We start from the raw sequence: 144,179 nt of genomic DNA, 5'->3' as shown, positions 1-144,179 counted from the left end.
AAAAATTTACTTTTTCAACCCTTTAATTAAATACTTTCCGGTTTGGTCCTTAAATCAATTTTCTTGACATTTTAACACCAAAAATTATTGAAATTGATATTTTTCAGCATATTTTTCAATGACAATAGTTTAAGTCCCTGAAATTTCAGTTTTTTCGGTTATCACCCTTCTTTTTCGCAACTTTGACAATTTTGGCCCAAATTGTAAAATTTTTGCAACTTTGGTCCTTTTTAAATTTAAAAAGCATTTTAAACCTTTGAAAAGGACTTGGAACACTTATAGTCCACTGATTTACAGAAAAATACAGTTTTGGCCCTCCAAAACAGAAAATCTCGCATAATGGGCCTCATTGGGCCGAAAATGTCAATTTTAGCCCATTAAGCTTGAAATTTATGTTTTTAATCCTCTAAATGAGTATATTTCCAGAAATTGTTTTATTGAAACTGTTTTGACACACCTCATCCATCAGAATTCGTGATATGTCAATTTGGGCCCTTAATTTTGTATTTTTCACATTTTAGGTCCAAAAATTTGTGTTTTTAGCCCAAAGAAATTGTTACTAAACCATTTAGCCATTTTTCTAGAAATACTTTGTATGTAGAAATATATTTGATGCTAAAATCATTTAACATAAGGTATATCTCGGTTTTGAGGGGTTTTATGGCTAGATCCAACATTATAACACACAAAAGCATACATATAAGCATGGAAATCATACAAGGCATACAAAACACATATAGATCTACACTTTCACTTGTATTACCCCCCCACAAAACTCATAAAAACAGAAAATAGGGGGTATGAAGCTCACCTTGGGTGTGGGTTCGGTTTTGCTAAGAAAATGGAAGAAAATGGAGTGATTTTCGGCCTTAGCACCCTTCCTTGGTAGATCTCGAGTTTGGTGACTTCTAAGGTGTATGATCACAAGTTGGAATAGATTTAGAAGAGGTTTTTAATGGAATGAAATAGCTAGATCATATATATAAGTAAATACTTACCTAAGATGGTGACTAGCTTGAAAGATCCTCTTGAAAGCTTCTTAAAATCTCGAAATTATGGGGAGGAAAGGAGAGAGTTTTCTTGAATGTTCTTTGAGAGCATTTGTGAAATGGGTGTGTGTGTTTGAGATGTGGCCGAGAGTGAGAGAGAGGAGAGGATATAAGTGATTTTGAAGTGATGCTTGCTTGGAAACATGAGTTGTGTGCATGGAAACCCAACAAATAAAAGTGAGGTGGCAACCCAAGGTCAACTCTCCCTTTTTCCTTGGGCTTGGGCCGAGAATGGGGAGAGAAGAAAGGATTTTTGGGCTTTTTGCCCCTAAGCCCAATATTAGAGTTAGTTTGGGTGTTTATTGGCCTTATAAAATAAAATTGTGATTTTTATGCTTTAATAAGCTAGATTAGGTTAATCATGGATCAAAGCTTTCAATTTATTTCATTCTAGGCCCAATATGGCCCATAATATTGAAATAAATGAATGTGGGTCCAATTAGAGCCCAATTAGGGTTCTAAGCCCATGATAGTCTAATTGGAAGCTTATTGGTCCATTTGGATCCAATAAGGGAGTCCTAGTCCAAAATGGACTTAAACAAGGACTTCTAGGGTTTCCAATTGTTTGATGACTATTTGTAGTACTTGTATGATGTATTTGATTGAAGTTTTTGATGTCATAATAGTAGGTGTCAATCATGTTCTTAAGTTTTTGATTCACATTAACTTGAGTGTATAGATTACATGACACAAAATTTCCAGTTGTGACATTTTTTAATTCATGAAATGAATTCTGTATTACATTATTGAAATATTGACTCTAAAAATTCACGGCTGGATGTGTTTTCTTTCAACATTCAATGATTAGTAGAATGATTTGCAAGCGACAAATTCATAAAAGTTGGAACTAATGAGAAACACAAAATACAAGACACATGGAATGCTCACTTGGGGTAGGCCACATGACATCAATCTTTTTATCTTCTAGCTAGAACATCAAGGCTAAAAGGGTAAACTTAATAAAATTCTAAATTGTTTTTAGTTTACCTAATCAAAGAATATAAAGTTGTGGAAGTATATATTATCTAACGGATTGCACTACACTAACAACAACTTTGATGAGTTCTATGCACATGAAAATATATAAAGATGAGAATAATATTTTTTGTACTATGGATCCAAATAACTCTTTTAGATCAAATCATAAATGGTAGATGTAACAATGATAAAAGGAAACGAGAAAACTAACATAATCATTTCATCGAATACCTATTGGGCAGAACTTCAGCTCCGCCACTGAACATGGTAGTTTCATGGGAAAATCCTCCAGATGTCATACCCTTCACATTAGTCCTCTTTTTCTAATCATATAATGAAAAAAAAATGAAAATAATTAAACTCTTGTCAAACAGTTAGAGTAAAATGTAATTGAAATAGTTAGGAAAAATAGTAATATAATATACTTGAAGGGCATAGTGGGGAAAGCATAACAATTTTAACAGATACATAAAAGACTTTCAAATCATCGATCAGCTGCACTTGTCCATTGGAAATGGAATTTGGTTGGGGATTCTTATCAAACACATGGTATGTGTCCCTTGCCTCATTCCTATGTCTTATGTTACTATATCAACCAACTCATCCCACTCAAAACCCTATCATTATTTTCATCTTCACTTACATCATCGTCTTCATTCTCTAAATAATAATAAAAAAAATAGAAATAGATTTTGGGGAATAACATACCTTATAATCACCAACCTATAATTCTTTATAGAACATGTCTTCTACCAACAATAGTTGATGGAATTACTATCGGGACCTGGACATCGTGATAGCAAAAACTTAATTAAAAGAACAATTTGTGTAAAATTAGGGCAGCAAAATTCCCAAACATTTTCTCTTCCTTCAAAACACGGAGGCCCAAATCAAACATCATCATCAATGTAGAAGAAATAAAATAGGGCAAAAAAGAATCCCGTAAACAAACAGGCACAAGAAATAGCATAAATCAACATACATGAAGTCTTTCATCTAAGGCGTTGCCGGTGGAGAAAAGCTGGATCCAACGACTGGAATTCGAGAACCTGGAGAAATCGAAAACTCATCGAACAAAGATAACAGAGAAGGCTACAATGTGAAGGTTGGAATATCAATATCGATATGGATTATCAACAAAAAAATCAGAGAAGAAGTGAATTTGAAGAAGCGAAGCACCAACTTGAATTTAGGTTGATGTTCTCTCCAAATCCAGAGGTATTAGATATTTCACAAATCGGAGTAGATAGAAAGAGCGATGTGGCAAAAGGAGAGGGAAACAGTGGTCGTGAGGAATGATCGAGATGAGAGGAGAAGCAAAGCAGTGGAATAATATCAAATGGGGGTAGCCATCGACATGAAAGAGAACCCAGATGAATTGAGAAAGAAACGATAAACGTAATAGGGATGAAGATGGACAAGCAGACGATGGAAATCAGTTTACAAAGCAGAGGAGAAAAGACCTGAATGGGAATGAGGAACGGTGCTCTTTGAATGCGATGACGGTGGGTGGACACCCATCAGAAGATGAAGTATGACACGTTCCATAAAAAAAGTTTTAGTGCCATATCAAATAATTATGTCACTAATAATTATGAAATTTAGTGACACAAAAGATTAAGTGCCACTAAATGTATTAAATTTTTAGTGGCATATAACAAGTGCCACTAAAAACCATGACATAGTGGCACATTAACCATATGCCACTAAAAGTGTGTGCCACTATATGTCATTTTATTTGTAGTGAAAGGGGGGTTAAATTTTATTAAACTTGATTAATGACTTAATAAACAAAATCAAGCGCAAATGAAAACAAAGAACTTGATTTAAAACACATGATTTAAAGTATTTCAACTTAGATTTCAAATCCTACTATTTTTTTATGTTTAATTGATTAGAATGCAACAGATTTAATAAGTTGATTACCAAATATTATAACGACTAGTTATCTTGATCCGATGAACTAATACAATTAATTATAAATCAACTAACACAATGATCATGCAATTAGCTAAACTAGTAATCAATTAAATACCCGACTTATGAATGAGTTGATCTAGATCATTACAATTAATCTAGCATATCATGGATATCTAATACATCCTCATATATTCAAGTTAACAGTTATATTATCTAACCCTAGGAGTTGATCAATCACTAGTTCTAACAGTTTATTCGCTATATACAAATTAAAAGTTTTTTTTTAATACAACTGGATTGGTTTTCTAAATCATAAATAACTCAACAATAGATGATAAAAATCAAAACTTTATTACATAAGGTAAATGATCAATCATACATAATAAATAATCATACTTTACAAATCCATCTAACAAATCAAAACATAGTATCTAGGAATCATCTACATCTAATAAGATGTAAAAGGGTTTTAGCCCATAATATCTACTAAAAAACAAAATACAATCATTAATTTATAGCTAAACATAATTTCTAAAACAAACTGAATGAATAATTAACGTTTCCAAGCTTCAATTCAAAATGATGCTCCAATCGTGTTCTTCAGCCTTCAAATTGACCAAAAAATGTTTTTGGATGAATATTTTTCGTACCAAAGGTTTCCCTTGGATACACATTGAGTTAGAGTAGAAAAATAAGATATTTTAGAATTACAAACTTAGCGGCACGAAACCTTTCATTTCGTGGTGCTAAGCCTAATCCGAATTCAAGTCAGTCGCGATCTTTTTTATGTTAAAATTTGATATTTTCTGAATTTTTGAAGGGTGCGATGCATCCCAATCTATTTGATGCGTACTTTTCGTTTTTCAGTCTTTTTTTTTTCAGCTCCTTTCAGCTCGAAATTGTTCCTTTTGCTCAAAACCACATATTTTCTTACATTTCTTCATTTAAAAGAATTTTAAATACCCTTTTTTCGTCAATTATATAAATTAATCCCTAAATATTAAGATAATTACCCTAAAATATATGGCTGATTTGGCCAATATGAGGTACCCGACAACCAAATGTGATCGATCGGGTTGTTGGATGGTCTAAACTAAAGAAGTTACAGGTGGAGCAATGCAAAAAGTTTTTATAGTTGATAGGGTATAATTATTTATATAATTCAAATTTTTCACCAATACGTATAATTTATGATTATTTATAATTTTACAATTTTGTTAGCATGATAATACACTTATAGAAAAGTTGGAGCTGACAACGGAGGAAAGTGGTGCTGACTGATGGTCTTTTAGCTCCATATGGATTGAATGTCTTGCTTTAGCTACCACACTCATTCATAAAGACACATTTTCTAACATTATGACCTCACAACTTACCTACCTATGAGCCTCCACAATAGAAGGCACGACCAGATTCTAGCAAAGGTTCATATGCATCTGAGCTACCACCACTACCACAAACCACTATACCATCAACTAACAAGGACTAAATTATAATTGAGTTGCAAAAGGAGCTTTTTGAATGTCGCAAGAAGTTGATGACACATGGAATGCGTTTTTTACAACTTGAAGCTACGGTAGCCATGCTTAGCGTAATAATAAAGGTGTCGGAGATGATGGTGGTACCTCACAGGAGGTGAAGATACATTGTTAATTATTTCACTCTCGTATAATTTTATTTAAATTTATAGTATACCGGTTATTGCATGGTTTATAATTACATACTATTGAACCATATAATCACTTATCATAGATGACCTTGGTACTATATAGTTGACGAATGATGGACCTAAGCACATGTCTGCATAATGAATCATCAGATACAAAAATGATTCCCTAGGAATAATACAAAACGACACCTCTACCAATTAGGCGTTCTCATCGAGAAAAACATGTATCCGCATAGTATATGTCCACATGGATACAAATGAAAAGAAAGGCATTGTACGCCAACACTCAACATAGTTGGAAAATTATTTAGACCTTAGCCTTCACACTCTATATAAACAACGAAATGCTTCACTAATGTTTGCCCACCGTTTGCTCACTTTTATACCGACGATTGAGTTTTGGACGCGCTAATGTTGGGACTGTGAGTTGGGCTGGCTGGAATGTGATGTAAGCTATATACATATGTGATCATTACATAGTAAACATTTGGTAAGATTACTAAACTTATTGTATACATGTGTTGATTGGTAACACATCATGATTTGGATATCCTTATTGATAGAGCATAGGCCCGATGGTGCTCGGTGGACATTTGTACCGACAACTTTCAACATAGATGCATATAACTGGAGTAACATGGTTGATGAATCCATTTAACCAAATTGGTATGAGTGTGATACAATATACTCTTGTTTCAATTTCATTGCCTGAATAATAGTCACTTATAAAAAGATGTTATTTGATGATTAGTTAGTTTCAACCTTTTGTGCAACTTTACATCCCTATCAATATACTGAGTGCCTATTGGCTTTTAGGAATTTTTGGATACATGGGTAAGTTATTGTATGACTTTAAGAACATTCTGAGAGTACTTAAGAAGAATTAAGAGAGTGTATATGGGATAACAAGTTTTGAAGATCTTTGTGTAAAAAGATACACAAATGCCGACTTTAAAACATATAAATATAATTATGAATTATAAATGGATTATAACCTCATTATGGAATGAAGAGTAAGTTTTGATGGAACGAGGTCCAAGCAAAACATGATAAAATAGTCTACTTCAAAATCAGAATACAATACTTTAAAAGTTGAAATCAAATACGATTGGATGAATGTGTTCATTGAAAACCTATGTTGAGTCCTACCATTCACGGATCACATAGAAATCTTTTGTGACTTCAAGAGTATACTTAATCAAGCTAATAGACTATATGTAACAATAGAACACCAATCATATTCTATGAAATATTTAATTATGCTTAGAATAAAGTTAAATATGGAGATGATCGTATTCGTGGAGTTCACACAAATTAAATTTAGTCAGACTCATTAATAAAGTTTTTCCTTTAAGCTAAGTATGAATGGTCACACTTTAGCTATAAGACTTTCTCAATGTAGAAATAGGATTTAATATGGATTTAGTATTTGGATATTGGCACATAATTACAACAACGGTTTTATATTTTTTTTTGATATATTAGGATATGATCTTCACAATAATACTTATTGTGTTATATATAAATATGTTTAATCCATGAATAATTTTATCACTCTAAAGGGTTATAGCAAGTTATAATTGTGGGAGCAGTTATGAAGTAAACCTAATATGAATTGAATCGGTTGACTTCCACCATATGAAAGTAGACAATGAGTTGTAACCAAAATCCATATGTATTTGTCAGAGAACTAGTAGTGAACGAACCTGCATCAAGATCAAGATCATGTCATGAATCTTTATCATGAGTGATGTTTGATAAAAAGGTACCATCTTTGTATCCTTAATATATGTGATACATATTGAGACTTAAGTGTAGGACTATTGTGCTTTGATGTGGCCAAATGTTAATCCTTAACCAGACAATTATAAAAGCCATTATTAGGTGTGGTACGAACTATACAAGAGGCTTATGTACTCAAGATGAAATTTTTTTCTCTTATGTGTTGAGAGCTAGACATCTAACGAGCATTACCTAAAGTTGAACACCAAACGAAATTCATTGCGATCCAAGTCTCATGTTCAACATGATGTCTGTAACAAAGTGATAATTGATAAACTTTTTTTCTACATTAAGGATGTTATTTAGGAAGGAACCAAACTAAACCAGTCGAACCCAAATAAACCGAAAACCGAATAAGACTATAAGTGGGAACCAAAACCGAACCGATTAAACCAATATGAGTCCAGTTCGGTTATTAACTGAATAAACCGAATAATATTTACAACATAATTAAGGACCGAATAGAACCAAAAAGAACCAAATAACCCGAATAAACCAACTAGCATTTACAATAATCAAAGGAAATCAAATTATTTAAATTCAAATGTGACTTGAATGATCCAACCATAGCTCTATATATATTGAAATCTTCTTCTATGGGAGATAAACCATCTCAAATATATGTAAGATCTATTACAATAAAGTAAATGTTAGTTAAGAAAAAAGCACTATAATACCCCATGTTAGGAGCCGTATCTCATTGAATATACAACCAAAACAATGCATGTAAACTATAATATACATCAATTTTAGTTTTGCCCTTTTGGGAATTGGATGTTGATAGAATGAAACAAAATCATATATTATTAGGGTTAGTGAAATGTTGTTAAACATTCACCATTGTCTATATCAATCTGTAACGTGCCTTAAGGTTGATTGTTTACGGTCCGATTTTTCAGTTTTAGATCAAACCAAAGCCATACTGGTAGTAAAGATTTTTATCAATTAAAAACCGAATCCGAACCATTGAAAAGTAAAACCAAACCATACTGAATCGTTACCAATGGTTTGATTATGATTTGGTTTCACGATTTAGGCTTATAGGCTCACTTGTATCGAGCCCATTAGATTAATTTCGGAAAAAATGCCAAATTAAATCTATCAAAACAATAAAAAAAACTGTTTTTAACCTATTTAGGTATTTGATTTTGACTTTGGTTATTACTTATTGGAGTTGAGGGACCCATGGGCTTCACAAAAAGGATTGGCCTAACTAATTTACTAAGTTTGGTTTATAAGACACAAGTTATTATGTTAGTGAGTTTTAAATTTTTATTACTTATATATAAAAGTTAATATATAATCTATATATAAATCTTACGGTCGAGTCCAATTTTATAAGATTTGAAATTTTAACAAACCGAATCGTTCAATATGGTTTCGAAAGTTTAAAGCCGTAAGCCAAACCGTAAAAAGAAATACAAACACCGAAACCAAACCTTTGGAGTTTCAAAACCAACTTTGCAAAGTACGCATACTTATCACAATAGTTTGACGGTAAAGAGATTGTGAGATGTTCTTTTATTGGTTCCTAGAAATGTTATTCGCTCACAAATCTATGAGAACAGAGAGTTCAACCAAAACCAGATTCATGTCATATATATCACAAGTGAATCGTAGAAATTATATGTGATACCAAGAAAAAGTATGGTATATTTGAACATTATAGTATTGTTTAAAACATACAGTTTATTTTTCATAAACCATATAAAACCACAAATAAACACACAAGAAATAATTTAATATTTTAAAAACAAACAAAATTCTCTTCTCCAGTATCTCATACGTCACTCAAAAAATGCACACAAAATAATCATTTTCTCAAAAACATATAAAAGTGATTATTTTTAACTAAAGGATGTCTTTTTAAATTACTTAATTTCCCTATGTAATAATGTAGAGTTACGTACCCATATGGCTATAATGCGTGTACATTCTTGTTAGTAACTTTTAATAAACAAATAGAGCATACCGGTATCTCGTACGTCACTCAGCCATCACGCGTGGATTGCTCGACCATACCGGACGCCTTAAGCTTACTTAATTAAACAAGTTATACGAGGCCATCTTAACTTCAAAAGCTATTATATTTATCCCTATCCCTATTAAATAATAAACAAGTAATTTGCATTTTTATAACCGATTTGTTGCCTTGCTGAAAAAGGTTCAGCAGTGGATTAGGTTTACTGAATCTCCCCATTTTATATGCTATAAACCACAGGTCGTGTACGTGTGTGTATTAGTGTATAGACAGACATAAACTTACAATACAATATACGCATAGACACATGAAAATAAGTGAAACGTTCATATTTCTGTTTCATGCAAACACGCTGCTGTGAGGTAACTAGGGTTATATATAAAGTTACTTGGTTAGGGTTGCTTCATCTATACACGTGTAGAAGAAATTATGCAAATATAGATATGTATGTATGTAGGTAAGATATTGATTGGATTTTGTCATTTTGATTATATATAATGAAGATGTATCTACTTAATTAATGCCAAGATGAAACAGAGAAAAGGGGTTGCTTTTGCCAACCCAAGAAGAAAGAATCATTTACAACCTCAAGATTGTAACCTTCAGAAGGGTAATGAAGTCGCAAAAGCAGCTTGGCTTGTGAAAGAGCAAATGGGCTTAACGCAATGTTTTGGAATCCAGCGATCCTCATTATCGTCTCCCATGATATGAATCTCTCGTGTCTCTCTCTTCTTTTCTCTCCCTCCGTCGCCACTATATCGGTAATCTCTCTGCCGAACCATACCTGCTCCACCTCCATCCTTTCCCGGCTGTTAGGAGGTAGTGTTGCCTCCAGTGAGTCATAGATGGCGGAATAATAGTTCAAAGCCTCCTCGAATCTTGATATAAATATTGGATGGTTGTGGTTTGCTTCTTTTTCCGCTAAAGTAACCACTTTAGGGTTCATGGCTTTGATCTTTCTTAATAACAAGCAGAGTTTCTCTCGGTCTATTAGGAAACGGTGGAGGTAGAGGACGCAATTGACGGCTAGGATTTCGTTTGGGAGGAGGTGAACCGCAGATAGGTGGTCGATTACATCGTCGACTGTGTGGTTGATGTTTGTTTGAGGCAGTAGGAGGGGAAAGAATCGAAATCTTAGGCCGAGTGACTGGGCGAATTTGGAGAGACGATTTCCCGTTCTATGGAGGACATCAAGGTTAGTACCAGTGGCTGTGATGCGGAGGGTTGGTGGCTGGTGGCGGTCGACGATAGCTTGCATTAAAGGCGGCCATTGGACACCGTGCATGATGTCAAAATCGAGTATATGAATGTCATGAGGATGTTGTTGTTGTTGTTGAAGACAATGGGTTTGATCGATAGCATCCAAGATTGCTTGATTAGCAGTCAGCTGACTAAATCTAATAAAGGGTGTTATTTGATTCAGCGACAAATATGATGACTGAAGAATAGCATCATCATTTTCATCAAGGTAATTAGAGGAGTAACTAGAGCGAATGCTACTAGGTGTACTCGGTAGTGGTTGAAGGTGGAGAAGAAGGCGTAAGGAGAGGGCTTTAGTGAAGGAGTGGATTAATCTTTCAGATGAATCGCCGTAAGGGGAAGAACTGGAGGAGAGGACGGTGGTAATACGGTGGGCGGCGGTGTAGTCAGAGCGGGAAATGGAGTGAGCACAGCTTAAGAGAAGATGACGCAAGTAGACTGATGGTGGGTTGTAACTACTCAACCTGCTCATCATCTCAACTTCTTGATGGTGAACTTGTTGGATCTCGTGGTTGTGGTGCTGCCGTAAATGTTCGACCATTTCCGGTGGTTGTGGTCGGGATAGATCTGCTTGTAAATGAACTTCTTCTTGATGTTGTTCTTGATGACGATGATGATGTGAACAAGAAGATGAACCCAACATCTAAAGAAACTTCGTTGAATGAATCTTATGCTTGTTCTTGATAACCTGTTGCCCTGATTTGATAAACCTAATTAACTTCCTTCAAACTTAGATCCACCGGAACTGTGATTTTAGGGGGCAGTGGAAGTAAAACACCTGAAAAAGATGAAGAAGAAGAATGATTGCGACAGGGAATAGCGTGTGTGGAAGCTAAAGGCATACATACAAATCAGCTAGCATAAAACAGCTTAAAGGGAAATGTAGCATCAGTATTCCCTTTCCACCCTCATGACATATAAAGTTGTATGTTTAATAAAGTATCCAAATTTCTATATATAATTTTGAAAACATGGGGCAACGGATGTGCCACTAAATTGTCGCCCCTATAATATGTAGTGGTGTCATCTCCCTGCTAATATGCTTCCCCCTAATACTTTGTCACTTATATTCGGATGACACTGTTAATATGTCTTCACTAATGGTGTTGTCCTGTTGATTTTCGTCGTCGCCCGTAATATGTTGCCATTAATGGTTTCATTCGTATTGTTTGTTGTCACCATTTATATCGCCGATATTGGTGTCTATTACTAATTGTTGCCCCTAATAATGTTGTTACTTTGATTTTTTTTTAAATATTATTTTTCTAGCACACAAAGAAGCGATAAAACCATAAACGACAATAAAAAATACAGAAAACAACAGAAGGGATAATGACTTAAAAAGGTAATATATATTCTTTGATTTATACATATTTGGTCACTGAGTTTATTTTTTGTTCATATTTACCCCTTCAACTTATTAAACTGTACACATTCAGTGATTATGACCGGTTATTTCAGGTTAACCGGTAAAAATGTCTTAATAGGGTAATATATTTCTCATTTTGTACACATTTAGTCCTTAATATTTTTGTACACATTTAGTCCTTAATTTTTTTTTAAAATTTTTTTTTGCAAAATAATTTTTTTTTTTGTTTTTGTACTCATTCAATACTTATGAATGTTTTCCTTAAGTTTTTCTCACATCTTACATGGAACAATCATTAACGAGGCATTTTAGGCTTTTGATGCTTATGTCTATCGCGATCTCGACTACTTGGTTGTTTAGGTCATGTGTTTTGAACGTCATAACTTTTTCATATTATCTGAGATTTTAACGATCTTTATATCTATGTGTTTGTATTTTAGTCTACTACAACTTTCATCAGATATTATATGAAGAAGTTACGACGTTTGGAATACAAAACCTAAGCCAAACCACAAGACCTATGCAACCAAGCAGTCGAGGCTGCGATGGACATAAGCATCAACAACCCCAAACACCTCATCAATCAGGGACAGACGCAGGATTTGGTAGTAGGTGTTGCCGATAAGTAGAAAAAAGAAAAAAAATTGAAAAAAATTGAGAAATTTACACTGCGTACAGAAAAAGCAGGGGTTGTCGGTGCCACTGCGGGCACCTAAAGAGAACCGTCCCTGTCATCAATGATAGTATCATATTAGATGTCGTGAGAAAAACCCTAAATAAATCATTCATAAGTACTGAATTGGTACAAAAACAAAAAATGACTTATTTTGAAACAAAAAAAATATTAAGGACTAAATGTGTACAAAAATATTAAGGACTAAATGTGTACAAAATGAGAAATATATTACCCTAATAAGTCATTTTTCCCGGCTAACCTGTAGTAACCAGTCATAAGGACTGGATGTGTACAGTTTAACAAGTTAAAGGGGTAAATGTGGACGAAAAAAACTCAGTGACTAAATGTGTACAAATCGAAAAATATATTACCCTTTTAAGTCATTATCCCAACAACAGAATTATAATATATATATATATATATATATATATATATATATATATATATATATATATATATATATATATATATATATTATATAAACCTTACTATTTCTAAAAATAGATTTAGGACGTCCAAATGTTTAAACTTAAAGTACAACATGACTTTAATAAAATAATATTAAACTTTAAATTGTCTAAGTTTATAAGCTAAAAGTACAATAAAACAATGCAATACAGGTTATCTTATTTCACTTTCTCGTGATTCTTTATCTTTCCTAATATATTCACCAGACTCATTCAAATTCCACTTATTTCTCGTCCCCTTCTCGTATATCTCGGACCCATCAGGCCATCACCACATCTCTCGTATTTGAAGTTAAATCATTTATAATAAGGAAAACACAACACTTTTTCTCCTCCCTCTGTCACCTCTCAAAACCCTATCACGCTCTCTCCAAAAGGAACCCTCCTTCTCTGCCTTAGTCTTTCACCGGAACCCTAATCGGTGATGTACTCTTTGTTGTCTCCACCGTTTATCACTGTAATGGCCGTAGATTCGGGCTAGTCAATTTAGAGATAATAGGGTCAAAAACGACTTTTCGACAAAATATTATTTAGAATAAATAATCTTAACCAAGTTTTAGAATACGTCTCAAGGGTTCCGTACATATAAAGAACGCCGAAATCCGAGTTATAACGAAAAAGTTATGGTACGTCGAAGTTTTACGGCAAAACCGGCACGACACCGAGAGACGTAAACAGTGAATTTACGATGGAGGACTTTTTAGCCTTAGAAATATAAACAAAAGTTTTAGTATACGTTAAACCAAGAACATACAAAAAAAAGAACGCCCAAATCTGACTTCATATGAGGAAGTTATGAATTTTCTAAGATTTGGCTTAGCAGTACACAGCCCGAAACTCGAATTTTAGATCGAGGGGTTTTTGGCCTACACGACCTAAATGAGAATTGAAGATCTCATTAATAGGAACTCAACGGTAAAAATACGGACAAAAACAGAGTTCGTATGTAGAAGTTATGAATTTTACGCTGACATTTAACAGTATAATCTCTTCGTACTGTTAAATTTAAGATCGGTTGAGAATTAGCCAACGGAGTCAAAATGAAAGTTGTAGATCTTATTTTTACCTACGCGTGGATATAAATAACGTCAAAAACGGAGGTCATATGTGAAGGTTACGGATTTTAGAAGTCGGAAGTGTGCTGTGCGAAAATGGGTGATGTGGCACAATCTTGGTCATTACTTTCTCCCCAAGTCTTGCCACTAGATGGTGACATGTGACATCAAGTTCAGCCATTTTCACCCTATAAATAGAACCTCTCCTACTCTCATTTTCTTCACACCTTTCCAATTCTTTCTTCTCTTTACTCTTTCTCTAGAACCTTTCTCTAGCCCCGAAACCCCCCAAAAAGCCTAGGGAACCTCCCTAGCACGAGGCGGAAGCCCCGGAGTGCTCGACGGCTCCGAGAAAAAGAGATTTTCAGCTCGGGAACGCTGCTCCAAGCAAAACCCGATTTTCTATAAAACCCGCTGTAAGTGAGCTACGCCTACGCTATTTTTAATATAGTTTTTATTTAATTATAGTAACGTTATTAGGAACTTATAATAATTACTTGGACTATTATTATGGATTATATAAGTATTGTTTAACGCTTATATAATAGTAATAATATGTAACGCCCCGATTCTCAGGTATGGATTTAAATAAAGAATTTCTTTAGTTTTAAGTCCTACTCGACGAGTTAAGGCTGCTCTACTCGTCGAGTAGCAGCGAGGTGGGATCGCGAATATAGTGACCTACTCGCCGAGTCCACAAAGGGAATCGACGAGTAGGAGCTGGTAGATGAAACCCTAAATTTCGGGGCATTTCACCCTATTTAAAGGATCATTGGCAATCCCCTAGCCTCCCCTTCACTGCCTCTTGTCCTTCTAAAGCTCTAATCGTGTGTGAGCTCATCTTGTGCATTCTTAAGTTTGAAGGAGGATTTTCTTGGAGAGAAAAGAGCTTGGAGATCAAGCATTCAGAAGCAAGGAGCTTGAAGGACCTAAGATCTATTGTAGTTAGCATCTTCTGGAAGGTATAAATCGTTACCCTAACCTCAATCATTATATTGGGCAACTTCTAGGGTTTTCATAGTATGTTTGGAAGCTACTCTTCTTTGCAATCTCAGATCTGAAGTTGTAACTTCAGAACTGAGCTCCTTTGGGCGTCTTAGTACATAAAGTTTCTAGCTTGTGCAAGAATGAGACTCTCCCAAGGTGTAAAACTCCATTGGAAGCATAGATTGGTCATTTAGAGCCTTTAGAACCTTGCATGTGCGTAAAGTTTGCAACTTTACATGATAAACATGCCTTAGGATCTTGGATATGTAATCTGGAGCCTTGCCATGGCTTAAAAAGCTTCTGCATGGATGGAGGTCTGCAAAGACTCGGCGAGTTAGATGAACAAATCGGCAAGCCCAATGAATTTGGCCATGAACTCGACGAGTTGATGAACAACTCGATGAGTCCGTTGAAGTTTTCCTTGAACTCGACGAGTCGTTAGAAAACTCGGCGAGCCGACTAAGGTTCCCCCGATTCTTGGACACATATGAGCTCGGCGAGTTAAAGGAGAACTCGACGAGCCAATCAAGGATTTCACGACTTCTCGGGTTCAGGAAGGACTCGACGAGTCGGTGAACTGCACTCGACGAGTCGAGTCAACATGGACTGTTGACTTTGACTGTGGGCATTGACCAGATGACTTCTGAGGGTATTCTGATAATTTGGAAACTTATGAAAAAGGGTTTTTATGGCATTTATAGGTAGTGAAGTTCGCGTTGGTGATTCAGGAGTTGAAGCTTTCTAGTTTCTGATGTCAGTTGCAAGGTGAGTTATCCTCACTATACTAAGGGGTCTAAGGCACCAAGGCCGGCCCATTGGATTTGATATCCTAGTCGTTTGAGTTAGTGATATATGCCAGTTGATATGCTAGTCGGGTAGACCTGTAGGACTACCTGTGATACTGTATTATTATCTGTATGTGCATTAGTCATGATACATGTGGACATGTTATGTGGGATGGGTTGAGGTTGTACTGCTCCGTGCGGTAGCCAACAAACCCTAGAGTATTCCGGATATGAGCTGAGGGTCCCTGTAGGCATTCCAGACTCATACTGAGGACTCGGGAGCATTCCAGATACGAGCTGAGGGACCGGTAGGCATTCTATACTCGTACTGAGGGCTCGATGGCATTCCAAATGCGAGCTGAGGGCCCGGTAGGCATTCCAGACTCGTACTGAGGGCTCAAGGGTAGTCCAGCTTGTAAAGCTGTGGACCCAGTGCATGCTGTTCTGTTTTGATTGATATGATATGTTAATGTTGAGATTGCTATGTGAACTGTATGTGTATCGGTATTTTAGGGGTAACTCACTAAGCTTTCGGGCTTACATTTTCAGTTTATTGTTTCAGGTACACCAGGGGATCGAGGCAAGGCCAAGACGTGATCGTACAACTCCTCCTATTATGTTTATGTTTCTGGGAAAGACTTTGATAATCAATATTTTGAAAACAAAGTTGTAATGTTTTGATGAACTTGACATGTTTTAAAAAGTTTAAATTGGTTTGAAATTTTTGATGTTACATAATAGCTAGACTATTAATTAGTCTCGGCGAATAATAGACTAAACTCTAGTGGTAATAATACTAGGTTTCGTCGAAAAAAACTATTTTTTTAAGAAGCGAAGCGCTGTCTAAGTTCGGAATCACAACCTTTTCAGGTGAGTGCATGGTCCCTTTCATCTTACACATAGATATGAAGTATTTTATATAAACTACGTGCTATGTATGCATATTATCTGTATACTTGCTATCTATGCTGGATGAACGATTTTATACAAGTTTTATATGATTTAAATTGTATATGTATTTATATCTACATAATATGTTGGGTAAAACATGGGTAGATGAAATATGAGTTGGATGATGAGTTGAGAGGTGATATAGACCACGAGGTAAGGGTGAGAGGTGGACGATGTGAGAAGCCTTGTTCCCAAAAGCTGGCCCCGTCATCTAGCAGAGTATGGATGACAACCACAGACTATTCTAGACAGTCCAGTGGAACACTAGCAAGCTCGCAACCCCGTCATTTAATGTGTAACATTCCATTTGAAATTAAATAAATAATAAGATCTAAAATCTCGAGATGTAATTTTTATTATTCTTTTATATTATTGTAGCCAAAATCAATAATATGTAGCAAGTTGTTGATTTCGGGGAGTTAACCGTCATAATTTTGGAATTTGGGGATTAAAAGTGTAAGTACAGATTGATTTTTGTAAAGATTTCAGAAGTCAGGGAGTGTTTGGTAAATAATAGACTTAAAATTTAAGGATTCCAGAGGCTAAGGGGCTGAATGGTAATATATGGACTTAAGTTGAATTTTTTTTTGTAGAGGAGGGCTATTTGGTTAAATTTGGACTTAATTTGAAAGAAAAAGGAGAAGGAGGGGCCGGAAGTGTCAATATGGACTAATGTTTGAAATGGTGACGGGTTAAAACCCGTTACCCTACTCGTCGTGTTAACCCTAACCCTAAAACGGTACTCAGCCACCACTCAGGTTCACCAACCGCCACCACCCCTTTCCTCTCGTTTTTCCGACCAACGAAGACAACCAGTGACGCCTCCTTCTCTACGACAGGAGATACCGAGACCGACGAGGGACAACGGGTGACCTTCGGATACTGTTGGGTTCTCATCTCCAGCCGTTGTTGCCCCATTTCTATTGAAGACGGAGCCACACTTGGTCGTGTAGCTGTCTTTGTTGTTGTTCCGACCGTTCCTCCTTCTTCCTCGGTGTCCGTTTAGACCTGTCATTCGCCACCACCGCCTGTGCAATTCTTTTTCTACTTCAGTCAACATCCGCCACCACGTGGGAGGCCGTTGTGTGTGTTTCAGCCCGTGTGTCGCAAGTATGTGTGTGTCTTGGGTTGCTGATCATAATATGGGTGCTCGTTGGACATAAACACTCGAGAAAAACTACCATGACCACCAACCATGATGGCGGCTGCCGTCAACACCGTTGCTGCCTGCCATTTTGTGCCACTACCGTCACCGTACGCCACCAGGTGGGTGGTTGTGTTCTTGTTCCGAACAAAGTTGTGTCGTGTGTATTGTTTGCTTGGCCAGACTTCACGATAAAAGCCACCACCACCACCATGAGGTGATGGCTGTCGCCTCCAATCACTGCCTGCCGCCACAAGGGTGGTTGAGTGTGTGTGTTATTTCGTGTGTGTTCATTTGTATACTATGTTGTACGATTGTATCTTAGCCGGAATAATCAAGGAAACCTGTCACCACCACCATGAGGTGGTGGTCGCCGCCGTGACCCCAGTTGAACACCACTATCCAAGGTGGTAGTGGGTGGTGCCCGACTTAATGAACAATTAATTAACCTAAAAGCTTAACAAATGGACTAATTGGAGCGCAATTGGGTTGGAAACCCTAATTAAGGTTCAAAAAACCCTAATTTTGGATATGATAATTTGGAATTTTTGGGACCCGCATGTTTGGACCATTGGATTGGAATTATGAATTAATCCCGACCATATTGTATGTTTGACCTAGTATAGTGATGGACTAAATGGATTAAGTCCTTAATGGGTTAAGTAAGAACACTTAACCCTAATCGTCATTTTATGTGAAACCCTAATTTTGCTTGGGCCTTGAGTTGGGCCTTTCTATTAGGCTTTGGTGACTGGGCCATTTATGGGCCACCCAAGAACAAGTATATGGACTAGAATATTTGGATGGGGTTTAGGGTAAGGCCCATGTGAGGGGTTTGGGCCTAATTTGGAAAATTGGGCCATAAGTGGGCCATGATTGGGCCTTGATGATTATGAGATATTGGACCATCGGAATGCCAATTGTTTGGACTAGAATAAAGGGTTGGGCTTTAAGGTAAGACCATGTAGAGGTTTGGGCCCAATTTGGAAAACTAGGCCATATGTTGGGCCTTAGTTCATTGATTGGTTTTTGTGCCTTCATAATGTGTATGGGCCGTGGGCTTGGATCAAGCTAGGTTGGGGGTAAAGTAGCCTTTTTACCCAAGCATGGACTTATGGTTATGTATTGGAACCGAATTATTAATTGGGTGTTGTTTTGATGTTGACAGTTCGGGACTCTGTCATCCAGCAGCTAGAGTTTTATCCGCGAGACTTCGGCAGTGTGAGCTGAGTCTCCTCACCATACCAGTGGGTCGAAGACACCAAGGCAGGCCCATTCAGTTATTTGTGATGATTATTGTGGAATCATTATTGATATGCCTAGTATGTATGTGATATGTGGTACGCAAGTTGTTTATGTGATATGTTATATGCTAGTTGTCTTTGTGATACTTGCATGGAAGACCCCGGGGGAGCCTGTGGCACTAGGATATCAGACCATGTGGGGGAGCCCATTACATTCCAGGTAAAGACCATGGGAGGAGCCCATGACACTTGGATATCATACCATGTGGGGGAGCCCATGACATTCTAGGTAAAGACCATGGGGGGAGCCCATGGCACTTGGATATCAGACCATGTGAGGGAACCCATGGCTTTCCAGGTAAAGACCATAGGGGATCCCATGGCACATAGGTATAAGACCCTAGGGGAGCGCACAACATCTTGGAGTAAGACCCTGGGAGGAGCCCACGACATCCCTATATGTTTATATGCATGACTTGTGTAGTTGGTATGGTTTATGTGATTATGTGTGTAAGACCTTGGAGGGTTTCCATGGCATCCTTATATGTTCATATGCAAGGCTTATGTGATTGGTATGGCTTATGTGATTGATGTGGCTTATGTAGCTTATATGGACGATATAGGTTATGTGATTATGTGGATTATGTGGGGTATGCTCTAGGAAACTCACTAAGCTTCGTGCTTACAATTTTGTTTATGGTTTCAGGTATCATCAGTTTGAGAAGGAAGGGCCCGGCTTGATCGCAATGCACACCCGTGTTTTCCACAATATGTGATTTTGGGATGAACTCTAATAAATGTTTTTAATTAGCAACGTTTTTGGAATGTTTGGATTAAATGATATATGTGTTTTGACTATAATCAAAATGAAATTTTTACCCTTGATTTTTGGGTCATTACATAATGATTTAAGGATTGTTGTCAGAAAAATCATGTGTATTTGTGGAACCCTCGCCGGAATACCGCCACCACCACCCTTCTCTGTCGGATTACATAACCAGGTTCCTTTATAACAGGTGTATTTGTGTATTTATATTATGTGTATGTACATATGTATTTGTATGTATTTTTGTAAGTATGTATAATGTATGTAGATGTGTAATGTATGAATAAATGCATGTATTTATGGTGAAAACAGAAAAATTATATATGTTTATATATGTATGTTTGTTTGCCATATGTGTATATGTATTTGTATGTATAAATGTATATGTTTATATATGTATATTTGTTTGCCGTTTGTGATTGTAATGCATGTATAATTGTATTTTAATATGTTAGTTTATATATATATATATATATATATATATATATATATATATATGTGTGTGTGTGTGTGTGTGTATTAAGTACAAGTCTATATGTTTATATTTATATATGTATAAGTGTATGTATATGTATGATCACCTAACTTGTGTATTTGTATGCAATTTCGAAAGTATAATGCTATAAAGGAAAGTGTATTGTATGTATTTGTAATATGTGTATTTGTATGTATATGTATGTTTGTATTGTATGCAATTTGGAAAGTACAATGATATAATGAAAAAAAAGAGAAAAAAAACAAAGTAGGATGCTATAATGGAAAATATTATTTTCTATATGTGTCTTTGTATGTATAGAAAATTATATATGTAGTTTGTGTATTTGTATGCCATTTGGAAACTATAATGTTATATATGCAAAAAAAAAACAAGTAGGATTCTATAATAGAAAGTGTATTATTTTTGTATATGCAATATGTGTAACTTTTATTCATATTGTAACTTTACAGGCTATATATGAGGTTTAGTTGGACAATACTCTTCTACGTGATGGTGGATGTTATAGGCCTAAGAAATGGAGGTGATGGAGTCGAGGATCTACCACCTCTAGTAGGCTTTGGTCGTGGACAAAACGAACAGGATGGTAAGTCTTATTATGATATATTTATTAGCTATTTTTATCCATTTATTATAAGCTATCGTGACTAATAGTTTTAATTATATTTTTCAGCCGAGCTTCCCAAAAAAAGAAGAGGCCTAGCAAAAAACATCCAACTATCAAAGCTGATACGGGCAAACAAGGGAAAGCCCGTTGATTTGGATTTCGATAGAGGGCTCGCATATTCCTCTGTTGGGAACCGTATTAATTGGTTTACCCGTGAGATTGGGAGGTATATGTGGATGAACATCCTTATGAACGTATTTGGTTGGGACAATGCTTCCCCTGCTTTAAGGAATGCCACAATCGTGCATCTAAAGGTAACATGGATAATATTTTAAGGTAGTTGTGATTGATATTTAATTAACTAACTTTTTTGTATTTGTAGAATAAGTTTGATTTGGATAAGGTTAACAGTTGTTGCAGAGCACTGATGCGACTTTACAAAGAGTTTATAGAGGCCGAAAAAATAAAGTGCATAATTATTTTCAGAATGTCGGGGGGCTTACAGACATCCCAAGGGCATTAGCCAACCCCCTCGATGGTATGTCACATGAAAATTGGGCGCAAGCAGTTGAAAATTTTCAAACGCCCGAATTTTTAAATCATTCGGCGTCAAACAAAGGAGTCTGTGCACAACAACAAGTTGTAAACAGAGGGGGAACGTGCTCGTATAGCAATGTATGTCTCAAAGAAGTAGGCTATGATATATTTAACTATTTATTTAAATTATAATAAATCTAATTTTTAATGTTAAATAGGACATCACTCAAATTGAAGTATTTCGTAAGGCTAATACTGATCGTCAAGGGATATTTAGTAGTACTACAGTCGAGCAACAATACATATATGGTTAATTTGTGTTTTCATATAAGTGTTTATATCGTCAAGGGGTATTTAGTAATCTAATTTTTATGATATTTATCATTTTTTGAAAATACAGAATGCTTTACTCCTTGAGACCAGTCAACAAACTGTGACAACTCTCCATTTTGGGTAAAAAAAAGTCAACAAGTCAACTCGACTAGTATTAGGATTTTAGGATAAGCATCATGTTTCCTAATGATCCTTCTGAACAACTTAAAATTATCATAACTAGCATTTTTGGCTACGAAATTTTGTCTACCCGTAATCAACTCTTGTATAACTTGTAATCTAAGTTGATGTCATGTATTATGCTCATTCAAAATCAACCATTTGAATCAAAACTCACACGTGAAGTTGAAAACCTAATTCAATACATCTCATATACTCAACTGTGGGTTTGAAACCCTAATATCCCGGGTCAAACTCAGAGTGGACCAGGATCCTTTTATTGGGCCTAATGGGCCAGTAAACTCTCAATTTGGTTATTTTGAGTCAAGGAGCCCTATTTGGGATCTGGTTGGACCCACATTCTTTGAGCTATAGCATTTTGGGCTATATTGGGCCTAAAATGTCCCATAACATTTTTATGGGCCTTGTTAGGCCGTAAACAACTTTTGATCCTTATTGGGCCGCAAACCCCCTTTCTCTATCATTACTGGCCGTAAACCCTCATATGGGCCCAATGGGCCAAAAACTTCCATATTGGGCCACATAATTTCGAATATATTCAAAAATGGCCCAAAGTTTTCTTTCTCTTTTCCTTCCCCCTCATTCTCGGTTATATAAAAAACTAAACAAAAGAGTGGATTAAGGCTTGACACCTCATGTTTGTTTAGTGGATTTCCATGCAATTACACCATATTTATCTAGACAAGCCTCATATATCCATGCATGTCACCTCTCATCTCTCTTTTCTCTTTTCTCTCTTCTCTCTTCTCTCCTTCTCTCTTCTTATTCTCGGCCACCCTCATCTCTATTCAAACCTCCCTTTCACTTCTAAACTTCACTCATAACTCTCAAGAAAGCTCTCATATCCTTCCAAGAATTCGTTTTTGCTAGAGTGTGTGTCCAAGAACATTTCATCTAAAAATCCACTCATCTTGGAAAGCTACTTCCATCTAAAAGGTTTAACTTCATGTTTATGTTAAACTTACTCCTCTTAACACACCATTTGGAATTTAGGTTTCTTAGAACTCCTTTTGTTCGAAAATCACATCAAAGGAGCTTGCTAGGGCTGAAATCTTTCTCATTCTTCATCAAAAACCGAAATCATCAAACCAATGTGAGTTCATACCCCTTATTTTCGGTTTTTACTATGTTTTGGGGAAAAATGCAAGTTGTTTTGTGTAGATCTATGTGTATATGCATGATTTTGTGTGTTTTTCATGATATAAGTTTGATTATGTGTTATAAACACCATGAACTCGAAAATATACTAAAATATGATGATATTTGTGGACATAACACTTGATACAACATATTATGCAAAGAAAAGGTTTAAAACATTACAAGGTTGTTTAAAACTAAGAAAATTACATAAGAGGGCCAAAAATGACAAAATAATCAAAAAGTGAAGTTAGTATGCATAACTCACGACTTTGAAAGGATTTGTTGAATAAATATGGATCCTTATAGTATTTATGATTTTATAAGGGCTAAAAGTGTAAACTTTAACAAATGGGCCTCATTTTGGGCTTTCACGGTTTTTATGGGCTAACTTGTAAATTTTTGGTTTTTATGATTCAAATTATCATTTTAGACAAATTTGAGCCAAAATGTAATTTTTCGGTTAAAAAGGACTGAAAATGTAAATTTATTAAATCTTGGGCCCAAAAGATAAATTTATTCATAATTGGGCCGAGAATGTTAATTTTTATAAAATTGACGCCAAAAGTGTTATTGTTGACAAAAGTTGGGTTAAAATGTTATTTCACGCGAATCAAGCCCGTAAATGTAAACTTTTGGTTTTAAAGGACCTAAAGTGTCATTTTTACTAAAAATGTGCCTTAATTGTGAATTTTCAGTTTTAAGGACCAAAAATGTCTTTTTACAAAAAGTTGGCATTTTATGTCATTTTGGTAAACAACTAAACTTAACAACCAACATAACAACAAGCGGATCAATTATATCATTTACATGCTTATTGGGCCTGAAATATAATTTACATGTTTAGTGGGTCTTAGTTGTCCTTTTACATGTTTATTGGGCCTGGAATATACCTTACATGTTTATTGGGCCTGAAATTTAATTTATATGTTTAGTGGGCCTTAGTTGTCATTTTACATGTTTATTGGGTCTGGAATATACCTTACACGCTTCTTGGGCCGAAAATATAATTTACATGTTTAGTGGGCCTTAGTTGTCCTTTTATATGTTTATTGGGCCTGGAATATACCTTACATGTTTATTGGGCCTTCGTGGTCCATCTACATGCTTGTTGACTTCACACATTCACATACGTACTCATTGGGCTTTGAAAACTAAATACTTACACGGAAACAATATACATTGTGCAATTTCATATTCGTGTAAATTTAGTTAAGGATCTTGTGAGACACTTCGTTTGAAACCTATCGAGTGTACAACCGTAGCTTGTAGTTATAACCAAAGTTTCCTGGAGGGAGAGCGGGAGTATGTATATAGATCTATACGGGGGTGACTCCCCACACATGAGCTGTTCGCTATAGTTAGATTAGGCCAGTCTAGGGTGACAAACCTTACCTTAAACAAGTCGACGTCTGAAAAACGTCATGACAGGTGGAATAGTCATTATCAAGTATGGTTATAACGACTCACTTAGAGGAATTAACTCGATTATAAAATTTATGGAATACAATTTTTGTTGATAACACGGTAACATACACGCACTGGTACTCAGCCTAGGGTGTTGAGATCACAATGTTTTCATAAACAGACAACATTGGGTTGTGTGGGATCATTCACTTTATACTCTTACAAACATTAACACACATGCATTAATACAAGATCAGACACAAACATTTCAAACCGTTTTTCAGAAAATATCGGATTTTCTGGCATTTACAAAGTAATACAAAACATTTTACTCAAACATGCTTATGAACTCACCTACATTATATATGTTGACCTTTTCTAGACCTGGCAATTCGTGTATTCGTGTTATGAAAACGTGTCAGCCACGAATTTGACACGATACGATTACACAATGAGAAATAAGCTTTATCTCAATTTTTAAGATGTATTTGTGTCGTGTATTCGTGTCGTGTCGTGTCTCTCACAGATTCGTGTTTTCGTGTCTGAAATTGCCAGGTCTAACCTTTTCAAATTAACTTGTATTCTCAGGAAATCGTTAAGCAGGTTGGTCAGCAAGAATACCTGGATATTTTGTTGTGTTTTGTTATCACCATACTTTGGATATTTTGGCATGTAATATTGAAATACAATACTTGATGTAAACAATGACAGTTTTAATATTGCATGTGTGATGATGATGATGTTTTGTTTCAATTATATACACTATGATGATACTACAAAAATGAAGTCACTCAAGCCCCCGGACGTTTCCGCCGTCTGGTTCGGGGGCTGTGACAGATTGGTATCACATCATTGTTTATAGTGAACTAACATATCTAATCATACAAGATATGCAACTATAAATACAATGGGACAAAACTATTCTCAACAAAGTAATTAAAATACATACTTAGGTGTGCATTAATACAATAACATTAAAAGTCTCTGGAGGAAATTGAACACCGTGGTTAAACCTGGACAATTATGTAGTCGTACTGGGGATAAATAGAGCCCGATCAACTATATTTATTCAAAATACGACCAACATGTGTTTGGGAGTGATCATGGTGGGAAATGAATCTAGAAACTTACCAACCTTGTATCCAAAAAGCTTTTAAGGAACTAAAACATAAACAATTAAAAATACTATAGGATTATTTAGAATGCTATCTACATACACTCCCCTTACATACTTCTCACCCCTCCATTTCTCACGCAGTCATCATGGAAGAGTTCCAACAGGGTGTCCTTTACTATCAGGCTCTGGTGGCCAATGGGTTGATTGAAGGAGAACCTGGTATGGTTCAAGGGGTAGATCTAGGTTTAGGACCTGAGGAGTATGTGGAGACAGACTATGAGTACGAGAAATCCGATGAGGAGATGGAAGAAGTAGGGGACATTGAGGAAGTCCCCAAAGAGCCTTACTCTTCAGAGATGATACAGGACCACCCTATAGCACCATAGGATTCCACCGATCGGACGTGCTCCTTAGAGGAGGAGGTTGCCACCCTCAGACAACAACTTTTAGCAGCAAAATCCCGAGCAGTGCGAGCAGAGCATGGGATGGACGAGGTCACTATGGAAATGAGTGAGATGGCTGACCTCATGGCACGACATTTTGGCATTTGATTACCCTACCCGACCCTTCTCGCTGCGACTAGGATCAGTTTCATCCACTACCACTACTGTTATGATTTCCTTATTGTACTACCGACTTCATGATTAAGTGATTACACTACTCATGGAGTCGTTACGCTATCGAATTTTATTTCCTTCATGTATTGTATGCCTTATAAAGGCAAATTTTCATGTATCAAAAAGATTATTACTAATGAAAGCATTTATATATTTTATCGTGATTTTGTTATCTTCTATGTATTCTATTATTTGTATTTCATATTGATTGTATGCATTCATTTACACGCACAACTGAATCACCGAAACTGCTTTATACACAAGGAATCTCGAAACCAAAAATGATCTAAACACTCACCATCTTTCCGTGCCATGACAAAAGATGCCTCAAAGACCAATACGCAAAAACCGAAATGCAACACCACCACCATCGCCTCCACCAGAAGTGGACTCGGCTGCATTTCAAGCAGCAGTTTCAGCTGCCGTTACAGCAACACTAGCTCGCATTCACAATAGGAACAACAGTGGAAGTAACGGGCAAGGAGCTGGAAGTTCAAACCAGGGATGAACCACGGACCTAAAAGGTCTGTACCTACAAAGATTTCATGAATGCCAAGCCTTAGACCTTCAACAGAACGGGAGGCATGATAACCCTAAAGCGGTGGGTAGAAAAAGTTGAATCAATATTCGAGATCTGCGGATGACCTGAAGAGTGTAAGGTGAAGTTTGCAACTTGCACATTTGTCGATCAAGCGCTTTCCTGGTGGAATGGTCATGGGGAGGCCATGACACTCCCAGTGGCGAATGCTATGCCATGGGAGGAGCTTAAGGAAATGTTAATGGTAGAGTACTGTCCTAGAGGGGAGATCCAGAAAATGGAGCAGGAACTGTGGAATCTCACTGTTTTGAACTCCGACATCGATGCTTACATCTCGAGGTTTAGCGAATTGTCACTCCTATGTCCAAGCAAGATCACTTCTAAAGGAAAGAAGATTTAAAGATTCATTTGGGGATTAACCTCTCCAATTCAAGGAAATGTAATAGCAGCAAAACCTAAAACGTATGACAGTGCTAAAAGACTAGCCAAGAAGTTATACGACCATGGCAACAACAAGGGTGTCAAAGCTGGGGAAACTGAAGTCAAGAAGGAGGGAAAAGATAACAAGAAAAACAAGGACAACAAACGAAAAGGACGACAAAACCAAGAGTCATCGAAAAAGCAGCAAATAGTAGCAGTCAATGCTGCTACTGCTCAGGTTGCCTCAGCACCACATGCTCCAGCCTCAACTACGCAGACCACTACCAGACAATACTCGGGAAGCTTACCCAAGTGTAACAAATGAAACTAACACTATCATGGGGAATGTAGGGATATACAATGCACAAATTGCAACCGTAAGGTCCATAGCGCTCGATACTGCAGATCTGAACCCTAACATAACCAACAGCCAAACAACAACAACAACAACAAAAATAACCGCAACAACAATAACAACAACAATAACGTTGGGGATAGTCACACTTGTTATGGGTGTGGAGGAACTGGCCATTTCAGATGCAATGGCCGCAAAGCCAATGACCAAGGAGCAGGAGGATCAGGGAGGGTCCTGACTTTGGGTCAAGGTGAGGCAGTTCAAGACCCGATGGTTGTTACTGGTACGTTCCCACTTAACAACACTTACGCATGCATTTTATTCGATAGTTGATCTGAGCGGAGCTTCGTTAGTAACAAATTCAAACACTTACTAAACCAACAACCCTAGAAGCTAAACGAAGCCTTCACGGTGGAGATGGCTAATATGAAAACTAAAACAACCAAAGATATTTACGTAAGGTGCACATTAACACTAAACAACCATTCATTTCAAATAGATTTGATACCGGTAAATATTAGGAGTTTTGATGTGATAATTGTTGGATAAGGTGTCCAAGTCCATAACTATTTCTGGTATGTACTTGACCCGACCCGGCATGGTCCATTTGGGTTGCATGGCACCATGCAATTGGATAAACTAAAATGAGAGAAATAACACTTATGGTTTATTAATATATTATAAGTTCTAATATATTAATAATATTATTTAATTAGTTTGATCAAGAATTAATTTAGAATTAATTAAGTGATCAAAAGATAACTAATTAAATATATTGGTAGATTATGTAAATTTTCCATATCTTATATACTGGGCTAAGAGGCTCCATGGATTATCAAGTTGGGTTCCACCCATAGGATGCTCCATGGAGTTAACCCATGGATCATGAAATGAAGAGTCATGTTACATTAGGGTTTACCTAATGCAACACACTATATAAACAAAAGGTGTTCTCCCCAAAATAGGCTACACTAAGAAACAAGAGGGCTAGAGCCGATTTTGCAAGTGTAAGATTCTCTCAAAGTTTACTCCTTTGCATTTAGTGTTGTGTGAAGCATTTGAAGCATCACACTTGGGGTGCTAGGCTCACAAGTTTTCAAGGATCATAATCAACAACAAGGTAAGTTATTCTATCTTTCATTCAAGTTAAAAAATGTTCCCCATGTATGCTAGATAAGAATATAACCTTGGAATTCAACTTTGCATGATAATTAGACAAACATAGATCCAAGGTTATTAGGGTTGCATGTACACTTAGGAAGTGTTAGAATGCTCAAAACCCATCAGTGGTATCAGAGCCCAGGCTTGTTTGTTGATTTTTTGTGCAAACTGCTTGAAAAATCGATTTTCTGTTTTCTACTCGTATGAACTCGACGAGTCCATGAACAAATGCAAGCTACTCATTGAGTATGTTCTTTCACTCGACGAGTAGAGGCTGCAGTTTTCAGAATTTCGACTTTCGTTGCTGGAAATGGACTCGAAACATTACCTTAAACTGTTTTGGTGTTTTAAAACTTGTTTTAGATGGTGTAATGTTTATTCTAATCCATTTACAATGGCAATTATCAAAATTACAAGTTTTTAAGTGTAATTTTTTATTCTTGAAAGTGTTCATATTCATGTTCTTGAACTTATGAAGATTAGATGATCATAGGAATTGTTTGTAACCTTCATGGTAGTTTAATTCATGATCATAATGTGTTTTAATGGAGTCCATAACTTGTCCTCAAGTTATGGAAAACCAAAAGTCTCACTTTTATTAAAGCCATTAAAAGAACACAAGAGTATAAAAATGAAGAGTCTTCATTTTTATTACTCAATTAATTCATAAGTTATAAGAAATGAAAAGTTTTGGAAGTTCACAAAACTTGCCCTCAAGTTTTGGAACAAGTAAAGTCTTGATTGAAACTTTAGTTGCAACCCTTAGAATTTTAAAAGTTAAAATTCAACCCTTATACTTTATAATATTATAAGTTAATATATATATATATATATATATATATATATATATATATATATATATATATATATATATATATATATATATATATAAGATCAAGTCGTCTTACCTCTAGTACGCCTCATTCACGAAGCCGGTCTATAAGGGGGGTATAAGGTTGTTGCCTATAAAATGACAACTTAATGGGTGTCCACTCTCACCCACCGCTTCCTTGATCCGTGGAGGGTCGTTAGCCGAACGGGTAGGACAAGGACTTATAAATTCTCATTAAAAGTATGATGAATATTATAAAGTAACTAAATGCTTTTATTAAATTCCCAATCTTAGTTACTTTAGGAAAAATGTGAATAAGGTGCTAATCCATGAAATTACACTTTACACTTTGTTTAAGTTGCTGGTGGAGCGTGTGTGGTTAACCGGCACACTAACTTGGACTTAACAAGGTAGGTAAAGGGTGACTTAAGGTTTATCATAGTATCGGTGGAGAGTGTGTGGTTTACCGGCACATCGATTGAGTGATAAACTTTAAGGGTACCAAGTGATTTGCATGGTTACTTCACACCTCGTTTTGTGATCCTCGGTATCCCAGTCACAAAACTTGGAGGGCACACTCGAGATTGAAACATGCCTTTGAAAAGTTCATTGAATCTCAAAAGAATCTAGGAATTTCTAAGAACCAATTAAAAACCTAATATCTATATTTCGTTTTTCATGGTGGAAATTGGTGAATCATCATTCACCTACCTTTCAAATATGTTATAGCTTGGATTACGACATACCTATTCTAATTTATAATATATTGTGATTGGATCCTAGCCTTAATATTACATTTGGGTGTTTTATTAAGGACTCTCTTAATATCTAAACTAATCTTGTCCTCTTCTTTCAGATGTCTTCAAACAATGCTGCTTCTGGCTCTAATCCTAATGGCTCCTTTACCCTTATGAACTTGCGTGGGAAAGTCACTTTTGATGAGTCGAGCTTCGCTACCAATCTCATTTTAGGGGTATGCCTTAGAGACTACCGCCCATATCCTTAATCTAGTCCCTACAAAGAAAGTTGCCAAAGCTCCTCATGAGATGTGGACTGGTAAAGTACCCAAACTAGACCACATCAAGATTTGGGGTTGCGAGGCTTTTGTGAGATGCGAGACTCATGATAAGATCGAACCTCAAAGCAAGAGGTGTATTTTCATCGGCTACCCACAATAATCCTTTGGTTACCTCTTCTACAGACCTAGTGAAAATGTGGTCTTTGTAGCTAGGATGGCTTTCTTTCGAGAGAGAGAGAGAGTTCATAAGCCAAGGAGACAGTGGGAGGCAAGTTGAACTTGAAGAAATTCAAGAGTCAAGTGGTGAAGGAACTTCAAACCCTAGCACTCAACTTGAGGAGGAAACTCCTGTTGAGCCAATTGACAAGTCTGTACCTATGAGGCGTTCCACAAGGGTTGGGAATGCACATGAGCATTACTATGGATTCCATATTACTGCGGAAGGTGATACACTTATTAGTGATGAGACAATGATAGGTCTGGATGAACCTAACAGTTACGCGGAAGCCATGGCATGCCCTGAATCAGCCAAGTGGAAAGAGGCAATGGACAACGATATACAGTCCATGTATGACAATCAAGTTTGGAACTTGGTTGAGAATGTACCAGGTCGTAAGACTGTAGGGTGCAAATGGATCTTCAAGAAGAAGACCAACATGGATGGTAATGTACACACTTATAAGGCACGACTGGTTGCAAAGGGTTTCTCACAAACTTCGGGAGTTGATTATGATGAGACCTTTTCTCCAGTGGCCAAGATTAAGTCTATTAGGGTTCTATTAGCCATAGCTGCATTTCATGACTATGAAATATGGAAAATGGATGTCAAAACCGCTTTCCTTAATAGAAAGTTGGCTGAGGATGTTTACATGAGTCATCCAGAGGGTTTTGTCAATACAGAGTACCCTAATAGAGTGTGTAATCTTGAGAAATCCATTTATGGGTTAAAGCAAGCACCTCGCAGATGGAATCTTTGCTTTGATGAGAAAGTCAAAGAATTTGGTTTTTATAGGAGTGTAGATGAATCTTGTGTATATGTCAAGGCTAGTGGGAGTATAGTTAGCTTTTTGGTGTTGTATGTGGATGACATACTACTCATAGGAACTGACATCCCAACTCTGTAGGAAGTTAAGTCTTGGCTTGGGATGTGTTTCTCTATGAAGGACCTAGGAGAAGCTGCCTATATTCTAGGGATAAGGATCTTGAGAGACCGGAGTAAAAGACTAATTGGACTTAGTCAGAGTACCTACTTGGATAAGGTGCTGAAGAGATTCAGCATGCAGGACTCCAAGAAAGGGGAGTTACCCATCCAGAGTAACACCAGATTGAGTAAGACACAAAGCCCTAGTACTGAGGCTAAGATAGCAAAAATGAGTCAAATACCTTATGCTTCGGCTGTAGGATCGATCATGTATGCTATGACGTGTACTCGACCTGATGTAGCCTTTGCCTTGAGCATGGTTAGCAGGTATCAGGGGAACCCTGGCAAGGCACACTGGACTGCGGTAAAGAATATCCTCAAGTACCTATGGAGGACTAAGGACTGGGTCCTTACCCTCGGTGGGAGTGAAGACTTGAGAGTTGTAGGGTATAGTGATGCTAGCTTCCAGAATGATAGGGATAATTTCCGCTCTCAGTCAGGTTGGTTCTTTACCCTAAACGGAGGAGAAATTTCTTGGAAGAGTTCCAAGCAAGAGACAGTGGCTGATTCAACTTGTGAATCAAAGTATATAGCAGCTAGCGAGGCAGCAAAGGAGGTGATATGGCTGAAGAACTTCATTGGAAATCTTGGAGTTGTACCAGCTATTAAGGAGCCAATGGAAATTTTCTGTGATATTGAAAGTGCAGTTGCCTTAGCCAAGGAACCAAGGGAACACGGGAGATCCAGACACATTGACAGAAAATACCATTTCATCAGACATCGAATAGAAGAACGACTCCTCGTGGCTAAGAGGGTATCATCGGATGAGAATCAAGCAGATCCCCTCACGAAGGGACTGACTCGGGTTAAGCATCTCCAACATGCTCGGAGTATAGGGCTGAAGGATGATATTAGATTTAGTAGTTAGATAACCTTGAAATTTGTACAGTCTAATTGAAATTAGATGATGAATAAAAGGTGTTTTATTTATGAGTAAAGTTTTGCTATCTCTTGTCGATCATTTACTATATTTCTTTTGAATGTTTTGACTTCCAGAATAATTATGTTTGGTATATCATATTATTCAAACCTCCACAGTCGGTCATATGTTGGAATTAGGTATGAATCAAGACTGTCATGATTGGTTGCAGAGGTCTAAGTTGTTGGACATGGCTACAACACTCATGAGTGCTCATAAGTTCTGAGCATTGGACTCAACCCACACTCACTGGAATCACTTCATGGAATTTATCTCGAGTGATCGTGAGACAGTAATATCATATAAGTCTTCAAACCTAGAGATATGATTTGTTACTTATGAGTTGTTTATGCATTGATTGTACGAAAACGCATTGGTAACTCGATGTTATAAAATGTTCTCTTGTGTATAATTCAATGAGTAGTAGAACAAACATATGAGTCGAAGTTTATCCGTTCCTTCTTGGATTAGAAGCTGATATCTGGGCCCCTCGATGATTTTGTTTTGACCTATGTACCGGGCCCGGTCAGAACTAAGTTGACGTGTTCAATTAAGTTCTTTGTCAAACAAATCGGAAATCGGGAAACAAACTGCTAAACAATAAGTAAGACATTGTTCCATGTATTTGTCCGGCTGATATTTAGAACAGAGGATTATATGATCACTTATCTTAAATGGCGTATCAACATCTTCTCTGTTCCGAGAGACCTTGAAAGAGCTACGATTGCCGATCGGTTCCTAAAGTATTATAGTTATAGCTATTAGACTTATCCAAGTGGGAGACTGTTGGATAAGGTGTCTAAGTCCATAACTATTTCTGGTATGTACTTGACCCGACCCGGCATGGTCCATTTGGGTTACATGGCACCATGCAGTTGGATAAACTAAAATGAGAGAAATAACACTTATGGTTTATTAATATATTATAAGTTCTAATATATTAATAATATTATTTAATTAGTTTGATCAAGAATTAATTAAGTGATCAAAAGATAACTAATTAAATATATGGGTAGATTATGTAAATCTTCCATATCTTATATAGTGGGCTAAGAGGCTCTATGAATTATCAAGTTGGGTTCTACCCATAGGATGCTCCATGGATGCTCTATGGAGTTAACCCATGGATCATGAAATGAAGAGTCATGTTACATTAGGGTTTACCTAATGCAACACACTATATATACAAAGGTGTTATCCCCAAAATAGGCTACACTAAGAAACAAGAGGGCTAGAGCCGATTTGCAAGTGTAAGATTCTCTCAAAGTTTACTCCTTTGCATTTGGTGTTGTGTGAAGCATTTGAGGCATCACACTTGGGGTGCTAGGCTCACAAGGTTTCAAGGATCATAATCAACAACAAGGTAAGTTATTCTATCTTTCATTCAAGTTAAAAAATGTTCCCCATGTATGCTAGATAGGAATATAACCTTGGAATTCAACTTTGCATGATAATTAGACAAACATAGATCCAAGGTTATTAGGGTTGCATGTACACTTAGGAAGTGTTAGAATGCTCAAAACCCATCAATATTCGGCATGGACTGGTTAAGCCCCATCGTGCTGATATTATGTGCCACGAGAAGGACGTTCGCCTTCACCTCCCCAATCAGGAAACCCTAATAATCTATGTTGATAAACCTGGTGTCAATCTTTGTCTTATCTCGTGCATCAAGGCACATAAGTGCCTGCACAAGAAAAACTATGCCTTCCTCACTCATGTTGTGGATAAAGCCAAAGAAGAAGTAAACATTAAAGACATCCCAGTGGAATGCAACTTCCCGGATGTATTTCCTGAAGACCTTCCGGGAATACCCCCAGAAAGATAGGTTGAATTTCGAATCGACCTAATACCGGGAGCCACATCAATTGCCAAATCCCCCTACAGGTTAGCTCCCGCTGAAATGCAGGAGTTATCCAGTCAATTAAGCGAACTTCTGAACAAAGGATTCATCAGGCCAAGCTTCTCACCCTGGGGAGCTCTGGTCTTGTTTGTCAAGAAGAAGGACAAATCTTTCAGAATGTGCATCGACTATCAAGAGTTGAACACACTTACTATCAAAAACCGATATCTACTCCCTCGGATTGACGATCTATTTGACCAGCTTCAAGGAGCTAGTTACTTCTCCAAAATAGATCTAAGATCCAATTATCATCAGCTCCAAGTCTGAGAAGAGGACATTCCAAAAACTGCTTTCCGAACTCGATACAGCCATTACAAATTCATTGTGATGCCCTTCGGTCTAACAAATGCCCCCGCATCATTTATGGACCTCATGAATTGAGTCTACCTTCCATTCCTCGATAATTTAGCGATCGTCTTCATTGATGATATTCTCATATACTCCTGAAGTAAGGAGGAGCACGGTCAACATCTCCGTCAAATCTTGGAAACTCTAAGAGCTAAAAGGCTATATGCGAAACTCTCCAAATGCGAGTTCTGGATTCACAGTGTAAACTTCTTGGGTCATGTAGTCAGTGAGGAAGGGATTCATGTGGATCCATCCAAGGTCAAGGCCATTGAAGGTTGTGCGATCCCGAAGACGCCAACAGAAATCTGACAATTCTTGGGTCTTGTAGGCTACTACCGAAGGTTTATTCAGAACTTCTCCAAGATAGCCAAGCCCCTCACCACTCTGACAAAAAAGGCGTACCCTTCAACTGGACGAACAAGCAAGAAGCTACCTTCCAAACCTTGAAGCGAGCTCTCTGTAGTGCTACAGTGCTATCCTTATCAGAGGGAACCGAAGACTTCGTAGTATATTGCAATGCATTAAGCCAAGGGTTAGGCTGTGTCCTCATGCAGTGTGGAAAGGTGATAGCTTACGTGTGCAGGAAATTGAAGACACATGAAGTGAATTACACTACCCATGATCTTGAACTGGGAGCCGTGGTCTTCACCCTAAAAATTTGGAGGCACTACCTATACCGTACAAAGTGCACCATCTTCACGGATCACAAAAGCCTCCAGCACATTCTAAATCAAAAGGAGTTGAACATGAGGCAGTGAAGGTGGGTTGAGCTACTAAATGATAATGAATGCGAGATCAATTACCACCTAGGCAAGGCTAATGTGGTAGCCGATGCCCTGAGCAGGAAAGAATACTCAGGTCGTCGGGTGAAGATATTATCGATAACCATCCACTCCCACCTAACCTCACAGATCAAGGGAGTCCAATCCGATGCATTGAAGCCAGAGAATGCTGCAAATGAAACGCTGCGTTGGATGGATAAAAACCTTGAAGCCAAAGATGACGGAGGTTGCTACTTTATGAATAGAACATGGGTCCCAAAATTTGGAGATTCAAAGAGATAGTCATGAACGAGGCTTATAAAACGCGATATTCTGTCCATCCAGGTTCGGATAAAATGTACCCGGACATCAAACAACATTATTGGTGGCCAAATATGAAGGCAAAGATCGACACTTAAGTGGACAAGTGTCTCACTTGTGCCAAAGTGAAAGCGGAGTGTCAAAATCCATCGGGGTTATTACAACAGCCAGTGATTCCCGAATGGAAATGAGAAAGGATTAACATAGACTTCATAACCAAATTACCTAAGACAGCGGACAGATTGGATGCTATCTGGGTGATTGTTGATAGGTTAACCAAATCTGCCCATTTCCTACCAACAAAGGAATCGTACAAGATGGAAAGATTAACACAAATCTATATAAAAGAGATCATGAGACCTCATGGGGTACCAGTATCTATTATCTCGGATCAGGATAGTAGATTTACTTCACGATTCTGGCAGTCGCTCCAGAAGGCAATGGGAACACAACTAGACATGAGCACTGCGTACCACCCACAAACCGATGGCCAATGTGAACGAACCATTCAAACACTTGAAGATATGATCCGAGTCTGTGTGATCGATTTTGGAAAATTATGGGATACCCACTTTCCCTTAATTGAGTTCTCATACAACAATAGTTATCAAACGAGCATAAAGGTTGCTCCTTTTGAGGCTTTGTATGGTTGAAGATGCAGATCGCCTCTCTGTTGGGCTGAGGTGGGTGATACCCAGCTGGAAAAAGGGCAAACACCAATTGGTACTCTTATAGGACCCGATATCATTCGGGAAACGATAGAGAAAATAATCCAAATCAAGACACGACTTCAAGCATCGCGTGACCGACAAAAGAGCTATGTTGATAAACGAAGAAAGCCTCTGGAATTCCAAGTCAGAGATCGGGTGCTATTAAAGGTCTCTCCCTGGGAAGGGATGATCTATTTTGGGAAGCGGGGAAAACTAAATCCACGATACATCGGACCATTCGAGATTCTTTCCCGAATTGGTCCGGTGGCTTATAAGCTGCAACTACATGTGGAGCTCAGTAACGTACACCCCGTGTTCCACATCTCAAATATGAAAAGTGCTTATCAGATGAAACCCTTTCCATTCCTCTGGAAGAGATCGAAGTAAACGAGAATCTCTCGTTCGTCGAAGAGCCAATTAAAATAAAGGACAAGGAGGTGAAGCGTACAAAACAGAGTCGCATTCCGATTGTGAAGGTTTGATGGAACGCTAAGCGTGGACCAAAATTCACATGGGAGCGCGAAGACCAGATGAAGCTAAAGTACCTTCACCTATTCTCTCGTTCATAGTTCTATCTTTCAAAATAATTTCAAGACGAAATTCCCTCTAACGGGGGGATGATGTCCCAACTAGCATTTTTGGCTAGGAAATCCTGTCTACCCGTAATCAACTCTTGTATAACTTGTAATCTAAGTTGATGTCATGTATTAGGAAATCCTACCTGTTCGGCTAATGACCCTCCACTAGTCAAGGAAGCGGTGGGTGAGAGTGGACACCCATTTAATCGCCATTTTATAGGCAATTTCCTTATACCCCCTTTATAGACCAACTTCGTGAATGAGGCATACTAACAGTAAGACTGACTGTCTTATACATAGTTACACACACACACACACATATATATATATATATATATATATATATATATATATAAGTATTAAGTTGTTAATATTATAATAGTACAAGGGTTGAATTTTAAACTTTTAAAACTCTAGGGTTTAGAATTTAAATATTTCAAAATCAAAACTTTTTAATCAAATTTTAAATTCCAAAACTTGAGAGAAGTTTTGAAAATTTTCAAAACCTCTTAGATCAAATTTGACAAGAATTAAATTAATCATATAATTTATCTTTATCACAAAATTTGACCTAATCTAATTTCATATAGAAAGATAATTCACATCAAATTCTACAAACAATTAATGTATCACATAAACAAGTAATTATCTCAAAATTTGTCAATTATCCTTCAATTGGATGAGGAAAATCATTACCTTATCATAAAAAAATGATTTTTATCAGTCAAAATAGTTTGTGTTAATGATCATAATTCAATTATGGCAAAAAAAACCCGAAAATCTACAAACAGATGATCCAACTAGTTGAGTCAGGCAATTGACTCGTCGAGTTCGCTTTACTCGTTGAGTTCCTTCATAGGACTCGTCGAGTCCACCAGTCAGAGAGCAGATTTCAATTTGCTTCAACTTTGAACAATTAACCAATGCATCAATATAACAGAAAATACCCTAGGCTCTGATACCACTGATGGGTTTTGAGCACTATTACAATCCTATCGTGCACATACAACCCTAATGATTTGGATCTATGTTTTCTCAAGTTATACATGCAATTTGCATATTATCCAAAGAATGAACCCTAACTAGCATACAATTTTGAGATTTACAACATAAAACAAGTTAGATGAATACCTCTTTGTTGTAGCTTGTAGAACTTGGCCTTTCAAGAGCTTGGTACCTCAAATATGATACCTCAAATAAGTCAAAAACACCAAGAACAATGGAGGATTATGAGAGAAAGAGAGATAGGCTAGGAGGCACCAAAATCGGCTAGGGTTTCTCCTTGGAAGTCTTGGCCAATTTTAGGAGTGTTAGGGGTTACATTTATAGTGTGGAATTCCTAGGGTTTCAACTTGTAAACCCTAATTCATTCACTTAGGCCTTTTAATCCAATAACTCATTTGATAGACTTTTGGACTAACTCTTCATGGACTCTCACATAGATTTAGCCCATCCCTAATCAACATGGATCATTTGCCCAAACTATATGTATCACTGATTTACATAATCCGTCCCTGTTAATTTAATCAGGATCTTTTGATTACTAAATTAATTCCTGATCAATACCAATTAAATAATATGATTTCTCATTAATATATTATTCTTATAATATATTAATAAATCACAAATAACCTCTTCCTCAAATATCCATCCTATCAAATTGCTCCGGTGAAGGCAACCCAAAAGGACCATGCTACTATCGGGTCAAGTACATACCAATTATAGTTATAGGCTTAGACACCTAATCCAACAAATTATACATCCAGGTTTTGGAGAAATTTTCAAGAGGAGTTGGGTACTCAACTACATTATAGCATCGTATACCACCCTTAGACTGACGAACAGATTGAGTGGAGCATCCAGACGGTCAAGACAATGCTTAGAGCATGTGTGTTAGATTTCGGCGGGAGTTGGGATACTTACTGTCTATTGACCAAGTTCTCCTACAATAACATTTATCACACTAGTATCGATCGACCTCCCTTCAAGATGCTTTATAGGAGGAAACGTCTAACCTCGATTTGTTAGGGCGGGGTCCATCATCGGGTTATAGGGAGTACTGAGGTAGTACTCAAGACCGCCGAGTTGATTCAGCGGGTACGAGGTCGGATGCAAACCACCCAGAGCCACCATAAGAGTTATGATGATAAAAATGATCAAACCTTGAGTTTCAGTTTGGGGGCTATATGCTTTTGAAGGTTTCACCATGGAAAGATGTCATCCGTTTCTAGAAGCGTGGTAAATTGCCCCCCCCCCCCCCCCCCCCCCCGGTATATTGGCCCCTTCAGGATTATCGCCTAGGTGGGCAAGGTTGCATACCATTTGGATATTCCGAATGAACTCAGTCGGATCCACAACACGTTCGACGTCTCTTAGTTGCGGAAGTGTATATCTGATGATTCAGTAGTGATTCCTTTGGATGATATCCAGGTTGATGAGCACTTAAAAAATATGGAGAGATCAATTGCTATCCGTAATAGGAAAATTAAGGCCTTGTGCAACAAGGTGGTGGGCTTGGTTAACGTGAAATGGCAGCACCGGAAGGGTTCAGAATGGATATGGGAGCCCGAAGAGAATATGAGGGGGCATTACTCGGAGTTATTTGCAGTAGCGGAGTTCGAGGATGATGTATGATTCAAGTGGGTGATATTTGTAACACTCGTATCCCCAGGTTCAATTCCATATTAATTTTATGCCTTTTATGCATTTTTGGTGCCCTACGTAGGCGTAGGATAGCCTCATACGCATGGCGTAGGTCATTAAGTCATGTGAGGGTTTTATGTCCTGCGCGGGGCGTAGATATATCTATGCAGGGAAAAGGAGCAAGGCTTCCAAACCCTAATTTATAGGTTGTGATCCCTATTTAAAGGCTCAAATTCCTTACGAGCCTCCCATGCTCAGCCTCCACCCCCATTTTCAGTAACTTCGAAATCGTAGCCACGTTGTCAGGAATTTGAAGCATTTGTGTCGTTCTTTGTGTGTTTTGTGAAGGAGGAGTTCATTGAAGGAGCTATTGTGAGTCCATATCTTGTAGATCCAACCTTTACACTTCATCAACCCTTTCCAGGAGGTATAAAGCTTGGACCTTGATGATTCATTTGATTGGTCTAGTTAACTTATGGGTTTTATGAGCTTTTGTACCTTGACCTAGTTCCTAGTGAGTATGAGCTACTCCAGACCTCATTTTTATCATTTATGGTCATTTCTAAGCTTGTGGAGTCATAAAAATGGGAACTTTGTCACTGCATCCATCCATGCATGATCTTTGGAGCATTGGAGTATGTTTTAGACTTAGGCTTTGATACTATGCTCTTTTAAGCCATGTAAAGGCATACAATCTGAGACTTTATGCCTTAGGATGTTTATTAGATCCAGATCTGAGAGTTTTGACTTTGTGGAATAAGAACTTAATGAAAAGTTGATAAGTTGTGTTCTATGTGAGGCGTAATCTGGGCTACGCATAGTGTAGCCTAAATTTTCCCCGATTGTCAAGTAGGATCTATGTTGGGAATAAAGCATAATATTATGCAGGGAATAACACTAGAAAATGGTGTTTTTGGACAATTTGGATTATTGGTCAAATAGAGTGGGCTCTAGTCTGGGAAGGGTAAAATGGTCTTTTACCCCAGAAAGAGAGAGTAATTGTGGGGTAAGACCCTTGAGTGTGGATTATTATCTAAATTTCTAATTAGGGCCTTGTTTTGCATTTGATTACTGCTAGGAGTTCCTGCATCAGCATCTCGGGTGTGAGATTTTTCTGTCTTCAAATTGAGGTGAGTCTTCTCGCTATACTTGTGGGCCGAAGGCACCAATGACGCCCCAATAGATTATGTTATGTAGAATCCTACCTGTCTTTACGATTCTTGCATGTGTATCTGGGGATTTGTCCTTTTTATTTTTATTTTGGGCTTGGCCAGTTTTACATGTTGGGCGGGGCCCATCATGTATTTTGGGTGGGGCCCGTTATGTATGTTGATCATGGCCTATTATGTATGTTGGGTAAGGCTTGATTGTTTGTTGGGCGGGGCCTGAGATTATGTATGGTTATGTGGTATTTTGAGGAACTCACTAGGCTTTGTACTTACGGTTTTGTGGTTTAAAAATTTAGGTACTTCCATTTCGAAAGGCAAGGGCACGACATGATCGCACAACATTCCCCTTGATTTTATTCCGCATAGATATTTGATTTTACTCTGATGTTGACAATATTAATACCATGGTTGATTCAGAACAATTTGGTTGTATTTTTGGGTGTTCGAAAAATTAAAATTTTACCACTGTTTTTGGGATGTTACCAGCTGGTATCAAAGCCATGTTTCGATCCTGAGACTTGTGGGTTATGGGCCCACCACGCTTCTGTTGTGACCTCACCTTGATGATTCCTTTGATAGATCATGTTAGCTTATAGATTTTATGAACTTTTGTCCTTTGATCTTGGTCCTACTGACCGTGAGTTACTCCGGACCTCATTTGTATCATTTCTGGTCATTTTTGAGCTTATGGAGTCGTAAAAATGGGAACTTGGTCATTCCCATCCATCCATACATGTGATTTTGAGCATTGGAGTGTGTTTTGGACTTGGGGTTTGATATTGCGTTGTTTTAAGCCATGAAAATCATAAAGTCTAATACTTTATAAGTTAGGATGATTATTAGATTCAGATTTGATAGTGGGACTTAGGGTAAAATCAAATGTCTATGCAGAATAAATGCAAGGGAATATTGTGCGATCACGTCGGGCCTTTCCCTTGCAAACCAGAAGTACCAAAAATGTTAAAACACAATAACATAAGCACACAACTTAGTAAGTTCCCCAAATACCACATAATCAAACATAATCTCAGGCCCCGCCCACATGTCACCCCTTCCCAACATACAATCGGGCCCCGCCCAACATACATAGTGGGCCTCGCGCAACATACAAATAAAAAGGGCCCAACCCCATATACACACACGTAAGAGTAACATAGACATCTAGCATCGTATATAACACACTCTAGTAGGCCGACATTGGTACTTTCGACCCACAAGTATAGTGAGAAGACTCACCTCAATCTAAAGACAAACAAATCTCACACCCAAGTCGCCAATGAAGGAACTCCCCACACTAATCATATACACAACAAGGACCTAATCAGAAATTAAGATAATAATCCATACTTAAGGGTCTTAGCTCACAATTACTCTCTCTTTCTAGGGTAAAATACCATTTTTATCCTTCCTAGATTAGAGCCCACTGTATTTGACCAATCATCCAAATTGTCCACCCCCTTTTCTGGTGCTACACCCTGCATAATACTATGCTCTATGCCTAACATAGAGCCTAGATGACAATCAGGGAATATCCAGGCTATGCCATGCGTACCCCAGATTACGCCCCGTGTAGAACGTTGTTTTCTAACATTTCATTAAGTTCTTATTCCACAAAGTCAAAACATCACACTCTCAAAATCTGGATCTAATAAACATACTAAGTGATAAAGTCTTAGACTTTATGCCTCTTCATGGCTTAAAAGACCACAATTTCAAACCTTAAGTACAAAACACACTCCAATGCTCAAAAGCTCATGCATGGGTGGATGGGAGTGAACAAGTTCCCATTTTATGACTCCACAAGCTCAAAAATGACTAGTAATGATACACATGAGGTATGGAGTAGCTCATGCTCACTAGGACCAAGGTCAAGGGACAAAAGCTCATAAAACCCAAAAGCTAACTAGATTTATCAAAGGAATCATCAATGTGCAAGCTTTATACCTCCTAGAGAGGGTTGATGAAGTGCAAAGTCTAGATCTACAAGTTGTGGACTCCTAAGAGCTCCTTCAATGGACTCCTTCTTCACAAAACACACAAACAATCACACAAATGCTTCAAAGTCTTCACAAGGTGGCTAGGGTTTCGATGTTACTAAAAATAAGGGCGGAGGCTAAGCATGGGAGGCTCTCAAGGAATTAGAGCCTTGAAATGGGGCTTATAACCTCTCAATTAGGGTTTGGAAGCTATGCTCCTACGCCTTGCGTAAATATCTCAATGCCTTGTGTAGGACATAAAACCCTCGCATGGAGTTAATGACATACGCCTGGCGTAGGAGGCTATCCTATGCCTTGCGTAGGGGCAACAAAAATGCATAAAAGGCATAAAATTAATATGGAATCAAACATGAGGATACAGTTGTTACAATAACCTTAGATATGGATCTTCTAAGTGCCTTAATGGTTAAAGTTCCCAACTTTATCCATTTCCATGGCTCACTCAAGCTAAAACTCAAACCCTAACTATCTAGAAACTCAAAATGGCTAAGAACTTGTGTGTGGCTCAACAAAGCCTATGTAAACACTTTTTTCTACTCTCAAATGGACAAAAGACTACTCAAATCCATTCTAAGGTTCTGGAGTTGCTCAAAATCTAAGAACATCAAGTCTAAAGGGATAAAATGTACCAAAATCACACTCAAAGTCTAGATTTATCGAAAGGAAGCATAATGGCAAAGACATTTCAACTTACAAAGGTCTAGAATTAGTTCGAATGGCTAGATCTACCTTGGGATGAACTACATAATGCACCAAAGGGTCTTCTCTTCACCAAAAGTCACTTAAATAACAAGAATGATCAAAGATCACACAAAAACAGTTAGGGTGTCTCTTATGGAGGATGGAAGCTGATGACAGGAGAAAACCCTAGAAGTGAGAGCCATTAAATTGGGTCCTAAGCCTAATAAATTAGGTTTTTAGTTGCCAGTTAGGGCGTTGTGCCGGCGAACAAGCGCTTCGCTCCATGCCAGACATGCGTCGAAGTCGCTCCTTGCCTCCATTTATACTCGACGCGTCTATGCCCAAAACACGCAAACTACAACTTTAAACTAACAACTTGCAAACAAGGTCATTCTTAGAGAATGGATGATAATGGTTCTCTATTGCAAAAAATAAGCTTTAAAAGTTGACAAAAAAAATTGATTATGGTTGATAATGGTTTTCTATTGAAGCTCACTATATATATATATATATATATATATATATATATATATATATATATATATATATATATATATATATATATATATATATATATATATATATATATATATATATATATATATATATATATATATATATATATTGTCTCTACTAATAGTCGGATACTCTTTTGGCCGCTTAATTCATGTTCCATTATACATATACCACTCGTCCGGTAAGGTTATTTGTTTCACATTTGTGTGTGCATGCGTGCTAATATCCAACTTGTTTCTGTCCATACTAAAAGATCAACTATTTTGATTGTTGTCGAATCTGACTGATCACGTTGTAGGCCTATAAAATATAAATATTGATCAGACTTGGAACCAATATTTCAGATATAAGATTTTTGATGATATGGTAGGGATAATATGAAAATTAAATTATTGATATTAAGGATGGTGGAATGTCGTTTTCATTTATTGATATTTTTGATTTGGAGTGCAAGCATTAAAAAGCTGGTATGGTTCTTGCATTTTCACTAACTTTTCTGCATTCTTGATGTGACCTGCTCCTATTGCAATTCCACCATTTTCCCTTTTTAACAGAATCTTCTTCCTTTCGTAAGGACAAATATATTATACTAAATAATCTATTAATATGTAACTCGCTTAATTTTTAGCGAGTTGACCGTTACATACTTTTCTTTTAGTTTATAAATATTTAGTAAATTAAAAGGAGTATAGAACTCCATATCATTGATACGGGTGTGCATGGGGTCTAATCCAAACATACGAAATAATATAATGAAAAACACATCATTCTAAATTGGTTTAGCTTTAAACCGGAGTGATTGAAACTAATTCACTTTCAAACCACTGGTTTCGAAACTAAACCAGTTTAGCATGGTGTTGTTTGAGTCAAACCGGGACCATGAACCAACATATTAACATTGGGTAATCTAATTTTATCATTATTATATAATATAGAATAAAAACAACCTTCGTAAGAACAGTAAGCCTTTTATTTTAGTAATTTGGCCACAAACCTTTTGGTTCGAGGACTTAGGCACAAAGTTTTTGGTTTTTGAACTTTGACCACAAACTTTTTTATGTTGGTATCTATATAAAAAATAAATTACAAAAAATATCCTGAAAATTTATAGAAAATGTCTATATATAGATTTTTTACATGGTCAACGTATTTAAAAAATTACAAAAATGGTCGGTACATAATAGAAATTTTATAGATTACGAAAATGGTTCATATGTTTAAAATTTTTATAAAAATTGTCCATGCCTAATAGTCCCCACAAGAGTGATAATTTAATATATATTAAAAGGTAATGCGGGTGGATGTTTCTACAATTTGCACCAATTATGTTCTAAAATGACATTTTTTTTTATCTGTTTACCATTTCTGTAATGTGTAAAATGGTATTTTCTATCTGTCTATATTTTAAAAATGTCACTTTGACCTTTCGACTTTGAACTTTGTAAAATTTAACTTTCACCACTTCATTTTATAAAGTTTGTGTTTATCCTCATATTATATATAAATTCGACTTTGTCTAAATTTCTATGTAAATATTTTTACGTTTTCTTACTTATTTTTATGCACGTTTCCTATATAATAATCGAATCATATTAAATGTGTTTTTGATATTTGAACTTTCGTTGTTAACTTAAAAATAAAACTTACTTATTTTTATTTATGTTGTAAATTCGAGTGTCTTTACGTTTCAACGTAAATTTCGTATACATTTGCGTGTGTAACACTCGGTCTCGGATTTGTTTTTTTTATTCGGGGTTGCGGCCCAATCTTCAGTGGTCATGAGGCTTAGGGCCTAGGGGAAGGAAGAATGGTCATTCTTGGGTGTGGGTGTTATGGTTTAAGTGATCCAAGTGTTCGATGGTGTCTTCGGAGGTCAAGGGTATAATCATAATTTGATAATTCGGTCTTTTATGAATTTTGGATTTAATTTCGGTTGGCTTTCAAACTAAATAAAGTTTATAAAAGTGTAGGGCTTCTCGTTACCTTTTTGTGGATATAAAGAACGTCGAAAATAGATAAAGGATGCAAAAGTTATGATCATTTGAACTTAGATGGGTGTTAGACCAAAATGGGTATGTATGGCGTGCAAGGGAGGTACGCATGGTGTACACGGGATTTTGGACGCGGGTATATTTTGGTAAAATGGATAAAGGATGCAAAAGTTATGATCATTTGAAGTTAGAGGGGTTAGGGTCCAAGGGAATGCGCTGCATTCGTTAGGCGAGATTAAAACCCAAAATTTGGGTCTTGGACCCTATTTAAAGACCTTAACTTACCTCCAACCCTCATTTCATTCACCCTCCATCCTTTCTAACCCTAAGAACGAAACCCTAGCCTCCATTTGAGTGATTCTTGAGCTTTAAAGTGATTTATGTGTGTTTTTGGTGCTTGAGGAAGAAGAAGGAACTTCTTGAAGAGTCATTGCTTGACTTGGAGCTTTTGGATTTAGGATTTATGCACCTAGATCTATCTTCTGGAGGTATAAAGTCTCAACCTTGACAAATTTTTCATATAGATCTAGCTAAGTGGTATTTTGTTATGGTTTTGGTCCTTTTGAGGTGGTTCTTGTGAGTAGAAGTTACTCCGGAACCTTTGAGCTTCATATTTGGTACTTGTTGAGGTTATGGAGTCATAAAGTTTGTATCTTGATGGGTATAAACCTTCTATGCATGATTTGGTAGTCATTTGATGAAGTTTGGGACTTAGGGTTTTGATTTGGGTCCCATTGAGTTACGTTAAGTCATAAAGTTGGAAACTTTATGACTTAAGTGTTGGGTTAGGTGTCTAACCTGATAACTATAATTGGTATGTACTTGAATTGATAGTATCATTTTAGGTTGCCTTCAAACCTGACAATTGAATATAATAACTGTTGGAGAGAGAATAATGATTTATTAATTTATTAATTGGTTAATAAATTAATTTGAAATCAAGATAAATGATTTATTAATGTATTATGGATATAATATGTTAATTAGAAATCATATTGTTTAATTAATATTTAATCAGAAATTAACTTAAGGATTAAAGGAATTAATTGAAACTGGAGGGACTAAATGTGACAATGTTCAAAAGTTGAGCATTGAGCATTCTAGAACCTCCCTTAGAGGCGGGGAACGAAATCTAGAGTGTCCTAGGGTTTCATTGGGCTCTAAGGGTGCCTTGGAAGCCTTAGGGAGGAACTTAAGGGATTAGGGTTATCTAAGATACACCTACCTTATCCTATTCCTTCCTTATCACCTATATAAACCCCTATAGGGTTGGATTTCGTCCTATTCACTTCCATTCTCTCTCTCTCTCTCTCTCTCTCTCTCTCTCTCTCTCTTTCTCTCTCTCTCTCTCCCCCCTCTCTCTCTATAGTAATCCTTGGTTGCTAGGTTTGTTTGTGAGCCATTAGAGGCGCGACACTTGTGGCGCTTGCTACCAAACATCAAGATCTTCAAGGATTCGATTGTTATTACAATATAACAATAAAGGTATGTATCCTAACCCTAATTATATGTTAATTTCTAAAATTACATGTGCCTCCTAGGGTTTCTAGTTTTTGTGTTCAATGCTTGTATGTCTAATAGTGAAAACATATATCCTCAAATTAGGGTTGCATGCACACATAGGATTGTTTGCTATGTATAAAACCCAACATTAAGAAGTCCCTAGAAATCAGATATGGAAGTTTGGATCGGGGTCTTAAGGTATTACGAGGTTTTTAAGACATTTTGGGGTGATTTTGACCTTTGGGGTTCATCTTTAGTGTTGAGCTTCTTTAAGCCATGCAAAGGCTTAAAGCCTTTGACATTATGGGTTAAGTCACTATTATGGGACTATTCTGGGGTTCTAGATGTTGGACTTAATGGATTAAGTCTTTAGAATGAGAATTTGGAACTTAGCCTTGAACGTCGTGCGTAGCCCCTGGGAATGCAACATGTTCCGTATTGAGTCCCCGTCAATTTGTCCGGCGACGAACGTTGTTCATTCAACCCTTGGATGTCGTGCGTTCATCTGATCAGTGGAGTTTTTGGTTGTTGGGATTGGACTTAACTTTGGATGTGGGTCTTGCTGATTTGGGCCTTATTGGGCCTTGTGGTGTCATTTCGGTTTTGGGCTTTGTTGCTTTAGGCCTTTCGGGCCATCTGAGATCAACTGTTTGACTAAAGGAAATTTTTGGGCTTTAGGATAAGGCCCATATGGGTTGGGCCCAATTTGGAAAATTGGGCCATTAGTGGGCCTTTTGGAACTTTTGGTTTTGGGCCTTTATGCTTTTTGGACTTAGGCCTCAGTTTTAGGTTCAAGTTGGGTTAGGGGTAAAATGATCATTTTACCCCAAGTATGGATTATGCACCATGGATTGGAACCCAATTGCTAACTAGGTGTTATTTTGTACTGAAATCTCGGGGAGTCGTCAGGGTAGCAGCTAGGGATTTTTTTCAGTGAACTTCTACATTCGAGGTGAGTCTCCTCATTGTTCTATGGGTCGAAGGCACCAATGCCGGCCCATTTCATTTATGTATTGTAGGAAGACCCGGGGGTAACCCTTGGCAGTTTATATGAAAGACCAGGAGGCGGCTCTTGGCAATCTGTATGTAAGACCAGAGTCTGAACTCTGGCAATTATTAGTTAAGTAATTGTAGATTATATGCTAGTTGTCTTTGTGATGCTTGCATGGAAGACCGAGAGGGGGCTCTTGGCACTTGTCTGTAAGACCTAGGGTTTTGGCCCTCGGCTTGGCAAGGAAGACCATGAGGCGGCTCGTGGCATAATGGCAAGACTATGGTCGGCACATAACACTTTTATTGTTTGATTGGATATGTGTGGTATGTATGGCTCGTTTGATATGTTTGGTATGTGGTATTTGGGGAACTCGCTAAGCTTAGTGCTTACAATTTGTGGTTTATGGTTTTAGGTACTTCCGGTTCGAAAGGGAAGGGCTCGGCTTGATCGCAGCGCACACACCTATGTTTTTCCACAACTTATGATTTTGGGAATTACTCTGATAATTGTTCTAATTTGGAATACCTTAATGTTGGATAAATGTAAATGGATGTTGAATCTATATATATTAAAAATGAAATTTTTACTATCGATTTTTGGGATGTTACAACGTGCTTATTTTCATAAATGTTTCCTCCGTATGACTTTGATCACATATAATATGTCTTCATATGAGAGTATAAATTGATGTTAGTTATTTAAACCCAACGCAATAACAATATGAACCAAAAAGTCCCAGAGCAAACCTATATCAATAATAGACAAACATGCTTGCGTGCCTCGCAAAGTAAGAACTAGACAATTTCAAATTATTAATAAACGATATTACATCGAGTATCAATTTTTTTTAAAGATTGGTTTGTCATTGATTTTTAACTTTAAAAAAAAATGAAAAACAAACTCTAGACCAAAGATTCGGTTTTTAAGAACTTGAAACCAAAATTGAAGCTAATATTAGTGGTTCCAGTTCACTTTTTCAGTTTTGTTGCGTTTGATCAAGTTTTGCATACCTCCTGGGTGTGCATCAACACCGGGTTATCCTTTTGGAACCAAAACCGATCTAGAACCGTTAATGCTGGAACCGGAACTATGTGAGTGATACTGGTTCTGATTCATAAAGTTTGGAACCGATTTTTGATTCTGGTTCTTAATTGGTTGGAACTTTTTCTTTCCTGGTACCTGTCTTTTTTATATATCAACTTCGTAATGTATTTTAAGAATATGTATAAAGTTCAATTCTAAATTTTAAAATGTTAATAATGATTTCCTACATTTCAAAGAATCAAGACGCCCAAATATAACCAAAAGATAGTTTTTTACATATTTCCATCATTCCATGCACGCATGTTAATCAAAATGATCAAAGGCTACTTAACAGTTAGCTATTAACACATGTAATTGAAATAATTTTTATTTTTTGTAGCTCGTATACTTCTAAAGTTCTACGAGTAAAGTAAGAATCAATTATTTTCTTTTAAACACATTTACTTTAAATAGAGTACCCATCAGCGAGCCACATTACTAGGCAAATGTGATCTTTGATGGAATAATATAAAAGCATGAATTCTCATTTAAAGAATATATGAAATTATATATACAAGTTGGACTAATTTATATGGACTACAATATTGACAGTTGACACCCTTATATTTATTTTGAATTGAAATTTTCAAAAATTGAAAAACCGGGTAATCGGAATAGGAACCCGTTGCAGTCAATTTGATCGGGTGCCCACTGCCCCACTTACTCCTAAATTACCTCCTATTATCTGAATAATACTCTAATTCTTTCAATAAATCGATTTGGAGTTATGATTTTGGTTTAGTTTAGGCAACTTTGAAGTCGTTCGACCCCTTACACCAGTTTTCATTTTGACTTGTTTTTTATTCATTTGTTTCGTTAAAAATAATATGCAGTCCAAATTAATCAAGTTAGGTATAAATTCATCGACATTATCATGTTAAATGAGAGATTGTAATAACAAGTTTTTCATTTATTTTTCTATGATTATCGTTTACCACTTTTGGTTGAGAAAATATATGCTTCCACGAAGTGGATGGCAGTAGTTTCTTGTTTTACTTGAAGTTGTCAGTAGGAAAAAAGGAGGCAAATACTACAAGAATGTGACATTTCATCTGTTGTATATCTTTAATCTCTAGATCTTAAAAATACCTATTAATCTACGTGTTTATTCCATTTTCTTTTACATTGTGTGTATCAATTTTTCTAAGCACTCCTTTCTAATATTTACCCATAATTAGCATGTATATATTTTTGTGAGAGTTCTCTTACCTAAGCATCCTCTTGACCTTTGACTAGAAGTTGGTGGGTTTTGTTAACCTTATTTATAAGTTCGTTTTTAGTTTATTACCAGTTCTATACCGGTATAATTTAAAACGAATATTTGAATAAGAGTAAAAGTGTCACACTAGTAATACTGTAATAAAAGTAATCAAGATGTCATACTAATAATAAGTCAAAATTTATAAGTTAGACACCCTAACTTTTAAGCTTATAAGTTATAAGCTAAAAGTTAGAAAAATATTTATAATCTTTCATAAATATAGCTAAACACCCTCTAGGACAATGAATATTTTGTATCTTGAAAGTTGAAAATGGTATCCGGCAACTTGTAGCTGAAACATGAGAGTTGTGTTAGTTAAAAAAATTGAAAGTCTGTATCTTTTATTTTTGTAGAAGTATTTTGCAAATTAAATTTTAATTTAAAAAAATTAATTATTAAATAAAAATCAAAAGCTAAACCTATCAAAAGGTACTTCAAATAACTTTTGAAATATGATTTTTTGTTTAAAATAAAAGATAAAAGTTCATATTTAGGGGTGCCTGGCTTAGTTTTTCATAGCCCAAAATGTCTTTTTGGAAAAGAAAAAAAGCAAAAGATGTTTGGCAAAACTAGTTTTAAAAGCTACTTTTAAAGTTTTTATACAAGGAAAATGAATTTTTTAGAAAAGTCAGGAAATCTTGACTTTTTGTAACTTTTCCAAAAAAGACTTTTAGGCTGTGAAAAACTAAGCCAAACACCCTATTATTGTTATAGGAAGTTGTTTTTCCGAGCTTTGCCTTCAAAAATAAAAGTTAAAAGATCTTAATTATTTTGATTTCCTGATTTTTTGTAATTTTTCCAAAAAAGACTTTTGGGCTGTGAAAAACTAAGACAAACACCCCCTTATTGTTATAGGAAGTTGTTTTTCCGAGCTTTGCCTTAAAAAATAAAAGTTAAAAGATCTTAATTATTTTGTGCCCAACACTCCATATATATATATATATATATATATATATATATATATATATATATATATATATATATATATATATAGTGAGAGAGAGACAGAGAGTTAAGTTCAAATGTTTCTACTATCTATTATGTGTATGTAGGATTAATTCTGGACCAATCATTTTAGTTATTTTAAAAAATTAATTAATATATATTAAATGCTGAAGATTTAATTAATATTAATTATATCTTTAACATGTAATGTACATTACTAACTTTTTTTAAAATAACTAAAATGATTGGTTTACAATCAATGTGACATGCACACAATATATATATATATATATATATATATATATATATATATATATATATATATATACACACACACACACACACACTAAAGTACTAAACGACCGGTGTCAATAGTTGGTTTAGGCAATTAGTTAATTTTCGGCAGATAATGATTAGTTTTAATTCAACGGTTATTTATTTTAAAAACGTGTCATATTAAAAATAAGACACTATGTGTTGATATCACTAAGAATTAGTTTCACTTTTGCAATTGTTTTTTTTTTCGATGGACAATATATTATTTAATATATTTTTGGGTTTTATGTATGTTGCTTTGTTAGTTAAATTGTGTTTTGGAGTAAAACTAAAAATACATTGTTAGTGTAATTTGGTATCAAACTTTTTCGAAGTAATTTGTTATGAGCTACGAAAATATATAGTTTCAAACTTTTTCAAAATATAAACAAAATATTTTTATAGCCAAAAATAATTGATAAAAATAATTTAATAATTAAAATAACAAAACCATCCTAATGCATGAGGTATAACTCAATGCCCAAAGAATTTATTCACTCTAAAATACAAAAATGACGACCATGTGCATTACATGCCATAAAAGTTAAAGGCAACAAAATATATTTGATAAAACTACCACCCATGTTATATGTATTAATATTTTAAATTACAACCTAGGCTAAAAAAATATATTTACATACCATGGGTTACCAGCAGATAAAACTTCAACTTTTTAAACATTAGGATGTAAAGACAATTTAGATTAAAGTTTAGATATATATGCAAGTTCCAGCTTAGAATCCAAATATAAATGTTAATTCATTTTTTTCAACAAATAAACAACTTTCATAATCCTTATTTCATATAAACAATGACAATAGATACAAAACCAACATGGAATTTAGTTCACATGTTTCATTTCATTAAGCCTCTCACTAAATATACAGGTATTAAATACACAAAACAAATTCTACTACATAAACATCACTCCCACAAACAGTTATAGCAACCCTTGTTTGATGAGGACCATTAAAGGCAAGCTAACAAAGTCTATATATGGCAGGGGTGACATTGTAAGACTATAAAGGACCGAAAATATGAAGAGGAGTTGTAGAGATGTTAAAATTTAAACAAATTTGAATAACAACAACACCAAAATTAATAACATCATCCATTGTATTGTTTTGGACATTCTTTGTCTTACTTTGTTCATAAGGGTTGTAGAAATAGCAATGTACGTGATGGGATTTCCAAAAAAGCCTTTAACTATTGGTATAATTTGAGAAGCCCTATAGAGAGTTGTTGAGTAAGGGAGACACTGAGAAAGATTATGAATTCGCCCATAATAGATGAAGTTTGGAACAGGGGTAAAAACATCCAAAATAGGGGAAACCACCAAACTTAGGTGATGAATGTTCCAAGCTAACTAGAACATTGAAGATTGTACATTTACCTTTTTAAACACTCAATAGATGCATTGAGCAATGAAACTTTGTTGTAATTACCCACACCTATAGTAAGGGTAAATTGGTACATATTGCCCTTAATGGCAGGACCACGAAGCCAGAGGCCAAATTGTTAATCCATAAATCTTTTAAACCTCCGGAACTATTCAAATGCTCATGGTAGTACCTAATAAAACACACACACACTTGAGGTCACAATTTTGTTGCAAAATCGGTGATTTGCAAGAGATTTCAAATGTAACTACACGGTTCCCAAGATTTTCTAAAACGTGAATCCATAAGATAAGATAACAAATTCACAAAAAAATATGTTGTTACCATCTCGAACGCTATTGTGGCTTTACCCATTCCCAAGTTTTAGACATGCAATTACTCAAATCTTTCAAAAATTGAAGTCTCTTTGTGCTTAAAACCACCGAATCAACATATTTAATACAAATAACAACTTAAATATGTCATCTTATATCGAAAAATGATTTAAATCATAGTAACTTAAAAAATAACTCAACATTGGAACCTCAACACACGTGTTTTAACCTTTCTTTTCACAAGCTTGACCAAAATCAACAATGTTAAATATGAAATTTTCCATTCTCCATTGTTGATCCTTCCTCTTAAAAAAATAGTTTCCTAAAAACAAATCGATCAAATATTTTCACGCCCAAAAAGAGAAACAATACATGTGCAAATGTTTTAAAACACACACACACACACATATATATATATATGTATATATATATGTATATATATATATATATATATAGTGAGTGTGTGTATGTGTGTGTGTGTGTGAGAGAGAGAGAGAGAGAAAGAGAAAAAAACCTTGGTGGTGAATGGCGACGGAGATATAGCATGACAACCGTAAACCTATAGCCACTCATCCACATCGGGGATGTTGTGCTTTAAAGTAGATTTAACATGAAACTTGCTCCATCTCACTCTTGCATAATCAAACTCTATACCTTACCTCTAGTCAGATTCTACCACGTAGATATATTAAGCATATATAAAATTGAAAACACAAACTCGTAGCCACAGTACTATGAATTCCCTTCCCCATCCCACAAACATATATAAGTGGTAATAAAATACTAAAATAGAGTACATAATAGAAAAGTTCAGCAGGTAAGGTGTTTCATGCAACGAAAATTAGAAATCAATTGATTGAACTGAGCCAATAAGGGATAGTTTCAGTAGTAGAGGTGCTATGATCTTAAATTCATCCCTTGGTGGTGGATTTCATATTCCGTGTATAGATCTTCAATAAACCATTGAAATTATATATAGATTTGTAGACAATATAAAATAAGATCATAAGCAACAAATTTTACAAATGAGAAATACAAATATAAAAAGTAGAGAATGTGATTCAGTAGATGAGGTGAGACAGGGATTCTCTTGAGGGTGGGTTGTGTGTGTCACGATGTTTTGAAAAAAACCAAAAGCATCATATAGATATTAACAAACTTAAATAAGAATAAATATAACTACCTCTTTAAATTATTCCTCTTCAAACAACATCACAATCTTAAAATGATATTTGGGGATTTTCATGATGTCTACTTGAGAAAAAAACATAAACCCAATGTTCCATTGACAATACAATCAATCTGAGAAAGAATTCTGAAGAAAGTGATATATGGCCAAATGTGAATAATATAAACTCATTTTTCTTACTTAGAGATGGAACATAAGGGTTAGAGAACCAAGCATATTGGATTTCCACTAATAAAACATAAAATCGTCATGGATCGACACAATCAACAACGTAATCTCATTTGTTTGGATGAGAGAGAGAGTGTGTGTATGTGTGTGTGTGTGTGAGTGATCGTGGCGGATCTTCCGACGTGAAGACGACAACTTTGAGTGATCATTACATTAGGGTATGGTTAGGAATCCATATATCATCAATGATACTTCTAATTCCTGAAATATTTTAGTGTTGCTGAAGAGAGATGGTGAAAAGAATGAGGGTTGCAATTCTTGAAATTAGTTGAAGAGAGATATAGGGGAAGCCGTCCAGAATGGACAGATCTTTGCTGAGATATGAGGATTCAACATCGATTTCAGATTAACGGGGTTGGTCAAAAGCTTGCAGGTTATCTATGACTTAAGAGATTATACTGAGATCGAAAGTGAGTTTATATTATCCGGTGTTTAACTGATTCGATGAGCTAAAAGTGAAAAATACCAATTCAAAGTTACTAATGAATATATACAGTCACGCCTTCGTCTTCCCATGATAATCAATGATACATGAAAAACAATAACAGTTGGTAAGCACAAAGCTTAGTGAAGTTCCCGTAAAATAACCCGCACAACAAACATACAAGCATGTATATGATGGGTTTTATGCATAAGAACAGTCCTATGTGCTCATACAAACCCTAATGCTTGGATCTAGGTTTCTCTATTGTACATGCTTTGAATCCAAGACTAATAAACTTAGATCTAACATATTATGAACTGAATTAGGGTTTAGAGAATTACCTTTGATTGTTATATAGCAATAACAATCAATTCCTTGCTTGGATTGGCTTCAAAAGCTTAGTGCCTCAAGTGCTGCACCTCTAATGGAGTCACAAACACCTTATGCAACTTGGATGAAGAGGAGAAGAAGAGAGGCTACCCTAGAGAATCAGTTGTCCACCTTTTTTGGGGCCTAAGGGGTCCTTTATATACTTGTGTGGGCTGCTAGGGTTTCAGTCAAAACCCTAATGGACAGCTTAAACTAGAAGCAGCCCATGGAACTTTCTGGATAAGGCCATGGACGAAAATATGATGGGCTTCCATCATAATTTCGTTCACCCCTTATTCCTTTAGCATTCCTTAGCCCAATAACTCAATTATCCAATAATTGCAGTCCAGTCCCCTAAGTTTAATTAATCTCTTTTAGCCACAAAATTAATTCATCAATTAATTCTTGACTAATATTAATTAAACAATATGATTTCTCCTTTAATATATTATTCTCATAATATGTTAATAAATCATATTTAAACCTCTCTCTCCTTAATTCATCCTACATATTGCTATGGTGAAGGCAACCCAAAAGGACCATGCTCATAATCGGGTCAAGTACATACCAAAATAGTTATGGACTTAGACACTAATCCAACAGTCTCCCACTTGGATAAGTCTAATAACTATTTTCCATATGACTTCAGAAGCTAATCAACAATCGTAGCTTTCAAAAGCCGTTGTCAACTCTGATCTTATCAGATAGCGTGTCCTCTTGATTAGGGATTATATATTCCTCCATTCTCAAGATATCGTATAGACAAAAGACATGAATTTCAATCATTCTCTCTATACTGTTTCCCGACTTCCGATTTATGACGACTGACAACAGACTACAATTGAACATATCAACTTAGTCCCGGCTTGGCCAAGCGCTTAGGTGTCATCACTAAATCATCGAGAGGCCTACAGATATCGCTTTTATCTCACTTTGGATAAAAGGAATGGATAAACTTTGACTCAAATGTTCGCTTGCATTTACTGATCGAATCACACACAACAATAAGTTTTATAACACCAAGTTACTGGTGCGTTTACTTATTATCAATGTGCAACCGACCAACAAATAACAACTCACACGTCTCGGTTTCAAGAATATACAATATTATCGTCTCACTAATCACTCGTGATAAAACCATGAAGTGATCCAAGTGAGCGTGGGTTTAATCCAATACTCTAATCTTATCAAAGCACTCATGAACTCTGCAGCAACTTGTGCCATGTCTAAACACTTCAGACAATCTACAGACAGATTAATGACAGTCTTTATTCATACCTACTCCCAACGTATGACCGACTGTGGATGTTTGAATAACCTAGTTATTCTGGAAGTCAAAACATGCAAACTGAAACATGACAATAATACTTAATCCTATATGGCCCCAAACTTGTGAGAGTAAATAAAACACTTCTATTTAGCCACCATATTGATCACTCATTATTTATCATTTAATGTTTCGGATAATCAACTCATTACTTGAATTACAACAACAATTGTCCCATGCTCTAAGCATGCACACTTTGTTTCCTATGGTCTATGCTTTGTGAAATAGAACAATTGAAAACTTTTCCAATGATTCTCATTTCACAATTCCTCAATCCCCATTATTAGTGTAAGAACACAAGGTTCTTCCACTACTAGAATATGCTAGATTCTAACATTTTACGCAACAATCCTTTCGTAAAGTCATAACACAAAAGTCACCAAGACTTGGCTAATGAAATTACAAAGTACTTTCTTAGAAATTGTTACAAGACAATTCCATAGACGTGAAGTCTCACATTCAAAGTACATTCCTTTGAACATCCTTCTTGCATAAAGTTTTCTAATCTAGACACATAATCTCAATATCCAACTCCCAATATGGAAACATTTCCACATTTGCCATATGACAACTCATTCTTAATAGAATCTTATCTATTTGTAATAATGTCGATATGGTCCATCCAATACCATACTTCCAACTACTCACAAGCGACCAATCCTCAGCGAACTTTGGATTGTCCTTTGATAGTTGTTTAATAATTTTAGTCAAAATCCATTCTAGTCCTTTTCCCTCTTAATGTGCTAGACATTTGAAAAATTTTAGAATGGTAAATATTATAGCATTTGCAATCGATCCTATACCAGAAGCGTATGGGACACGATGCATAATGTCTTACATAAAGATATGATACTTTACCAATCTTTTGCCATAATATTTTATGTGTCATGTTCTCACAATTCGAACTATGAAGAGGGATGCCGTAATCATAATCGAATTTTAAGAACACACAATGTATCCTTTGACTGAAAATATTAAAATTTCTCAATCTAAGCTTTAGATTTTGAAACGAAGTATAATATTCTCTCCCTTAATTATATTAAAACAACTTTTCAACCCATGCAACTTTGCAAATTGAATCTTTGTTTTTCTGTAATTAATATTGCTAACTTGCAATACTCGCCATAATAATCATACAAGCATAACACTTATGCTCCCACTATCATGATGATTATTATCATATAAGCATAACACTTATACTCCCACTAGCTTTGACACGTATTCAGAAAACAAATGAACTTTCAGAAAACAATGCCTATTGAATTTCTGAAATTCATATTTCTAATACCAGATGCTTCGATAAGCCTTTATCTAGGCTTCTTAACCTTATACACCTTTGTCTTAGATAGCTCATATGTGTGTTTAAACAATTCAAAAATTAGGTTACTAAGTTCCAAATGTTGAAACTAATTGCCAAATCTCATAATTCGAACTATGGAAAGGGATGACGTAACCATAATCGAATTTTGAGAATACAATTTTCACAATCGCTATCTTCTTAAAATCTCTCTTAGTGAAAGCATTTCCTCACAATCATTTTCATGAAGGAGGGAATCTTATGACACTTAGATTTTATGGTGTATGATTTCCTATCCATGTGAATTTGCCAAAACCAAGGTTTGCGACAAATCCAAACTTATATGGACTGAACTTTCTTAATCTTGATTTCTTGCCTTATGGTAACACGAGTGCCCACCATGTCTTCCAAGTAGTTTAGTAACTTGTCCTTACATATCAATGTACTTTCCATCGACTAAGGCTCTAGTATGCATTCAAATGAGAACTCATAGAACTCACATACGCAATTAACTCAATTGGAATGGCACAAAAACAAAATAATGTCAGCACGATAGGTTACAAACCTCAAGTCGTGTGCTAGTGATGATCGATAAGGTATATTCTTGATTTGTTCTTGAAACCTTTCAAGACCATTAAGACTCCCACTGACTCCTTGACATATAAGATTCTCTTGTCAAGAAACATTTCTTGACAAAGCAAATATTCAAGAGTTAGTGTAGTTCTTATCAAGACAAAACACTTCACAAATTGGTCCTAGTTGGTCTTTGTCTTATCCAAGACATCACAACTTACCAATTTCTAATGTGAAAGAATAAGAAAACTTTTCCAAATTCCACATTTGATGAGTGCTATAAACCTACTTAAGACTTGTCACTCAATGTCACAATCTTGGAGTATGACTCTAAAACTTGATATTGGAACGAAGTATGATTGACTCTTTGATTTAACCATTTCTACAATTCTCGATTCCTCTTCTTAGACATGCAAATGCACTAAGACTCACTTAGAGGATCAATTGAGATATGGTTCTTAATCATTAAGACTTCATCATAAAACACAATAAAAGGTACTCTCCCTTCTTAGAATAGAGAAACTTTTATCTTTCTGCCTACTTGATTCTTCTTTATTCGTTCTACTATTCATTGAAACTCTTTCAATCAACTCAGAATTACACTTAATCTTATAAGTATAATCCTATTTACTAATCTTTAGTAAATCATGACGAATATCTTTGTCACTCTTGTGGTGGACTTGATCAACGCACAACCTAGTATACTTGATCTCCTAGTCCTTCAATTGACATTTTGTCAAAGAATTAGTCTAAGTTTCCCAAATGTGAAAGTTTTTCATTCATCATACAATACACATTGCATGATTCCAAGTTTCTGTCCAATTGAAACTTGGGCGATGAGAAACTCTCCCTATTTGGTAAACTTTTGACATTTCCACAAATAACATAATTAAGAATCAAATCCATTGTTGCTTATAATAGAAACATCAAACATCAACTCTTTCATACATGCCATTGCAAGGATAAATAAATAAGATAAAGTCAAAATTCATTTTATTGTGGAAAAATTTGTCCTTACAATGAAATTCAATTGAAAAACTATGTTATTACATATTTCTTGACAATCTATTCTAACTCCAAGTAGTAGCTCAAGAATCCATTCTTCAAGTAATGCGATCGAAATCCATTTCTTCACGATTAGATTCAGCTCACTTCTTCCCTTAAGCTTCCTCTCTTTTCTTTGATCCTACAAAACATCAAAATGCAATCTTATCACATCATGTATTAAGAATCTAGATTAGGAACTTAAAAGAGTTAGATAATGGATTTTACCTGAAGTATAGCCATACGTCTTGACTCTCCCATCTCTTAGATCTCTCAGGTAGTTAGGGCAACTTCGTCTCCAATGCCCCTTCTCTTGGCAATAAAAGCAAATGGACTCCTTTGGCACAGCACATCGGACAATCACAGACTTAGTTCTTTCTGGACTTCCAATGTTGCCAGTGTCCATTGAAGTTTGGGAGTTTGATTCACCAGACAAATTTGCTTGATTAGCACGCCAAATCATTGCTGATTCAGCAGCTATAAGCAAATAGGTGAGATCAATAAGGGTCACGTCGTGGTCCATCATATAGTACTCTCTAACGAACTCACTATATGATTCAGGAAGTGACTGAAGAACCCAGTCAACAGCCAACTCACTTGAAATCTCGACACCCAACATGCTTAACCTATCAATGTGTGACTTCATCTCTAAGACGTGTGCACACACAGGTTTCCCATCTTCGTGTTTACTTGCCAAAAGGGCTTGAGTGAGCTTGAACTTTTCAAGCCTTTGAACTTGTGGGTCAGGGAGAACGATTGGAGGAGGTGGAGGAAGTGAAGCATGACTCTCATTTCCTTGATCGTATCTCGGAACGTCATCTTCATTTGGAAAGCTTGTTCCAAAGGATTTGGGAAGACCATTGTAAGATTCAGACATCTACAAAACGGGAGAAAATTCAAGTTATGTTGATTAGAATTCTTGATGTAAAACCCAAATGAAACATCAAGCTAGGATCCAACACAATACTCTACAACCTAGAAGAGGGATGCCGTAATCTAGTTGCAGAATATTTGAAGGTAGGTAAATGACGATTTACCAATTTCCACCATGAAAAACGAAAAGGAAGATTAAGTTTTAAATGAATTGAAACTCCTAGATCTTTTGAGACTCATTGAACTTTTCAATGGCATGTTTAATCTCGATTATGCCCTACTATTTGTGACTGGGATGCCGAGGATCACAAACAAGGTGTGAATAACCATACGAATCACGTGGTGCACCCAATGCTACAATCACCTAATCAATGTGCCGGTTAGCCACACACACTCCATTGATCTATGACAAACATCGAGTCACCCTTCGTTACCAATGTCATCCCCAAATTAGTGTGCCGGTTAACCACACATGCTCCACTAACGTTTGACAAGGGTACGAAGTGTAATACCGTGGGTTAGCATACAATTTCACATTTTGCCTAAAGTAACTATGATTTGGGAATTTGAAAAAGCATTTAGTTACTTTGTACTTCATTATACTTATAATGGAAGGTTTCTGTCCTATCCTACCCGTTCGGCTAACGACCCTCCACTAGTCAAGAGTGCGGTGGGTAAGAGTGGATACCCATTCAATCGCCATTTTATAGGCAATTTCCTTAAACACCCCTTATAGACCGACTTCGTGAATGAGGCCTATTAATGGTAAGACTGACTGTTTACTCATACATATATAATATTAGACTTTTAATGCTATATATAGTATAGGGTTTATTTTACACTTTTAAAATACTAGGTGGTGTAATTTAGTAAAATTATACTTTTAATTTAATTAAATGTAAGCCAAGACTTTATGGGTTTATTAAATCACTTTTAATTATACACTTTAATTAATTAATAAAACCATAAGGGTGTGATTTTGAACTTTTCAAATTGCTAGGGTTTTAGAATTTAACATTTCAAAATTAAACTTTTAGTCAAGTTTTAAATTCCAAAACTTGAGGGCAAGTTTTGAAACATTTCAAAACATTAGGGATCAAACAACAAATAATTCAAATTAAACAATTAATTTCATAATTATCTATATTTGACCTAATCTTATTTTAGTCATCAGATAATTACCAAATAACTTTAAATAATCCATATTTATCACATAAACAACCAATATTTAAAAGATTTGAAATTATCTATTATTTTGGCAAGGATATTCACTAATTTAAGATAAAAATTGGATTTTAACTTCAAAAAACGAATTAGGCATCAAATCCAAGTCAAAACAGCAGCCAAAACCCGAAAATCCCTCTGTCTGACCCCTGGACTCGTCGGGTCAGGGACTGGACTCGCCGAGTCAGACAGACTCGCCGAGTTCATCCACTGACTCGCCGAGTCAGGTCGGGCAGAGGCCAAAAAACTCGATTTTCATCAAATAAAGCAGTTAAGCATCACATACAACTGAAACCAATCAAGGCTCTGATACCACTGATGGGTTTTATGCATAAGAACAGTCCTATGTGCTCATACAAACCCTAATGCTTGGATCTAGGTTTCTCTATTGTACATGCTTTGAATCCAAGACTAATAAACTTAGATCTAACATATTATGAACTGAATTAGGGTTTAGAGAATTACCTTTGATTGTTATATAGCAATAACAATCAATTCCTTTCTTGGATTGGCTTCAAAAGCTTAGTGCCTCAAGTGCTGCACCTCTAATGGAGTCACAAACACCTTATGCAACTTGGATGAAGAGGAGAAGAAGAGAGGCTGCCCAAAAATGACTAGAAACCCTAGAGAATCAGTTGTCCACCTTTTTTGGGGCCTAAGGGGTCCTTTATATACTTGTGTGGGCTGCTAGGGTTTCAGTCAAAACCCTAATGGACAACTTAAACTATAAGCAGCCCATGGAACTTTCTGGATAAGGCCATGGACGAAAATATGATGGGCTTCCATCATAATTTCGTTCACCCCTTATTCCTTTAGCATTCCTTAGCCCAATAACTCAATTATCCAATAATTGCAGTCCAGTCCCCTAAGTTTAATTAATCTCTTTTAGCCACAAAATTAATTCATCAATTAATTCTTGACTAATATTAATTAAACAATATGATTTCTCCTTTAATATATTATTCTCATAATATATTAATAAATCATATTTAAACCTCTCTCTCCTTAATTCATCCTACATATTGCTATGGTGAAGGCAACCCAAAAGGACCATGCTCATAATCGGGTCAAGTATATACCAAAATAGTTATGGACTTAGACACTAATCCAACAGTATACTGGGTCCATAGTCATCAGACTGGATTACCTCTGGGAATGTTGGCCTACTACCTCAACCCAATCCATCGTCCTAAGCATCTATGCCTATGGCTTACATCTGCCCCGCACTTGGTATCATGGCCTATAGCACACATCAAGATCGACTCAACCAAACCCACCACCATATGTCGACATATAAATAAACAAGAAATCAAATAGGCACATAAGCACATGCAACTATGAATCTACCTGTCAAGTAGTTCACTACTAGCTATTAGGCCCCTCACAACACACTGATCCAATACCAGAGAACCTCCTAGGATTGGATAGCTATATGTAACCAAAGGTGAGATAGCCACCCAAGTAGTTGAATCCTACTCTAGAGCCACAACCAAACAAGGAACATGCAAGAGAGCATAGATCTAGAATTCTCAAGTAATCCTAGATGACTATCTACAGCCCCTAGGGCACTCCTCTAGACGATGACCAGCCTATTGATACTATAACCAGCATACCACTACTCCTATATCCTGACACACAAGGATATATATATATATATATATATATATATATATATATATATATATATATATATAACATATCACTACCACACAACAACATCCTACACACCAGGATATATAACAATAATCTAATGGGTCGGCATTGGTTGTGGGTTAGGTTGAGGACAAGTCAAGTGTACCGCAACACACTCACTTGTGCACTGAATTCTCCTGAAAATCCAGTAACACCAAAACCAGGTAGAAGCTTAACCAACATCCCAAAAACCCTTAAGTTTGATCCAAAGTCAAACTTGGTCAAAAATTCAATGGTCAACTAAAGTCAAAGTCAACTTTAGCAGGATTACGCCGCACGTAATCAATCTATGCCCTACGTAGTGGTATGCCATGCCTACTCAGAGAACGCTCTGTGTACCACGCTGTTAAGCCATTTTTTTAGCTCTAAATCCATAAATACCAACCATCTATTGCTTAGATGTAGTTCTAATAAGCGTCTAGACTGATAAAGTTCCTAACTTATGCCTTTATGTAGCTTAAAAGAGAAGAATACCAAATCACAAGTCCAAAACAACCCCAATTCCCAAATACTCATGCAAGGAAGGATAGGAATGACCAGGCTCCCATTTTTATTGCTCTATAAGCTCAAAAATGCTTGAAAATGCCATTGATGTTGTATGGACTATTTCATACTCATTAGACCCAAGATCAAGGGACAAAAAGCTCATAAAACCCACAACAAGATAGATATATCTAATGAATCATCAAAATTCAAGCTTTATACCTCCTAAAGGATGTTGAAGAAGAGTAGAGTCTGGATATATAAGCCTTGGACTTCCCAAGCACACCTTCAATGACCTCCTCCTTCACAAATGTGACATCCCCATTTTTACTGCCAGAAAAGAATGATTTCGTTTATGCTTTTTAATAAAAATCAGAGTAAGTACTGAAGAAAAGTATTGCGGAATTTGTTCCCAAAACAAAATATGATAAAAATTTATCAAAGCATTTCTTAAAGAAATGTATTTTCATTACATTACAAAAACTCGGGATGTCAATCATCGATACATATCATAAGCAAAAACATCATAGGCCACAAAACACAATTTGGCCTCAAAACAGCATAGGCCTTACAATATCCCATTTATTTTCTAGTGGCCTAAAATCCATAATCTCTCGTCAAGTCATCCAATTATGCTTTTGCCACTACCTGTAATACAAGAAAACTGAGTGGGTCAGGTTGGGGGAGCCTGGTGAGCATATAGGGTTTTCAACCCACAATAAATAAGTTTATTATTGTTTTCATCAAATCATTAATCCGATTACCCGTTCCCGTTATCCTCACTTTTCATCCCTAAAGCATCTAATAAAAGGGACCTAGCCTAAGGACTCTTCTTCGGGGAGACAACACTGCTTAGGGGATCCCTCAACAATACATGTCACAAAAAGGCAACCATTGGGGGGGGGGGGATGGAGTACTTCTTCAAAAACACCTACAGGTTGCGATCCTGCTAGCATTCAACTGGACATCCTCGAAAAGTATGTGGTCGTCATCTATACTCCGCTAGATGACGGGATCATCTTAAACATCGTAAACATCGAGGCCTCTAATCATTTTAACACACATCATCTATTTGATCTACCCATTGTTCTACCCTATATATTTGTAGATATAAAATACATACACAGTCCAAATATGAAAAACAATGTTTACATCTTTCATCTAGCATAACTTTCAAAGCAAAAAATATTTATACAGTCTAGATCAAAAAAATAATGTTTACATCTTTCATCCAACATAAACTTCAAAGCATAAAATACATATACAGTCTAGATTTGAAGAAAAAGTTCAGATATGAAGGAAAGAAGTTCAGATCTTTCATCCAACATAGATCTCAAAGTATACAGTTTAGATCTGAAGAAAAAGTTTAGATCTAAGATGAGAAAGTGTAGATCTAAAGGAAAAAAGTTTCAGATCTGAAAGAAAGAAGTTCAAATCTTTCATCCAACATAGATCTCAAAGTATACAGTTTAGATCTGAGATGAGAAAGTGTAGATCTGAAGGAAGAAGTTTCAAATCCGAAAGAAAGAAGTTCAAATCTTTCATCCAACATAGATCTCAAAGTATAAAGTTTAGATATGAAGAAAAAGTTTAGATCTGAGATGAGAAAGTGTAGATCTGTAGGAAAAAGTTTCAGATCTGAAAGAAAGAAGTATAGATCTTTCATCCAGCAAACATCTAAGGTAAACAGATAACATATATATACACATAGCACATAATTTATATAAAATACTTCATATATATATATATGTGTAAGATGAAAGTGACTATACACTCACCAGATAAGGAGTGATTCGAACAGAACTTCGCTTCTTAAAATAATCTTCTTTAACGAAACCGGGAAGTTTGCTTGAAAACCGGGCTCTGTGCGGGCAGAGTTTCAAACCGAAAAAATCTTTTTCTCAGAGACTCTGGGCTCTCCGAGGCTTTCTTCTAGTGCTAGGAGGTTTTCCTAGGCTTTTTCGGGGGATTGGGGGGGGGGGGTGGGGGTGTTAGGGAGTGTTTAGAGAGAAAGAAGTGGGTTGAAGGTGTGAGAAACGAGCTGCCTCCGCACCTCTATTTATAGGCTGGCTGGCAGCCTAACTCGTCGAGTTGGCCTCCAACTCGTCGAGTCCATGGCCAGGTGTCACCATTCTGGTGGCAAAACGTGGGTGGCCTACATTGTGCCACGTCACCCCTTTTGCAGCAGCACCCTGCTGATTTCTAAACCCCGTAACTTTTGCATACTAGCTCCGTTTTTGACGTTCTTTATATCCACGCGTAGGTAAAAACAAGATCTACAACTCTACTTTTGACTCCATTGGCTAATTCTCTACCGATCTTAAATTTCACAGTAGGAGAAGATTATACTGTTAAATGACCGCGTAAAATTCATAACTTCTACATACGGGCCCCGTTTTCGGCAGTCTTTTTATCGTTGAAATCCTATTAATGAGATCTTCAATTCTCATTTAGGTCGCGTTGGCCAAAAATCACTTGATCTAAAATTCGAGTTTCGGGCTGTGCACTGCTGATTCGAAACTTCAAAAAATGATAACTTCCTCATACGAAGTCAGATTTGGGCGTTCTTTTTATGCACGCTTTCGGTTTAAGGTATACTACAAATTTTGTTTAGATTGATAAGGCTAAAAAGTCTTCTATCGTAAATTCACTATTTACGTTTCCCAGTGTCGTGCCGGTTTTGCCGTAAAACTTCGATAGGTCATAACTTCTTCGTTATAACTCGGATTTCGGCGCTCTTTATATACCCGGAATCCTTGTTTCGACCACTACAACTTTATGTATATATATATATATTGGGTTTATCTTACACTTTAAGTTTGACGCTTATTTTTATCCTTTATTTATTATATTATTATAAACAAGTAATAAGCACACAAAAGCACATAATTCACATAATATTCAAGTAATTCATCTTTATTACTTTAAAACAAGTTACAATGGTTGACCTAGACTTTTACATCATCATTAATGATTAGCCCAGGAACACGTGCGTTACAATTCTCTCCCCCTTAGAATGATTCCGTCCTCAGAATCATGCATCAGTAAACAAATACGGATAGCAACTCATCATGCCACTCTCCGTTTCCCAGGTGAGATTCGGCCCATTCATATGTTTCCAACGGACTAGCACTAGGTCGACCATCTTGCGTCGTAACTTCTTAGTTTTATGGTCAACAATCACCTCGGGCTCTTCGATTAGCCTCTTATTCTCATCCATCCCTAACTATGAGATTGGAATTAGGTCGGGAACTTCTCCCGTAAACTTCCTCAAATAACACACATGAAATGTGTTATGAATACCCTCTATTTCTTCTGGTAGTTCTAGTTTGTAAGCTTGGTTCCCAATCCTCTGAAGAACTTTGAACGGTCCAATGAACCTCAGACTCAACCTTCCTCTTTTCCCAAATCTTATAAGTCCCTTCCACGTTGAGACTTTAAACAAACTGAATCCCCAATTTCGAATGTCATCTGTCGTCTCTTCTTATCAGCATAACTCTTCTAATGATCCTAAGCTGCTAACATCCTTTCCCTGATCACCTTTAACTTCTCAGCAGTCTGATGGACTATCTCAGGGCCCATAAACTGCTTTTCTCCAGCTTCAAGCCAACAAGACCGCATACGAAACTTCTGTCCGTACAAGGCTCGATCAGGTGTCATCTTAATGCTCAAATGATAACTATTATTGTAGGAAAAATCTACTAGAGGTAAGTATTTATCCCAGTTACCTTGGAACTCTAGGGTACACGCTCTTAGAATATCCCCCAACGTTTGAATCGTTCTTTCACTCTGACCATCGATTTGCGGATGATAAGCTGTACTTAAACACAATTTCGTACCCAATTCCTCTTTTATACTCCTCTAAAACCTTGAAGTGAAACGACTATCACGATTTGATACAATCGTTAAAGGAACACCGTGAAGTCTTACCACCTCCTTCACGTAAGCATTTGTGAGCTTATCCATCGACCATCTTTCATTAGCTACTATGAAGTGTGCACTCTTAGTGAACCAATCAACGACCACCCAAATCATGTCGTGACCGTCCTTCGTTCTGGGCAGTTTAGTAACAAAATCCATGGTGATGTCCTCCCATTTACCCATGGGTACAGGTAAAGGTTCTAAAATCCTATATGGTTTCTGATGTTGCGCCTTAAATCTTGCACATGTTACACACTCTGCCACATACTTCGTGTCACACCCCCAAACCAGAACGGCGGAAACGTTCGGGGGCGGAGGACTTCATGTAAGTATCACAACACATGCAATATAGTAATCCAAGTACAAACAACCATTTCATTAATAAGTATAAGTTTTACATAAGTGTTTAAACATTACAAATTCAAACACCAAAGTAGGTACAGTAGAAGACAAGAGTCGCGGCATGGTACTAGGTAGTCTTCTCAAGAGCTTCGGGAGTGTACCTGTCTACTGGATTCCTGAGAATACAAGTTATTTGAAAAGAGTAGATCAACATTTAATCTGGTGAGTTCATAAGTATTTTAGTTCTGTAAAGTATACTCTAGGTTCTTTGGAAAAGTTCACTGGTTCCTCCAGAAAATCCTATATTTCCTGAGGTGATAAACTGATAACCTCAATAGTTTCCCTTTGTAATTACTTAGTTTATATTAATTATGTATAAACTAATATCGAACTGACAGTGAAATGGGTGTATCTTTCCTAAGCCCACAACCAAACAAGGAACAGGAAGTTAGGCAGAAGTCACACATTTCACTGTCAATCGGATATTACTTATATTTAACTCTGATGTAATAACTAAGGACTAATAGAATTAACCACTAAAGGACTTTTATGTTATACTAGTTTACAAAGATTGAATGACTAAGTTTCATTTGATAAGTGGTTTAATTCCATAACCCGTTTCATTTGTAAAAGTGGTTTAATCCCAAAACCGTTCCATTTGTAAAAGTGGTTTAATCCCATAACCGTTCCATTTGTAAAAGTGGTTTAATCCCATAAACCGTTTCCTTTGTGTAAGTGGTTAAATCCCATAAACCGTTTCCTTTGTATAAGTGGTTAAATCCCATAACCGTTTCTTTTGAAAGAGTGGTTTAATTACATAACGTTTCATTTGTAAAAGTATTCTTAGTTATATATGTTCTATGGTAAAAACCTTAGTATTAATCTTGGAAAATCTTATATTATCCATAATACTGCCTTGTGCTTTTAAATGTTCAAAAACAGAAGTACAAGTATATTTACCATACTTGATTTCATGATACGTAGCTTTTACTGTAAGTAAAAACTACAGAAGGTATATTTGGTCGGGATGTAATTATCTTTTCTTACTGTTTTAAGAGAAGTATATTACTTAGTAATTCACTCATTGTTTTATCCATGTGAGTTCTATTAACCATACTAATATGACTGATATGCCTGCGGCGACGTTCTTCAGGCGTCGGAATGGAATGATATTTGACACCCTAGGCCTGCCGGCTAAACTGTAGCGAACACTAGAGGTGCGGGATTGTCAGTCCCATATAGATCTATACACAAATTCACGCTCTCCCTACAAGAGATTCTGGTTAATAGGTCAGGACTTAAAGTCGTACTTAGATAAGTACACCGTGAAGGGTCTCACAAATTTATTGTTTCAACGAGATTTACGATGTATTATTACCCCGTGATTGCTAACCCTGGTACCCTGTATCGTACCTTTGTTAATGCAAACCCGGTATGATGTATTATTACCCCGTGATTGCTAACCCTGGTACTCTGTATCGTACCTTTGTTAATGCAAACCCGGTATGATGTATCTTTACTTCTTTAATATGTCATTCATATATTAAAGGCATTATACATATCCTGGTATAGATAAATGAATTGTTGGTAATTTCCTTGGAAAGTATACAGTCGTGAATCGTAATTGTATATTTAGTTTTGAATCATAAATTATACCAATTATAATTTATATGCTCTAATCTAATTAGCATGATTTCTCATGGATGAACACATTTGCTCAGCCCGATACAAAGGTGGTGATACCAAAAGGAGTAACCTTTTGTACTCATATATATATATATATATATATATATATATATATATATATATATATATATATATATATATATATATATATATATATATATATATATATATATAATTAAGAAGAAAACGACCTCCGGACAAATAACACAACCTTAACTCCACATCCAAACAAGGAAAAGGAAATAAGATAATTCATTAGTCCTAAGCCCTTCAAATCTTATTTATATATTGATACATATATAAACATGATTCTTGGCATTTATAATTTGAAATAGTTTATAAAACATTTTTCAAAGAATTTAACGGAGTTTACATGACTTTAAAGATTTAACATGGCTTTAAGTCATTTTGGATGTATTTGGTAATTCTTGAAAGCATACGGAAACTATTTGCGTGATTATTATCACATACAGTTATTAACACAATTTAATATTGTGTTAAACTTGTATTCCCCCCCCCCCCCCCCTAAAAAGCATTTAGAAACCATTAAAAATGTAAATTATAGGGGTATGAACTCACCTTGATAAGCGGTGATTCGGGCAGCGTTTCGTTTCCCGGAAAAGAGTTTGTTTGACGAAAAACCGGCTAAAACCGGGAAGAGTTTCGACAGGAGAGAGGATGAATTCTCGAGAATTACGGGGCTCCGGGGCTTGCTTTGGGCTTTGGATGTGATACCGGGGCCTTCAGGGGTCGTGAGAAAGTCGAGGGGCTGAAAAGGTGAAAAATGGTGAAATTTGGGGTGAAAAACTCTTCAAATGCGAGAAGGCTCGCACGCTTTATATAGGGGTGCGAGGGTTCGGTCCGAAGAAGACAGGTATCGAGGGCGAGGAGTCAGCAGCACACGCGTCGGACATGCGAAGTGAACACGGGGCGAGGCTTCGGACGTGGAGGCTTCTGAGTGGTCCGAACTTCGGTCCAATAGGAGAAGGCCACGAGGGTCCGCGGTGTGTCTCGTGCGATGGTGTAAGCTTCTTACTAGACCGCAGATACGGTCCAATCCGATGGTGACACGGTGATTTGCGGTCCTATCAGAAGGTGACACGTGGCAGCCTCGCATGCGAGGGTGACGTGGCAGAATAGTGACTATGCGAATTTTCTCGGTTTTTGAGCCAAAAACTTCTAAAATTTATTACTTTTGCATACGAACTCCGTTTTTGACGTTCTTTATATGCACGCGTACGTAAAATTATACTCTACAACTTTCATATAGACTTCGTCGGCTAATTTTGAATTTATTTTTAATATTATTATTTTTAACAGACTGGGACATGAAAATCTGTTAAAAATTCATAACTTCTTAATCCGACGTCCGTTTTCGTCTGTCTTTTTACCGTTGTGCTACTTCTGACGAGACCTTCAATTCTCGTTTACGTTGCTTTGGCTAAATATCGATCGATTTATATTTCGAATTTTTAGCTGTCTACTGCTAAACCGAAACTTCGAAAAATCATAACTTCCTCATACGAAGTCAGATTTTGACGTTCTTTTTATGAACGTTCTCGGTTTAACATATTCTACAACTTTTATTTAGATCGTTAAGTTTAAAAATCCTTTTATCGAAAATTCGCTTTTTACACTGAACAATGTTTTGCTGGTTTTATCGCGGATCTTCGATTGGTCATAACTTCTTCGTTATAACTCGGATTTCAATGTTCTTTATATTTTTGGAAACCTTGTTACAATCTCTACCACTTGGTTCATCCCAATTACGATTATTGATCAATTTATTTTTGACCAAAATTTGACTGGTGTCACATTATCCCACATTAGAGGGAATTTCATCCTGAAATTAAGTCTAAAGTGATACTCATGGACTAGGTCTAATCTTCTCTTTCCTAAGTGAATTCAGGTCCCCGGTTTGTAATCCAGCGAACCTTCACTAGCGGGATAAGACTTTGTGTGGTTCTTGTAAGTCCCTAATTTGCCTATGTATCAATCAGATCAGTTTGATGATGCGGAATCCCAATCAAACGGATGATGTCAGATGAAATAGAAGAGAAGGAGAAGAAGAAGATGATGAATCTCAATGTATTAATGAATAGAATGATGATCCGGATACAAAAGATTCACACACACAAAACTTCTCTCTAGCCGTAAACTCTCTTCTCTCGTTCATCAATCTATACTCCTCACCCTAACACCTATATTTATACTTGGAGAACATGGGCCAGATAACATGGGCCGTAAATGGGTTTATGGCCGTAAGGTGTTTACGGCCGTAAAGTCAACCGTAAACATGAACATAAACTTCAGAAATATTACAGAAAAATATAATTGCCCAGAAAAGCAAAGTATAAACCATATTTTGACCCAACAATCTCCCCCTTGGTTTATAGCTTTCTTTTCTTAATTGACCCAACAAGCTCTCCCTAAAAAGTAGCTGACTCTTCTTGTTAATCTTCAATGGGAACTTGGCTTCAGCTTTAACCTTCGATTTCTTCACAGCATCAGGATGAACATATGAATCTTCAATGAATGACTTCTTCTTGAGCACTTGAGGTTTTCTTCAGAATTTGGCATTGAACGCACATTGGGTGAGAAGGCTACTTGAAAAGATTCTTGAAAGATAGCGCTTTCAGCTTTAGAATCTTCAGAGAGAACATCAGAGAGAACAAATCTTCTGGATCACTTCAGCAGGTTTAAGATAGCAGCATACTGATTGAGGAGGCTTCAATGCAATCCGTCACATAATCTTTAATTTTAGCTTCACCTTGCTTCTGGGGTTGAAAGAGTGAATTTGAAAGAATAATCTTCATTTCTTGCTCCTTCGAATGAGAATTCTTCGATGCTCACGGACGGAGCCTTTGGCTCAGAAATCTTCAACACAAACTCCATTAGTTTCATCTTCACCTGAAATCACTTTTGAAGACAAAACAAAACTAAAAGAAAACTTAACACACAAATTAAAACAGAAACAAAAATATTTTTGGATTTTTGATTTTTCTGAACAAGAAATAAAACAGAAATAACACTATTTTTAATTTTTTTTAATTTTCCCCTTTTATTTAAATTAGAAGAAACTATGAACAATTTAACAAAAACAAAAATAATAGCTAACTTTAAGAGTGATTTGGGATCAAAGTTGTTGGACAACCTTATTCCACTTGTCGGTACCCTTATCTTCACATGTTCATCTGATCGATCGTCAGTATTGTGGTCCACTTAAACACGAAACATTTGTGACAAGATTTGGACAATTTACCAATGACATGATACATGCATATATATCTAATTATAACTTTATTATCATGATTGGCCCTAATTCTTAAATAATTTTTTCTTATGACCATTTAACTGACTACAACCAGGGATATTGTTGTCCACCTAAATCGAGCAGCGAGATCTACAAACAATCTGTATCTGTTCAATTTTAAGTGTACTAGAATGTGTTTCCCGCTTCCTGATATGCCCCAACCATCAAGAACTTCCAGAGTACTCCTTACACCGGGTGAGTAGACAACCATTCAGAGAGAGGATAGATTCAGAATTCTATAACTTATTACTTTAGAGGGGTTGAGAAGAAGAATGTTGCATATGCTGTGTACCAGGTCGGATTAGAAGTCACACAAATGAGACAACATATGGCTAACAGATAAGAAGTATTTCACATATATAGCCTATAGAGAAATAGAGTTGCATATGTTGTGTACCAGGTTGGATTGGAAGTCACGCAAAGGAGACAACATATGACTAACAGACGGAAAGAAAGAAAATGATATTCTACAGACCTAATTTATCGGAATTTACGAGTCGCCGTATCCAACCGGAATTAAGGACAGAATCCGCACATCGAGGAAAAGTGAATCCACAGTTCTAGATATGGGTTATTTAATGTGACCGGTAGATTCCCATGTATATCTCCCTGCTCAACCTATCCGAGCGTCATGAAATCAGGTTAAACGGATCTAACTAGGTCAAAATTTGTCAAGTCCTTAAATTCATTAGGTTTAAGTCTCCCTAGTAAAGTCCATTTAAAATCTTTCGTGCCTACCAGCGCATCGAGCAGAGAGCGTAGACGATTCAACTTAGGTACATTACGCCGATTCAGATTGCCCGTTATCACTTGCTAATTTCATTTCCCAAAAACATCTCCCTCAAGCATATTTCATTTACACCATATTTTTTTTTTAAATTTTCTAATTTTTTTTTGTTTTTATTTCTCCCCTTAAACTTGTTCATAGGAGAGAAAAGAAAATAAAAGCGCAAATTTAAACTATCCTAAAACAAAAATTAGTCTTTAAAGCGAATCAGCTTAAGAAAAACGCAGGAGTATAGAGAAGAAAACGGAAACCGTAATTCACCGATTGAATCTGCATTCAGAAGGTCTAAGAACAACAAGCATAATCTCAAAATAGATCCGAAGATTTTTCATATCATTAAGCACTAACCCCATGAGTGATCCCTTCCTTTCTTCCCTTCCCGCAAAGGACACATACTCTCAAATAATGTTCTGAGTGTTGTACAGTTGGGAGATGTCCCCAATCATATGCCAGGAGCAGCCACTACCAACAAACCGAAGTCTAATGATATGCCTCCATAGCTGCTCCAGCACAGAGCGTGATTAGTTGGTCTTTGGAACCCAGTCCATTTTGAAACTGGGTCAACCTTTGTCATCAACACACAATACTTTCTCCCATGACATATCCTGCTTATCACAAACAGAAGACAATGAAATATTAGAGTCATTAGAAGATTTGGGAGTTTTCACCTTTGGTACCCATCTATATTCGGGTTTAACCCATTTCTTTTTCGATCCGATGGGTGCCTCGGCACTTGATTTGGAACTTGAAGCCGGCTGCCGAGACGACTTTGACTTAACCGGTCTTTGTTTCACTGGATCATCTCTTGGATTGGGCTTGTTGGCCGACGTTGCCTCCTTGTCCTTGGAATTTTGATTATTGGCCTTGTGAAATTGATTCTTGGCCTTCTGCGCGTTCCAATCGCTATTGTCTGAACGTGACCTTGAGGGGTTTCTTTTGAAGTATCTCCCTCTTGGTGCGTTCTGCCAGCCTTGTGCAAATTAAGGAACGTATGCGCGATTTGGACAGTTTCTGGCAATGTGTCCAGGTGTTCCACAGTGAAAAAAAAGTCCTTTTCTTCACTGGGAAATTGTTTCTTTCTGCCCCTGGTGGCGTATCCTTGCCTCGTTTCTTGTTGTTCCCACATGCACACTTGCCACAAGAACTCTGTTGCGTTGGAATTGGTGGCCTGTATTTCTCAACGGCAGGTTGATCAGAAGCAGTTGAGTTCGAAGCAACAGATTCAGAGTTCAAGGAGATGTTGGTTTGTTCAATGGTTTTCTCCTTGTTCTCATCTTCTGCTACTTTACCTGCACATGAAGCAGAAACATTAGTATTTTCAACATTAATAACTCCTCCTAACACAAATCCGGCTCGTTTGCCATATTAAAGATGTGGCTCCCTGTCAGTTTCGTCCTGTGTCATAGGGATGGATGTGTAGTTATGATTATAAGGAGGAGGTACACTATCATACCCTAGACCCTTGTTTTGATTTTCTTTGAATTTTAATTGGGTTTTATATAAGGACTCGACTGTCTGACTTGACGCAGTATAATTTTTGAAACTGACATCAGTTTTTCCACACTTAATTTTTAAAGCATCAAGTTCTTCAGTTACAGCAGCAAGTTGTCTCTTAATATAATCATAATTTTCACACTTGCTGCTATACTCTTCCTGAAGTTTCCTAAAGCCCTTGGTTTTTCCTTCTAATTCAGCCTTCAGGGGTTTCTGTCCTTTCCTGAGTTGATATCCTTCATATTTTAGGTCCTCAACTTCTCTTTTAAATAAATCAATTTGTTCCCGAAGAAATTTAATCGTAGCTTTACAAGCTGGAGTACATGTAACTTCAGTGACCAAAATGTTTTCAGAACTCATTGTTTCTCTACACTTCAAAGCATCAAGTTCTTGAATTACATTAGCAAGACTAAGATGATTGAGATCTTTTGTCTTCTTGATGATAGCCACATTCATATCCCACGATTTCGGAAGTGAATTTAGCAGCTTTTTGTTGATCTCAGACTTAGTCAAGAAGATCCCGGCTATATTCATCTCAGTAGTGAGTGTAGTAAATCGCTATAACTGAGTTTCAAGGGTTTCTCCAGGGATAAAATCGAAAAAGTTGAAATTTTGTCTTAACATATCCTGATGACTATCTTTCATGTTTTCAACTCCCTCGTAGACCTTAAAATTAAAAAACACAACTAGAAGCTAAGATAAAACTTAAACGTCAAATTTAAAAATGTCTTTTTTTTTAAAAGTCAACCTTAAAAGTCAAATTTAAAAGGTCAAACTCAAAGTCAAACTGAAAAACTAAATTTGAAAATTTAAAAGTTAAACGAAAAAGTCAAAGTTTAAAGTCAAAGGTCAAACCTAAAAGTCAAAATCAAAATTTTAAATAAAAAAAACAAAAATAAAAGTTAAAAATAATTTTTTTAATATTTTATTATTATTATTATTATTATTATTTATTATTATTATTATTATTATTATTTTTTATTTTGGATGAAAAAGGAATTGAATTTTGGGGTTAAAAGTGTAAAAATAGTGAAACTTGCTGCGAAAAAGATGCTTTATGAATTAAATGGGGAAGGAAAGTATCAACTCGTGGGCTAGAGGAGTTGGAATAGGGATGAGCATAGGACCCGTTGGACCGGATCGGACCGGAAAAAAACCGGAACCGGACCCGGACCGAACCAGATTATCATATTAATGGGCCGGTTTCCGGGTTTGGTTTTTATCAATAATCAGGTTTCGAGTTTAGACCGGACCGTACCCGAATTAAATTATTTAACCCGGACCGGACCGGAAAACTAAAAATTATTTTTTTTGATCGACAAACAAAAAGCGAGAATTACCAAAATAAAAAAAAATGTTGTCCGATTGAATTGATTCGGCCTCTCCTGTGGATCACATTATAGTGTCAATTTTTTTGTTTCGACCTCTTCTCTTGATCGTATTATGATGTCGATTTTTTTTTCTCGAAAAACCAAAAGTTATTTCCTACTACATTTTTTAATAAAAATAGTGCAGTTTTTTTTAAATAATGCAGTATTTGTTAATAAAAATAATGTTGTTAAGTGTAATTTTTTTTTTTATAAAAATAGTGCAGTTTTTTTATATAAAAATAGTGATGTTAAGTGCAAATTTTTTTTATATAAGTAGTGTAGTTGTTTTAATAAAATAGTGCGACTTTTTACTAACGTTTTTATTTGTTTGCATACACCTCATTTGCACATATTCAATTAGAGTCTCGCATCGTACCATTGTATTCATCATCTTTTATGTATTTTTTTAGTTGAATTGTGCAAACAATAAAGATACGAATGATGGATGTTACGTAAAAAGATTATAATTTGAAATACTATGCTAGAGAGTAACATGACAAACAAAACCTGAAACCGTAAACAACAAACATACAAAACCTAGTTTGGTACAAGATTGGATCGAAACCATAAAAACACTACTAAAGTCTAAATCGGTCCAAAACCCGAAACCCGGTTTAGTACCCGGAACCGGACCGGACCAAACCCGGACCTGCTACACCCAAAAATGGTCCGGTTTTCGGGTAAGGTAATTCATGATTTTCGGTCTTCGGGTTTTCGGTCTTCGGGCCGGTCCGGTCCGGGTTCGGCCCGTTGCTCATCCCTAAGTTGGAAGAAGCTTCGCCTAGTGAACCGGAGGTCGTGAGTTCGAACCCCGACACCTCCGCTTCTGCTTCCAATTTTTTATATGCGAGGCTGCTGTTGCGAGGACTCCTTCTGGCCGCGAACTTCGGACACGTTTCTGACCGCAACCTCAGATCGGCCGTAAACTCCGAGGCCACAAGCTCGGACCGTGAACTTCAGGAAGCAAACTTCGGACCGAGAACCTCGGAAACCCTAACTGCTGGCTGCCACCCCCTCGCAGGTTACGACCAAAAACAGTGATTTTTGCCCTTTTTTGCTCCAAAACTCGATCAAAAACCCTTTTTTATGAAAAACACGAAGAACAAACCCCCTTTATTTTTCAGAGATCTATCCAAAAAAGCAAGAATATTTCAAAAATAAGATCAAATAATGCTCCAAATCTGACAAAATTGACTGATACAACCAAGCTCTGATACCAATTGTAAGTCACTAATTTGCCTGTGTATCAATCGGATCTGTTTGATGGTGCGGAATCCCAATCAAATGGATGATGTCAGATCTAATAGAAGAGAAGGAGAAGAAGAAGATGATGAATCCCAATGTATTAATGAATAGAATGATGATCCGGATACAAAAGATTCACACACACAAAACTTCTCTCTGGCCGTAAACTCTCTTCTCTCGTTCATCAATCTATACTCCTCACCCTAATACCTATATTTATACTTGGAGAACATGGGCCTGATAACATGGGCCATAAATGGGTTTACGGCCGTAAACTCAACCGTAAACATGAACATAAACTTCAGAAATATTATAGAAAAATATAATTGCCCAGAAAAGCAAAGTATAAGCCATATTTTGACCCAACAGTTCTTTAGATTTCCCTATCCATGGTTTTTATTGGTTCTTCTACAGAGTGTAGACTTTTATATAACTTGATTTCATCAAGTGAAATAACAAGTGTTTTATCGGATAGACACCTCTTAAGATTAGATATGTGAAAGATGGGATAAATGTTATTAAGTTTTTGTGGTAGTCTAAGTTTAAAGGTACAAGACCGATTCTGGTAATAACCTCAAATGGTCTTATGTACTTTGAGTTTTGTATTTCACGCTTTATAAAGTGCATCTTGTCTTTCCTGAGTGAGACCTTCATATGACAAGGTCATCAATCTTGGAATTCAACGGGTTTTCATTTATCGAAGCCGTAGTTTCTCTGGTTAACTCTGGAAGTTTTATGGAGCTTCCCGATTCGTATTTTGTTTTTGGTAGTTTCTCGGATGAATTCCAGATCAGCGAGGGTGATGTGTTGAAATTGGATCTCTAGTTAGTTGTGTATTACCTAATTTAGTCTAGTGCAGATGGGGTCTGTACTTGTGACCACATAAGGTTTTGAATGGAGCAACTTGAATGCTAGTGTGATAATGGTCTTGACTAATTGGTAAATGGGTATCCCATTCTTTACCATAGCTGATCCCATCGAATCATGACTACTCTAGTTCCTAGAGATTTTTGAGTGACGGCCTGAACTAGAAGATGATTCTATTATCTCAGTGGAGATAACAGATATTTTCATACCGTGCTCTCACACGTTCCAATTATCTTCTCTACTAGCCATATTTTTAGGTCTCACGGCTTCCTGTTGAGCCTCCTTACTTTGTGTGGAGAGATTTGAATGGGTTATCATAGTTAATGATTGGAACTATGACCTAGGTACTCTTTTCGACTTAGGGTGTTAGTTACTATATTGGCTTTGTCGAGATGATAACGAATTTCAAATTCGTAGTCATTTAGTAGCTCGACCCACTGTCGTGGGCTCATGTTGAATTCTACCTGGTAGAATACATGATGCTGGCTTTTGCTCCAAAGTTCCTAATCAGACTCAAACTTGGCTCATCCATCATCACCTCGTGTATACAAGTCATATATAATTTAGATTTCCCAAAACGTTCAGATGGGTGACTCTGCCCCAGGTCCATAACCAAACAAGGAACAAGAGATAGGGCGGAAGCACACATCCTTAATCTTGCTAAGTCTAACTTATATACCACCCTCGTGTATACACTTAGCAACGATAGATCAAGTTAATGAGTTCTTAGTCTCTATTATTGAACTTGACCTGTGGTACAATTATTTTCCTATGAGATCTATTGAGGTATTTCAGTAGTTACTGACTTCTAAGACTACTTCTATGCTTTTCGTTTGAAGTTTCCTGTCTACTAAGTAGGCTAGAATGGTCTGGTACTCTTCTCATGGGTACTTCTGAAGTTTTGAAACGAGAGGAAACCTAAGGGTTTTGTGTTATGGATTGAAAGAATTTCATCTTATGGCTGATTAAGGAAAAGTTCTCTTATACAGCTTAAGAATTTTCACATGGTAAGGGCCAGGCCAAACCATGTCGAATGAGGATGTTAGAATTTTCTCGATGAAATAGATATTAAGTCGTTCTGGGATGAATGATTACTAGAATGATATCCTAAGTACCTAATTAGTTTTCTGTGCTTCTGGTTTTATTCTGTTATTATCACTACGAACCCCTTTTTGATTCAAAGTTGGTGGGAACTACCAATACGAGGGTCCTGATAATTTGAAATTATGAACTTTCATGAAACGATCCTTACTAGGTCTCTCTATAATTGCTTGGTGCATACAAGTCATGTATAATTAAGATTGGTAAGACCTTAGCCTGAGCAACCCTGCCCTAAATCCACAACCAAACAAGGAACAGGAAATGAGGCGAGACTACTCACTCTAACTCTATAAATCTTAATTATAAATGACCCTTATGTATACACTAAGTTATCATAGCTTACCTGTTAGGGTTTCAAATTTTTATATAAGTGTTATGATTTAGTTTGAACGGAAGAGTAATCATAATTATAAATAGTTATCGGGGTTTGGAAGCGTACCAAAATATAGCAGGGTTCTTTGATGCTTTCCCATGTATTGGGATTAAAATCCTCCTGCTCCCCCGTAGTTCTTCTCTGTTGGACAGTCCCTCTTGTAATGTCCTGTTTCACCACAAAGGTGACATATGGGAATGGTTCCAACATTAGTAGTTGAAGTGATGAACTCGACCGGAGTTCTACAGATGCGGGCGGTATGCCCCTTTATGTTGCATCTATTGCAATGCAGGTCTCGACAAACTCCATGATGATGGTAGTTGCACTTGCTGCAGTGTGGGAGGTTTCCTAAGTATGACTTGGTTGGTGCTAGAATAACAGGGCTGATGGGGGTATTGACTGCCCCAGTTCGTTGCCCTCTGTTAGGTTCTTGAGTTGAACAACTCCTTTTCAAGTTCTCGAACTTTCGTTTAAGGATATTAGGCTTAAGGTTCGAGGTGTCCTTACAAGTAGGTGCTTGTGGCTGTACTTGGTCATCACCACTATCAGGGTTACCGATAGCATTACTACTAACATTTGCATTGTTAGCATTAAGGTGTGCCATGACAACTATTATAGCTGTTGTGACCGCAGCTTGAAACATAGCTGCATCTATCTGAAGGATTGGTGTTTTGCTGGTGGGTTGGTTACACTTCTTTGGAGGCATGATTCTGTTATATGATAAGAAAATGAGTTTGTGAGCGAATATCGTGTCTCTAGATGTATTCTAACCATTTGTATCTATGTATTAATCTTTCGTTTTGTTATATTGTTCTTAATGATTCGACCTGCATCCCTACGATGCAGTCCTGGTAAGGAATACAGTTAAGTTTCTAGAATGGTTAGGAACCGAGTATCATCCGAGATAAGTTACCTTCGCTTGGTGGATATCGTTTCCTAATTTTCGAAAATATTCGAAAACAATTCATAACAGTGTCTACATAGAATAGACTTATGAATTTGAGAAGTAATCACCATCAATTAAGATTCCGTGATCTGATTTATGGTCATTAGCTATGACAGGAAAAGAGGATAAGCTCAAAACCTAATGTGAGTAATGAAATCACTAACTCACTAGGTTGAACCGATTTACTAGTTATTACTTAGATGAAATGGTGCTCAAACTCTTCACATGAATCATGCGTGGTTTTCCTTTGTTCTCCATTTTATTCTCTCCTGGTATTGATTTATTCTCTCCTGGTATCTATACGGTGTTTTTCTCCTCTGTAGGTATATTGAATTCCCGGGCTGTCTTACTTCCGATTCTGACCCTGGTCTCCATTGCTTCGTAATGAAGATTTTGAATCTCTGAAGTTCATGCGATTCTCTCATTGGTGTCCTTAATAGGGTAAGGGCACTAAATGATTTCTATAGTTTATGTACTTCTCATATGTTTTTTTCTTGGGATTCCCCTAATGAAATTCTGTCGGATCCTCCTTGACTCTTCTATTTATTTCCAGAGTATTTATCTACGGGATTCATATGAGAATGGGAATGTCTAAAGAATCTATGAGAAAGTTTAAATTTTTACAAAGGTGATCCTTCCTGGTCCTCCTATAATCACATGGGGTGTACCGATTGTATATAATCCAGATCAAATAGACATTCGAATAAGTAATCCTACTCTAAAACCACATCCAAACAAGGAAAAGGAAGTAGAGTGAAAATCACCTATTCTAAGTCCATAAAATCTCGGCTATATATAACCTTAACGTATCCAATTAGTACTTATAGACTTATCAGAAAAGACCTTTTTAACATTTCCCAAAAGTTTATTTAAAATACTTCCATGGTATTTGATTCTTTGACTTCCAGTTATTAGAAGTTGATAAGTTTTCAGTTTTCTTATTATAGCATCCTAAAATACTCCTATAGTATTTTAACCTTTGTGTTTGGTTCTACAATTCATCTGGTACCTAGGTAAGTTTTAGACTTGTTGCAACAATACAATCACTCCCAAACACATGTTGGTCATATCTCAAATGAATATAGTTGATCAAGCTATATTGATCCCATATATGATTACATAACTGTCTAGGTTTAACTGTAATGTTCAACATCCAAATACTTTTGTTTTGTTCCTCTTGTGATACTCATTCTCGTATATATATTCTGCATGTACTTATACTTTTATAAAATATTGTTATATTTTTAAAGTATAACTCTTGGTCAGAGTGTTTTTATCCCAATGGGTTTATAGTTGTATATCTTTTATGACTGATATACTGAGTTCACTATAAACAATGCTCTGATACCAATCTGTCACACCCCCAAACCAGAACGGCGAAAACGTTCGAGGGCGGAGGACTTCATGTAAGTATCACAACACATGCAATATAGTAATCCAAGTACAAACAACCATTTCATTAATAAGTATAAGTTTTACATAAGTGTTTAAACATTACATATTCAAACACCAAAGTAGGTATAGTAGAAGACAAGAGTCGCGACACGGTACTAGGTAGTCTTCTCAAGAGCTTCGGGTGTGTACCTGTCTACTGGATTCCTGAGAATACAAGTTATTTGAAAAGAGTAGATCAGCATTTAAGCTGGTGAGTTCATAAGTATTTTAGTTCTGTAAACTATACTCTAGGTTCTTTGGAAAAGTTCACTGGTTCTTCCAGAAAATCCTATATTTCCTGAGGTGATAAACTGATAACCTCAATAGTTTCCCTCTGTAATTACTTAGTTTATATTAATTATGTATAACCTAATATCGAACTGACAGTGAAATGGGTGTATCTGCCCTAAGCCCACAACCAAACAAGGAACAGGAAGTAAGGCGGAAGTCACACATTTCACTGTCAATCGGATATTACTTATATATAACTCTGATGTAATAACTAAGGACTTATAGAATTAACCACTAAAGGTCTTTTATGTTATACTAGTTTACAGAGATTGAATGACTAAGTTTCATTTGATAAGTGGTTTAATTCCATAACCCGTTTCATTTGTAAAAGTGGTTTAATCCCATAACCGTTCCATTTGTAAAAGTGGTTTAATCCCATAATCGTTCCATTTGTAAAATTGGTTTAATCCCATAAACCGTTCCATTTGTAAAAGTGGTTTAATCCCATAAACCGTTTCCTTTGTGTAAGTGGTTAAATCCCATAAACCGTTTCCTTTGTATAAGTGGTTAAATCCCATAACCGTTTCTTTTGAAAGAGTGGTTTAATTCCATAAACTGTTTCATTTGTAAAAGTATTCTTAGTTATATATGTTCTATGGTAAAAACCTTAGTATTAATCCTGGAAAATATTATATTATCCATAATACTGCCTTGTGGTTTTAAATGTTAAAAAATAGAAGTACAAGTATATTTACCATACTTGATTTCATGATATGTAGCTTTTACTGTAAGTAAAAACTACAGAAGGTATATTTGGTCGGGATGTAATTATCTTTTCTTACTGTTTTAAGAGAAGCATATTACTTAGTAATTCACTCATTGTTTTATCCTTGTGAGTTCTATAAACCATACTAATATGACTGATATGCCTGCGGTGACGTTCTTCAGGCGTCGGAATGGAATGATATCTGACACCCTAGGCCTGCCGGCCAAACTGTAGCGAACAGTAGAGGTGCGGGATTGTCAGTCCCATATAGATCTATACACAAATTCACGCTCTCCCTACAAGAGATTTTGGTTAATAGGTCAGGACTTAAAGTCGTACTTAGATAAGTACACCGTGAAGGGTCTCACAAATTTATTGTTTCAACGAGATTTACGATGTATTATTACCCCATGATTGCTAACCCTGCTACTCTGTATCGTACCTTTGTTAATGCAAACCCGGTATGATGTATTATTACCTCGTGATTTCTAACCCTGGGACTTTGTATCGTACCTTTGTTAATGCAAACCCGGTATGATGTACCTTTACTTCTTTAATATGTTATTCGTATATTAAAGGCATTATACATATCTTGGTATAAATAAATGAATTGTTGGTAATTTCCTTGGAAAGTATACAGTCGTGAATCGTACTTGTATATTTAGTTTTGAATCATAAATTATACCAATTATAATTTATATGCTCTAATCTAATTAGCATGATTTCTCATGGATGAACACATTTGCTCAGCCCGATACAAAGGTGGTGATACCAAAAGGAGTAACATTTTGTACTCATATATGTATAATACATATATATAATTAAGAAGAAAACGACCTTCGGACAAATAACACAACCTTAACTCCACATCCAAACAAGGAAAAGGAAATAAGATAATTCATTAGTCCTAAGCCCTTCAAATCTTATTTATATAATTATACATATATAAACTTGATTTTTGGCATTTATAATTTGAAATAGTTTATAAAACATTTTTCAAAGAATTTAACGGAGTTTACATGACTTTAAAGATTTAACATGGCTTTAAGTCATTTTGGATGTATTTGGTAATTCTTGAAAGCATACGGAAACCTTCGTTATAACTCGGATTTCAGTGTTCTTTATATCTTTGGAAACCTTGTTACAATCTATACCACTTGGTTAATCCCAATTACGATTATTGATCAATTTATTTTTGACCAAAATTTGACTGGTGTCACACTTCGCAACATCGAGCTTCATCGTCGGCCACCAGTAATAGGCTTTCAGATCCTTATACATTTTTGTGATGCCGAGATGAATCGAGTTCATGGTCTTGTGAGCTTCTTCCATCAGAAGATCTCTCATTCCTCCCGTTTTAGGTACCCAAATCCTATCTTGGAATACCTTTAATCCTTGACTGTTTGTACCGAACACTAACGTTTTGCCCAAACGTTCCTCCTTTCGGTCATTTTTCTCTGAAGCTTCTTCCTGAGCTTTCTTAATACTTTCCACAATAGTCGAGACAACCTCTATTATCAACGCTCTTGGCCTTTTTTTTCCAAGTTCACTTTTCTGCTTAGAGCATTATCTACGACATTTGGTTTACCAGGGTGGTAGAGTATCTCACAATCATAATCCTTAAGAATCTCTAGCCAACGTCATTGCCTTATATTCAACTCTTTTTTATCAAGAGATACTGAAGACTCTTATGATCAGTGAAAAGCTTGCACTTCGTGCCGTAAAGATAATGCCTCCATATCTTTAGTGGAAATACTACCGCTGCCAACTCCAAATCATGAGTGGGGTAGTTCTTTTCGTGTTCTTTCAATTGTCTCGATGCATATGCTATCACCATATCCCTTTGGGTCAGAACGCAACCTAACCCAATTCCAGATGCATCACTATAAACTGCGAAGTCTTCAACTCCGTTAGCCAGAGAAAGAATCAGTGCTTCACACAAATACTTCTTTAACTTCTCGAATGCTTCTTCGTGCTTCTCGCTCCAAGTATAAGTAGCTCCTTTATGGGTCAAAGCTGTCAATGGAGCTACTATTGAAGAAAAGCCTTGGATAAACCTTCGGTAATATCCGGCTAATCCCAGAAAGCTTCGGATCTCCGTAGGACTCTTTAGTTTTTCCCACTTCATCACAGCTTCAATCTTCGCTTGGTCAACCATGATCCCTTCTTGGTTAACCATATGACCCAAGAATTGGACTTCTCGAATCCAAAACTCACATTTGGAGAACTTTGCGTACAACTTCTCATTCTTCAAAACTTCTATCACTTCTCGCAGGTGCTTGCCATGCCCCTGCTCGCTTTTTGAGTAAACCATAATTTCATCTATGAACACTATCACAGATTTATCGAGGAATGGTTTACAAACCCTGTTCATCAAATCCATGAATGCTGCTGAAGCATTGGTCAGTCCAAACGACATAACCAAGAATTCATAATGCCCATATCTTGTTCTGAACGCGATTTTCTCAATATCTTGTTCTCGCACCTTCATCTGATGATATCCTAACCTAAGATCGATCTTGGAGAAATAACTTGAACCTTGCAGTTGAATGAAAATGTCATCAATCCTCGGCAATGGGTACTTGTTCTTCACCATTCCCTTGTTCAGTTCTCTTTAATCTATGCACATCCTCATGCTTCCATCTTTCTTCTTCACGAATAACACCGGAGCTCCCCAAGGTGATGAACTAGGTCTAATGAAACCGTTGTCCAATAACTCCTAAAGTTGCGTCATAAGCTCCTTCATCTCCTTCTTCTCTTTCTTAGCATCTATCACAAATGCCAAGTATGATGTGCATCCTTTAGACAAACATTTTTTTTGTCTTTCATTAGAAAAATGATTTCAGAATTCACTCTATGTTTGTCCCCGAAGACCACAAATGACTCTTTCCAAGGTGGGTTCACTTTTAATATCTTCTTATTGCATAGTATCTCAGTATCATTTGTGCTAACCAATCCATTCCCAATACGATATCGAAACCATTCAGCTCAATAGGTAACAGATCCTCGTGGAATTCGTTTCCATTTAAGTCGATAACTATATTCCTAATGGAATCGCTAACAGGTATGAATTTGCCACTGACAACTTCTACAACTAGAGCATCATCATGTTTTTCTATAGGAAATGCTAGTCTTTCACTAAATTTATGTGATATAAAGGAGTAATTTCCTCCATAATCAAAAAATATATTGACAGGCAATCCATTTACAAGAAAGGTACCTGAAGCAACGTCTGTTGCTTCCTTCGCGACTTCCAGGGTCATCTGGAAAGCTCTGGCTTTTGGCTTCAGTGGGAGATTGGGCCTTGCCTCCTCCTTCTTCTTCATGCAATCCTTAGCAATGTGCCCTCTTCATTGCATCCATAACACATCCTCTTTTTGGATGTGCACTTGTTGGCGTAATGCCCTGTCCTTCCACATTTGTAGCAAGTCACCTCGTCGCTACATTTCCTCGAGTGTTTCTTTTTACACTTTTCGAACCACTTTGTTTCGTTTCCTCCTCCTCCAGATTTCTTTGAACCAGACTTGTTCTTCTTGTTAGATTTTGACGACCCATCAATTTCCTCTTTTTGCCAACCTCAACCTTGCTGGAGGCTCTTCCCTTGATCATGTCCTCAACAGACTTGGCAGTCCAGATAGCTGCCTCCAGAGTAGGTGCCTGGTGGACTGGCACATCGTACTCCTATGGAAGTCCCTTTGCATACTTATCAACTTTCGTCATCTCGTCTGGAACGATGCGCAAAGCAAACTCCATTTTTTCAGTGAAGGCATTGGTGTATTCATCAATGGACAGGTTTCCCTTCTTCAATGTCAGGAATTGGTTCTCTAGCTCTAGCAGATTTCAGGCTGAGTAGTACTTGCACTTGAAGTGTACCAAAAAATCTGCCCAAGTTAGCTGTAGTGGCTCATTGGGGCTTAGGGTCTTCCCTAGAGTGTTCCACCAATGAACAGCGCCACCTCTGAACTGACGCACTGCAAATGTGGTTTGCAGCTTGCCTTTGCAACCACATGTTATGAAAGCCAATTCAATCTCCGCTATGCAGTCCATGACTCCAAATTGATCCTCCTTCCCTGTGAAAGTTGATGGCTTATAAGTTATGAAGTCCTTATACTTATATTCGTTCCTCTCGACTCCTTCATCATGGTTATTCCTCCTGTTCACTAGGGGTTCCAATTGACTGACAGTGCGGCTGTAATTTCCTTCCTCCGACTATCCGTCATTAAGTTCTGGCTGTCAACAGGCATCGAAGGTTCATTTTTGTTATTCAGCAACAATTGTCTCATCTCTTCCCTTTGTTCAACCATCATTTCCCGAATCATGGCTTGTACTCCAGCCATAGTGACTGGCTCAGGTGCAGCTTTTACGATTGGCACTTGCTCAATCGCTTGGGGTTGAGGTCACTGATTCCTGTTTCCATTTGCATCTCCAACTCCACTTCGGGTTCTTGCCATTTTGATCTATACACCAAATTAGGTGAATTTAGATCTTTATTCACAATAGACGTTTAAATTCTCCTTATCACTCCGAAACGTTACATGCTAGTTCTAATATCGTATTCAAACGCTTAGAATCCTAAACGAATAAGGTTTCCAAATCCCGTCGGCAGCAGACCATAGATCCGAACAAATAATAACGCATATTGAAAGCATAAAGCATTTAGCACATAAAAGCATTTTAGGCATCTTTCCTAAAATAGACTAGTGCTTGTGTCTAAAATATGGAAGACACTCATCTCACGGTCATCGCTTAGCATTCTAAGTTTAAGTCTAGAAATCCTACAAATTCCTAATTTGCTTAAACTAATGCTATGATACCAACTGTGACATCCCCATTTTTACGGCCATAAAAGACCGATTTCATTTATGTTTTTTAATAAAAATCAGAGTAAGTTCTTAAGAAAAGTATTGCGGAATTTGTTCCCAAAACAAAATATGATAAAAATTTATCAAAGAATTTCTTAAAGAAATGTATTGTCATTACATTACAAAAACTCAGGATATCAATCGTCGATACAGATCATAAGCAAAAACATTATAGGCCACAAAATACTATCTGGCCTCAAAACAACATAGGCCTTACAATATCCCATTTATTTATTAATGGCCTAAAATCCATAATCTCTCGTCAAGTCATCTAATTATGCTTTTGCCACTACCTGTAATACAAGAAAACTGAGTGGGTCAGGTTGGGGGAGCCTGGTGAGCATATAGGGTTTTCAACCCACAATAAATAAGTTTATTATTATTTTCATCAAATCATTAACCCGATTACCCGTTCCCCTTGTCCTCACTTTTCGTCTCTAAAGCATCTAATAAAAGGGACCTAGCCTAAGGACTCTTCTTCGGGGTGACGACACTGCTTAGGGGATCCCTCAGCAATACATGTCACAAAAAGGCAACCATTGGGGGGGGGGGGTGGAGTACTTCTTCAAAAACAGCTATAGGTTGCGAGCTTGCTAGCATTCCACTGGACTGCCTAGAAAAGTCTATGGTCATCATCTATACTCCGCTAGATGACTGGATCATCTTAAACATCGTAAACATCGAGGCCTCTCATCATTATAACACACGTCATCTATTTCATCTACCCATTGTTCTACCCAACATATTTGTAGATATAAAATACATACACAGTCCAGATCTGAAAAACAATGTTTACATATTTCATCTAGCATAACTTTCAAAGCATAAAATATTCACTACTAAAAAAACAGCCTTTTACGACGCGCAAACCACGGCACTCATTGTTTTATGTTACATAAAAGCATGTGACATTAAAAAAGTGTCACCTCTTCAAAAAATTGAAGGATTTATGTCACACATTATTGCGTGCCCTTAAATTAGTGTCCAAAAAAAAACACGGAGGGCACCTATAATAAAATGTGGGTTGTCTAAGGATGTCGCTTTATAATTTTTAATGGAACGTGCATTTTTTAACTTTTAATAGCTAAGCGGGAAACGAAATCCCAAAAATTAAAAAACCCTGACTTGTTCTTCGTTTCTATTTTTCTCTTTTCCATGGGTTGACTTAATGAAACTCTATGAATTCCATGAGTTATCACTATGAAGTATGGAATGCAAAGATTGATTCTCCTTCTTAGTAGGTAGCAGGAGGCCTTTTATTTTCTTCTATAATGCCGATTCTCTCATTTTTCTATCGAGTTAGTACGTGCTAGGGTTTTTGGTGGTGATGGCTCAGGCATTCTTCACACCCCAAATCGAAAAAACCCTAAATATGGTTTTACCCTTATCTTTTCTTCTCTTCGAGTTTCTGATGTCTAACCACCCTTTCCCCAAAACACACCACATCAATTTCCCTATTGTCTTCCTTCTCTCATACTCCTCTTACAAATGGAAACTGATTCCAAAAGCGATTCATATCTCTTGCGGGTTTATTGAACTAGATGAAGGCAAGCTTATTGAGATTTCGTTTGAGAATACCAAAGAGATTCTATAGGGCAAGCTTGTTGATAGCCACCAGCCTTGTCCTAAGGGGATGGATCCCGAGGTATTTGTGTGGGCCCGGGTTTCCCTTTTGGTCAAACAAAGTTGGCTCGGATGGAGATTATCTATCCTCATTACCAAAAAAAGAGACATATATACTCTCAATACCCAAACTTCATCTTTTTGTTTCTAAAATTAGAATAAATTGAAGAAAATGTACAAATGATTCTAAACTATTATATCTTTTTTGTTGGTGAAGAGTTGAAGTGGCCACACGAGCCCTATAGAATCTGTAACTTTTGATTCAACCCAAGTGTTGGTGGTTGCTAGAGCTTCTTGTAGCGTGGTAAAGCTCTGGGAGTTAGAAGAGACAAAGGGTATTTATGACTTTTTATGTAATCAACTTACGTCTCTGTAGTACTTTTTTTTATTCGATGCCTAATTCTTTTTCTTTAAATGCAGTGTTTAGAACTCTTAATGGACACCGATCCTACTGCACTGCCTTGGAATTCCATCCTTTTGGTGAGTTTCTTGCATCTGGATCCATGGATACTAATTTGAAGATATGGGATATTCGAAAGAAAGGATGCGTTCATACATATAAGGGTCATAAACGAGCAATCAGTACAATCAGATTTACCCCTGATGGAAGATGGGTGGTGTCTGGAGGACTTGATAATGTTGTAAAGATATGGGACTTGACTGCTGAAAGCTTTTGCATGAGTTCAAGTTACATGAAGGCCACATTAAATCAATGGATTTCCATCCTATTGAGTTTCTTCTAGCAACAGGTTTGTATCCATCCAACAACGGCTTCTATTTTCTTTCAGTTTTTTTATGTTTTTCTTGATGATGCATGTATTAATTCAAGTTCATCAGATAGAACTGTGAAATTTTGGGATTTGGAAACCTTTGAATTGATTCGAACAACTCGGGCCGAGGTATACTTCTAGAAACTTCTATGTATCAATGTGGGCCCATGATCTTTCTTTTATAACTTGTTTATTGATTTTACACATGCTACAGGGGTACGATCAGTTGCATTTCATCCAGATGGAAGAACACTCTTTTGTGGATTAGACAATAGTTTAAAGGTTCTAACTTTTTTCTTCTTTTTTACATTAGTTTTTATAGTTTGGATTTTGGAAACTATAATTCTCACTCTGATTCTTTTTTAAGGTGTATTCATGGGAGCCAATATTTTTTCATGATGCTATTGATATAGGATGGTTAACATTGGGTGACCTTTGTATTGATGATGGGGAGCTTTTAGGGTGCTCATATTATCAAAACTCTATTGGAGTTTGGGCAGCAGATGTTTCAGTAACTATCTTTAATTCTTTATCCTTCCATAATTTAAATAATTTCACATTATTTATTATTTACTTGTATACCTTTCTGTTTGTGAAGTATATTGAACCATATGCAGATAACATGATAGCCATGGAAAAAGCTCATGTGGATCCAAAGACTAATCTCCAGGAAAGTCTTATAGAGAGAATTAAGACTTTAAGAATGTCATTTATACCTTTAGATAATGACACAAAAGATATCAAGAATATATATGTAGATAGTAAGTTGTTTTGTTATCTCAATTATTTTAATCTCTTACCTATTTTATCTTACTGTTACTGTAACTGTGACACTCACTGTTTGAAGTAAACCTGCAGGCATGGCTCCTGTTGTTTCTAGGAAAGATGGATCAAATACAAATATCCAGAGAAGGCTTTTTACTAATGATGTGGTGATTGATTCTTCAGAGGAGAAAACACCTAACTCTAAATTTTCATCTAACCATGAGGTATCTGTTGATTCCTCCAACAAAAGGTCGACACCTGTTAAATGTGTTGCAGTTTCAAATGGAAAGACTCAGAATCTTGTTGAGAAATTTGAGAAAAAAGAAAAGTTGGGTACCGATGAATCTAAAAAACCTAATATAGATAACATGTATGTAAATGGTGACACTATACAAAAACCACCTGTCAATGTGGTATCATGTGAAATAACTGAAACTGCCACATCACCAATAAAGACACCTAATAATGATATGGCGTCTTTATCAGTATCAGAAGCTAAATTGTCACCTGTGACACTTAAGACTTCCCTTAAAGCTAAGGCATTATCAGTTTAGAGAAGACTTGTTGCTTCCCAAAGGGTAATATCAGAAAAAGTTAGGTCACCTCCCATGGCTGTTGCACGAAGATGTAGAGCTTCTTATCAAGTGATACTTGAAAGAACTAGAATTAGAACAAGAACCTCACCTCTGCCAACTGTACCAAGGCAAATTACTTCTACTACACAAATGACAATTGAGAAACCTAAATTTTCTCCCTTGTTGGTAAGATAATCCTATAGATTATATAAATATTAAAATAAATAGATTTACTTTTGAGGTTTAACAACTGGTAGGAAGATAATCCACAAACCACAGGAAGAGGTTTGATGTGTAACTCTAAGAATTATGATACTGAAGATTTGATGATCGATCATGAGTTATTTTTAAGTACTCTTCAATCTCGCCTTACAAAAAACTTCAGGTACCTGTTAATTTTCAGTATTATTATTAATCAAATGAAATGAACATAGCACGTGGTTTAAAAATTTAGGGTGCTTTCTTTTTTCTAAATTAATTTCCTTTTTGTTTTATTTATGCAAGATTCAGATGGTTGTTGCTGGAAATTTGTATGGTAATTGTTGGGCTTTTGCCAATAGGTGCATATGTAGTCTTTTTTGTTTTCCTTCTTTTTTCTTCAAATGTAAACAAGATCAAATTTTCTTGGTGTAGGATAATCATGGGCCTTCCATGTTAATAACCAACTACCACACTCTGGAAAAAAATTAAGGATTGTTTAAGCATATCACTTTTTTATGATCCTTCTTAGGATATGACCTAATATAAATACTCCCAAGTTTCTATCTATATGGTAATTAAATTTATAGTGTATGTATGTTTTAGTTTGCATGCAGTCTTTGTTTGGCAGCTTGGACAAACTTGTAGCACCTGATCGTCCATGCCACTCTTGGAAAAACAAATTCATAGTGTACTTCTTCCATTCATGTTAGTAATTTCTCATTATGATGTTGTTTCTTGTGAAATTTTATTTTAGGAGGTATTTTACTTTATTAAATGTTTAAAGTTACACGACATGAGTATGGGCACATCATGGAACATTTTAGGGCAGTTGTTGGTCTTCCTCTTGGTGATCCATCAATGAAGTGGCCAACTTGCATCATGTAATAAAATTTTAGGCGAAGATGTTGGTATATGTTTTTTAATGAATAATGTAATCATATGTATGAATATGAAATAAAGTTTGTTATTTACTATGTGATAATCATGCATAGGGAGAAAACAACTTCTATTGATTTGTTTTATTTTTCCATGGATCGATTATTTGTATGACATTAAATTTTATGCAATGGATTGTATTTTTTGTATATGGTATTTTATTTTTTGTTATGAGACATTAAATGCAAATTTACTTTGAAAATTAGTAAATCTACAAATAATATATTATTTTATACATTTAAAATTACGATGCGCAAAAATGTGTGTCATCTTCATTTATAACATGGCCTTTCTTGACAGGGGCTTCCTTGATATGCATTGTGTGTCATAAACACGTGTGTCGTAAGGTTACGACACGGAAATGCGTGTCGTCTTCCTTTATGACAGGGCCTTCCTTGATACTCATTGCGTGTCATAAATGCACGTCGTAAGTGCGTGTCATAAATGCGCGTCGTAAATAGATGACGCGCAAAAGCATGTCGTCTCTTGTTATGACATGGCCTTCCTTGACACGCATTTGCGTGTCGTCTGAGCGTTTTACGACACGTATTGCGTGTCTTTAAAGACTGTGTTTCTAGTAGTGATTTATACAATCTAGATCACAAAATTAATGTTTACATCTTTCATCCAACATAACTTTCAAAGCATAAAATACATATACGATCTAGACTTGAAGAAAAAGTTCAGATCTGAAAGAGAGAAGTTCAGATCTTTCATCCAACATAGATCTCAAAGTATACAGTTTAGATCTGAAGAAAAAGTTTAGATCTGAGATGAGAAAGTGTAGATTTGAAGGAAAAAGTTTCAGATCTGAAAGAAAGAAGTATAGATCTTTTATCCAGCAAACATCTCAGGTAAACAAATAACATATATATATATATATATATATATATATATATATATATATATATATACACACACACACACACATAGTACATAATTTATATAAAATACTTCATATCTATGTGTAAGATGAAAGTGACTATATACTCACCAAATAAGGAGTGATTCGGAAAACACTTTGCTTCTTAAAATAATCTTCTTTGACGAAACCGGGAAGTTTGCTTGAAAACCGAGCTCTGTGCGGGCATAGTTTCAAACCAAAAAACTCTTTTTCTTGAAGACTACGGGCTCTCTGAGGCTTTCTTCTAGTGCTAGGAGGTTTTCCTAGGCTTTTTTTTTTTGGGGGGGGGGGGGGGTGTTAGGGATTGTTTAGAGAAAGAAAGAAGTGGGTTGAAGGTGTGAGAGACGAGCTGCCTCCGCATATCTATTTATAGGCTGCCTGGAAACCCAACTCGTCGAGTCCATGGCCAGGTGTGACCATTCTAGTGGCAAAACGTGGGTGGCCTACATTGTGCCAGGTCACCCCTTTTGCAGCAGCACCCTGCTTACTTCTAAACCTCGTAACTTTTGCATACAAGGTCCGTTTTCCACATTCTTTATATCCACGCGTAGGTAAAAACAAGATCTACAAATTTACTTTTGACTCCATCGGCTAATTCTCGACCGATATTAAATTTAATAGTAGGAGGAGATTATATTGTTAAATGACCGCGTAAAATTCATAACTTCTATATATGGGCTCCGTTTTCGTCTGTATTTTTATCCTTGTGCTCCTATTAATTAGATCTTAAATTCTCATTTAGGCCACGTTGGCCAAAAATTGCTCGATCTAAAATTCGAGTTTCGGGTTGTGCACTGTTGATCCGAAACTTCGAAAAATCATAACTTCCTCATACGAAGTCAGATTTGGGCGTTCTTTTTATGCACGCTATCGGTTTAACGTATACTACAACTTTTTTTTAGATTTCTAAGGCTAAAAAGTCTTGTATCGTAAATTCACTATTTACGTTTCTCGGTGCCGTGCCGGTTTTGCCGTAAAACTTCGACAGGCCGTAAAACTTCTTTATAACTCGGATTTCGGCGCTCTTTATATACCCGAAATCTTTGTTTCGACCACTACATCTTTATGTATATATATTGGGTTTATATCACACTTTAATTTTGATGCTTATTTTTATCATTTATTTATTATATTATTATAAACAAGTAATAAGCTCACAAAAGCACATAATTCACATAATATTAAAGTAATTCATCTTTATTACTTTAAAACGAGTTACAATGGTTGACCTAGAATATTACATCATCCTTAATGCTTAGCCTAGGAACACGGGTGTTACAACAAAACATAAGGAAAACCTTAAATGTTTCAAAATCCACACAAGATGGATAGGACCGTAAGTTTTGGGTATGAAGTCTTGTCCAACATGGAGAACTTAGTTCATAATGGAGCATGTAAGAAATGAACGAATCATCTAAGAAAGGAATAGATCATCTAACAAAGGTATGGATCAAGTCCCACATGAACGGATCACGTAGAAGGGGGTTTGGAGCACTTGGAAGAGCGATTGGGAGTGATATGGAGCAACAGGGGGATCTTGTTGCACCATATGTCAAATGGATGGGCTAAGAAGGATGCTTTTACACCATGACATTCCTTCTTGTTCCATAATGCTCACTCTTGCGTCATGAGGGGTTCATCTTGCACCATGCGGATCCCTCTTATGTCATGGGGTACTCTTCTTGTGCCATGAGGTATGCTCTTGCGCCATGAATGCTCCTGTTGCACCATAGTGGTGTTGTTGCTCAAATTTTGATATTCTTGTTGTTGGATTAGGTGTCTAATCCCATAACTATAATTTGTATAAACTTGAATTGATGGTAGCACAGTCCTTTAGGGTTGCCTTCAAACCTTTCAATTGAATATGATAGCTTTTGGAGAGAGATAATGATTTATTAATTTATGATTAATAAATTAATTATAAATCAATATAAATGATTTGTTAATATATTATGAGAATAATATATTAATTTGAAATAATATTATTTAAATAATAATTAATGAGAAAATAATTAGAAATAATTTTGGGATTAACGAGACTAATTAAAAGTGGGAGGACTAAAGGTGATACTGTTTAATAGTTGAACATTGAGCAATTCTAGAATCTTCCATGTGGGTGGATGGGGGGGGGGGGGGGGACGAAATCTAGAAGCCTTCTTGGATTTCCTTGGGCTCTAAGGGTGCCTTGGATGCCTTAGGGAGGAAGTTAAGGGATTAGGGTTATCTTGGAGATACGTGTCTTATCCAATACCTTCCTAACACCTATATAAACCCCTATTTTGGTTTAATTTCATCCTTGCCTTATTTCTTAGAGGAAATTGTGATTTTTGCTTCTATTCTCCTCCCTCCCTCTCTCTCTCTCTCTCTCTCTCTCTTCAAGTCCCCTAGTTTCTAGGGTTTAGCTGTGAACCATTAGAGGCGCGACACTTGTGGCACTTGCTACCAAAGGTTTTCAAGTAAGGATTCATGATTGTTTCCAATGACATTCTTAAAGGTATGTTTCTTCTAACCCTATTTTTACTTTTTATTATAAGCTAGTGTTCTAGGGTTTCTTTTTGTTGTTGAAGTTGTGTGTTCAATTAGAGAAAACATAGATCAATTTTTAGGGTTGCATGCACACATAAGACTTATATGTTTTGCATAATACCCATTAGTGGTATCAAAGCGTTGGTTTAGTTTCCTACTGAATTGACACAATGGTCAAACTTGAACAAGGAGTATCAAAACAGAATCGTCATTCTGTTCCGACACCACGATGTAGTGACCTTCAATGTTTGCTCGACCACGGCGTGGTAATTGTTTATCACGACATGATGGGCTGTCAGGTCCATAAAACTCGTATTTTTTTGCTCGTCTCATTAATTGATTAGGATAATTACCTTAAATAATGTTTTAAATAAGTAAAACTAAATAATTATCTAAGTGATTAGATATCCTTATCTTGAATTCATGATTGGTTTATTTTTAAATAAAATTAATTCTTAATTTACAAAATTTAAAACATAAACCCTAGTATTTTTGAAAAGTTTAGAATACATCCTTGCGGGTCTTATTATTAATTTAATTAAGTGATTAATTAAAAGATAATCAATAAATCCATAAAATGGTTTAAATTTAAATAAATTAAAAATTTAATTTATTAAAAGATTAAACCCTTGTTATTTTAAAATATTTTAAAATACACCTTATGCTATGTGTTTATAATTAAAAGTTTAATATATATTATATGTATAAGAAAAGTCATTCGAACCACTAGTACGACTCATTCACGAAGCCATAATATAAGGGGGGGTTTAAGAATGAGGCCTGTAAAATGACCGTTATTGGGTATCCATTCTAACCCACCGCTCTCTTGTATAGTGGAGGGTCGTTAGGCGAACGGGTTTGATAGAACAGTTAATTCCCATTCACAAGTATAATGTGATTAAAAGTAACTAAACTATTTTTTTTTAAAATATCACTCTTAGTTACTTTAGGAAAAATGTGAATTTGTACGCTAATCCATGAAATTGCACATTACACTTTATATGTCGTTAGTGGAGCGTGTGTGCTTAACTAACACACTAATGGGGGACTAATAAAGGGTGGTAATGGGTGTCTCGAAAATTAGCATTGATTAATAGAGCGTGTGTGGTTATTTAGTACATTAAAACAAGATGATAAATGACATCGAGAGTACCAAGTTAATTTGCATGGTTATTCACATCTCATTTGTAATCCTCGGCATCTCAGTCACAAAAGTGAGAGCATAACTGAGATTAAACATGCCATTGATTGAATTAATGAATCTCAAAAGATCTAGGAGTTTCATAAGATTGAAATTGGTAAAAGCATTACCTACCTAAAATAGATTTGAATTTGATTACGACATCCATCTTCAAAGTTCGAATCGAAAATATGGATCCTACCCTTAATTTAGTTTTATGGGTTAATAATTAATGATTAAAATCAACTAACTTGAATTCTTTTCTTCGTTTATAGATGTCAAGTCAAGACAATAATGGTCCTCCTAATTCTTTTGAAATGGTTTTCATCTACCATCTGAAGATGATCTTCCATATTCTGATCAAGGTGAAAGTATGTTCCCTTCTTCGAGCAATGGTGGAAATGGATATCATGCTTCTCCAACTCTACCTCCTCCTCCTCCAGTAAATCTCCCCATGTTACGAGTTGAAAGATACAAAACTACTCAAGCTATATTGGCATGCAAGCATCGAGATGGAAATTATGTGTGTATGCATGTTTTGGAAATGAAATTGTACATCAACAAATTGGATATAATGGGTGTTGTTATTCCAAGGGATCAAGCCATTAATTTGGTTCTCCTTTCGCTTCCAGAGTCATATAGTCAGTTCATTAAGAGCTTTTATATGAGAATCCATGACGTGACCCTAATTGATCTGACACATATGTTTATTGTTATTGAAGCAAAAATGCTTAAGATCACAAGTGATGCAAAAGTGTTTGAAGGATCTAATTCCAAAGTTTCCATGGACAATGACAATGGTGACAATGGTGGTCCAGTAAAAGATTTCTCTTCCCAATGGAAAGGGATCGACCAAGGTCAAACTGTTTGATCATATGGTAAAGAGAAAGGCTAGTTTTGAGATAGTTCCATGTGTTGATCCTAAAGAGTCCATATGTTTCTATGGCCAATTGAAGAGATATTGGTTGCAAAGCTGCCCAGACTACCTAAAAGATCTTAGAGATGGTAAAGTCAAGTCGTGTGACTCTACTTTAGGTACATCCATTATCTAACTCCATTATTTAAATAAGTTCCTGTTCATAGACTCTTAATACATGGTGTTATGATCACATTTTGATGATATTGCAAGATCTAAGAGAAAGAAGGGAGCTGAAGAAGAATGAGCTAATTCTGATCGTGAGAGATGGATTTCGGTCATATGGTTCGATGATCAGAATTTGGAGCTGCTAATAAGGAGTTAGTATAATTTAATAGATTGCTTAGGAGATGTCTAAAAAACTAGTTTTCATTTTTGGATTGTGAGGACAAGTTCCAATTTTTCGTTTATTATCAATAAAAGTGAAATTTTGGTTTATATAGTTAGTTTACTTTATATTTCCTTACAATGGCATTTATGATAGCGTTGGTTACAGTTCTATTATTAGCAATGTTAATTGGGATTTGATCGCTTGTGGTAATGTCATAAATTAACTAAGTGATAAAGAATTTTCATCGCCCAAGGTTCAATTGGATAGAAACTTGGAGTCATGCAATTTGAATTGTGTAATGTATGGGAATCTTGATCGTTGGAAGATTATGACTAATTCGTTGATCACATGTTTATGTGAGTCAAAGTGAAGGGCTAATGGACCTAGTACACATTGATATGGACGACTCAAATCTACCACAAAGGATGAAAACTCTATTCGTTATGATTTACTAGTGATTCAGTAAATAAGGTTAAGCATAATTCTAACATTTTGAAAAGGGTTTTTTTTCAAAGAGTGGTAGAATGAATAAGAAGAATCTGTTAGGCAGAAAGATAAAGGTTTCTCCAATTTGAAAGAAGAGGTGAGTACTTTAGTATCACGTTTTAAGATCATCTTCTTGATTGTGGAACTATATCTCAATTGATCCTCGAAGAACATCTTAGTGCAATTTTTTGACTAAGAAGAGGAATCATATATTGTTGAAATGGTCCAATCAAGAGATGACTCATACTTCGTTTCCAATCAAGTATTATAGCCCTGGTCTAGTTATTACAAATTGTATCTTGAAGCTTATTTCATACTAAGCAGGTTTATCACGCCTCATGAAATGTGGAGTAATAATGTTTTCATACTCTAGTACATTTGGATTTTGTAGTTGTGATGTTTCAGCTAAAACAAAGGATAAACTAAGACCAAATTTGGTGAAGTGTTTTCTTGTTGGGAATCCACACTAGCTTTTGAACATTTGTTTTGGCTCATCAATAAATGTTCCTTGAAAGAGAAACATGTATGTCAAGAATTCAGTGGGAGTCTTAATGATCTAGAGAGTTTCAAGAGTCAATCAAGAATAAACCTTTTAGTTATCACTAGCACACAAACTGAAATTGATAACCTGGCATGTTAAATTGACATATTCATGTTTCTGTACACCTTCTAAGTTGAGTTGGCAATGCATATGAGTTATATGGTATCTTGAAACTTATTTCATACTAATTAGGTTTATAAAACCTCATGAAATGTGGAGTAATAATGTTTTCTTACTCTAGCACATTTGGAATTAGAAGTTGTGATGTTTTGGTTAAAACAAATGATAAACTAAGACTAATTCTATGAAATGTTTCTTGTCGAGAATCTAAACTAACTTTTGAATATTTGTTTTAGCTCATCGAGAAATGTTCCTTGAGAGAAATACTTATATGTCAAGGGGGCAGTGGGAGTCTTATTGATCTTGAGAGTTTCAAGAGTCAATAGGGAATAAATTTTAGTTATCAATAGCACATGACCTAAGGTTAATAACCTATCATGTTAAGCTGACACATTTTTGTTTTTGTTCACCTTCTAGTTGGGTTGACAATGCTTATGAGTTCTATGGTTCTCATTTGACTGCAAAAGGAAAAACATGTTGGTCAATGAAAGTGCATTGATCAATATGGATGAGTTGCTTAACAACATGGAAGCACTGGTAGGCACTTGTGCTACCAGAAGGCAAGAAATTAAGATTAAGCAAGTTAAGTCCATGAAAGGGAAGCTAAATTTGAATTTCATTTTATCCTAAACCTTATCTTATGATTGTAGGATTCACATGGATGGGAACATGTACACCATTAAAATTTAGGTGGCAAAAGATTTTGCTCTAATTTATAAAAATGATTATTAGGAAACACTTTCCTAGTACATTTTAAAGATCTAATAAATATCATTATGGTTAGTTGTTGTGATAATTGCATTCTCAAATTTTCAATATGATTACGCCATCCCTTTACATAGTTTGAATTATGAGAGGTGGCAAGGAATTGTTTGAACTTTCAGGACATATGGTTATAAGTTCTAAAAGGGTTTGAACACACACACATATACCATCTAATGAAAAGTATAAAAGCTTGATAAGTCTAGTTGGAGACTTATAGAAACATCATGTATCAGAAATGTATACTTTAGTAAGAAATTCAAGAGTATTGATTTCTAAAAGTCTAGTTGATTTTTGGGTACACGTCAAAGGTACTGGGGGAATAATTGCTATGCTACTAGGAGCATAATTGTTATGCTAAGTGTTGCAAGTTGGCAATACTATTTATAGGAAACAAGTTTATAAATTTGCAAGTAACAAATTTTGGAAATTGTTTCGCTATAAATAAGGCTTAAGGGATGTGATAACCCGAAATTTTCATTCATACAAACTCTAAAGCCAATCGCTTCGATTAAAAGTCAATTACATTTTAATAATTGTTACCTAATTTAAAAGTCCGTGTGAGTGTTATAATTATTTATTCTTCAAACGAACAAAGGAAAGGATGTACCGTCTCGGGCCTTGAAGTAGCAAACCCACCCAATGCACCCTAATAAAGAGTTCACGGCCAAACTTTTAGAGTTTGGGCTGTAAACTCTTGTGTGGCCGTGAACTCATGCCTTAGGCATGAGTTTACTCCCCAAACTCCTCATTTCCCACTTCCACCCTCAAGTTTACTCCCCGTTCTCTCTAAACTATCATCTTGTTCTTCGCCCGATCTTCCGAAAACGAAAGTGTTTCTCGACTTGATTTGTTGTTATACCCTATCACCTAGGGGCTGTTTGTTTTCTTTGTGAAGAGATGTGCAACCACTTTTGTCTGCGCTGCGTAGACATATGCCCTCGCAGAGTGTTTGTTTTTTGGAAGTGCGCAGACCAAAAAACGTCTGCACGAGGTCTTCTTGGCGCAGACATGGACCACTGTCTGCAAAGGTCTTCAGACCTCATTTTAACCAAAAAAAAAGACCACCCGTTTTTTTTCTTTCTCTTTTTGCTGAAAATGCATTTTTAATCTTTATGAAATGAAATTAAGTTTGAAAAATTACTTTATTTCAACAGCTACAGAAGTTTAAAAAAAAGTCTTCTTATTTTAGACTGCAGACATTTGGTCCACCTCTTCTGCCGCAGAAGCTTGTAGATGTGGTCTGCAGACTGCAGACATTTTGACTTCAAAAAAACAAACAGCTGTGACAACCCGAAATTTATTCCGTCATTTTTAACCCCTTTCCGTTAATAAGCCTCGTTTTATTTAACTGTCTGTTAAATTTTGGACTGGTTAATTAATGTGGGACTTTCATAATGACTTGGTAAGGGTTGAAACAAATTAGAAACACCCACAAAATGCCCTTAAAAATGTTTAGTTACAACCAAGTCAAAAATTTGACTGTTTAATCGGGTGCGACCAAAAATCCCCGTTTAACGACAGTATCAGGTAGATTCCCACTGAGCCCCAACTCAAACCCCTATATAAGGGAGACTAAACTTCATTTCCAACCTTTTTACTCTCTCTCTCTCTCTACACTCTCTCTCTACAACTTATTTTCGAGCCAAAAATCGTCCGTTTCGAGCCCCAAATGAGTAAGCTACCTACCCTAACTTGTTGTATAGCCTACCTAGCATGCAAATTCGAGTTTAAGACATCAAATAGGGGTTAGATCATGTGTTTACGGCCCAAGAACACTCTTGGACCGTGAACACCACTAAATGGGGGGGTTTTTAAGCCCCAAAACCCCTCTAAACTACCCCTAAGGCTTAGATATGGCTAAATAGCTTGTGGAATCGGACTTAGAACACCTTGAACTAACATTTTGGGGAGTAAACTTGAGTTTACTGCCCAAGAACATGCTTGGGCCGTAAACTCCTCTTCATGGGGAGTAAACTCAAGTTTAAGTGTTAGAAATGCCCACAAACACCTCCTATGGCCTTGGAAAAATGTCTAGAAGCAATCCCATTGAAGTAAAGGCATTAAACATCAATAAATCCAAGGAAATGGGACTTTACGGCCGTAAACCCCCCTAGGAAAGGTCCATGGGCCGTAAACTCCTAGAAAATGCCCAAATGGTGCCCTAAACTCCCCATTTGACTTAGAAAAATGCATAGGATTTTATTCTCTATCATTTAAGCCCTTAAAACACCAAAGGATTATGTACATAGGATCTTACGGCTGTAAACTCCTTTTTTAGGGCCTTAAAGTCCTATTTGGTCCATTTAGATGCCTTAAATCCACTCATGTGCCTTATATTTGGACCTAGCATAAATCTACAAGTGATATGAGACATTTTGGCATCCTAGAACACCCTCACCATGAGTTTACGGCCGTAAACTCATGGGGAGTTAGTCCCAGGGCCGTGAACTCTATATAGAGTTTACTCTTGAAGAGTAAACTCCCTATCTAGGCCATACACACCCTTAGATGTTACTCGGGACACTCCAAGCACTTAATCAAAGTGTTTTCCGCACTTTAGGATGCGTATACTTGTTTAATTGGTATTATATGTACTAATGGTATGTAAACATATGTTATCATACGTTAATAGGTCACTAAGTGTGCTAAAGTATTTACTTGACACCGAGCACACAACCGACACCTTCGTCGGATCCACTTACATCAGGTGAGTTCATACCACTGAATGAACCTTTTAAATGTTTTTACATGTTTTATGGGGGGGGGGGGAATACAAGTTAAACATGCTAGTTATCATATCAATCACATGTGATTGATAACCCGCATGCACAAGGATTTACTACACTGTTAACCGTTTTACCGAGAACGATACTGTAAATGGTTTTCTAAAACATCGTTACTTGTTCAACTTTTACTTATATTGTTTTATCAAAGTTTCATCTAAAACTTGTTTATGAAAGGTTCCCAAAGGATTTCTAAAGGTTTCAAACTTATTTTTCAAAAGAATACCAAGTTGTGATTTTTTAAGTATAAAAGTTTTCCAAGGTTTTCATCAAGGTTTTCTTCCATGTTTTTATACTCCTACTTGTTAGATACTACAGCTTCGTTATACTTCTACTTAGTTAATACTCCTGCTTAGTTAAATACTATTATTTTATTAATGTTTCTAATTCGAGATACGCTTATACATGTTTACGCTCCTACTTCGTGATCCACTTTTACTTCGTGATACGCTTCTACTTGGAAACGCTCCTACTTAATCACGCTTCCACTTATTAACACTCCTACTTTATAAATGATACTACTTAACGAACCACTCCTACTTCATTAATGCTATTACTTGGTAAACGCTTATACCTTATTAGCACTTCTACTTTGTTAACACTCCTACTTCATGATACGCTTATACTTCACGATAGACTCCTACTTCACGATACGCTCCTACTTAGTTAAATGTATGTTTGTGCTTGTATAGATATATATAAATAATGTTTAAAGGACTTAGGAAGGCTAGTTTGCCCTATTTCCTTTTCTTCATTGAGATATGGTCTGGTGGGATCGGATATCCGTCTGAAGGTCGTTTGATCATTAGTTATATATTATGTATACGAGCATAGACATATAGGATTACATCGATCAATTCACTTCCCTTGGGTAGCAAGGGCATCCTCCCACTCGTCACTCATAAGATCAGAGACACTAGTAACTATTATAGGAATAGTTAGGAGACTCTATCTCTCACTCTACCTCTCTCTCTCTATGTCTCTCTCTTACTTTAGAATGTGACACACTATTTCCCCCTACGACGCTTCATTGCGCCAATGCCGTGTAACCAGATTCTCCGGGAAGGAGAGCGAACATCATGTGTATAGATCTATACGGGACTGACACTCCCACACCCCAACTACTAGCTACAGTCTATGCCGGTAAGGCCCATGGGTGACATGAAGCCACTACTACTACTGCCACTACCTCTACGCATGACCTGGAGGGTCACCGGATTACTCTATTGTCGATCAGCATGGTTACATACAAATTCACATTCACTCTTGGTTTTTAGACCTTGCTAGACGTATCATTCAGTTGATACTGTCTGGGGTCTATGTTCACTGTTTTTAGACATTGATAGACGTATCATTCAGTTGATACTGTCTGGGGTCTGTGTTCACTGTTTTTAGCCCTTGCTAGACGTATCTTTCATTTGATACCATCTGGGGTCCGTATCTCCTTTATTTAGACTGAGCCAGGCGTGTCGTTCACTCGATACTCTCCTAGAGTCTATGATTTCCTTGCCTTAGTCAGCAGTATCTTCTGCTGAGGCATATGCTATTTTCCCTTGTATTTTACTAGTGATATTTTCCTACTTCTTTTAAACTAAAATGCCGTATTTTGGTAATGATAATATTTGAAGGAAATTCTTTTTAAAACATAACACTGCCGGGTCTTGGTAGAAGACTACTTTTATTTAAGAAAATATAGGATTTTCTGGAAAGGACTCTAATACACTCTTGATTTTAAACTACTACTACTTATATAAAGTTATTTGGATAAAATTACACTAAATACTTATGAACTCACCAGCATTTGTAAAAATGCTGATACTCGCTTTCAAATAACTTGTATTCTCAGGTCAGCATTAGACAGGTACATTCCAGGAGCTTTTGATGAAGACGGTTTAGTACCAAGCTGCATCTACATTATTACTTGTATTACTTTGATGTTTCTATGTAATGTAAACCATGTAAAACTATTACTATTAATGCAATGGTTGTTGTACTTTGATTACTATACTGCATATGTTGTGATACTTGACATGACGTCATCCACCCAGAACGTTTCCGCTGTTCCGGTTTTGGGTTGTGACAGATTGGTATCAGAGCATTGTTTATAGTGAGCTAAGTATATCAATTCATAAAAGATATATAGCCTGTAAATACATAGGGATAAAACAATCTGACCAAGAATTATACTTTAAAATATAACCATATTTTACCAAAGTATAAGAACATCCAGAATCTAAACACTTGAACACAAGTATCACAAGAAGAACAAGAATAAAAGTCTTCGGATGTTGAGCATTACCGTCAAACCTGGGCAATATGTAATCGTAATTTGGAATAAATGTAACTTGATCAACTACATTTGTTCGAGATGTGATGAACGTGTGCTTGGGAGTGATAGTGGTGTTGCGACAGGTCTGAAACTTACCAACTAGGAATGCTAGAGCCAAACATAATGTTTAAAATACTATAGGAGTATTTTGGAATACTAAAAGACTCACATTAATCCCAGAATCATAATCAGAAGATAAGAAACAAACAAGAATTAAAATACCATAGGGGTATTTTAGGATCCATAACTAACCTTGTGTGTAGAACTATAAAGATCCTTATTGATATACCTACAATTACAGAGAGTATACTCCCAAGGTTATATATAATAAGGATCCCATAGGCTAAGAATGTGTGTTTTCGCCCTATTTCCTTTTCCTCGTTGGGATGTGGATCTAGAGTAGTATCACGTATTCGAAGGCCTATCGGATCTAAGCTATATATGATTTGTATACCCTTTGTAATCGTAGCAGGACTCGATATGGATCACCCAGTGAAATGTTAATAATCTCTTAGGATTCTTTAGACATTTCCATTCTCGCATGAACCCTGTAGAAAACCCTATCCACTTCAGTACTCGGCAGAAGAGTTGATTCCGACCCCGAAGAAGTTCATGGAGAAGATTTCCAGTTCGGAAATAAATGAACTAGGTCGAGACTATTGAATTCACCAAGTGCCTATATCTTTTAGGGACATCGGTGAAGAAATTCGCCTAAGCTTCCAAGATCCCCAGTCATCTATCATGAAGTGATGACACCCAGAGTCAAATTCGGAAGTAAAGCGGAGTAGAAATTCAATATGTCTATAAGAGAAGAGAACCCTAGGTAACTACCCGAAGAAAGCCAACGCCAGTCCCGGTCAGGGATACGAGAAAGACAGAGGGAGCCAGTACATGGAACCCGAGAAGTGTCTTTTCCTCGTATTCGTCATGCTAATACACCCATAAAATAATACAATTTAGTGAGTTAGTGGTGACACTACTCACGCTATGTGTTAGGTAAATCGCCTTTTTCCCGTTGCAAGTAATACACTTAGAGCGGATCCCCACACCTCTGTTGAGGTTGTTTGGCCATAAGTCTTCATGAGCCTTTCTTTCCGCGGTATTCGTTCCGAACTGTTCTCAGATCTCTCCAAGCAGGAGAGCGAAACCTTCCCAGTATAAAGGTAACTTAGTAGGAATGACTCCCACCTTATGGCTTTTTCCGATACTCATACTCCTACCTTGCATACCAAGACTACATCATAGGGATGTAGGTCGACACTCAGACAGCCAACATCCGAGGCACGGGAAAATTTATGCCAAATACAGTCAGGACAGATATGTCCAGGGTTAGTCATCGTCTCTCATTATCTTGTGTTCCTTTCCATGTAGGAAAACCATGCCTCCGAAGAAGCGTAACCAGTCCGCAAGCAAGAAACCTACTCTCATATTCGATGAAGCTACGTTCCAAGCTGCAGTCTCGGCAGCCGTAGCGGCTGTCATGGCTCACCTGAATGCTAACAACGCCAATGTTAGTAAGAGCCCTATCGGAAATTCCGATCCTAGTAATGGGCAGCAGCAACCAACCTCCGTATACCCAGCCACCCAAGAACCTCAACTAAATTCACTGAAGAGAATGATCAAGATCGAGGAGGGAAGTACCTTGGCTCAAGGACCTTCCGAAGGGCAACGAGCTGAGGCAGTCAATACCCCTGCAAACCCTTCCATCCCAAAGTCTAGGAAACCATACCTAGGAAACCTTCCCCACTGCATCAAGTGTAGCTTCCATCATCATGGTGTATGCCGGGAGCTCTATTGTGCTAGGTGCCACATGATGGGGCATACTGCTCACGTCTGTAGAACCCTGGTTGAGTTCATTGCATCAACCACCAATGTGGCGACCCGTACAGTTTGCCACCTATGTGGTGGGATTGGACACTTCAAGAAGAACTATCCAAACTAAAGGAAACAACAAAGACTCGGGAGGAGTCTGACTCTAATGCTTAGAGAGAAGCATCAAGGAACTTGGTAGATTTTGGTACGTCTCTCAATCTCAGATAACTAACATAAAACAATAAAGGCTAATTCTAAAAGTAATTACTTCCCCGTTAAGGCGAAAGTCGCATCACTGTTAGAAAATTTAAAAATTCATCAGGTAAAAGTATAATGGCTAAACATATACGTTATGACCATGAATAATTGAGATGGATAGACCTAGAGTGAGTGAAGGCCGCCTCATTTCCTGTTCCTCGTTTGGTTGCGGATTTAAGGCGGAGTCACTCAGTCAACAGTCGTCCCCACCTTAATTATACATGACTAGTATATGTGAGGCGATTATAGAAATGCCTCGTGAGAATCCATTCATAAAAAGGTACTCTACTCAGAAACACTTAGGACCCTCTATAGTTCCACGTCGACTCTATCAATCCAAGTATCCACGATAGTGATACACGGGACGAAACCCGAGACGCCTAGAACTGGTGTGCCTGTTCGGCACATGACTCTATTGACCCTCATTTTATGTCATGTCGAGGTGTGCCAACTTCGATGCCTCTATCGATCATGGTTTGACTTCGTGCAACCATGTGTAAACCCTTAGTGCTGTGTAAGAAGAACTTTCTCCGTAGCCATTTAGGCAATTAAAGGTTCTTCCGAACCTAAACAGAATAAAATAATAAAGACTAATGCGATCCGCCAGTCGTCACTCTTATCTCAAACCTTCCGAACTACCCAGGAGAGGGGTACCGTTGCTGTTAACCAACCCTCCTTAGACAGATAGAAACCGAAGCGAAAGACAATGCAGGTATTCCAAAAGACGATAACCACCCGAAGCATACCTCGTGGATCCTTCAGAAAGACCCTTCATCCTGTTCCATAGAATAGGAGCTAGAGTTAAGAGAACCCTTGCGGGTTGAGCTACTATAATGACCACAGATCCGAAGTTTGTTGTCATCCCGGTTAAGCCAACATAGTAGCTAAACACCCTCAGTTGGTAAAGAAATCTGGGTCGTAAGAGTAAAAGACATTGACTACGACCATCCATTCACACTTAATCCCCCGAATTAAGCATCTCAACGGATATCCCGAAAATCCGAGAGCTGTGATAAATTAAAATCTGAGAAGAGTGGATGAGGAGATTAAAGTTCCGTGTGATGGAACCCTATACTCACTAGATTTGACCTAGATCGGGAAAACTCAGAACCTTCAGAAGATTAGTTACCGAAGATGTTCGCACTACTCAGGCACTTCGTCCACCCCGTTACCGACGAGTAATGCCTAGGATCCTCCACCCCCTCGCATGGAGGAAGTCACCGTCACCCTATAGACGATAGACTGCATTCTCCGAAGTGAACACTAGAATACCGAGAACCACAGGATAACCTCCACAGCCATGAATACATGAATAAAGTGCGAAAGTAGGTGGTGTTGAGCCTTATAACCCAGATCCCGAAGAGATTATAGACTTGACACCAGTCTAGGTGTTAGTCGATGGGTTATACAAGAACACACACTTTCTGCTACTAGAATAAACCAACACCTTAGAGAATAGAGCATGTCTTAGGGATTCACTGGACTGATAGGTGTTCCGAGAATACTATCTCGTGCAGAGATAGTAGAACCACCTCCCTGGAATAATCCGACACTCGTCTGGTGAAACCCTATCTCCCAGACCCTGAGGGTTTCCATTAGAAATATCTCAAGAATCAGAAGTGCAGGTTCATTTTGCACGAGATTGAGATAGACACTCTACAGCAAACATATACCCGTAGACACGCAATCCATCCGATGATCTAGAAAGTCTCTAAAATCCAATTAACAGGAAACGCGGATTTAAGGACAACTCGAGCTTCCTAAGAACCAACCTGAGGGACTACACTTCTAGTATGAGAGAGAACGTTTGGAACTTCGGAATGGCGATCACGCCAGTGATGATCTCTCCATAGAAGTACACTATGTTCTAAGTACTGAAAAGCTCTACCCTTTCGAGAGCTTAGGACCATCCGAGAATCCTCACGGAGATCGGTCCAACCTTCGTCATACCACTACTACTTTCGGATATTCCACAAGTTTCATCCCAGATCGATCCACTCCTTAGACTTGATACGTGCTTGCCCGGTGCCACTCTTCGTATCCCACTCATCTTGATAGAAACCGTGGAGAACCCTAACTTCGTACACATACCTGTAGGAAATCGCTAACTGCACGAGACGGAATCCGCATCCCGTAAGTGAAGGCTTGTTGGAACGACAAACACAGGTCAGAATTCACTTGGGAGTGCGAGGACAAACCGAATAGGAAGTACCCTCCTGCCTCTACTCGGTTATTCATACCTACTCCCTTGCCAAAACCTGAATTTCGGGACGAAATTCTCTCTAACGGGGGGATGATGTGACAACCCGAAATTTATTCCGTCATTTTTAACCCCTTTCCGTTAATAAGCCTCGTTTTATTTAACTGTCCGTTAACTTTTGGACTGGTTAATTAATGTGGGAATTTCATAATGACTTGGTAAGGGTTGAAACAAATTAGAAACACCCACAAAATGCCCTTAAAAATGTTTAGTTACAACCAAGTCAAAAATTTGACCGTTTAATCGGGTGCGACCAAAAAGCCCCGTTTAACGACAATATCGGGTAGATTCCCACTCATCCCCAACTCAAACCCTTATATAAGGGAGAGTAAACTTCATTTCCACCCTTTTAACTCTCTCTCTACACTCTCTCTCTCTCTACAACTTATTTTCGAGCCAAAAATCATCCGTTTCGAGCCCCAAACGAGTAAGCTACATACCCTAACTTGTTGTATAGCCTACCTAGCATGCAAATTCGAGTTTAAGACATCAAATAGGGGTTAGATCATGTGTTTACGGCCCAAGAACACTCTTGGGCCGTGAACACCACTAAATGGGGGGTTTTTAAGCCCCAAAACCCCTCTAAACTACCCCTAAGGCTTAGATATGGCTAAATGGCTTATGGAATCGGACTTAGAACACCTTGAACTAACATTTTGGGGGAGTAAACTTGAGTTTACTACCCAAGAACATGCTTGGGCCGTAAACTCCTCTTCATGGGGAGTAAACTCAAGTTTAAGTGTTAGAAATGCCCACAAACACCTCCTATGGCCTTGGAAAAATGTCTAGAAGCAATCCCATTGAAGTAATGGCATTAAACTTCAATAAATCCAAGGAAATGGGAGTTTACGGCCGTATACCTCCCTAGGAAAGGTCCATGGGCCGTAAGCTCCTAGAAAATGCCCAAATGGTGCCCTAAACTCCCCATTTGACTTAGAAAAATGCATAGGATTTCATTCTCTATCATTTAAGCCCTTAAAACACCAAAGGATTATGTACATAGGATCTTACGGCCGTAAACTCCTTGTTTAGGGCCGTAAACTCCTATTTGGTCCATTTAGATGCCTTAAATCCACTCATGTGCCTTATATTTGGACCTAGCACAAATCTACAAGTGATATGAGACATTTTGGCATCCTAGAACACCCTCACCATGAGTTTACGGCCGTAAACTCATGGGGAGTTAGTCCCAGGGCCGTGAACTCTATATAGAGTTTACTCTTGAAGAGTAAATTCCCTATCTAGGCCATACACACCCTTAGATGTTACCCAGGACACTCCAAGCACTTAATCAAAGTGTTTTCCGCACTTTAGGATGCATATACTTGTTTAATTGGTATTATATGTACTAATTGTATGTAAACATATGTTATCATATGTTAATAGGTGACTAAGTGTGTTCAAGTCTTTACTTGACACCGAGCACCCAACCGGCACCTTCGTCGGATCCACTTACATCAGGTGAGTTCATACCCCTGATTGAACCTTTCAAATGTTTTTCCATGTTTTATGGGGGGAATACAAGTTAAACATGCTAGTTATCATATTAAGCACATGTGATTGATAACCCGCATGCACAAGGATTTACTACACTGTTAACCGTTTTACCGAGAATGATATTGTAAATGGTTTTCTAAAACGTCGTTACTTGTTCAACTTTTACTTATATTGTTTTATCAAAGTTTCATCTAAAACTTGTTTATGAAAGGTTCCCAAAGGATTTCTAAAGATTTCAAACTTATTTTTCAAAAGAATACCAAGTTGATTTTCTTAAGTATAAGGGTTTTCCAAGGTTTTCATCAAGGTTTTCTTCCATGTTTTTATACTCCTACTTGTTAGATACTACTGCTTCGTTATAATTCTACTTAGTTAATACTCTTGCTTAGTTGAATACTATTACTTTATTAATGTTTCTAATTTGATATACACTTATACTTGTTTACGCTCCTACTTCGTGATCCACTTTTACTTTGTGATACGCTTCTACTTGTAAACACTCCTACTTATTCACGCTTCCACTTATTAACACTCCTACTTTATAAATGCTACTACTTCACGAACCACTCCTACTTCATTAATGCTATTACTTGGTAAAAGCTTATACCTTATTAGCACTTCTACTTTGTTAACACTCCTACTTCACGATACGCTTATACTTCACGATACACTCTTACTTCACGATATGCTCCTACTTAGTTAAATGTATGCATGTGATTGTATTTATATATATATATATATATATATATATATATATATATATATATATATATATATATATATATATATAATGTTTAAAGGACTTACGAAGGCTCGTTCGCCCTATTTCCTTTTCTTCGTTGAGATGTGGTCTGGTGGGATCGAATATCCGTTCGAAGGTCGTTTGATAATTAGTTATATATTATGTATACGAGCATAGACATATAGGATTACATCGATCAATTCACTTCCCTTGGGTAGCAAGGGCATCCTCCCACTCGTCACTCATAAGATCAGAGACACTAGTAACTATTATAGGAATAGTTAGGAGACTCTATCTCTCACTCTACCTCTCTCTCTCTCTCTATGTCTCTCTCTTACTTTAGAATGTGACACACTATTTCCCCCTACGGCGCTTCATTGCGCGAACGTCGTGTAACCAGAGTCTCCGGGAAGGAGAGCGAACATCATGTGTATAAATCTATACGGGACTGACACTCCCACACCCCGACTACTAGCTACAGTCTGCGCCGGTAAGGCCCATGGGTGACATGAATCCACTACTACTACTGCCACTACCTCTACGCGTGACCTGGAGGGTCACCGGATTACTCTATTTTCGATCAGCATGGTTACATACAAGTTCACATTCACTCTTGGTTTTTAGACCTTGCTAGACGTATCATTCAGTTGATACTGTCTGGGTCTGTGTTCACTGTTTTTAGACCTTGCTAGACGTATCATTCAGTTGATACTGTCAGGGGTCTGTGTTCACTGTTTTTAGCCCTTGCTAGACGTATCTTTCATTTGATACCGTCTGGGGTCTGTGTCTCCTTTTGTTAGACTGAGCCAGGCGTGTCGTTCACTCGATACTCTCCTGGAGTCTATGATTTCCTTGCCTTAGTCAGCAGTATCTTCTGCTGAGGCATATGCTATTTTCCCTTGTATTTTACTAGTGATATTTTCCTACTTCCTTTAAACTCAAATGCCGTATTTTGGTAATGATAATATTTCAGGGAAATTCTCTTTAAAACATAACACTGTCGGGTCTTGGTAGAAGACTACTTTTATTTAAGAAAATATATGATTTTCTGGAAAGGACTCTAATACACTCTTGATTCTAAACTACTACTACTTATATAAAGTTATTTGGATAAAATGACACTAAATACTTATGAACTCACCTGCATTTGTAAAAATGCTGATACTCGCTTTCAAATAACTTGTATTCTCAGGTCAGCATTAGACAGGTACATTCCAGGAGCTTTTGATGAAGACGGTTTAGTACCAAGTTGCATCTACTTCTATGTAATGTAAACCATGTAAAACTATTGCTATTAATGCAATGGTTGTTGTACTTTGATTACTATACTGCATATGTTGTGATACTTGACATGACGTCATCCACCCCAGAACGTTTCCGCCGTTCCGGTTTTGGGGTGTGTGAAACGACCCAAAAATACGACCCGAAAATTTCATTTTTAATATAACCAAAAGTCATAAAACAGAGTATATCATAATAAAATCATGTGTTGCAAATCTCAAAAACATACAAAAATACAAATGAGAAAACGGTGTCACGACTGTATCAAAACATATCTAAGATAGCTGATCAACTCCCAGGATAAAAACTGTAGTTGTGGTGTGTGCGCTGCCATCATCCCGAGCTCTTCCCTTTGCTTGCGGAAGTACCTGAAACCAAAACTGAAACTGTAAGCATGAAGCTTAATGAGCTCCCCCAAACTACCACATACCACACAATAACATAAGCACATATTGGGCCTTGCCCACTGCATCGGACCGAAGTCCGGCTAACCGGGGCCTTGCCCCCTACATCGGACCGAAGTCCGAAGCTGACTGGAACATCGGGCCGAAGTCCGAAGCTGACTGGGACCTTCGTCCCCTACATCGAACCGAGTCCGAAGCTGACTAGGACATCGGACCGAAGTCCGAAGCTGACTGGGACCTACGTCCTCTACATCGGACCGGAGTCCGAAGCTGACATCGGACCAAAGTCCGAAGCTGACTGGGACCTTGTCCCCTACATCGGATCGAAGTCCGAAGCTGACTGAACATAGCATAAACATATCATCTAGCATAAACACATCATCTAGCATAAACACATAACCCTGTCTGAACCACGAAGGCATCAAACATACTAACTACTACATCGGACCGAGGTCCGAAGCTGACTGCTAGCTAAACGGGCTGGCATTGTGGCCTTAGACCCGTTCCTACTGGAAGGAAACTCACCTCGTGAACTGGCTGCTGTGTGTATGGTTCTGGAAGGTAACTGCTGCTGCTCCGGTATCTCCCCGGCTACAAGGCCATAAACACACTCAATCAAATACTAAACACTGCACTGGGGTAAAATGACTCTTTTACCCTTGGTCAAAGTCAACTCTCCCGGTCAAAGTCAACCCTCTCGGTCAAAGTCAACCCACAGTTGACCTGACTCGCCGAGTTGGGCCGCCAACTCGCCGAGTCTCTAGTTCTCATTTCACAATCCCACTCGTGGCTACCCGTCCAGTATGGCATCGACTCGACGAGTACTCTCTCGATCCAAAAACTCAGACAATCTGCATCCGACTCGCCGAGTCATATGAACAACTCGACGAGCTATTCTTGAGCTTAAGAAGATTGCCTTGGACTCGCCGAGTTGTATGAACAACTCGTCGAGTCCCTCCATTACTGAGTCTGCTCTCCAACTCACTGAGTCCACTCTACTACTCACGGCTTCCACTCGACAATACTCAAAAAGGGGAAAAAAACGGGACTCGCGACTTGACTCGCCGAGTCACATCCATGCATCTACTCTAAACTCGATTCTGCTTGAAACCATTGCATACAAATGATAGATCTGAGTCCAATAAGCTGATTCACCACGTAAAGTTTCCAACTTTACGTGTACATACACATGAAAAAGGAGGTAAAGGCTAAAAAGGCACTTAAAAGGGTAGATCTAGGGTTATCATGCAAAATAGCTCCATAAAGACAATAGATCTGGGCTCTACAACTCCTAAATGAACAGATCTAAGGATATCTCGACATAATAGGGTATCCATACAATCATAAGGCTTGAGAAAAGCATCAAACTAGATCTAGAAGAGTTCTAATGGAGGTTTAAAGCATAAAACAGGAGGGAATCCGAAGAATACCTCAAAGAACTCTGATTTGCCCTTGAATCTTTGCTCTACACCTATTCTCCTTGCTCTTTTCTTCTTCTCCTTCTTCAAGCCTTCAAAATTTAACACAAGAACACTTAGATTACTCAAGGATGGATTAGGGTTTTCTCACAACTTTCTGAGGGTGAAGGAGGCGAGAATGGGGGCTATAAGGTGGATTAAATAGTGAGCAACCCGGGGATTTAGGGTTTGTTCCAGGCAGGTAGACTCGCCGAGTCCCGAATATGGACTCGCCGAGTCGCCGACTAACACGTGCTCGAAATCCCGTCCCTACTCGGCGAGTCAGGCTATGAACTCGCCGAGTCCCTCTTGCAAACTTCTAATTAAATACTATCGAATCATCATATCGGCGACGGGTCGTTACAGTGTGACAACAGCACCCTAGTGTTTATACGTCATTTCATCCATTCATTATTGCTTTTCAACTAGATCTTCAAGTTTTCTTCAAAACACCAAGAACACACACTAGTGTTCTTGGACCTTAAACACCCAATCGAGCTTCTATCTTGTAAGTACACTTGCCCTAGCTTCTTGTGTGCTAGGTATGATCTTAATAACACTTGAAAATCATCAAGAATCATAAGAACAAAGGAGTTTACGGCCAAGGATGTTCTTGGGCCGTAAACCCCTCTTAAGGTGGCTAAATGGACCCTACTTCCTTCCTAAGCGTTGGATGCCAACCTTGATCCTTCCTAAAAGTGTTTAAGACCTTAAACAACAATAAAAAAACTCCCCATGAGAGTTTACGGCTTTAAACACCTAAGGAAGTGGTCCTTAGGCCGTGAACTCTACAAGGAAGGGTTAGTGTGCCTATAATGCTTTCCTAAGGCTTGGACTTGATCATCGGATGCTCAATCATGACTTGTAAGACATCAAAACACAATTTGGCACTTAGTACCATGAGTTTACGATCATAAACTCATGGGGAAATGTTCATGGGCCGTAAACTCCATAAGGAGTGGTCCTTGGGCCATAAACTCCAATGCCATGCCATACAACCCTTAGATGCAACCCTTTGGTAACTATAGCACTTGATTCAAAGCGTTTCCATGTCCTAGGGCGTCTTAACTTGATTAAGTAGTTGTTAAGTGTCTAATTATATACATATATGTTTATTATATGTTAACTAGGATCATCGTGTGTGTTCAAGTCCTCACTTGACACCTAGCACCTTGTCCGACACTTCCGTACGATCCACTCACTGCAGGTGAGTTCATACCCCTTAATTAACCTTTTAAATGTTTGCAAATGTTTATAAATGCTTTTATGGGGGGGGGAATACAAGTTGAATCATGGTAGTTAGTATATCAATCACATGTGATTAATAACTAGCATGCAAATGGATTTACCACAGTTTTAGCTGTTTTATGAAACAGATTACTTTAAATGACTTTATCAAACATTTTTACATGTTAAAACTCTTTATCAAACTGTCTTACATACTGTATGTTTCCTTTCAAACTTTGTTACAATTGTGTTTCAAACAAAGGTTTTTCTTATACTTAAAACTGTCTTATCAAACAAACTGCTTTCAAATCGTTTTATAAACTGACATCAAGTCATGAACTCTTATTTATTAAAATTTTCAAAGGTTTTACCAAAACTTCTTTTATACTTTTACATTGTCAATTGCATGTCTATATATGTATAGTTATATAAGTAATGTTTAAAGGACTTAGGACGGCTAGCTCGCTTTATTTGCTTTTCCTCGTTGGGATGTAGCTTTAGGGTATCGGTTATTCATCTGAATGTCGTCTAAATATTAGTTATATATCATGTATACCTATATAGACATAAAATTTCTATCAGTCAATTCAGTACCTTTGGGTAGCAAAGGCATACTTTCGGTTATTCACATACATTACTAGTAGCTATAATAGGTATAGTTAGGAGATACTATTTACTATTCCTAGTACAATTGTTAAAAGCATGTCTATATATGTATAGTTATATAAATAATGTTTGAAGGACTTAGAACTGCTAACTCGCCCTGTTTCCTTTTCCTTGTTGGGATGTGGCCTTAGGGTATCGGTTAGTTGTCCGAATGTCGTCTAAATATTAGTTATATATTATGTATACATACATAGATATAAAGGTTCTAATCAGTCGGTTTAGCACATTTGGGTAGCAAAGGTATACGGTCATATATTTCTAGTAACTATTATAGGTATAGTTTTGGGAATATATATATATATATATATATATATATATATATATATATATATATATATACATACATATATACATACATACATATATATATATACATATATATACATATATATATATATATATATATATATATATATATGATTACGTAACATAAATGTGGATTTCAACCTAGCGATTCGTTGCGGAAGTCACCTTTAGTTTCCCAAAATCTCTTCTAAGGAGAACTTTTAGTATGGGGACTATCAATCACATTATTACTTACTTATAGCGGGTCTCGTGAGAAGACTACTTACTTACAGCCGGTCTCGTGAGAAGACTACTTACTTACTTTTAGCGAGTCTCGTTAGAAGACTATTTACTTACCTTCATTTGGGTCTTGGTAGAAGACTTCTTTTTATACTATTAGGAAATATGGGATTTTCTAGGGTTTTCATACTTATACAAACTTTTCCTCAAAACAATTACAAGTCTTTTATTACAAGTTTTATTTACAAATAATGGCATTAAATACTTATGAATTCACCAGCTTTATGCTGATGCTCGCTTTCAAAATAACTTGTATTCTCAGGTCACCAATAGAAAGATACGATGACCAGGTTTTGTGAACACGGAGCAGTCAAGACTCGTCTTTTATTTGAATATTCATTATATTGTTATTCAATGAAAGAACACACTTGTATTTAAAATTATACTATTAATGCAATGGGTGATGTTGTTGCTTGTTTACTACTTTGCATTGTTGTGATATTTTACATGACGTCCTCCGCCCCAAAACGTTTCCGCCGTTCTTGGTTTTGGGGTGTGACAGATTGGTATCAGAGCATTGTTGATAGTGAATTGAGTATATCAACCCATAAAAGATATACAGACTATAAATACAATGGGATTAAAATACTCTGACCAAGAGTTTATACCTTTAAGTATTAAAATACTTAACTAAAAGTATACATATCTATGTACCTACATACTTACTATAGAACAGTATCATACTAGAAGATAACAAAAGTATTTAATTATTGGGCACAACAGTCAAAACTGGGTAGTTATGTAATCATATTTGGAATGAATATAGCCTGATCAACTATATTTATTTGAGATATGGTGAATGTGTGTTCGGGGATGATAGTGGTGTTGCTACAAACCTAAAACTTACCAAAAACAAGGTCCAAAGGAGTCTTTAAAACAAAACATAAAGTAAAATACTATCTGAGTATTTTGTGATACTATCCAATAACAATACTAAAAGTATACAGTAACAAGAAACCTAAGAACCAAACCCAAAACAAAGATACTATGGGAGTATCTTCAATAACTGTAAATAATTATATGAGAATTAAAAGACCCTTATTGATCGGTCTATAATGGCAAAGTGTATACATCCTAGAGTTATATATAATAAAGATCTCATAGACTTAGAATGTGTGATTTCGCTTCACTTCCTTTTCCTCGTTGGGATGTGGATTTGGAGTAGTATCACATATTCAAATGACTAGTAGATCCAAGATATATATAATTTGTATACCCTATGTGATTATAGAAATATTCAATAAGGATCTCATGCTAAAAATTTGTACTAGAAATAAATTGAGTATTCTCATAGATTCTCTAGACATTTCCGTTCTCGCACTGACAATCTGACTAGAGACACCACCTCACTAAAATAGTCAACAGAGAGAACTTCGAGAAGGGATCAAACAAAGAGTACGAAGCTAGTGGGATGCCATAGGACACCAAAGGGACATAAGTGGACATCGGATTGCTTTCGTCAGGAGTAGGACAGAGAACAAAGGATACCTCTCACGAGTCATGCGAGATGGCAGAGAACCATATGCGTCACATTAATAATTACGAGCCCAATACGACCTAGTGAGTTAGTGATTACACTACTCACCTTTTGTGATAGGCTTAAAGTCTTTATAACTACATCTTGAATATCAATGATTTTGACAGTTGGATTGGTTCCCGACAATCCTTGCCCAAATACTTTCATTCTTCTATCATTAGAACCCTATACCATTCATACTATCTCTTGTTGTTGAACTATGGCGATTTAGTTCATAGGACACATTCATTTTCTGTAATGTTGAATTCTTATCATTTTCTGAAATTTTTTCATCTCTTGTTGTTGTTGAACTATCCGATGATACCCTCTTTGCCACGAGGATTCCTTCTTTTATTCGATGTCTGATGAAGTGATATTTTTTGTCAATGTGTATGGATCTCCCATGATCTCTTGGTTCCTTGGCTAAGGCAACCGCACTACTGCTGTCACAGAAAATCTCCATTGGCTCCTTTATAGTTGGTACAACTCCAAGGTCTCCGATAAAGTTCTTAAGCCTGATAGCCTCCTTTGCTGCCTTGCTTGCTGCTATATACTCTGATTCACAAGTCGAATCAGCCACTGTCTCCTGCTTGGAACTTTTCCAAGTAATTGCCCCTTCGTTTAGGGTAAAGACCCAGCCCGACTGAGAGCGGAAATTATCCCTGTCAGTCTGAAAGTTAGCATCACTATACCCTACAAACTTAATTCATCACTCCCACCAAGGGTAAGGACCCAGTCCTTAGTCCTTCGCAGGTATTTGAGAATATTCTTTACCGCAGTCTAGTGTGCCTTTCCAGGGTTCCCCTGATACCTGCTAACCATGCTCAAAGCAAAGGCTACATCAGGTCGAGTATACGTCATATCATACATGATCGATCCTACAGCCGAAGCATAAGGTATTCGACTCATTTCTGATATCTCAGCCTCAGTACTAGGGCTCTGAGTTTTACTCATTCTAGCATTACACTAGATAGGTAACTCACCTTTCTTGGAGTTATGCATGTTGAACCTTTTCAACACTTTGTCCACATAGGTGCTTTGACTAAGTCCAATTAGTCTTTTACTCATGTTTCTCAAAATCCTTATCCCTAGGATATATGCAGCTTCACCAAGGTCCTTCATAGCGAAACACTTCCAAAGCCAGGACTTTACTTCCTGCAGAGTTGGGATGTCATTTCCTATGAGTAGTATGTCATCCACATACAGCACCAGAAAGCTGACTATACTCCCACTAGCCTTAATATAGACACAAGATTCATATTCACTCCTTGAAAAGCCAAATTCTTTAACTTTCTCATCAAAGCAGAGATTTCATCTACGAGGTTCCTGTTTTAATCCATAAATGGATTTCTCGAGTTTACACACTCTATTAGGGTACTCTGAACTGACAAAACCCTCTGGCTGAACCATGTAAACATCTTCAGCCAACTTTCCATTAAGGAAAGCAGTTTTGACATCCATTTGCCATATTTCATAGTCATGAAATGTAGCAATGGCTAACAAAACCCTAATATACTTAATCTTGGCCACCAGTGAAAAGGTCTCATCATAATCAACTCCCGGAGTTTGAGAATAACCCTTTGCAACCAGTCGTGCCTTATAAGTGTGTACATTACCGTCCATGTCGGTCTTCTTCTTGAAGATCCATTTGCACCCAACTATCTTACGATCAGGTACATTGTCAACCAAGTTCCAAACCTAATTGTCATACATGGAGTGTATCTCACTATCCATAGCCTCTTTCCATTTAGCAGCCTCAGGGCCTGCCATGGCTTCCGTGTAGCTGTTAGGCTCATCCAAATTTACCAGTGTGTTATCACTGATAAGTGTCTCACCTTCTGCAGTAATATGGAAACCATAATAATGCTCAGGTGCATTCCTAACTCTGGTGGAATGCCTTAGAGGTATAGATTCTTCAGTATGCTCAACAAGAGTTTCCTCCTCAGGTTGAGGGCTAGGGTTTGAGGTTCCTTCACCACTTGACTCTTGAATTTCCTCAAGGTCAATTTGCCTCCCACTGTCTCCTTGGCTCATGAATTCTATCTCTCGAAAGAATCCTCTTCTTTCTACAAAGAACACATTATCACTGGGTCTGTAGAAGATGTAACCAAAGGATTTCTATGGGTAGCCGATGAAAATACACCTTTCACTTTGGGGTTCGAGCTTATCGTGAGTCTCGCGTCTCATGAAAGCCTTGCAACCCCAAATCTTGATGTGGTCTAGATTGGGAACTTTTCTTGTCCACATCTCGTAAGGTGTTTTGGCAACCTTCTTTGTAGGGACTAGATTAAGGATATGGGCGACAGTCTCTAAGGCATACCCCCAAAATGAGATTGGTAGCAAAGCTCGACTCATCATGGAACGAACCATGTCCAACAAGATCTGATTGCACCTCTTAGCTACACCATTCAATTGTGGTGTCCTAGGAGGTGTCAATTGTGAGACAATCCCACATTCCTTAAGATAGTCAAGGAACTCAGTACTAAGATACTCACCACCATGATCGGATCGAAGCATCTTAATGTTCCTGCCCAACTGATTCTCCACTTCTTGCTTAAACTTTTTGAATTTCTCAAAGGTTTCTGACTTATGCTTGATTAAGTAGACATATCCATATCTACTAAAATCATCAGTGAAAGTCACATAGAACCGATTAACATCTCTTGTGGCTGTTTTGAAGGGTCCACACACATCTGTGTGTATGAGGTCCAACAAACCTTCAGCCCTAGCACAAGTGCCAGTAAAAGGTGACTTTTTCATTTTACCAAGCAAACAAGATTCACAACTATCATCTGACATTAGGTCAAATGACTCCAAAACTCCATCTTTTTGGAGTTGACATATGCATTTCTTGCTTACATGTCCAAGACGACAATGCCATAAATATGGTTTATCTAAGCTAGTGGAAGAGTCAATACACAATACATTATTTCCAAGATTATCTACAACAGATACAGTTTCATACACTCCATCACAAGGTAATGCTTTAAAATAAAGAACATTATTAAAGAAAGCATCAATACTACCAGTATTATTATCAAAATAAAAGGTAAAACCTTGTTTATACAACGCATGAAAGGAAATAACATTTTTTGCCATTTCTGGCGAATAATAACACTTATTCAAATCTAATGTAACCCCATTATTTAGCATTAAGGAATAAACTCCTATTTTGGTGACAGGTGAAGCTTTCCTGTTTCCCATTATCAAGTTTATCTTTCCTTGCTCCACATTCTCACTTCTTTTTAGTCCCTGCAAATCACAACATATGTGAATACCGCAATGTAACACCGTGATTTCCAAAAACAAAATTTTCATTTAAATAATCAATTTAATATTAAAAACACTTGTTTAAAATCTTATTCACATTCGAATTACAAAACATAGTTTCATTTTCTTTATAATAGAAGACCAGGATCCTCCAAAACACAACTCTTTCTTCGGTGTGTACAATCGAACCGTTGCCATCCCGCGTTACTGTAAGAACCTGAAACAACATAACATAAACAACGTAAGCACGAAGCTTAGTGAGTTCCCCAATATACCTTACGCACATACGCCTTCCGGCCCGGACCTTTCGGTCCACATAACATTGCCTTCCGGCCCGGACCTTTCGATCCACATAACATTGCCTTCCGGCCCGGACCTTTCGGTCCACATGTGTCTCAGGGGACTTCCGTCCCTGCTGGGTAAACCTTCCGGCCTTACCCACGCCGACCTTCCGGTCCATCACACATCATATCGCCTTCCGGCCCATAACATAATCGCCTTCCGGCCCATAACACACATAGCACATATAACAGATAACTTACCACATATAGCATACATATCACATATCATATCTGACCTTCCGGTCACACAGTCAAACCCTTCCGGGTACAGTATAGTGAGAAGACTCACCTCGCGGACACTGGAAGATAGCAACTCCTAAAATCCCTTGCACTTGATCCTCCGAGCTACAAGCTCCCTGTAACATCATATATCCCTTATTAATACTTCTATCTTCCACGTTAACTGACCCTAAGAAATCACACCAGTCAACTCTGGTCAACAGTCCATTGTCAGCTCGACTGGACTCGACGAGTTCCCTGGCGACTCGGCGAGTCTGGTCGTCCTTCAATCCTCTAAGATTCCCCTTCTACTCGTCGAGTATCCTCTTTGACTCGACGAGTCACTCCTGGAAGAATCGCGGGGCCACCCCGACTCCACTCGCCGAGTCTGAAGAACAACCCGGCGAGTCCCAGTGAATCTTCAAGCTACTCGCCGAGTCTGATCATCCGACTCGGCGAGTCCACGCCATGCAGTCGATCAAACTGCTTCCTGAGATACCTATTTTCCCGAATATACAAACATAGGACCTTCTGGACCTCTAAGGGGTACTAATACAGGGTTATAAACGTTGGATAACAACACAACAATCCATCTAATCTCCAAATGGGTTTCATAAACCCTAAAATCGTGCACACATCAATATAGCAGAAATGATCCGAAATATTACCTGAATAACACCCTCTCTGTGTCTCCAAACCTCAGAACTCGATCCCCTTGATATTCCTTTGGCCAAAACTCTTCTTCTTCTTGCCTAACAACTTCTTCAAGGTTCCAAAAGCTTTCTCTCCTGCTCTAGACGTCCACAACGATTAAGGTTCTTCTCAATCGGCCAAAAGACGTGAAATGACGACATAACAACCCTTATATACGACCCAATACGAAACGGCTAGGGTTTCCGCTGAACAGCGTCGACTCGCCGAGTCCATACCCGGACTCGTCGAGTCCGGTCGCGAACCCGCGACCAAATCTGCGACCCTACTCGGCGAGTCTTGCTCCAACTCGCCGAGTCTCCCCTTTAAAACACCCCCAAAATGCAACTTAACAATACTTGAGATTTTGGGCTGTTACAATTCTCCCCCACTAGAATTAGACTTCGTCCTCGAAGTCTCACTCTGAAAATAGCTCTGGCTGCTGCTCCCGCATCTCACGTTTCGGCTTCCCTAGACACTACCGATCTCTCCCGGGACCGCTACTGAACCAATACCAGAGGTACCTCCTTGTTCCTCAGAACCTTGATCTTCCGATCTCCGACGGCCACTGGCCTCTCGACGTAACACAGGCTCGCATCCACCTAATCGTTCTCTAGTAGAACCACTGCTGACTCATCCGCTATACACCTCTTCAACTGCGACACATACCAGTGTCATGGATCCGTCCCAATTCCGTTGACAGCTCCAAACGATAGGCCACCCTTCCTACCTTCGCACCTTCACGAAGAGACCCAACATACCGGGGCCCCCCATTTACCCCTCTTCCTAAATCGAAGCACCCCGTCAGAAATACGAAGTCGCTGACCTGAATCACATGCTCGTAACGGCGTCTGCCTGCATAACTTTCCTGTTAACTCTAGACGATCACTAACTCTCTTTAACCTGCTGAGTCTGCTTTGTCAACTAAAGTACGAACTCTGAGCTGCTCATCACTCTCTGTAATCGGAAATTACCCAAGATGCACTCTGCTCCAAATCTCAACGATCACTCAACCCATAAGGGTTAGGAAACCCTGAACCACCGGATCCCCGATCCAAAGCCCACTTTGCCCATTCCGGACCGACTGAGAGATCCGTTCTCCCTCTCAGATCAACTCTCACAAGTTTCCTCTTGCCATCACATACACATACTGAACTAGTCCCAACACCCGCAGGTGGAAAGACCCGATACACTGATGATATCCTCGAACATCTCCCAAGACGAACCACTACATCCGCCCTACACTCTGATCAGATTCACACTGAGAATTTAAAATTTTCTCTCTCCATGCATCCCTTCTGAGCCTCAACAGACATCCCAACCGGATGGGTTCCTACTCCACTGCCGCGAACACGATGCTCAAAACCATACTCGAAATACTCTAACCATAACTCTGCTCTGCAGCTTTTACTTTCGTGAACTTGCACCCCCTTCGGAGTTACATACCCTCCTCTTTTCCTTTTCCACGGAACTCTCTTGAACATAATGCCACTCCAACCGGTGCCACGGTGCTCGCCCCAAGCGACACCACCCTTTTTGCGTAACTGCTATGCACATACTCTGGTTCTCATTGCAGGGCTCTCAATCCCATGCACTCTCTCCACTCATCAAAATCACTGCCTCATCTAAACAAGATCACTAACCCGGGACCAGACCTTCCAATGCAATCACACTGCAACATACACAATCCGCAATCTCAAACTGATCCAGCAATACCAACAGAGTCTCCAGCATGACTGGACCGACTCTCATAACACATACCAGCCACTCAAGGCTATATCTCTGTGGGTCCGTACACCCAAACTCTGCGAGCCCTCAGGTTCTAACTCTGGGAACCTTCCGGCTCCAGCTCTGGAAACATGCACAACATAATCCCGTGGGATTAATGCAGTACAACCCATCACGTACCTCAAACGTACCAATACCCTGATCGCAAAATTCCGATTACTTACTCAAGCTTGATCCCGATCTCCTCTCAGGCCTCCACAATCAAATGCCCTAGGTCTGTATCTCGCCCCGCATACTCAACACTCGCTCTCGTCGGCCTATACTTTGCGCTGACAAACACTGCTGAATCCCAACAGCTAAGCACCCTTACATACTCATCGATCTCCCGGAGAATTTTACAATTCTCCCCCACTAAAGCACTGACTAACTGCCACCGATCGTCATTAACGACCTTTCAGAACCATCCTGCACAAGGAGAACATTTACCCACTGACTGCTTCCCACAAGCGTAAGCAACCCTCAGCAAAACACATCTCCTCCCTGATCAATCCGCTCAAAAGAATCCGATCTTTCAATTATCCACTCCACAACTGCAGATGCTACCCGTCATTCAACCCAGTGCCGCATCTCCACTATCAACCCTCACGAACGATGACCAACGAAATTCCCAAGCAATAACCCATAACCAAACCCACAACCTGTCAAAGGTTGAATATCGCATCGAAAACCGCACAAGGCTACCGGTACCAAAACACCAAACTATAATCATACTAAACCATCAGGGAACAACGAATGCCAAGCGAAAACCTGAAGCACCAATCCATAACCATGCCAAACCCGCGAAACAACGAATACCGCATCGAAATCCACACCAGACACCAGCCCAAACAATACGCCACAATCAACGCAAGCTATTCAAGACATCAAGAGAGCATCATACCCGCAGCTGCCTCCGGCACTGCTCCGTCTCCCTCTGCCGCAAGCCGGTAAGCACGACTCTGAGCCCTTGGGCTCTGCTCCATCCTGTCCTCCTCCTGAACTCCTCAAGGTAGCCGATGCTAGAGCCTGCACCGGTCCTGCAGGAAACTGGGGACGGTTGACCCTCAATGTCCAACCTGCCGACACTGATAACAAATCCTGAAATCCCGAATTGGCACTGACTGCCGACGATCCCGTGCACCATGCCCCTCCTTTCCGCACTTGCGGCATGCACCACTGGGCCAACAAGCTCCGGTGCCATCTCTCTCACACTTCCCACAAGTGTGACCGCTTCGATCCCCCATTCTAACGTCTACGGTCATGGACCGTTTCGGCGCCGACTGCGACTGCATCGGGGCCTGCCTCATCTCACGCAACTGCAACTCAACCTCTAACTCACGCCACATGGCGGCCTCCTGCGATACCAACACGGTCTCGCGCCTCTGCGCAGACGCGAACTGTCTGATACCCCCCCTTGAGCATACTCGGATATCGGGACATCTGAGCCTGCTCCGAAGCGAACTCAGGACAAAACATCGCCCTCTCAATAAACATCCCGGTGCTCTCAGTCACCGACTCCAAATCCTGCTTCAGCTTAAGGAACTTCCGAGCCAATTTCTCCTTTTTATCCCGCGGAACATAGCGAGTACTGAACATCCCTCCGAATTGATCCCATGAAACCGCAGCCCTCTGCGCATCGGAAAATGACCTCGTGGTCAATCTCCACCAATCCTTCGCCCCGAGCCTCAATAGGTTCAGAGCACACCCCACCCTCTGATCAGCAGGGCATAAACTCGTGGAGAAACACCCCTCCATGTCTGATAACCATCTCATAGCAACAATCGAGTCCTAAACTCCATCGAATGTGGGAGGCTTCGCATAATAGAAGTCCCGATACTGAAAACCCCGACTAGCCCCTTTCTTTGCCGTTGCTACAGCCGCTGTAACCGCCGCGGCAGCCGTCTCTGCGAAAGCCGCATATCGCTCATCAAACTACTTCAATCATGGTGGTCCTGATCGACCCAAACAATTCTGGCGACTCAGCCCGCAACAATGCAACAACCTCATCACGCAGGATCTCGCGAATCCTCGTATCCCGCTTGCTCGTGCTCGTCTGATCGATAACCGGATAACAAGATAGCCACAAGCATCATCCACTACGAACCATGGTACTCATCCCATGACATCCCTCCTCAACATGCTTCGGTGTATGGTACCTGAACCATAGCACCACTCCTCAATCTGCTCCAATGTATAGCACTCGGACCACAACATCTATCTCAATCTGTTCCGATGTATGGTGCCCGGACCATAACATCACTCTGTATCCGCTCCGATGTATGGTATCCGAACCATAACATCACCCCTCAATCTGTTCCTTAGGACCTTCAGAATGCCCCCTGTATCAAGTATGGGTCCTCTGCTTTCAGTAGTACGGGCCCATACTACCTGCCACATCTACCCATACTTTCCACACGGACCATCCCAGAGTTCCTAAGTAGCTGATAAACCTGCTCTTTCACCCATCTCATCGCGCGTGCTCGCTTTCCAGCGAAATCCTCTATTCTACCCGCGCACTCATCTGGCTAGGTTTACTCCCTAGTCCCTTCCGCTGTCCTCCCACTTCTTTGCTATCAGCTGCTGAAGAGTTCCTAACGATGCCAGCCCTCTACCTCCTGAGTATCGTCATACTCACTTAGTAGCTGACTCCCATCATCGACAACTCCACAAAGCACAAAGCAAGCAGCATTCGAGCATTGAAGCATACATAGGACTCCCCATCTGTGGTAGCTCCACCTTCTCGGCTCATCCTCGGAAGTACCTCTGTACCCCGTAGCTTTACCCCTTGTGCGTTCTAACTAGATACTCTCACTCATCACATACACACAAAAGCATAACGCACATATAACAGCAAACCCTAGACTAAGGCATCACAAATCAGGCCACTCTAGTCCTAAGATGTGAAATACCTAGCCTGTCTCTAGCATGCAATAATGTCTCATAAAGTGCATAATAGATATTTCATAATACAAAAGTAAGGGTATTTTGGGAAATCACCGTTTGGCTCTGGCTGATTGTACACACTGCTCTTTCTTGCTTTCTCTTTGAACTCTTATTCACTTTTAGAAAACTATTTATTTGGAAAACTTTTTCTTACTTCCTCAGTTTGAGTCCAGATTTACCCGTAGGTGCGTCCGAATCCCTCAAACCAAGGCTCTGATACCAATTTGTAACACCGTGATTTCCAAAAACAAAATTTTCATTTAAATAATCAGTTTAATATTAAAAACACTTGTTTAAAATCTTATTCACATTCGAATTACAAAACATAGTTTCATTTTCTTTATAATAGAAGACCAGGATCCTCCAAAACACAACTCTTTCTTCGGTGTGTACAATCGAACCGTTGCCATCCCGCGTTACTGTAAGAACCTGAAACAACATAACATAAACAACGTAAGCACGAAGCTTAGTGAGTTCCCCAATATACCTTACGCACATACGCCTTCCGGCCCGGACCTTTCGGTCCACATAACATTGCCTTTCGGCCCGGACCTTTCGATCCACATAACATTGCCTTCCGGCCCGGACCTTTCGGTCCACATGTGTCTCAGGGGACTTCCGTCCCTGCTGGGTAAACCTTCCGGCCTTACCCACGCCGACCTTCCGGTCCATCACACATCATATCGCCTTCCGGCCCATAACATAATCGCCTTCCGGCCCATAACACACATAGCACATATAACAGATAACTTACCACATATAGCATACATATCACATATCATATCCGACCTTCCGGTCACACAGTCAAACCCTTCCGGGTACAGTATAGTGAGAAGACTCACCTCGCGGACACTGGAAGATAGCAACTCCTAAAATCCCTTGCACTTGATCCTCCGAGCTACAAGCTCCCTGTAACATCATATATCCCTTATTAATACTTCTATCTTCCACGTTAACTGACCCTAAGAAATCACACCAGTCAACTCTGGTCAACAGTCCATTGTCAGCTCGACTGGACTCGACGAGTTCCCTGGCGACTCGACGAGTCTGGTCGTCCTTCAATCCTCTAAGATTCCCCTTCTACTCGTCGAGTATCCTCTTTGACTCGACGAGTCACTCCTGGAAGAATCGCGGGGCCACCCCGACTCCACTCGCCGAGTCTGAAGAACAACCCGGCGAGTCCCAGTGAATCTTCAAGCTACTCGCCGAGTCTGATCATCCGACTCGGCGAGTCCACGCCATGCAGTCGATCAAACTGCTTCCTGAGATACCTATTTTCCCGAATATACAAACATAGGACCTTCTGGACCTCTAAGGGGTACTAATACAGGGTTATAAACGTTGGATAACAACACAACAATCCATCTAATCTCCAAATGGGTTTCATAAACCCTAAAATCGTGCACACATCAATATAGCAGAAATGATCCGAAATATTACCTGAATAACACCCTCTCTGTGTCTCCAAACCTCAGAACTCGATCCCCTTGATATTCCTTTGGCCAAAACTCTTCTTCTTCTTGCCTAACAACTTCTTCAAGGTTCCAAAAGCTTTCTCTCCTGCTCTAGACGTCCACAACGATTAAGGTTCTTCTCAATCGGCCAAAAGACATGAAATGACGACATAACAACCCTTATATACGACCCAATACAAAACGGCTAGGGTTTCCGCTGAACAGCGTCGACTCGCCGAGTCTATACCCGGACTCGTCGAGTCCGGTCGCGAACCCGCGACCAAATCTGCGACCCTACTCGGCGAGTCTTGCTCCAACTCGCCGAGTCTCCCCTTTAAAACACCCCCAAAATGCAACTTAACAATACTTGAGATTTTGGGCTGTTACACGCAACCTGTATCAAGGACCCAAGACATAGAATGAGGTGAGTTATTAGACAATATAGTGTATATACCTGCATGGTTGGGTTTTACTTTCCCATCCTTCAAATCTTGCTGGTACTTTGGACAGTTTCGCTTCCAGTGTGACTTTTCATGGCAATAGAAGCATTCAGCCTCATTAGGGTTAGCAGAAGGAGTGACAAAACCTTTCTTAGTTTTGCTTCAAGAGGAGCCTTCAAGGGTCTTACCCTTGGTACCCTTAGAAGGGCTCTTTCTCTTCTTCCCTTTGCCATGCCTGATTTCCAAGACATTGGCTGCAGTTGGAGTAGGAGTAGGATTAGTAACAACCGACTTACCCTTTAGACCACTTTCGGCACTCTTGAAGAGTCCTTGAAGTTTGTTGAGGGTAACTTCTTCCTTGTTCATGTGATATGTCATGCGGAATTGATCATAGCACGATGGCAAGGAGTGAAAAATGATGTCTATTGCTAACTCCTCAAGGAAGTTCACATTCAACTTCAGTAAACGGTCCACATACCTTTGCATTTTCTGCATGTGGCCCGTAATGGGTTCACCATCCTTCATTCGGGTTGTTATCATGGAGGAGATTATTTCATATCGCTCTTGACGAGCACTCTGATGGTAGTGGTCCATCAAGTCCTGGTGCATCTCAAAAGGATAATAGTCCTCATAGGACTTTTGGAGCTCAGCTGTCATGGTGGCCATCATGATGCATGCCACTTTTGTAGCATCTACCTCATATTCAGCAAGCTCTTCAGGATTAGCAGTTGGCTCGGGTACCTTCAGCTCCTTGTCGAGAACATATTCTTTGTTCTCATACCGAGTGACCATCCTGATGTTTTTGATCCGATCTGTAAAGTTGGACCCATCAAAGATGACTCTCCCACAAAGATTCATGAGAGAAGGAGCTAGTAGGGTTTGAGCCAGAAGCATTGTTACTGGAAGACATATGAAAAGAAGAGGGAATATATTAGATTAGATTTAGAGATAGTCCTTAATAAAACACCCAAATGTAGTATTAAGGCTAGGACCCAACACAATATCATATAACTTAGAAGAGGGATGTCTGATGGGTTTTGAGCATTCTAACACTTCCTAAGTGTACATGCAACCCTAATAACCTTGGATCTATGTTTGTCTAATTATCATGCAAAGTTGAATTCCAAGGTTATATTCCTATCTAGCATACATGGGGAACAATTTTAACTTGAATCATAGATAGAATAACTTACCTTGTTGTTGCTTGTGTTCCTTGAAACCTTGTGAGCCTAGCACCCCAAGTGTGATGCCTCAAATGCTTCACACAACACCAAATGCTCTTGGAAAGACTCTTGAGATAACACACTTCTCAAAATCGGCCAAGCCCTCTAGTTTCTTAGTAGTGTACTTGTGTGTAGCCGATTTTGTGGAGAATATGATCCTTATATATTGTTGACACATCTAGGTTTACACCATGTAAACCCTAATGTGTCATGACTCTTCATTTCCATGACCCATGGGTTTGTAACTCCCATGGAGCATCCATGGAGTATCCTATGGGTAGAACCCAACTTGATAATCCATGGAGCCTCTTAGCCCACTATACAAGATATGGATGATTTACATAATCAACCCATATATTTAATTAGTTATCCTTTGATCACTTAATTAATTCCAAATTAATTCTTTGATCAACTAATCAAATAATATTATTAATATATTAGAACTTATAATATATTAATAATCTCCAAGTGTTATTTCTCTCATTTAGTCTATCCAATTGCATGGTGCCATGCAACCCAAATGGACCATGCCGGGTCGGGTCAAGTACAAGCCCGAAATAGTTATGGACTTAGACACCTTATCCAACAGTCTCCCACTTGGATAAGTCTAATAACTATATCTCTAGTACTTCAGGAACCGACCGGCAATCGTAGCTCTTTCAAGGTTTCTCGGAACTGAGAAGATGATAGTACGCCATTTAAGATAAGTGATCATATAATCCTCCATTCTAGATATCAGCCGGACAAATACATGGAACAATGTCTTACTTATTGTCCAGCAGTTTGTTTCCCGATTTCCGATTTGTTTGACATAGAACTTAATTGAACACATCAACTTAGTTCTGACCGGGCCCGGTACATGGGTCAAAACAAAATCATCGAGGGGCCCAGATATCAGCTTCTAATCCAAGAAGGAACAGATAAACTTCGACTCATATGTTTGTTCTACCACTCATTGAATTACACACAAAAGTATGTTTTATAACATCGAGTTACCAATGCGGTTTTGTACAGTCATTGCATAACCAACTCGTAAGTAACAAATCATATCTCTAGGTTTGAAGACTTATATGATATTACCGTCTCACGATCACTCGAGATAGAATTCCATGAAGTGATTCCAGTGAGCGTGGGTTGAGTCCAATGCTCAGAACTTATGAGCACTCATGATTGTTGTAGCCTTGTCCTAGACCTCTACAACCAAACATGACAGTCTTGATTCATATCTACTTCCAACATATGACCGACTGTGGAGGTTTGAATAATATGTTATACCAAAACAAAATTATTCTGGAAGTCAAAACATGCAAAAGAAATATAGTAAACGATCGACAAGAGATAGCAACACTTTACTCATAAATAAAACTCCTTTTATTCATCATCAAATGTCAATTACACTTTACAAATTTCTGGGTTATCTAACTACTAAAACTTATATCATCCTTCAGCCCTATGCTCCGAGCATGCTGAAGATGCTTAACCCTACTCAGTCCCTTCGTGAGGGGATCTGCTGGGTTCTCATCCGATGATACCCTCTTTGCCACGAGGAGTCCTTCTTCGATCCGATGTCTGATGAAATGGTATTTTCTGTCGATGTGTCTGGATCTCCCGTGATCCCTTGGTTCCTTAGCTAAGGCAACAGCACTTTCACTATCACAGAAAATTTCCATTGGCTCTTTAATAGCTGGTACAACTCCAAGGTCTCCAATGAAGTTCTTCAGCCATATCGCTTCCTTTGCTGCTTCGCTAGCTGCAATATACTCTGATTCACAAGTAGAATCTGCCACTGTCTCTTGCTTGGAACTCTTCCAAGAAATTGCTCCTCCGTTTAGGGTAAAGACCCAGCCCGACTGAGAGCGGAAATTATCCCTATCAGTCTGAAAGCTAGCATCACTATACCCTACAACTCTCAAGTCATCACTTCCACCAAGGGTAAGGACCCAGTCCTTAGTCCTCCGTAGGTACTTGAGGATATTCTTTACCGCAGTCCAGTGTGCCTTGCCAGGGTTCGCCTGATACCTGCTAACCATGCTCAAGGCAAAAGCTACATCGGGTCGAGTACACGTCATAGCATACATGATCGATCCTACAGCCGAAGCGTAAGGTGTTCGACTCATTTCTGCTATCTCAACCTCAGTGCTAGGGCTTTGTGCCTTACTCAATCTGGTGTTACTCTGGATGGGTAACTCTCCTTTCTTGGAATCCTGCATGCTGAATCTCTTCAGCACCTTATCCAAGTAGGTACTCTGACTAAGTCCAATTAGTCTTTTACTCCGATCTCTCAAGATTCTTATCCCTAGAATATAGGCAGCTTCACCAAGGTCCTTCATAGCGAAACACTTCCCAAGCCAGGACTTTACTTCCTGCAGGGTTGGAATGTCGTTTCCTATGAGTAGTATGTCATCCACATACAATACCAAAAAGCTAACTATACTCCCACTAGCCTTGACATACACACAAGATTCATCTTCACTCCTAGAAAAGCCAAATTCCTTGACCTTTTCATCAAAGCAAAGATTCCATCTGCGAGGTGCTTGCTTCAATCCATAAATGGATTTCTCAAGCTTACACACTCTATTAGGGTACTCGTTGCTGACAAAACCCTCTGGCTGACTCATGTAAACATCTTCAGCCAATTTCCCATTAAGGAAAGCGGTTTTGACATCCATCTGCCATATTTCATAATCATGAAATGCAGCTATGGCTAACAGAACCCGAATAGACTTAATCTTGGCTACTGGAGAAAAGATCTCATCATAATCCACTCCAGGAATTTGAGAGAAGCCCTTTGCAACCAGTCTAGCCTTATAAGTGTGTACTTTACCATCCATGTTGGTCTTCTTCTTGAAGACCCATTTGCACCCTACTGTCTTACGACCTGGTACATTTTCAACCAAGTTCCAAACTTGATTGTCATACATGGATTGTATCTCGCTATCCATAGCCTCTTTCCATTTAGCAGACTCGGGGCCTGCCATGGCTTCCTCGTAGCTGTTAGGGTCATCTTGACTTACTAGTGTCCCATCACTAATAAGTGTCTCACCTTCTGCAGTAATATGGAATCCATAGTAATGCTCAGGTGCACTCCTAACTCTCGTGGAACGTCTCAGAGGTACAGATTTGTCAATTGGCTCAACAGGAGTTTCCTCCTCAAGTTGAGGGCTAGAGTTTGAAGTTCCTTCACCGCTTGACTCTTGAATTTCTTCAAGATCAACTTGCCTCCCACTGTCTCCTTGGCTTATAAACTCTCTTTCTCGAAAGACTCCTCTTCTTGCTACAAAAACCACATTGTCACTAGGTCTGTAGAAGTGGTAACCAAAGGATCGCTGTGGGTAACCGATGAAAATACACCTCTCGCTTCGAGGTTCGAGCTTATCATGAGTCTCGCGTCTCACGAAAGCCTCGCAACCCCAAATCTTGATGTGGTCTAGTTTAGGTACTTTACCAGTCCACATCTCGTGAGGAGTTTTGGCAACTTTCTTTGTAGGGACTAGATTAAGAATATGGGCGGCGGTCTCTAAGGCATACCCCCAGAATGAGATTGGTAGCGTAGCTCGACTCATCATGGAACGAACCATATCCAACAAGGTTCGATTACGCCTCTCAGCCACACCATTCAACTGTGGTGTCCTGGGAGGTGTCAATTGTGAGACTATCCCACATTCCCTTAGATAGTCGAGGAACTCTAAACTAAGATACTCACCACCACGATCGGATCGAAGCATCTTAATGTTCCTGCCCAATTGATTCTCGACTTCCTGTTTAAATTCCTTAAACCTCTCGAAAGTCTCTGACTTATGCTTGATCAAGTAGACATATCCATATCTACTATAATCATCAGTAAAAGTCAAATAATAACGATTAGCATCCCTTGTGGCATGTTTGAATGGTCCACACACATCCGTGTGTATAAGGTCCAACAAACCTTCACCCCTCTCACACGAACCTGTGAAGGGTGACTTTGTCATTTTTCCAAGTAAGCATGATTCGCAACTATCATCTGACTTTAGGTCAAACGACTCCAAGACTCCATCCTTTTGGAGTTGGCCTATGCGCTTCTTGCTTATATGTCGAAGACGACAATGCCATAAAGATGCTTTATCCAAGTTATTATTAGTAGAATCAATACACAAAACATTATTTCCCAAGTTATCTACAACAGATACAGCTTCATACACACCATCACAAGGTAATGCTTTAAAATAAAAGACATTATTAAAGAAAGCATCAATAGAACCAACTTCATTATTAAATGAAAAGGTAAACCCTTGTTTGTACAAAGCATGAAAGGAAATAATATTTCTTGCCATTCCTGGCGAATAACAACACTTATTCAAATCTAAACTAAACCCACTACTTAGCGATAAAGTATAAACTCCAATCTTGGTAACAGGTATAGCTTTCCTATTCCCCATGATCAAGTTTATCCTTCCTTGCTCCACATCCTCACTTCTTCTTAGTCCCTGCAAGTCACAACAAATGTGAATACCACACCCGGTATCAAGGACCCAAGAATTAGAATGGGGTGAGTTATTAGAAATGATAGTGTAAATACCTGCATGGTTGGGTTTAACTTTCCCATCCTTCACATCTTGCTGGTATTTTGGGCAGTTCCGCTTCCAATGAGCTTTTTCATGGCAATAGAAGCATTCAGCCTCTTTTGGGTCAGAAGAAGGAGTAACGAAACCTTTCTTGGTTCCACTTGAAGAAGAGCCATCAAGGGTCCGAGCCTTGGTACCCTTAGAAGAGCTCTTTCTCTTCCTCCCTCGACTTTTCCCGATTGCCAAAACCGGAGTAGAGTTTTGAGTAGGAGTGATAGCAACCGACTTCCCCTTAAGACCTGTTTCTGCGGTCTTGAGAAGTCCCTGAAGTTTGCTGAGGGTGACTTCTTCCTTGTTCATGTGATATGTCATGCGGAATTGATCATAGCACGATGGTAAGGAATGCAAAATAATATCTATTGCAAGATCCTCCGGGAAGTTCACATTAAGCTTCAGCAAACGATCCACATACCTTTGCATTTTCTGCATGTGGCTCGTGACGGATTCCCCGTCCTTCATCATGGTTGTTATCATGGAGCAGATGATTTCATACCTCTCTTGTCGTGCACTTTGATGGTATCTTTCCATCAAATCTTGGTGCATTTCATAAGGGTAGAAATCCTCATAAGACTTTTGGAGTTCCGCTGTCATCGTGGCCATCATGATGCAAGCCACTTTCGTAGCATCCCTTTCATGTGCCCGAAATTCAGCGATCTCCTGAGGAGTTGCAGTGGACTCATCAATCTCCTTAAGCTCCTTGTCAAGGACATATTCTTTGTCCTCGTAGCGGGTAATCATCCTGATGTTTCTGATCCACTCATTGAAGTTGGATCCATCAAAGGTGACTTTCCCACACAAGTTCATAAGGGTAAAGGAGCCATTAGGATTAGAGCCAGAAGCATTATTGAAAGACATCTGAAGGAAAGAGGACAAGATTAGTTTAGATATAAGAGAGTCCTTAATAAAACACCCAAATGTAATATTAAGGCTAGGATCCAATCACAATATAATATAACTTAGAAGAGGTATGCCGTAATCTAAGCTATATCATATTTGAAAGGTAGGTGAATGACGATTCACCAATTTCCACCACGAAAACCGTAATATTTTAGTATTAGGTTTTTGAATGGTTCTTAGAAATTCCTAGATTCTTTGAGATTCAATGAACTTTTCAAAGGCATGTTTCAATCTCGAGTGTTCCCTCCAAGTTTTGTGACTGGGATACCGAGGATCACAAAACGAGGTGTGAAGTAACCATGAAAATCACTTGGTACCCTTAAAGTTTATCACTTCAATCGATGTGCCGGTTAACCACACACGCTCCATCGATACTATAATAAACCCTAAGTCGCCCTTTACCTACCTTGTTAAGTCCAAGTTAGTGTGCCGGTTAACCACACACGCTCCACCAACGACTTAATCAAAGTGTAAAGTGTAATTTCATGGAATAGCACCTTATTCACATTTTTCCTAAAGTAACTAAGATTGGGAATTTAATAAAACATTTAGTTACTTTATAATATTCATCATACTTTGAATGAGAATTAATAAGTCCTTGTCTTACCCGTTCGGCTAACGACCCTCCACCGATCAAGCAAGCGGTGGGTGAGAGTGGACACCCATTAAGTCACCATTTTATAGGCAACAACCTTATACCCACCTTATAGACCGGCTTCGTGAATGAGGCGTACTAGCGGTAAGACGACTTTGTTCTTATACATATATATAATTATTTAAATCATAATAATATAAGTATAAGGGTTGAATTTTAACTTTTAAAATTCTAGGGGTTGGAACTAAAGTTTTAACTTAACTTTACTTGTTCCAAAACTTGAGGGCAAGTTTTGTAATCTTTCAAAACTTTTCATTTCTTGTAACTTATGAGTTTAATAGAGTAATAAAATGAGGACTTTTCATTTTCCTAACTCTTGTGTTCTTTTAATGGTTTTTTAATCCAAGAGACTTTTGGTTTTCCATAACTTGAGGACAAGTTATGGACTCCATTAAAACACATTATGATCATGAATTAATCTACCACATAGGTTACAAATAATTCCTATGATCATCTAAACATCATAAGAACAAGAATATGAATATGAACACTTTCAAGAATCAAAATCACATTTAATCTTTGTAATTTTGATAACTAGTTGTTGTAAATGAGTTAGAAAAGACATTACACCTTCTAAAATAAGTTTTCAAGTACCAAAACATTTTAGGGTAATGATTCTAATCCATTTCCAGCAACTCAAGTCGAAATTCTGCACTCTGTCGACCCTACTCGCCGAGTGCATAAACCTACTCGCCGAGTAGGTTGAAGATACACATGAACTCGACGAGTCCTCCCCATGGACTCGCCGAGTCCATCAGTCAGACAGCAGAATATTCGACTTTCTTCAACTTTTAAGCACAAATAACAAACAAATAGGCCTAGGCTCTGATACCACTGATGGGTTTTGAGCATTCTAACACTTCCTAAGTGTACATGCAACCCTAATAACCTTGGATCTATGTTTGTCTAATTATCATGCAAAGTTGAATTCCAAGGTTATATTCCTATCTAGCATACATGGGGAACAATTTTAACTTGAATCATAGATAGAATAACTTACCTTGTTGTTGCTTGTGTTCCTTGAAACCTTGTGAGCCTAGCACCCCAAGTGTGATGCCTCAAATGCTTCACACAACACCAAATGCTCTTGGAAAGACTCTTGAGATAACACACTTCTCAAAATCGGCCAAGCCCTCTAGTTTCTTAGTAGTGTACTTGTGTGTAGCCGATTTTGTGGAGAATATGATCCTTATATAGTGTTGACACATCTAGGGTTACACCATGTAAACCCTAATGTGTCATGACTCTTCATTTCCATGACCCATGGGTTTGTAACTCCCATGGAGCATCCATGGAGTATCCTATGGGTAGAACCCAACTTGATAATCCATGGAGCCTCTTAGCCCACTATACAAGATATGGATGATTTACATAATCAACCCATATATTTAATTAGTTATCCTTTGATCACTTAATTAATTCCAAATTAATTCTTTGATCAACTAATCAAATAATATTATTAATATATTAGAACTTATAATATATTAATAATCTCCAAGTGTTATTTCTCTCATTTAGTCTATCCAATTGCATGGTGCCATGCAACCCAAATGGACCATGCCGGGTCGGGTCAAGTACAAGCCCGAAATAGTTATGGACTTAGACACCTTATCCAACAATGTCGTCATCTAAGCTATAAGATATTTGAAGGTAGGTGAATGACGATTCACCAATTTCCACCATGAAAAACGAAATATTTAATTAGGTTTTAATTGGTTTAGAAACTCCTATATTCCTTGAGATTCATTGAAGTATCTTCAATGACGTGTTTCAATCTCGAGTGTGCCCTTCAAGTTTTGTGACTGGGATGCTGAGAATCACAAAACAAGGTGTGAAGTAACCATGCAAATTACTTGGTACCCTTAATGTATTATCCCTCAATCGATGTGCCGGTTAACCACACACTCTCTATCGATACTATGATAAACATTAAGTCACCCTTTATCTACATTGTTAAGTTTAGGTTAGTGTGCCGGTTAGCCACACACGCTCCACTAACGACTTAAACAAAGTGTAAGGTGTAATTTTATGGATTAGCACCTTATTCACATTTTCCTAAAATAACTAAGATTGGGAATTTAATAAGGTTTAGTTACTTTAGTATTATCATTATACTTTTAATGAGAATTTATAAGTCCTTGTCCTACCCGTTCGGCTAACAACCCTCCACCGATCAAGGAAGCGATGGTTGAGAGTGGACACCGATTAAGTTGCCATTTTATAGGCAACAAGCTTATACCCCCCTTATAGACCGGTTTCGTGAATGAGGCGTACTAGCAGTAAGACGACTTGATCTTATACATACATATATATATATATATATATATATATATATATTATTAACTTATAATATTATAAAGTATAAGGGTTGAATTTTAACTTTTAAAATTCTAAGGGTTGGAACTGAAGTTTTAATCATGACTTTACTTGTTCCAAAACTTGAGGGCAAGTTTTGTAAACTTTCAAAACTTTTTCATTTCTTATAACTTATGAATTTAATTGAGTATTAAAAATGAAGACTCTTCATTTTTATAACCCTTGTGTTCTTTTAATGGATTTTATTAAAGTGTGACCTTTGGTTTTCCATAACTTGAGGACAAGTTATGGACTCCGTTAAAACACTTTATGATCAAGAATTAAACTACCAAGTAGGTTACAAACAATTCCTATGATCATCTAATCTTCATAAGTTCAAGAACATGAATATGATCATCAAAGTTTCAAGGATTGTATGAACACATACAAAGCATGAAATTTTGATATAAGCTATTTTAAATGGATTAGAACACCCATTACACCAACTAAAACAAGTTTTAAAACACCAAAACAGTTTAGGGTAATGTTTCTAGTCTATTTCCAGCAGCAAAAGTCGAAAATCTGCATTCTGAGGCTTCTACTCGTCGAGTACACAAACATACTCGACGAGTAGGATGAATTTAGTCATGGACTTGGCGAGTCCCCCCATGGACTCGGCGAGTTCATCATGCAGACAGTAAGAAAATCAACTTTTTTTTCACTATTTTGCATCAAGTATCAAACAAACAAGCCTAGGCTTTGATACCACTGATGGGTTTTGGGCATTCTAACACTCCTATGGTGTACATGCAACCCTAGAAACCTTGGATCTACGTTTGACTAAGATACATGAAAATAATTATTTTTCCAAGGTTCTTATCCTATCTAGCATGGCATGGGGAACTTGAATCAAATAAAGCTAGTAGAATTACTTACCTTGTAGTTGTAGTTGATTGCTTGGAGTTTATAGCCTAGCACCAATAGTGTGGATGCCTCAAATGGAAATCACAAATCACCACAAACTTGGAACTTTGAGAGAATAGTAATCTTCTTCTTGAAATCGGCCCTCTTACTTTACTCACCACAACTAGTGTGATTTCAAGAACCAAAGCCTCCTTTATATAGTGTGGTGGATTAGGGTTACATCCATGTAAACCCTAATACCCATGTCTTTTCGTTTCCATGAGATCCATGGGTTAAAGCTCCATGGAGTATCCATGGACTTTCCATGCAAGCCTAGCCCATTCCAAATAAGCATTAGCCCACACTATATAAATACAAGAACCCATATTTAATTAGTAATACTTTTGATCTCTAAATTAATTCTAGATTAATTATAGATCAATACTAATTAAATAATATGATTTTATATTAATATATTAGAACTTATAATATATTAATAAATCATAATTCATACTATTCTCAAAAGATTATCCATAAATATTCGGGTGAAGTGCAACCCAAATGGACCATGTCGGGTCGGGTCAAGTACATACCAAATATAGTTATGGACTTAGACACTATATCCAACACTTATGACTACATGATGATCATCATCAATCTTTATTTCTAAAATCTTTTGCATTCATATTTAGGTACTTACAAAAAGTAAAGAAAAAAATGTTTGAACTTGAACCAAATAGCACCCACATATGCATATAGCTTACTAAGAAGATACTTGTCACTATATCGACATATCTTGAGCTTCCTAAGCTGACATAAGGAAAGCCCTGCCTTTTGGTCATGTTGTTTCTGCCTTTTCATCTCCCGAACGACTCCATTTCTCTACCACCATGTGCTGGTTATTGTTACCCTAACTCTAGGGGCAGTTTGACCTGATGTGATCTGGGGACCCGCACCCATAACATACTTTCCCCATCTTACAATCTGAAGCGATATGTCCGACCTTTCCACATTTGTAGCAAGTTCTTTAGTTCATATAACACTCTCCTTTATGGAATTGTTTCAATATAGTACATTGTTCTTTCCCAGACTGTTGCTCATAGTTGCGATCTG

The 144,179-nt window shown here is 37.6% G+C and overlaps 1 protein-coding gene and 1 pseudogene across 1 annotated transcript; one reads left to right on the top strand and one right to left on the bottom strand.

Annotated features, from left to right (window-relative positions):
• Positions 1 to 9,829: 9,829 nt before the first annotated feature.
• Positions 9,830 to 11,641, bottom strand: LOC111897993 (scarecrow-like protein 18). The gene has a single exon (XM_023893945.3). The coding sequence runs from the start codon at positions 11,280 to 11,282 to the stop codon at positions 9,897 to 9,899; it is 1,386 nt and encodes a 461-aa protein (XP_023749713.1). The 5' UTR covers positions 11,283 to 11,641; the 3' UTR covers positions 9,830 to 9,896.
• A 15,255-nt stretch (positions 11,642 to 26,896) lies between these two features.
• On the top strand, positions 26,897 to 100,862 carry LOC111897983 (katanin p80 WD40 repeat-containing subunit B1 homolog KTN80.1-like; annotated as a pseudogene).
• The last annotated feature ends 43,317 nt before the right edge of the window (positions 100,863 to 144,179 follow it).

This window comes from Lactuca sativa, chromosome 9 (genome assembly GCF_002870075.4).
Source record: "Lactuca sativa cultivar Salinas chromosome 9, Lsat_Salinas_v11, whole genome shotgun sequence".
In the NCBI taxonomy this organism is placed as follows: domain Eukaryota; kingdom Viridiplantae; phylum Streptophyta; class Magnoliopsida; order Asterales; family Asteraceae; genus Lactuca; species Lactuca sativa.
This window is presented reverse-complemented; position numbering and strand designations above follow the sequence as displayed.

Excerpts from the sequence above, each read along its gene's own strand:
- LOC111897993 (XM_023893945.3), bottom strand. The coding sequence starts at position 11,282 with ATGTTGGGTTCATCTTCTTGTTCACATCATCATCGTCATCAAGAACAA.